Below are 144179 nucleotides of genomic sequence, written 5' to 3' on the forward strand. Positions count from 1 at the left end.
TCTCTTCCTGATCCCTATGTCTGAATCACTTGCAGATGATACAAAGCTCAAAAATTGCAAACATTTGGATGATCAAATGATCAGAGTTCCCTTGACTCTAATCCATGCATCACTATCTCCTTTAGTTCTCTTTCTGCTTCTTACCCATGTTATAGTCCAGGAGAGGGAAAAAGGAAATTATCACCTGGAAGAGTAGAATTGAGCTCCTAAGGGGAGGAAAGAACAATGCAATAGAATGGATTATTGGAAATGTATTCACAAACACTCACATGTATGGAGCTTAGAATTGTCCAAAACTGTTGGCTTCTCTCAATGTTATGGTATATTTGACAATGGAAATTGGCCTAAAATTATTTAGCTAATGTTGAAAGAAAACTGAAATGCAAGCAAATTGCCAAACATACCCCTGAGGCATGAACAGATTAGTTTATCAAGTCAAGAAAAAAATCCAGTCATAAAATTGAAAAGTGTTCATACCCCAAGAAAATGTTTCCTTTCACAGTGAATATTTTTTGTTGTTGAGTTGTTCTACTCTCTTTGTCTCACTCTCTCCCATTTGGGGTTTTCTTGGCAAAGATACTGTAGTGGTTTGCTATTTCCTTCTCTAGCTCATTTTACAGATGAGGAAACTGAAGCAAACAGGGTTAAGTGACTTACCCAGGGTCCCGCAGCTACTAAGTGTCTGAGGCCAGATTTGAACTCACAAACAGGAGTGTTCCTACCTTCAGGTCCAGCTTTCTAACCATTTCACCACCTAGCTACCTGAACCTTAACTAGTCCCTCACAATAGCGTGGTACCTCCATCCATTGTTAAACATTAGAATATATAAAGAAATTATACTTTAAAATGACAGTGCAATTAGGGATATTAAACAAAGATGCATCAAAGGCTATGGGGTGGATGATAATTTTCATATGGTTATTTGCAAATCATTTTTCTTATGGGTAAACATTTCCAATCTGCAAAGGAACTATGATTTGATACATATGGCTATTTCCTCTACTGACAGAGACCCAAGCTCCATTCTAGCTTTAAGTTAAAACCAAGAAATTAGTCACCTGATAGCTAATGTTCTTTTGATGAATCTCTTTTAACTTGGGGCCTGGCCATTAGGTGACAGAAACATGGTGATCTGGCAAAGCTACATAGCCTAAAGTTTCCCAGTTTAGTATGACTTGCCAGAGTTTACATACCTCTGTTCAGTCATTTCAGTTATGTCTGACTCTTTCTGACCCCAATTGAGTTTTTCTTGGCAAAGATACTGGAGTGGTTTGCCTTTTCCTTCTCCAGTTCATTTTACAGATGAGAAAACTGAGGCAATCAGATTTAAGTGACTTTCTCAGGGTCATACAGCTGTAAGTGTCTGAGGCCAGATTTGAACTCAGGAGGATACATCTTCCTGACTCCAGGCCTGGCACTCTATCTACTTTGCCACTTCTGGCATAGCTACTGAGAGCTCGAGATCAACTCTACATCACAATGACTCATGGGAGTAAGCACAGGACAGGGCTGGGAAATCAGATGGAATGCACTGTGACATCATAAATCAGACCCACTCATAAGAATGAGAATTAGTGACTTTATTTTTTTTTCCCTCAAAGGCAAGCAAAAATTTCCCGGCAAAGGAAAATGATGAATTGAAGCAATTATCTGAATAATTTGAGGTGGCCTTGACCATTACATTATCTGAAAGCCTAAGGCAGAAAAAGTCACAGGAACTAGACTTAAATGCACCCCAGATGCCTTTCATTCATAGGTCAAAACTATGAGATATTGGAGGGTATTGGTAAGTGCTTGGTAAGCAAAATGGTGTTGCTTACTCATCCAATGACAGTCATTTACTCAAAACAAACAATTATCTAGATTCTAGAAGCACAGGTAACAAGCAATTATGTCCAACAAAGAGCCAAAAAATTAATAACTCAGAATTAGTTAAGTATGAGTTAGAATCACGGAAGACTAGGGGCCATTGCAATAGAGGTTCTAGAACACTGGTGGTCTCCCCCAGAGGTTGACAGTATGGAAGCTGACGCTCTCTGGGGTGGACTGGAATTTCAGGAGTCACAATGAAAGACCTTACATGCCCTAAAAAGCTACAAAATGTGGAGGAAAATCAGGATCTCTCCAGACAAGCCCATACCTCTAAGCGTTTTTGTTGGCCTAATTACTGGCTGCCTCTCCTGTCCCACTATTTCAAGAAGACCCCAGTCATACATCACTTCACTCCCTATGCCCCAGACATTTTCTCTATAGCATCGGAGAAATTCCTTGCCCCTGCAATCTCATCCCTATCTCTTCGTTTTAGTTCTGGAACCATAGTTAAATCAGATCTGTCATTGTTCCTGGAAGGGGTGTGTCAATTGATTTTTAGAGCTCCATTTACCTTTCCAGTAACTTTAACTATCCTTTCACTTTTACTTATAACAACTTTCTCTTTTAGTACCTAAGGGCCCTTCCCTGGCCACTTCACCCTTACGTGTGTATTAGAATGTAAGTTCCTTTTGCTTAGGGGACTATCTTTGCCTTTGTATTTGCATCTCCAGCATTCAACACAGTTCTTGGCCCATAATAAAAAACTTAAATGCTTCTTCATTAATTATAACACTAAGTAATAATAATAACAGTAATTACTATGGCTGCTTGTAGCACATATATATATTTATACATATATATGTATTTGTTTTCAAAGTACTTTACGTAACATCTCATTTATTTGATCCTCACCACAACCCTATGAGGTAGGCACTATTATTATCTCCCTTTTACAAAGGAGGAAACTGAGTGGGGGTTGAAAGCAGTTTAGTGACTTCTCCAGGGTCATACAGCTAGTAGGTGTGTCTGAGAAGTGATTCAAACTCAGGTCTTCCTAACTCCAAGCCTAATGCTTTCTCCAGCAAGTAGCTGGGACAGGAATTGCACAACTGGCTTTTATTTCATTACCATCTATAGTTTCGTCAGAAAATCTTAGTGTATAATCAATCTTCTGAAATCTAAGATTTCAATATTTTTTCCTAAAATTCATACTTTTTCCAAAATGGAGATTGTGAGGGTGGAGAGAGCCTCCCTTTTGTCTCCAGCTCAATACCACAGATCTTCACAGAGGAAGTCCTTCCTCGTGAAATCCCCTAATATTATTGTATGGTTGAGGGTAGGGTGAGGCATGAGGGAAGAAAGAGGGGGAGAAACGGCGAAGGACTTCTCAAGAGGACTATCTTAACAGTACTTCTGGAGCTTCAATCAGTTCAAAATTAAACCCTTCTGACAGGGTGGGGCAGGGAAAGAAGAAGAGGAATAGTTACCATCCTAGTATCATGGCATCGTAGAGTTCAAAGGGACCTTAGAGATGGTCTAGAATAGTGAATCTCAAACTTTTTGGTCTTAGGACCCCTTTACACTCTTAAATATTATCCAGGACTCCTCCCCAAAGAGCTTTTGTTTATGTGGCTTATACCTATTGATATTTCACAAATTAGAAATGAAACAAACAATACTATTATGAAAATAGTTTTGACCTCACGGATACCTTGAAAGGGTCCCACAGACCCTTAGGGATTCCTGCACAATACTTTGAAAACTTCTCTGGTGTAACTATTTCATTTTGTTGTTGTTGTTGTTTTGTTTTTTGCTAGGCAATGGAGTTAAGTGACTTGCCCAGGGTCACACAGCTAGTACATGTCAAGTATCTGAGTCCGAATTTGAACTCAGGTCCTCCTGACTCCAGGACCAGAACTCAATCCATTGTGCCACCTAGCTGCCCCCTAACTTCTTCATTTTGTAGATGAAGAAAATGAAACCCAGAAAAAGGAAATAAATTCTACCCTTTAAGGAAAAATATCAATTCTCCACCATTTACCTTATGGTAGCACTTAGGCCAGGGTCTGCCCTATTGATGCTGTCACCATAGAGCCTAGACTGCCATTATTCCTTAGCTGGCCTTCCCCATGATCCTCTCTGCAAGGGGCCCCAATTGGCCAAACTTATTTTCCTGTTTTAAAAGCCTAGTCACATTCCAAGAAATTTCTGTTTCTGGAGGCTGAGGAAAATGCCAGTGGTTTTCCACTCATTGAGATGAAATGATGGATAGGTCCTGAACTCAAATGGCCTGTTCCACCTAAATTCCAGCTTCTGAGATGTTTCTTCAGACTCCCCGAAATGCCTTCAACTTAACTCAATTAAAAAATCATTTAAACATTCGTTATGTGAAGAACACTGTGCTAGACACTGGAGGAAAGTTCAAAGGTTAAATAAGACATATGATTATAGAGTTAGAGCAGGAATGGACCTTATCAGGAAAGATGAAGAAACTGAGACCCAGAAAAGTGAAGTCATTTGCCCAAGGCCTCACAAATAGTAAATCAGGATTCAAACCCAGGTCCTCTGGTCCCTGTTCAGATGATATTTGCAATCTAGATGGGGTATTTTCACCATACTCAGACAATAGAAATAATATCTATCACTAAGTAGGGACCAATCCCCGTTATCTCATTAATGCTATATATATATATATATACATACATACATATATATGTGTATGTGTGCATATAAGACCATATATCTAAAACTATGTATTATATGTAAAGCATAGGTATAACTATATATAATTATATACAAAACTATAGCTATATATCTATTTATATCTCTATATCTCTATCTCTACCTCTATATATATATGTGTGTGTATATATATATATATGTATGTGTGTATATATATGTATGTGTATAAATGTATATATATGAAGAGACACTAGAGATCATCTGATCCAATCCCCAATCCATTTGTTCTGCCCCAGGCCTAGTTCAGATCAGGCCAGGCCAGTCTAGTGATTTAGGCTCAGTATTGCAATGGTTCATTATATCAATGAAACATCTTTGTGGATGATAAAATGCAATAAAAATGAATTCACTCATAATTCACTAATTAAAACAGATAACATTTTCAGCTACCTAAATATTCACCACAGCACCAGTGCCAGGTCCAAATAGTGTCCTTCAGGTCTGTAGGAATTCCATTAAACTTCTAGTTTACAAACTCTCAGAAGACTTTTCAGGTCTTAGATGAGAAGGAAACAATGGCAAAGGTTTAAGAGGCTCTCCTTCCCTCTAGCTGGCCTATATAAAGATAAATACTGCTCCTACTACACAACCGTTATTTTAAGATGGGGAAACTGAGGCACTGAGAGGTCAAGTCATTTGCCCAAGGTCACATAGCTGATAGCTTACTGACCCAGAACTTGCACCCATGTCTCTGGGCCACAAATCCGGAGTAAATTCCAATATAATGCCCTTCTCTTGGCTCTGTTGTACCAGACGCTATATTTTTCTCACGTAATATAATATCTTAAACTAGTTAAAACGTGTTTCTCAAGAAGACCCTTAAGGAATGGCTCTAATTGTAAGTATCTGGCAAGCCCCTGGGAAGAAAGGAATTTTGTTTAGATGGCTTTTCAGTATCTCTCAAGTTCTGTTCTATAGTGCATAGAGCTCACCCTTGCATCAATGGGAGATATTTGGGGGTTGGGGAAGGAGAAATTTCAGGAGAAACAGGAAGTTGAAATCTAAGACTATCCTGCCTAATGGAGGACATATGGCCACCTTACATTAATGTATTGAGTAAGTTAGAAAAGCAGAAATAGCAGTATATTGGTGGCCGAGGTATCTGTGCCATATGAAGCTTAACTCTGGAATTTCCTGACTTTACTTCAATTGTAATTCATTTTCCTTGTTTATCCTTCCTGTCCTTCAAGAACTGAAGAACAAAAAAAAAAAAAAGAATTCAAATTATTTTTTGAGGTTTACATTTGGATGTTAGCTTTCTCCAACAACAGAAAAAGTTTTAGCCTGAGGTAAGAGTATTTTTGAGGATGCATTTAGGGAAAATCAGTGTTTCAAGGAGGTGTGAGCTTAATGTGTTTTGATGGTGGGATACATCATAAAACATTTAACTGCACTGACTTTCGTAACCAAGACCATTTATTGGCCTTGAATCAAATCTTGTTTGAGTAGAGTAGTTTCAGCTACCTTTAAGGTATGTGACCAGGAATCAATAAGAAATGGTACTTTATAGCAGGAACGAGAATTTCATTCAATATTGTTTTTATGTGTCAGAAACTGAAGCTCTGTCAACCCCCGAAGTTTCGCCCTCCTGCCTTGAAACTTGTAAGCTGAAATGGCTAAGAGCTCTTGGGCCCTCTTTTAAGAGTTGAACATTTGTGGTTTCTCCTTCTTGGTATTGCCTAAACAACCCAAGAACACTCTCTAATTTTATACAGACAGGGGGATCCCTTACATATATAATTTTGGAGGAAAATTACATAATTCTGAAGAGTTTCACTTTTGAAACAGTAGTAAAAGCCCTATGAAGGATGAAATTGCAACACTTCTTAATCTTAAAGTAGTTTTGAACAGAAGGTGATTCTTTACAGATAACTTTCTGGAGTAGCCAGGCATGTCTATGAAACATCTTGGCTCAATGGTGTAGTACTGAGAAGTAGGAGCTGTTCCTGGCTATTTTCCACTCAGTGCCCTGGCATAAACCACTTGATGTTTATCTCTCTTTCGTTCCTGTAATTGCGATTTTTAAAACTACCCACCTTCACAGGAACCAGTATGTCATAGTCAAAAGAGCTCTGCACTCAGAGTTAGGAGAACTAAGTCCTAGGTCGGATTCACTCATTAATTTGCTTTGCTATCAGCAAGTCACTAAGTTTCTTCATCTACAAAATAGAATGGATATCTCCTACAATCCTTGGCATCTCTAACAGTCTATGAGTCTAGGAAGATTGTAGGTTTCCAGAGCTCTGCAGCAAAGAATTTGAACATGCAGTGTTCTTTGTAGGTTGCAAATACTCTGATCTCATACTCACCTAAGTCCTTAGTTCAAATCTGGTCTCAGACACTTACTAGCTATGTGACCCTGGGCAAGTCACTTAACCCTGTTTGCTTCAGTTTCCTCAACTATAGAATGAGCTGGAGAAGGAAATGGCAAACCATTTTAATGTCTTTGCCAAGAAAACCCCAAATAGGGTCACAAAGAGTTGGATACCATTGCAAAACAACTGAACAACAACATACTCACATGATCATGATACTTCCATATTCTTACATGGCCATGATTTTATTCTAACCCATAAGGGTGGAACTCATTCATAATTATTTATTTTCTCCTACTATAAAAGACATTTCATTTTAAGGTATATGGGGTTGATAGTGGGCTAAAATATTATTGATGGAACTTTAACTGAATATATCATTGAAAGCTAAGGAAAATTGAATGGTGCTTATGTATCCAACTTCTGCTATTTTCTTCTTATACGTGCCTGGACAAATTGGTTGATTTTTGGGAGTCTCAGTTTTTTCATGCACAAAATTAGGAGGCTGTATGAACTGTGAGATTTCTTCTACTATAAATTTATGATCTTGTCTTCTGATTTTGTATGATACTGTCGTTGCAATCATTATACAAAAAAAATTTCCCATTGACCTTTCAGACCATGAGTAGAAATAAAAAAGAAATTGACTAGAATTCTGGGAGGAACAAGGGGTCCAGACAGAGAAGATATGATATAGTCTTGTGGCACTGGGCACAGATGAGAAGATGCTATCTGTTAGGGTTAGAGTGCTGGGCTTCGAGTCAGAAAGACCTAAGTATAAGTCTTGCCTAACACACTTATTAGCTATGTTTTCCTGAGCGAACCATTTAGCTCCTGTTAGCCTCAGTTTTCTCATTTGTACAATGAGACAACTGGACGAGGTAGCTTCTAAGGTCTCTCCCAACTTTAAATCTATGAGCCCACCGATCCCATGTCCATTTTATTATGATAGATCAAGCCACTAGAAAGTGACCCTTCTTCAGTAAATGTCTTGTGCCCTGCAGTTCTCTAATGTGGAATCGAGGCTGTTATTAAGGAGTTAATTAGTTTCTAGATATGATATCACATTATTTTTATCTGATTGTTCCTGAATCAAAAGACCTCTAAAAGTCCTCAAATATGATATTGCTGCTATTGTTGCTCATTCATCACATCCAAATGTATAATCCATGATCATAACAGTTTCATATCAAGAAAATAAAAGATTCTTGGATGGATAAAAACTGAATGGTTTAATTCATAAGCTACGTGTTCCCAAACCGTTACTCACTTTACAATATCTATATTATTTTTCCAAGGACCAAAACAATGATTGCTTGACTTTGCAGAGAAAGAAAAACAAAAATATAATAATTTTTACAAACTAACTTGTGATCATGGCCAAGTCATTCAAGCATTCTCAAGCTTCCTCTTCTGTATCACAAAGGGGCTGGGTATGAGCATCAATAGGAAAAAGAGGTATAAGTGTGTATTTCTCAGCAAAGTGATTTTCATCAACACAGACTAGTGTCTCTTCATGAAGATTGTTTCTTATCCCAATAAAAGAAAAATTCTGAAGCTTGAAGTCAACTTAGAGATAAGATGGCCCAGTCCCTTCAAAGTCATTAGGGTAACACAGTTATTGGAGATGATATCTCAGCTGTGAGTATTTAAGTTGGTGGTGACAATAGTATTCTATTATATTCACACACCATAATTTACCCCCTTTTCTCCACTCCCATGGGCTCTATCCTATTGTAGGCAACTCATCTCCTCTTTTCTGTATGATTTCAGTAGGCCTTCTAATTGGTTTCCATGTGTTAGTCTTTGCATTTCCTTGCAAATGTCCCAGTTAAACTGTCACCTATAGAGACAGGTTGCAAATAGATTCATGCCAATGAATAGGGTTGGAGTGTCTTAACTAGATTAGCTAATTGTAACTTATCAAAGTAAGATCCTGAGATTTTATGAGGATAAGTATCTGAAATGAGAAAGACAGAGAAAGAGAGAGAGAGAGAGAGAGGGAGAGAGAGAGAGAGAGAGAGAGAGAGAGAGAGAGAGAGAGAGAGAGTCTCCTGAAAGACAAAACATGATGATACTGGAACTTAGCAAGGGGGCATTGAGGGGGTAAGTGAAGGTGGTTCCTGAAAGGGTAGGACATGTTTAACTCTCCTTCAGTTTTTCCCAGTGATAATCCTGATAATTATTTATAAACACTTCTTTCTGGTTACAAAGCCCTTTATATCTCATTTGAATCTTTCAACAACTCTGAGAAGTAGGTAGTAAAAGTATTATCATCCTGTAATAAAAATATTATTATGCTGTGGGCAGCTAGGTGGCCAGTAGACAGAAAGATTTGAGTTCAAATCTGGTCTCACATATTTACTAGCTGAGTGACCTTAAGTCACATAACCCTTGTTTGCCTCAATTTCCTCAACTGTAAAACGGGGATAAAAGCCTCTACCACCATGAGTTGTCACGCGGATCTAAGGCAGGGGTGGGGAACCTGCAGCCTCCAGGCCACATGTGGCCCTCTAGTTCCTCAAGCGTGACCCTTTGAGTGATTCAGTCAAAGGGCCACAATTGAGGCCCTAGAGGGCTACATATGGCCTGGAGGCCATAAGTTCGCCACCCCTGAATGAGATAATATTTGTAAAATGTTAAGCACTGTGCTTAGCATATAGTAGAGGCTATATAAATGTTAGTTATTATTGTTGTTGTTATTATTATTATTATTCACATTTTAGAGATGAGGAAACTGAGGCTCAGAGAAGCCTTGTAGCTAATAAGTAGTGCTCTTTCCATTACCCAGAGGTGTCAAACTCATAGGCCACAGATTTGTCTACAAAATTCACCTCGTTCTTTAATTGTCTGACTCTTTGTGATCGCATTTGGGGTTTTCTTGGCAAAGCTGCTAGAGTGGTTTGCTGTTTCCTTCTTAAGCTCATTTTACAGATGAGGAACTGGGGCAAACAGGATTAAGTTACTTGCCCAGGGTCATATAGCTGAGGCCAGATTTGACCTCACAAGGGTGGGTCTTCCTAATTCCAAGCATGGCACTCTATCCACTGAGCCATCTAGCTGCCCCTAGTGTACCCCTAACCAGACTAAAGACTAAAGTGTTATTGGGAAATTTTTAGCAAAACAAATAAAAATATAATACAGCATAGAAAATGTTAATTTGTCATTTTCTAAGCCAATATGCAGCCTTCAGAGATCCCTTTCTATTTGAGTTTAACAGCTCTGCTACTACAGTATAAAAATAGAAAATTATATTCCTAGCATCTAGCATACTACCTGACAGATAGGAAGTATTTAAGAAATGGCTTATTGATTGATAGATAGAATGATTATCTTAAGGAGTTTACATTTCAATGTAAAAAAAAGTAAATCAAGTTTTGCTTTTCTTTGAGTTAAGAAAAAAATGGATGAAATAGTAAAGGAAGAAACAGGAAAACCACAGAGAGGACTATATTAATTTCTAGCACATTGTCCAGGAGCTACTTCCCCTTAATTTCCTTCACTTTCATTTGCACTTGTAAGTTGCAGGTTGGTCTTCATGAGGGACTTATCTTGGGTTCAAAAATTCTCTGAGTCCTCATTTCTCAAACTACAATTCTCAAGCCTCTTACCAGTAGATTTAACTTTAATACTCAACTAGGAGGCACAATTAGCTCAAAGCAAAGAGATTAAGATTATACAGTAAGAACAACAACTATAAAATAACTCCTCTTCCCTCCCACCCACATAAACCTGGGCACACGTCAACAAATTCCCACAGCCCAAGTGGGAAGAGAAGGTGCAGAGTACACTCCTAGTGAGGTAAACACACAAGAAAAACATGTAGCCAAGGCAATTCAGGTCCCTAATGTTGTTTCTCTTCTAATGGTGCTCCAGTGGGTGGCATTTCTGCAATTTACTCCTATTGGCTAAGGCTCATTCTCTCTTGAATCTGTAATTGATTTTTTTCTCTGTTGCCGGGTGTCACTCACTCCAAAGCTACCTCTGCTATCCAGTTCCTCATTTCCCTAGGCCTGCTCCCTGCTGTATTCAGTTTCTCTTGCCGGGCAATATCTCCACTACAAGATACCATGGACAATAGAGTAAGGCATGAGAGAGAAATTATCTCCTCCATCACTAACTTATAGCAGGGCTGCAAGGGAAAAGGCAAAGATTAAGAGCTGGATTCCTCTTCCGTAACCATGGGCTCTTCTCCAGACTGCTAAGGGTCACATTCTGCAAAGCCCTGCCTCAACTCTATCCAGAGCTGGCAAGATTTTTAAAGGTCATTAGGGACATGGCCAATCTTCATCTAGACAATGGCAAGGTGCCTTCCAGTTAATTCAGAGCAAATCTTTCCATACTCCATAAAGTAATAACAGGGCATAGATTCATCTTTGTACCTTGTTTATAGCATTAACACCTTGTTATCTTTCTTACCTGCTGTGATTTCATCATCTGGGCTGGAGGGAAAGAGAGAGAGACAGAGACAGAGGGACAAGAGAGAGAAAGAACAAGAGAGTATCTGTGTGAATAAATTAATCAGGGTGTACCAACCAACCTTCCCATACCCTTGTAAAAGAGGGTGGAAAAACTTAAAAGATGAAAAAAAAAGTAATAGTCAAGTAAAGAAGCTGTTGTTCATCCATCAATTTCAAAGAGGGCCAATGACATCACCAGTGATGACTTGACAATCAACAAGCATTTTATTATTATTATTATTATTATTATTAAGTGTTTATTATGTGGCAGAGACTGCAAGTGCTGAGAAAACAAATACAGGAAGAATGATCACTCCTGGACTCAAAGAGTTTTTGTTCAAGACGATACATGAAAGGAAACACAAAAGGGAGGAGACAGTACCTGCAAAAGGGACAATTTGGAGAAAGTCTGAAGCTGAGAAGCAGAACCCACCCACCCACCCCAGAAAGGAATGATGATACAATTGGCCTGGGCACTTTTCTTAAAATGAGGGTTCCTTGAGGAACCGATCAACCAAAGGAAGGGGCCCAGCAAGCAGAATGAACTTCTAGGATGAAGAAAAGGAACAGAAGAGTAGGAATAATTAAATAATCAATCAATCAATGAATTAATAAAGGAGAAAAGGAACAAAAGAGAAGGAAACAGCAAGTGGTAAAAACTATTTTTGACAAATTGAGCAAAGATACTTTTCAGACATAAAATGGCTGGTCCCCAGTCTTACTACTGCTTTTTGACACTACTTCTGGCTTTATAAAGACTAGAAAGTGAAAGTCAATGTGGAAATAATGAGGAAAAGAGAAAAAAATGAGAATGAAATAAATGTTTTAAAGATGTGTTTTCTGCCTTTATTCTAATACCAATCTCCTTCTTAAAGAAGTGCAAGTATGTTTCTCCCTGCCTCTGAGTGTATGGCTACAGCAACTTTTCTCCTAAGTTTTTTTTTCACTCTAATTTAAGAACCTGGAATTATTCCAGCTTTTCCTATTGACTCAATATTCTTTTTCACAAAAGCTGTCTTCCTTAACCTTAAGTGACAGTCCTACATAAAAATACAAAACAGTGTCTACATTTCAACCTGTAAGTGAAGCTTGCCAAATACAGATACAGCATTCTTTGGGACTAATTTTTTGGAGCAACCAAGAAGAGATCCCATGAACTGTGACAAATAAATAGATATATGAATGAATGAATAATGCTTTGCATTAATGCCTCTCATCTAAGAATCTGCACATGCTTTCCAAACATCAGCCTAATTCCTTTACTTGCTGCTTACCCCTGCTGAGCTGTTCTGAGAACTGGTCTTATTCAAAAATCAATGGGAGCACCATGTCTGGATTATCTCCAGGGGTTTCATACAAAGATAAGACAGTGGCCTATTAATTAGCAAAGGTCATGCTGGTGAGGGAAAAATGGTCTCCCTATTGCTTAGGCTCTTCTCTCATCACATCATAAAAGCCTCTTAAAAATGAAAGTACATTCATTCATTAATGAACTTTTAAATAGGGTTGGGGGTAGGAGGGTGTTTTGTGGATGTTGTCTGGAGACTTTTTTTCTCCCAGTGTGAAATATACATTTAGAATTAGAAGAATATAAGGCTGAAATTTCTCAAGCAGTCTTCAAATATTTAACGAAGAATGATAATGCCCAAGTATAAATTCCAGATATGATATCCACTAGACATAAGAAAAATATGACACAGGCTGAACTTTTAATACACTGATTGTATCTGATAACATCTTCTTAGAAAGATGTGTTTCCTCAACTGCTGAGCTATAATTTAAACCTATTTTGCCCATATAATTGATTAAATCAGAATAACATCAGTCCTAATTGTTGTACTTTATTTATGTCTTGCCTTTGAGGGAACACCCACTTATTCAGTGTGGTAAGCAATGAGCATTAAACACCAATAAAAAAGGAATATGAAGGGCCACAAGACATCCAACATTGGAAGCAAACACATTTATTCCAGATTAACAGGCAGGTTTATCACCCAGAAAAGGAAAGTGGAGAAGGGAAAACCTTGACAGGTCTTAAATGCTTCTACTGAAACATCTTAATCTGTTTTACAAGCTGCCACCCTCACCAGTCATCATAAATAAGATTCTGATACTCTACAAGCTTTCTGAATCACCGATTTATTTGTCTCTTCAGTTCAAGCCCCTGGCACTCTCTAAAGAAGTCAAATTCATACCATGTGAATTCTATCCTGCTTGATTCAAAGGACATAAACTCCTCTCTTCTAAGAGAACTTTAAAGATTTGATCTCAAATGAATTTTTTATCTGTCACTTTTAAACCTATACAGCACTCACCAATCAGCATCCGAAATAAATAATAGATCGTTTTCAAGGATTGGTTTGATTAGTTTCATTTTCTTAATACTTATGCATTACTAGGCACATTGGGTATTATACCAGACAAATGCTCAAGCTAGACAGGGATTTTAATTTTTTAAAAATACTAATCTTCTTGACAAAAGGGATAATTACAAAATAATCTTCTTGATACTGTTTTTTTGAAAATCACACTAAGCAGGCTGGAACTGTAAGTATCCACATGTAAACACACACAGCATCTTCATTTACTAAGCAGACAGATCATCTCCCTCCTATGCATTTACCAAATCTTTTGCACATGCATAAATAAAATTATCCTCAGTAAAAAGGGGATCATCTCTTCTGCAAGGTCAAAATCAAGTAAAGTACATATTTTTTTGAAATGAAAATGGAGAATCCACAAAAATATCAAGGTCAAATAATTGCAATATTTGGGAGTCTGTGGCTTGTGAGAGAAGAGGACTGGACAGTCAGAAAATCTAGGTTCTAATTCCATCTCTGCCAAAGTTACCTGAGGTAAGAAAATTCACTTATATGGACCAAAATTTCCTCATTTGTAAAATGAGGAGATTGGGTTTAAACAAAAATTTGGTTTTCTCTGGACAACTTGGCATTCCTAACCTTCCTCTCTAGTACTGGTTCTTGCACAAATGCCCCCTGACACACTGGATCAGGAGGCATAACTAGCTCTCCACAAACATCAGTCTCTCAAATAGGAGCCCCTGAAAAGATCATGCTAGCCATCCTTAAGGGGCTGCAAGACAGAAGTAATTCATGTGGCATATGGTCTCTTTCCACTCTCAGCTGTAATGAATTTATATAGATGAGGTGGGGGAAAGGGAGGCAAAAAAGGCAATTGGAGACCTGAGGGTTGTAGAAAACATAAGGACAGCCTCAGCTCCCTGCCTCCAAAGCTGTTCCCACTTAATAAATAATGACATTTATACAGCACTTAAGGGTTACAAAGCACTTGTCTTATTTGAGTCATACAATCCTGTGAGGTGTGTGCTAGAGAGATTATTATCTTCATTTGCAAAAATGAGGGAATTGAGCCTCAGAAAGGGAAAGTGATTTATCCCTGGTGTCACAGCAAGTATCAGAGGCAGGATCTGAACTCAGAATTTCCTGAATCCAAGTGCTAGGCCACTCAACTTCTCTGACTCCTACCTGACATGCTACATACCACCCCAGAATCTTGGATTAAATAGTACCCTCAGAAAGGGAATAAAGAGGGCCAGCTAGGTGGTGCAGTGGATGGAGTATCAGCCCTGGAATCAGTAGGACCTGAGTTCAGATCTGGTCTCAGACATATAATACTCACTAGCTGTGTGACTCTGGGCAAGTCACTTAACCTCAATTGCCTCACCAAAAAAAAGGGGGGGGGGAATAAAGACCCATGAAAACATTGGCCAAGTGAGTAGGCATCAAGGTAGTTGGCTTTACTTTTGTTTTAGTATGAAATTATACTAATAGCTAGCATACATAAGCAGCAGGCTTTTACTCTGTGACTTGTCCCCAAGCCTCCCAAATTGTGCTCCAGTCACCAGATCTCCCAGCTTGTTCATTCTCCTCCCCCACACCCAAGCTCTTTACGTTGAAGTCTTCGTCTTCTTGTGATGTACCCTGTATCCCACTTCCCTGATTTGTTCTCACCAGTCGTTCTAGAGACTAGAGCCCTAACCCCATTGCCAAATGTATGACGGAGTCTTTGCTTCTTGGCATCTGACCCTCCCACTGGTGGATGCCTGTACTTCTGTGTTGTTTTGCCACAAGAGTATCCAAATGTCATATACTGCTCATTGCTGTTGTCTCTCTGACAATAAATGCCTGGATCTCTGCCTGTTAGCTCATTGCTGTGCTCTTTTTCACCTGTCTAGCTAGACTTCTTCCTGTCACTTATTTTTTGGAATTTTCCTGGACCACCTGTCATAACCAAAGAGGTCTGTCTGGTTTAGGGATTCTGGGTCTGTCCACTGACCACCGAGCCCTGGTACTGACAGAAGGGATGCATTGTTTACCACAATCCAATCCTAATTCCCCAATCCCACTTTACAGCCATAGAACTATTTTTATTATTATTTAGGGGAATACAAATGCGATTTGCCTATATTTTTCTTATGAAAAAATGCCCATTTTTTATATATATAATAATTGAGGCTAAAAATGGAATGTGGGCTAAGGTCAAGAATAGAGGTGTATTATCATCAGTATAAACTAGTCTTCTGTTTACACTTAAATCCCTAAGGCTAATTTGTGGGTTTACCTAAGTGATTGTGTCATGATTTATAATTCATTTCTGGCCCTTAATAAATGAAATTGTGTTTAGAGTTCACATGTGTGTTTAAATTACACATATCCTGTATTTCATATCAGAAGCTAAACTCAGTCAATATTTTCATATGCTTAAACTAAAAAAAATTTAGCTATAACATATAAAGCCTCAAAACACTGAACAGCTGCTTTATAATAGCATTGGGGGACAAAGCTAACACCTATATTATAGACTATCTTATATTTGGCTTTTGTAGAAGGGAGTTATTTTTTTTTTAGGCAATTGGGGTTAAGTGACTTGCCCAGGGTCACACAGCTAGTAAGTGTCAAGTGCTTGGTCTGAGGTGGGATTTGAACTCAGGTCCTCTTGACTTCAGAGCCGGTGCTCTATCCACTGTTCCACCTAGCTGTCCCCAGTTGTTATTTCAAAGACATTATTTCCCAGACTTTCTATTGCCCATGGGACAACAAGCTACTTTATAAGAGGGTCCTACTGTATCTGCCTATTCAATAAAACTGGAAAACAGCTCAACCTCCCCTTACAAAGCAAAAGAAGTTAAATCAGCTCTCTGTTCTTCGGTCATAGAACATTACTTAATCTAGAAAAGAAGGATAGAGGAATTTTCTGCCAGACTAATCCAAAAAAATGAATTTCGATGTATGTGTATTGGAATGTCTGATATGATCTCCCTCACCTCCAATGGGATTTTAAGACTTTTCCATCTAGATAGTTCTAATTAAAAGTGAAAACAGAAATTGTCTTCATAATAGCAAAATGAACAATTAAAGGAATCAATCTACTGGTGCCTCTGACCACAGATGGCCCTTTGCTTGACAACATGGAAGCCTGTTCAATACAAAAAAAATATTTCATTAATGTATATCAAGTCACCATGTTCTACTGTTCATTGTAATGGTTTGTTTTTTCTCCTAGGTATTTTCAGCAAAGGGTGGGTGAGGGGCCTAGGTACCTTGCCTAACCTGGCAGAAATATCAACAGTTCACATCTGGCAGCTGGAGTCCACGTGCTAGAAGTAGTGCCAAGTCCCCAGCAGTGGCAACACTTAGTGCTTGGTCTGGCACAAGTAGGCAGTGGCACTCTCCTACCAGACAAAAAAACATTGAAGGTTGATGCTCAGGTTCCAGCACAGGGAGGCAGTGGCAGTACCAAGGTCTCAGAAGAAGAAGACAACCCTTAAGGTCTGCCATATGAGGCAATGAGCAAGACTGTAGCACTCAGACCCTGGGGGTAGAGCTCAGGCCCTGGCATGGGGGCAGTGGGGTGGGGGTAGGTGATGTAGCCACTGGGAATAGCCATGCAGCAACATTGACCTGGATCCCAACAGAAATAGAATGGGTAGCAGTATAGGCCCTCACTACAGTGGAATAATCAATGCAGTAGGCTCCAATGGCAAAACAATGAGCAGTGAGGAGGGCCCAAATAACAGTGGAATGGACAAGGAAAGTTCCAATGGTAAGGGATAGCTAAGGAGCCAGCAGCAGTGGGCAGCAGAATGGACAGGAATGTGGACCCCAGCGGAGTGAACACTGGCAGGGGCAATGATAAAGGCAGGACCAGCATAATCCTTCATTTTTATCAATTGGGACTGATGGGAATGTTTTCCATCACTACCAGTCATTGGAAAACTTCATTTTGGAGTCCCAAAAGATGCATTGTTGGAAGGTGGCTTGCTTTCTGGAGACAGAGTGAGATGAAACTGGATACCTAGCTTCCATGTAAAGAGAGGGGTAGTCCCTCAGCATAAGACTCCAAAGGACAAAGATCTTATATTGTCTTCCCATAGAGCCCTCAGGGAAGAGGAAATCTGGGTTGGTGAGATGAGCAGTACTGAGCAGTTAGTCACACAGGACATTTATCAGCATTGGCCTTGACTCTGCTACAGGCTACACACAAGAGGACAATGACCTTTCAGCTCCCTTAAAACAGAAAACCCGCAAAATATACTGAGGATCAGTAATGCTGAAAATGTCATCATCTTCACTGTGGCCCTGATAATCCTGGTGTTGTCCACGTTCTTTGTCACTGCTTTACAAAGAAGACTTAGAGTATATTAAGAGCTGTTGTTAGGTTCCAGTGAGGTAATGAATATAAAGCACTGGGTAAAATTTAGAATGCTCTATGAATGCCCATTGTTCTCATATCTATTCTCACATCTTATGTCTTCTAGCTCAAGCTCCATGATGCTCAGGAAATATGACTTTTTACCTGCTTTCATATTGAAAATAAGAAAGTGTTTAAGACCATTCCAAATACATTTTTAAGGTGGTGAGAGTGGCTTATTATCATTATTATTGGTAATGGCTTGTCTCTCCTTGAGAAAAATAGGAGGAACTTTAGTTTTTTTTTTTTCTTCTTGATAAAAAAGAAGTAATGTGACCGTTATTATCCTTATTTTGTCTTAAAACATTACTGAATTTTATTCTTTTGGTATTTTTTTTTGGCTCAAGCCCCAGGCTTTAAAAAATCTAATTCTAAAGTCATCAAATCAAATTAGTTTCTGCATGCAATATGATTAATGATTGAAAAGCAATATTTCACATTTCACCTTGAAAGGTGTATGCATTTTTCACTTTAGGCAATGCACATTTAGGAAATGCTTAAGTAATTTTCCATCTCTATAGTTAAAATGTGCCTTTACAGCTTTTACCATGAGGGCAGCTTAGCTGATGCGATAGGTAGAATACTGGACCTGGAGTCAGGAAGATACGTGTTCAAATCCAACCTTGGGCCCTTACTAGCCATGTGACATTGGGCAAGGATTTCTGCCTTGGTTTCATCATCTACAAAATAGAAATGATAATAGTCGAACTTGTCTCACAGGGTTGTTTTCAGAATCAAATGAACTAATATAATTTAAAGTTCTTTGCAAGCTTAATAGTGCTATATAAGTGTCAACTATTTTCATTAAGTCATAATGATGCTTTTATACTGAACCATTGAAAGTCTGACACTTATGCTAAACAAAGAAGGAGGGCCCAGAAATTATTCATTCAATCCACCTGAATGGTTGGATTGAATCTAGATAGACTGTGTATCTGAATCAGGGATTCTTAACCTGGGTTGCATGTATCCAAAGGGTCTGTGGATAGATTTCAAGCAATCTATAAACCTGGATAAGAAAAACAATTGTCTTTGTGTCACCATAATTGGGTTTTTTTTTGTAACCTAGTGTATTTTATTTTATGTGTTTGAAAACATTACTCTAAGAAGAGGGGTCCATAGGACTGACTAGTCTGCCAAAGGAAGCCAAGACATAAAAAAATTATAAAACCCTATCTGGATATATACGACCAAGGGCCCAACCTTTCCACTCTCTCCCTTTCCCTTCATGGCAAAGGATTTTTTGTTTGGTTGTTTTTTGATTTGTTTCTACCTCACTCTCTCTTTTAGATTCATCCATCTAGGCATTCACTTTCCCACAGGAAAAGGGAAGCTAGAGACTGCAACATTTAAATAGACACAAACCCCAGGTTTAGCTCTTTCCTCCCCTCTTCTGAGAGAAAAACATGTCTAGGAGTGAGCCGGGTGCATTTGGTCCTTTCTCTGAGCCTTTATCCCTCTCTAATGATGCCCCTACAATGGGAGGAATGCTGACCAAGGCAGTGTGAAATCTCAACTCACTTAATGAAGTGTTCTCTCTTTTCAAATGGAAACTTAGAGAAAAAGCAAGTGGCAAGTACAATCTAAAGATAATGAATGAGGGCCTCCACTGACGCTTCAGTGACAAAGGACGAAGAATATCAGAACACAGGATGTCACTTGATTGATAGCCTATACTTAAAAATACAACAAGATGACCAAGGTGCCTTTTGTGAAAACAGCCCCATTTCCAGATCTATTTTCTTCCAGTGATCATGTCACTTGCTGCATTATGAGGAAAGAACATGAATGTAATGTCCCTGGAGTTGGACAAGTGTGTCGGCTCTTATCCAGGGATGTAAGGCATGCTTTGCTGAGATGGTGCAAAAGCTCCTTATCGATCCCTGTGACTGGGGATTGCATCAAAATGGACTCCTGTGGAGAAATGCCCTCTCCTCAACCCCCTTTGCTGGATGTCAGCAGTGGCCCTATAGTTAGAGGAACTATATTCAAATTCTACCCTTTGCACTTACTACCCAGGTGACCTTGGACAAATCACTTAATTTCCCTGGGCCTCAATTTCTTCATCTGTAAAAATGAGGGGAGAGGTTGAATTAGATGACGTCTGAAGTAACTTCCAGCTCTAGATCTATTATAACATTAATACTATATGAACATATCTAATAAACATAATCTAAAACAGTACATCATTGTATGTATATATATACATATACATATACATATATATACTATAAACATATACAAAGGGAGAGAGAGAAAGAGAGAGAGAATTATATTCTAAAGGAAAGTTGATATTAGAAGAGTCATAAGGAAGCCATCCTCAAAAGTGCTGGTTCTCTTCAGATCCACCTTTACTCCATGGAGGCAGAAGAATTCCTTCACCAGAGTTCATCCTCCACGACTCTCAGTGGCCAATCGTCTTTGACGTGACCACCAGTCACAGAGACCACTGAAGTGTTGCTGTATGATCTTAGCAAAAAGTGTGTCCAACTCCAGTCATTACCTGTTGTAAAACTATTTCTAGAAGCTACATCAGGAATTTCAGTATTGGTCATCTGGTATAATTGCCTTTCTGATATGGAGGATTGGATGATCTACAAAATCCCTATCAACTCTAAAAGCCTATGTATTTACATTTAGTTATTTTGTATCTCCACATTAAGATACTTGTTCCAGACCATCTCAACATTCCCTTGAAATGGTTGCCACTTGGTATTTTTCCTCCATTGTACTTGTTATTAGATTAATTAGAGGAAATGGAAGATAGAATGTTTGGCTTCAAGTCAGAAAGAACCAGGTTCAAATACTACCTGACACCTAGTAGCTCAGGATCCTTAAGCAAGTCCTTTATCATTTAAGTGTCTCTGAAACACCTTCAGACTTTGATCTACTAAGTCTCAGGTTGTGATCTGCCTTGCTTAGGCACTAACACACTCTTCAAGGACTAAATTAAACAATTTAGGCTTCTGAGGAAAAAAATAGGTGAGTTTATTCACCAGATATCTTTGATAGTGTTTTTTTTTTCCTTTGATAGTGTTTGTATCTATAGTCCTATAGACTATAGATACAAAGGACTATAGGACTATAGATACAAAGTTGTGTGATACCTTAGTAATCATATACCTCAACCCCCTTGTTTTACAAAGGAGGAAACTGAGGCTGGCCAACATAGATGAATTAACCAGTACAAGTTCTTTTTTAAAAATTATTTTTGTTTCTTGCATTTCCTAATTATATGTAAAAAATTTTTAACAATCTTTTTTTTTTAATTTGGAGTTCCAAATTCTCTCTCTCTCTCCCTCCTGCCCCACCCCCTTCCTTGAGAAAGCAAGCAATTTGATATCGATTATATGTGTGAAATCATGCAAAACATATTTCCATATTAGCTATGTTGCAAAAGAAAACAAACAAAATAAAACAATAATAATAAAGAGAGTAAAAAAAGTATACTTCAATCTTCATTCAGAGTTCATCAATTCTACCTCAGGAAGTAGATAGCATTTTTCATCATGAGTCCTTTGGAATCATCTTGGAACATTGTCTTAATCAGAGTAGCTCCTTCTTTCACATCTGATCATCTTTATGATATTGCTATAGATGTACACATTGTTCTCCTGGTTCTTCTCATTTCACTTTGCATGAGTTTATACAAGACTTCTCAAGTTTTTTTGAAACCATTCTGCTCGTTATTTCTTACAGCAGAATAGTATCCATCACAGTCATATACCACAACCTGTTCAACCATTTCACAATTGATGGGCATCCCCTTGATTTCCAATTTATTACCACCACAAAAAGGAGCTGCTATAAATATTTTCATACAATTAGGTCCTTTTCCCTTTGCTTTGATCACTTTGGGATGCAAACTTAGTAGCGCTATTTCTGAGTCAAAGGTTATGCACAATTTTATAACCCTTTGGGCATGGCTGGTACAAGTTCTCACAGATAGTAAATAACAGAACCAAAAAGCAACCCCAAGGCCTCTGATACCATACCAAGTGCTTTATCTACACCATACTACCATGTGTTAAAGAAGTGACCTATGTGGAAAGCATAAATTACTATGGTTTCTTCTGGCTTATTCCTTTCCTCTCCTTTATTTTCTATCTCAAAATCCTTACTTCTCCCTCTTTGAAATATCTCTCAGGTCTAGTCTCATCATTCACCCAGCCAGGACCTTCACCACCTTGTTCAACAGTCCCTTATCTAACTTCTATGATTCTAATCTTCCCCTTCTCATATTTTGCTGTCTATCACAACCAGACTAATCTTTCCAAAACACCCTTTTCATCATCCAGTTCCCCTTTCCAGGAAGTTACTGATGGCTCTCTTTCTAAACTGATCAGATTGGATTCAAACCACCCTCTCACCCATAACTCAGATAATCCACCCAACTCTAGAATAATAGATTCTTGGAGATAGAAGGAATGTTAAAAGTCACCAAGTACATCTCTTCTCTGAATCACAGTTCCTCTCTACCTTATTGTCATCACCACTCACATTGATATAAAACTTTAACATGTTTTCTTCCCAAATCAGCCAGTACAGTAGGTAGTACCATTATTATAATCCAATTTTATGGATTAGTATTTGAGGCTTAAAGAAATAAAGCTATCTGCTTGTGTTCTTGCTATATTACACTGGTAACAGCTACAATAAGAGTTCACCCTACCCCATACCTTTTCTCTTAAAGCTTTACTCATGGAATAGATTAGGAGAACAGAGGCTTGTTAACTCTTTGGTGACATTTCTTCTTAAACATTTTTAAATTTATTCCATTAAAATACTCTTTCCTTTACCAAGTCAGTTTCCAACAAACCCGAGAACAAAGACTACTTCCTGACACCCCTAAGCAGGTACGTGAAAATATCCAGGAAATCATTGGAAATTAGGTAGGTAGCCTTATAGCCTTGGGAACATAGCCAATCCCCAATTCCCAGAATTCTGCCCATAGAAAGGCAAGATTAAAATCAGGTATGGTCATTCAATCCATTCAAATTCACTTGACTCGGATCTAGCAATATTGATTTTTCCATGTTTTTCATGAGGATATTATGTGATGTTTTGCCAAATGTCTTGCTCAATGTCTAGACATACTCTGCTTATAGCATTCCTCTGCTCTAGTAACTCTATGTTACTTCTCCTTTACTTGTTGCTGGTGACTGCATTCTGGCTCATTGTGACCACCATACCTTCTAAATGCTTACAAACCATCCACTGAATAATGAATTTTAGAATTTTGCCAGGAATTGATGTTTGAAGACTTCACCATCTCCCTCATTTTGAAAAATAGAAACAATATTCTTGTGTCCCTAGTCTTATGGTTCTCCCATTCTCCTGGACAGACAGGAACTAATTCATATAAATTCTTTGAAGCCATAGAGAGAATCACTTAAAAACTCTTCTTACTCTCTTTGTGGCATTAGCTAGTTAGTTAATCCTTCTGATCTGCAGTACTTCCTTGTCTGTAGCAGATTGATTAAAGCAATCTCATCATGACATGCAAAGGAAATGCCTTGGAGAGATGAGCATGTGTGGATATGTACTGGTTAATTTTGACTAATTATGTGGTTGAGAATTTTCTGATTGCCCCAACTCTTGCCATCTTCAAAAAGGTGTGAGGAAGCTTTAGCCTCCTCTTTGCTCCATTCACATCTGGGACAGTTCAGTGATTCTTTCTCTTAGAGAATACATGGAGAGACCATATAGTCAATAAGAAAGGTGTTCCTTGTTTTCCCCTCTGAGCTCATATTATCCTTGAAAAAAATGGTCTTTGGACTTTTTGTTTGTTCTTTTCCATTTTAGATTCAGAGAATGAAGTGGAATCTGAAAGTCATAATACATATGGGGTTTTGAAGCCAGCCCAGCCTCAAGGAGCCAGAAATAATCCTTGAGAATCACCTTTGGGATCATAGTCAAGCAAAAGGACTCATCCAGAAATTGTGTCACATCTGGATATGAACTGGGTAGTACCAATGCTATCTAGTAACTGAGTTGTGTTTTGAGCCTACTCTCCCAAAGACCATAGGAGGGATGTTAGGTGGTTAAAAAGAACTAGGGTGTTAGTCTCTGACCATCTAATAATAGGGGGAACACAGTTAATGGAGGCTCAAGCCAATGTTATTAGGGAAAAAAATTCACAAACTATTCAGGGTACTTGGACCCCTTAAGGATATGTAGCCTGTCTGGCTCTGGTAGCGGAAGCAGAGCAGTACTATACAAAATCAGTGCTGAGACTTAAGGAACCCACGGGGAAGAATGGTGAACTTCACATAAATGGAATTTGACTCTGAAGAGCATCTCTTTATAGAGAGTCACCATGGAATAGGTCCCTTGCAGAGAAAGTCTCCTCAGCACATAGCTCTCAACTGAATGACCCAGTCTGAGTCTAGTGTTGAAAACGATAAGAATCTGACTTACTCAAACCCACGAGTGACCTGAAAGTAAAAACTTATCTGAGCCATGGCTTTGACTCAGACTATTTATGTTCAAAGAGTTAAAATCTCAAAGCGCAGTATGTCTGTGTTTTTATTCTGAAAAATAAATTAACATTTTCTGGTTTTGATCATTCTCTTATTTTAATATTTGAAGCCTTTTGTCATTTAAATGAAGCATATGCAGTTCTTTGGAGAGGCAACATAAGCCAGTGATGTAGAGCTGACCACAGAGTAAGGAAGACCTGGGTTCTAATCATACCTTATGTACAGACTAGTAGAAGTAGTGTGACCTTGGGCAAGTCATTTAACTTCTCAATGCCCCTAGATAAGTCTGTAAGTTGCCTTATGGTACACTAGGACTGTAAGTTGCAAAATGGTTATTGATCTGCATTGGTACGGGGAGTTTCCTCGTTGAGATGGTGCTACACCAAAGAAATCACAATTCTGTACACATCTCAAAAAAGTCATCTTTTATTCTCTGATATTAAGCAAATCCAAATAATTTGAGGAGTTTGTTTCAAATATTATGAAATTCAAGAAGCACTAAGTTTTCTGGCTCATGTCTTTAGCATTATACTAGAATGACAAGAGATAGTGTGGTGTACTAGATAGAAAATTGGCCAAGGAAGAAGAAACACTTGGTTCAAGATCCATTTCTGACATATTTGTTGTGTGATCACACAGCCACACACAAGTGGCAGATCACTACTTCTCAGTGCCCTAGCCTGTTCTCTAACATTGCAAAATGCATAATAAGAGCCTATCTGCCTTGGGAGAAGAGAGTTTCTTCACCAAGGAGTTCCGTCTAATCCCTATTCTAGACCTAGAGATGTAAGGCTGAGGTTTTCAAGTGGTTCTTTGTAGAATTATACCACTCTTTGTAGGCCACATTGCTCAAAGTTTCAGGAAAACATCTATCATTAAAACTCATAGCTGTTTTAATTCCACATCAATGACATCACTGGGAATAAGCGAAACGTTTTTCACATATGGGAAGCAGTTGCTTATGTAAGTGAATTTATCAATATTACTGCCTCAAAGAAAAACTATAGCTAAAAAAAGCAAATGGTTAGCTTTTAGCTTTCATAAACACTTCATTTTTCTAAAACAATTTGAATAAGGTTTTCAGATGCCAAAGTCCTCTTCCTTCACTAGAAGAATTCTGCTATTTTCTTTAGATATTTAGAAGACATAAACATTCTAAACAGACTAGTAAACCTCAGGGAGATTTATTCAGCTATTGGCTAATTTTTCCACTTATAAAATCCAATAGGTTTTGCTTGAATTAATATTTTATGCTCTGGCAGTGAGGCAGGCAATAGTCAAGATCTAATTCAATGCCTCTGGGAATTCTGCAAGAAATCTGAAATTGGAGCTGGGAAAGGGTACAACAGCCACAGTCAAAGGCTGACTCACTAGTGGAAGCAATTATACTCAGGTATTCTGAGGGGAAGAGCAGAGGAAAGATGGGCATAGTGAGAAAAGTACAGAAGGGTCTAGTGTGTTCTGATAGGAATGACCTGAATACTTGAATATCATATACTATATAATTCCTTTTGTCCAAATAAACTTTGTGACTTCTTCAGTAGTATCTAATAAGTTAAGTACCTTCTGCTAGTCAACGTATATAGTCCAACTCCTTTCCTTCCTTTCCTTTATATAGCATCACATAAAATGAGACAGATGGAAGAGATTATCACTAAGGTTCCTTCCAGCCTTGGATCTTATACCTTTATCCCAAGAAGTCTCTAACACAGCCCATTCAGAGGTGCAGCGAGAGCTATGTCAAGGTTCCAGCATGAAGGGAAAAATGGATACAATCAGAAAATCATAGGTACTTCTTGACCGAAGAATTTGCTGCATCTTCTCATTTAAAGGGTTCCCTCCAGTGTGCCTTTATCCTAAAAATAAAAATACACTGGAGCAGTATTGTCAAAAGAATCATCCTGTGTTTAGTGTTTGTGCCGTCTTTTTAGTTTATGTAGACTGCTTAGCTTTATAAATTACCTTATATGGCAGCAACTGTCTTGTCCTTCTATAGAAATCATACTTCCATTTTCCAACCCATTTGTGTGACACAGAAAGAACGTTAGACTTGAAATCAGAAGACAAGGATTTAAGTCCCAGTTATGCTACTTCCCACCCTAAGAAAATCACTTAAATATAAATGATATTTATATTTTCATTGTTCAGTTGTTTCAGTCATGTCAACTCTTCATGACCCTATTTTGTTTTTGTTTTTGGTAGAGATACTAGAGTGGTTTATCATTTCCTTCACCAGCTCATTTTATAGATTAAGAACTGAGGCAAACAGGGTTAAATGACTTGTCCAGGGTCACACAGCTAACAAGTGTCTGAGGCCAGATTTGAACTCATTAATATGAGTCTTCCTGATTCTAAGCTCCGTGCTCTAGCCACTGTGCCACCTAACTGCCCGATATTACATAGGGGGTAAATCACAGAATTTGAGAGTAGAAAGCTACTTCAGTGGTCATCTAGCCCAACCCATACATGAAAAGAACTCCCATTATAACAGACTCATGGAGTCTCACAGCTAGAAATTGTCAAAGCCATGATTCATACTCAAGTGTTGCTTATTTCTTGTTCAATACTCTATCTACTATACTATGTTGCTTCTTCTCTAAACCTAAATTTCCCCATCTCTAACTATCTCGATGAGCTGTCTGTGTTTGTGCCATCCTTTCCAGCTTTGGTATTCTGTGAGTAAGGTTCAAGGATACAAACTTTTATCAATTTGGATACTTCTTCCATTATGTGGAAGCAAAGCTATAACTAGAATTGGGCAAATATAGCTTTACTTCAGGACACTGATCTCTGGAAGTACTTACATTATATCAGTAGAATAGAAACAACTGAACTTAGCACTTAATAATAACAATTAATTAAAATTAGAAATTATCAGTAATTATGAATCCCATATTCTGACCTCCCTTTCATATACAAATTCATCTTAAGGTTTATTTTAGGGTTCACTTTATCTTCCTTAACATAGTATTACAATTGCTAGTTAAGGTTTTGCCAGTATTTATTTTCTTAAGTTGATTTCAAATGGATTTGTGATCTTATTGAGCTAGAAATTCTGTCCAGCAATGCAGATCACAACTGATTCATCCTTGTTTATCCTGTGTAGCTCCCAAGAGCTTTCCATGGAGAGTTACCCTCTCAACGGGGGTCCATCCTTGTTTTCTTCCAAAATCAAAAGAGTGATAATGAAGCACTCTGGCTATCCACCTATGATCTTCCATTTTTGCTACATAACCAGACCATCATCTCTTCCTGTCATCTAATTCCTTGACGACCTGGTTTGCTACTATTCTTCTTTGGAGCAAATAGTTTCCTTTTTTTTCTGTTTGTAGTTCTCCTTCCATATTCACCCTTGAATGCCCTTTGAATAACTATTTACTTCAATATTTTGCCAGATTGTCTTTAAACTGGCTCTCTCTGCTTTATGAGATGATAAAGCAAATAATCATCCATCATCCTTCTTTGTAAGAGTTTAAAGATGAGCTTATATTCTAATCCAGCATTGCCTTTCATGAATTTATATTCTATATCATGAATTGCTCTGACCAAAAAAAAAATCATCAAATGATAATCAAACCTCTGGTGATAAGCTTCTACAAACTTAGTCTAGCTAGATTTCCAACAGACCTGCAGTCCATCACCTCACCTGTACTACAAAGCTGTACAGCTTGCAAAGACCTAGTATATGTGAGTGTCCATATATATACACAACATATACATATATACATACACATATGTATATGCATACATATATGTATATGTGTATATACATATATGTGTATATATGCATGCATATATGTATGTATAAAGGTATGTATATGTGTATATATATTTTTTATCAAGAATCCTGTGCCATCCTATATCATGATGTAGAGTAATATATTATATAAAATAAATTCAGAAAATTGGTTAGAGAGTTCCTGAAGCCAGCTAAAAGCGGAAATTTTATTTTCTGTGTTAATTCGTGCAAACATGTTGCTCCAATTTATAGGAATGTTTGTGTTGGAAAATAATAACTAATATATGTGGCATCTTTTTTGGCTTTTTACATTCATCCTGATTCTTTGATCTAAAGGTCAGGTTGCCCTAGATAGGCAGAACTTCAGAAGTTTTACACACACACACACACACACACACACACACACACACAGAGTTGTAGCACACATACAGGAAGGCTGGTAATCCCTCTTTCTTCCACAGACCCACCATGTGACTGAGAGAAAACTTTCCTCTTTTCCATGATTCTAATATGAAGAAAAAATAAGCCTGGGTTGTTCCACTTTATGGGATTATAGTAGGTACCAAGAAATAGAGTTGAAATCTATTTTGAAGATTTACAGAATTTAATTTGCTCTCACTCTTTGAACTTTCAGAGTTCTAAAGGCTGATTGTTCCCATTAACTTGCTTCATAACTTATACTTTTATGTAGATGATGCTATGAAGATGTCAGTGATACTTACCAAATATGGATTGCCTAAGGATATTTAAGTTTACTTGGAATGGAGCTAAGCAGTCTGCATTTGAAAGATTTCTATAAAATTTGAGCATTTTTTATGCCTTAGGCAAAACTTTAGAAAAGTGTTTGTGTGTCTGCAATCAACGTACTTAAATTATGCATAATTTTGTTTCCATATTCTGGGTCTTGGATCACAAGAAGCCAAGTATAATTAGTTTCAAAATAGAGAATTTGACATCCACCTTCGGATGTGTACCATGTATTTGTTAACACTAAGGGAGACATCAAAAGATATCATGAGGTTGTTGAAGTATGTATTATTGCTTCTTGCAAATCTTCTGGTATTAAATACCTAAACTAAAATCCACTTGGAGAGAGAGAGAAAGAGAGATGACTGGCCCATTGATGGTGAATTATCATTAATATATGATGGTAATTATTAATGATTCCTTAAACTTACTGAAGAGCATTTTTATTGAGTAAACCAGAAGCATATCTTGAAGATACATGTTGGTTTTTAAACTATTTGTGCTACATTAAATAATTAAGTAACATTCTCGAGAAAACTGACCTGATATGCTTTATGTATTTAATAATGTGTTTAATATTTGTAACTATAAAAATGAGTAAGGACTTTGATATGAATCACTTATACACATAGCATTTTACAATGAAAAGTGGAAACACTTGGTATTGATGTTGGTATTGAGTGAAAATTCAAGCCACAGGATTTCTAATAAAGACAACATTATGTATGGTTCTAATCAAGCCCATTTCCCTTAGAGAACACCTCATTGAAAGTAAAAAGGAGTTCCAGAAGAAGTAAAGATTTAATAAAACAAAATAGGAAGTCTAGTAAGGTCATCCATCTAGTCCAGGACAGCAGAAAAAGACAGCCAGAAACTTTCAGGTATTCTCCTCAAGTAAAGAGGCCTGAATTTGGCATGAACTTCAGTAAACAGAGACTTAAGCTAGCAAGATTGTGATCACAGCCTGTTAGAGCTGCAGCTGGTTAAAAGTCAAATCTCAGTAAATGGCTACTTAAGGAGAAGGATGTAAGGCAGAGACACCTTTGCAGCATGCACCTCAAAGGCCCTTTGGCCTGAAGAGGCCTAACATCATAGTGATTTTTTTTTGGCTAGGCAATGAGGTTAAGTGACTTGCCCAGGATCACACAGCTAGTAAGTGTTATGTGTATAAGGCCAGATTTGAACTCAGGTCCTCCTGAATCCAGGGCTGCTGCTCTATCCACTGTACCACCTAGCTGCCCCATCATAGTGATTTCTATCAGATGTATATCAGTAAACAAAACCAGATGCCATAAGGCAGCACACAAGAAGAAAGAGAAGAAGGTGGGCATGGGGTGATTAGTGTGCCTCAGCATAGTCCCAAGAAATATGAATACAGAAGAAAACTCCAAATACAGTAATGAAATACTATGGGTTAAGAGAAGCCCATAACTTCACAATAAGGTGTAGGTAAAGACTAAGAAAAAAACTGGTTTACCCAGAAGTCCTTCAAGAGTGGTTGGAAGAAATAAAACAAGAGATAAAACACAAAATTGAGAGTTCTTAAGAAAAAATACTAGAATGAGATTACCTCAGAACAGAAAGTAGAAAAATTTACTCAGGTAGTGGACACCTTGAAAAAAAATAGCATGAAACAAACAAAGCACAATGATTATGCGAGATAATAAAAATGTATTATAACTAAGTCAAAAGACTGAAAAAAAATTAGAACATGTGAAGCATCTGCAATCAAAATCAATTAACCTGGTGAGTTCTGATTAAGACAATAACAAAAAGGTCAAGATAGAGAAGAATTCCTCTACATAAACCCAACAAACACATGAAAAGAATACCAGAAAGAATAATGATAAAGAAAATCAGAGAGAAGCAAGTGCATGCCTCTCCTTAAAATCTTCAACAGCAGACTGAGTTGCTCCTCAGTTGACAGCTACTAGTAGAGAGGTTAGAGCAGAAAAGCCCCTTTAGGACCTGGCAAATGAAGCAGAAATCAGTGGAGGTGGGGAGAAAGGTTGTGCTATGGTAAACAACATAAAACCCAAGAAATGAGGCAGAAGTCAGTGGAGGTGAAAGATAAAAGGTGCACCTGGGAAACCAGTTTTAGCTCCCATAAACAGTAATTGTAGACTTTAAGTCAGATCCCAGACACTGGTATGTTAGGGGGAAAAAAGTGACCCTATATATAAGTCATTGAATAGGTAGACAGAACCTCTCTGTGAACTCATAAGAGCACTGGGAATCTACAGCAGAATACATGACCAACTCAGCACTGATGGAGGCCTAAGGCAATTGTGACCTCCAATCCCCCACTGATACCTTGTAAGTCTACAGCAGGTAATGGAAGCAACTTCTTTTTTTTATTTTTTATTAATTTATTTTGATTTATCAACAATCATTTCCGTAAGTTTTTGAGTTCAAAAATTTTCTCCCCCTTCCTCCCCACCTTCCTCCCCAAGAAGGTGCACAATCTGATATAGGCTATACATATACATTCTTATTAAACATATTTTCACATTTGTGATGTTGTAAGTAAAAATTAGAACCAGTAGGAGGAACCATCAGAAAGAGGAAACAAAACTCAACAGAAGAGAAAAAAATAGCAATTCAACGTTCTTTCTTTGGATGTGGATAAAATTTTCCATCACTAGGCCTTTGGAGATGTCTTAGACTCTTGTATTGCTAGGAAAGGTTAAGTTTATCAACATTAGTCATCACATAATGTGGCTGTTATTATGTACATCATTCTCTTGGTTCTGCTCACTTCACTCAGCATCAGACCATGCAAATCTTTCCAAGTTTTTCTGAAATCAGCCTGCTCATCATTTCTTATAGCACAACAGTATTCCATTACATTCATATACCACAACTTGCTCAGCCATTCCCCAATTGATAGGCATCCTCTCAATTTTCAATTCTTTGCAACCACAAAAAGAACTGATATGAAAATTTTTGTACATGTGTATCCTTTTCCTATTTGCATGATCTCTTTGGGATATAGCCCTAGAAGAGCTATTGCTAGGTCAAGGGGTATGCACATTTTTATAGCCCTTTGGACATAGTTCCAAATTGCTCTCCAAAATGGTTGGATCATTTAACATCTCCACCAACAATGCATTAGTGTTCCAATTTTCCCACATCTTCTCCAACATTTATCATTTTCCTGTTTTGTTGTGTTGGCCAATCTGATAGGTGTGATGTGGTACCTCAGAGTTGTTTAGATTTGCATTTCTCTAATCAATAGTGATTTAGAGCATTTTTTCATATGACTATAGATGGCTTTAATTTCTTCATCTGAGAACTGCCTGTTCATATTCTTTGACCATTTATCAATTGGGGTTGGAAGCAACTTCTAATTGGGGAATACACAAGGAGGAGACAGAGAGACCAGCCAAGGCTGTAACTTTCAGTGTACTATCAGCAGCCTGTGGCAAAAGACAGGTATTGAGGCAGAGGGTGGGCTGATATCAGCCACTCCATTCAAATTGGGCATAGCAGCAGCCAACCCCTGAGGGGAAAGGCTCAAATGAGGCCTACCCAACCCATTCAAGAGTACTAGAGGGGACTGGCTTAAATCACAAATCTGAATTCAAGAACTGAAGATGAATAAATTAGTAAACAGAGGAAAATGTCCAATACTATGAATAAGAAGCACAGAAAAGAGGACTACACAAGGGACTGGAAGAAATTAGTCAAGAGAGAGACAATCTAATAATGGATGAAATGAGAATTTAGGAAGAAAAAAATGTTTTAAAAGAGTAAATAACTTAGATTTGGGAGTTAGAGAACCTAACCCAAGTAGTATATTCCATTAAAAAAAAAAGAATGGAGCAAACAGAACTCAATGACAAAAAAGAAAAGTTACAGCAAAATCAAATGATTGTTTCTCCATCTACATTTCCAAGGTTAAAATAAAGAGTTGGGGAAAAGAGGAAAATAATCATATGGGAAGGATGCTTCCTGGCTTTTGGCAGAGAGGTGGTGGAATGCATGTGCAGAAATGACAAACATTTTCAGACATAATGTGTGAATGTTTTTCTTAACTAAATTATTTTGTTACAAAGGATGGCTTTTTTTAGGAGGGGGAGCTGTAAAAGGAGAGTAGGGAGAGGGATAGTGATGAAAACAAAAGAATGTAAAAATATAAAAAGAAAGAAAGGAAAAGACCATCAATGAAACATTTTCATTTTTTTTTAAATAAGCAAAAGAGAATAGAAGGAAGTTCAGGAAGGAGATACATGAACTGGGAATGAAATTTTTAAAAAGCTAGGAAAGTGAGAAATGAAAAGCCCAAACATACACAAGAATAGAAATTCTGAAACTTAAAAAGAGATGAACAAAAGTGAAAACAACAACAAAAATCATTAAAATGTAAATAAACCTAGGAGATGAGTATTTTAATTAATATGGCAGATACAATGTTTGCTATTTTTTTGAAGAGAGGATGATGAATTACCAAAATCAATAATTAAACAGAATTCAAAATAAATAAAGATGCAAGAAAATTGTTAGAAACTATCTTGCCCAATTGTATGCCAATAGACAACTTAAACAAAATGAATGTAGACTTATGAAAACAATAGTCTAGATTAACCCAAGAAGAAATAGACAATTTAAATAAACCAATGTCAGAAAAAATGAACAATTCATAAATTAATTCCCAAAGGGGAGAAAAAATCCACAAGTCTAGATTGATTTAGAAATTAATTTTAGCAAATGATTAAAGAACAATGACTTCCAATATCACATAAATTGTTTGCAAATAAAATCAGTATCCTACCAAATTCCTTATGTAACACAAATATGATCATGATAAAAAACATAGGAGAGGTAAACAAGAGAAAGAAATTTCTTGGACAATGCTATACTAATAATAATAATAACGATGACAATGACATTTATATAGAGCTTACTGTGTGCCAGACACTGTGCTAAATTCTTTATAATTATTATCTTATTTGATCTTCAAAACATCCCTGGAAGGCAGATGCTATTATTATTCCCATTTTACAACTGAGCAAACTGAAGCAGGCAGAGGTTAAATGAATTGTTCAGGATCACATAGCTAGTAAGTGTCTGAAGAAGAATCTGAATTCAGATCTTCCTGATTTTATGCCGAGCACTCAATACATTTTATCACCTAGTGACTTCTATTAATATCTCTATTATGAAGAGTATGAATGATGACTATCTACTGTCTATTTCTTCTATTAGCCAGAGGAGTTTGGGTGAAAGATGCCTTTAATTAAAAGAGGAGAAGAAAGGGATGCCTGTCAATTGGGAAATGGCTAGACAAATTGTGGTATATGTTTGTGATGGAATATTACTCTGCTATAAGAAATGATGAGCTCGGTGATTTTAGAAAAACATGAAAAGACTTGCACAAAATAACAAAGTGCAAAATGAGCAGAACCAAGAGAACATTGTATACAGTAATAGCAATATTATTTTAAGAACAACTTTGAGTGACCGAGCCATTCTTACTATTAGAAATACCCAAATTAACTGCAAAGGTCCAATGAAGGAAGATGCTGTTTGCATCCAAAGAAAGAAATGACATATGTATATATATATATAATATGTACACACATACAGGTATAAACATACATACACACATACATGCATATTACATATACATCTCTATATATATGTGTGTGTGTGTGTGTGTGTGTGTGTGTGTGTCTAATGGTAGTCATCTCTAGGGTGAGGGTGGGGGGAAGGAGGGAAATGAAAAGAAAGTTACACAATAACTTTGGTGCATATTTAAAAGGAATAATAAGTTATACATAATAGATCTGCAGCTTCAGGTACTACCTTCTTTTTTTCTTTTCCACTTTGCTATGGAAATGGTTCTTTTGTTTATTAAGTTCAGAATAAAAATAAAAACAAAGAAATACATGAGATGACAAAATAATGAAAGAGGAGGATTTTACTTTTACTTTTGCTAATAAGTAAGTTTACTAGTGAAAAAATTAACTAAAATACTAGATAGAAAAATAGCTGGAGAAAGACATGAAAATTGATGCTTCCTCACTTTAGATATTATTCTGTATGGGGATGAGCAAAGTGATCTCTCAAAACTCCTTCCCCACTTCCTGACACCCCTTCCCCCAAGAATGCTAGAAAATCTGAGTGGGAGACATTTTGGAAACTTGGTAAGAAATCAAGGATTCTGGGGGGCAGAGCCAAGATGGTGGAGTAAAAACAGTGACTTGCTTGAGCTTTCCTCCAAACCTCTCCAAATACCAGGAAAAATGACTGTAAACAAATTCTAAAGCAGCAGAACCCACAAAAAGACAGGGTGAAACAAATTTCCAGCCCAAGACAAGATGGATGGTTGATTGGAAAGGTCTATCAGGCTGGGCTGGGAGAGGAATGCAGTTCAGTGTGTGTGTGCAGGCAAAACAGGCCTCAGCAAACCTGGAGCAGACCTCAGAGGACTGAATCACAGGCAGCTGTGGTGGTTTCCAGAATTCTCAACCCATGAACACCTAAGACAACTTAGAAGATCAGTAGGAAAAGTCTGTGTCTGTGATGAGAGAGAAGTGTGGTCCCACCCCAGTCCCCGAGCATGGCCCTGGGTAGCAGCTACTTCCAACTCACAGACTGATGGGGAATCGATGGGCTGATCAGAGGGGGATTGCAAGGATCTCTTTGCTGGTGCAGTATTCTCTTGCTTTGCCTGTGCTTAGATCTGGGTCACAGTTTTGGGTGGTGGTCCTGGGGCAAGGAGGAGCACTGGTGTGGTGGAGCTCATAGTGGTGGTGGAGAGGAAATCCTCCTCACAGTTCTAAGACAGAAGAGACTGCTTGTGGTCACTCACAGACCAGAGCACAGGCCAGGAAAGGAGTAAACACCTCACTCTTGATCATAGCACCTTGGAAGAACTGAAAATTTATGGGTCCCTAAAAGTATCTCTGAAAACAGCTGCACAAAACCCCCCAAAGCTTGGGACAGTACATTCTCCACACTGGAAGCAGACCCCTACCTTAACAAAGAATTTATAACTCAAGTAATTGGCTAGGATCATGAGCAAGCAGCACAAAAAAGAGTCAGACCATAGAATCTTTCTTTGGTGACAAAAGATCAAAATATACAACCAGAAGAAGACAACAAAGTCAAAGCTCCTACATCCAAAGCCTCCAAGAAAATATGAATTGGTACTAGGTCATGAAAGGGCTCAAAAAGGATTTTAAGAAGCAAGTAAGAGAAGTAGAGGAAAAACTGGGAAGAGACATGAGACCGATGCAAGAAAATCATAAAAAACAAGTCAACAGCTTGCTAAAGGAGACCCAAAAAATACTGAAGAAAATAACACCTTAAAAAAATAGCCTAACCCAAATGGCAAAAGAGGTCCAAAAAGCCAATGAGGAGAAGAATGCCCTAAAAAGCAGAACTGCCCAAATGGAAAAGGAAATCCAAAAGCTTACTGAAGAAAATACTTTCTTAAAAATTAGAATGGAGCAATTGAAAGCTAGTGACTTTATGAGAAATCAAGACACTGTAAAACAAATTCAAAAGAATGAAAAAATAGAAAACAATGTGAAATATCTCATTAGAAAAACAACTTACCCAGAAAATAGATCCAGGAGAGATAATTTAAAAATTATTGAATTATCTGAAAGCCATGATCAAAAAAAGAGCCTAGACATCATCTTTCAAAAAATTATCAAGGAAAACTGCCCTGATAGTTTAGAACCAGAGGGCAAAATAGAAATGGAAAGAATCCACTGATCACTTCCTGAAAGAGATCCCCAAAGAAAAACTCCTAGGAATATTGTAGCCAAATTCCAGAGTTCCCAGGTCAAGGAGAAAATATTGCAAACAGCCAGAAAGAAACAATTCAAGTATTGTGGAAACACAATCAGGATAACACAAGATTTGGCAGCTTCTATATTAAGGGACCAGAGGGCTTGGAATATGATATTCCAGAGGGCAAAGGAGTTAGGACTACAACTAAGAATCACCTACCCAGCAAAATTTAGTATAATCCTTCAGGGGGAAAAATGGACATTCAGTGAAAGAGAGGACTTTCAAGTATTCTTGCTGAAAAGACCAGAGCTGAATAGAAAATTTGACTTTCAGATACAAGACTCAAGTGAAACATGAAGAGGTAAACAAGAAAGAGAAAATCATAAGAGACTTATTAAGGTTGAACTGTTTACATTCTGAATAGAAAGATGATTTGTGTAACTCATGAGTCCTTTGTCAGTATTAGAGAAGTTGGAGGGAAAAAATATATGTATGTAAATAGATAGATAGAGGGCACAAGGTGAATTGAAGATGAAGGGGTGATATCTGGAGAATAAAATTAAGGGGTGAGAGAGGATTATATTGGGACAATGAGAAAGGGATAGGTAAAATGGGATAAATCATCTCACATAAAACAGACAGGAAAAGGCTATTACAGTGGAGGGGAAAGAGGGGAAGGTGAGAGGGAATGAGTGAATCTTATTCTCAGGGGATTTGGCTTAAGGAGAGAATAACATACACACTCAATTGGGTATGGAAATCTATCTTACCGTACAGAAAAATAGGGGAGAAGGGGAGAAGGGGAGAAGGGAACAAGAGAGCAGAAGGATGACAGAGGGGAGGGCAGATTGGGGGAGGGGATAATCAGAAGCAAACACTTCTAAGGAGGGACAGGGTCAAAAGAGAGAATAGAATAAATGGGGGAGCAGGATAGGATTAAGGGAAATATACTTAGTTTTTCACAACATGACCACTATGGAAATGTTTTGCATGACTACACATGTATAACTTGTATTGAGTTGCTTGCCTTCTCAATGAGGGTGGGTGGGGAGGGGGAAGGGAGAAAATTTGGAACCCCGAGTTTTAAAAACAAAAGTTAAAAAAATTGTTTTCAAATGCAACTGGGAAACAAGATATACAGGAAATGGGGTATAGAAATCTATCCTGCCCTACAGGAAAATTAAAGGGGAAAGGGATAAGAGAAGGCAGGGAGAGATAGAATGGAGGGCAGATTAGGAGAAGGGGTATTCAGAAGGCATGGGGGGAGAGATGAGGTGGGGAGAAAATTTGTAACTCAAAATCTTCTGGAAGCGAATGTTGAAAACTAAAAATAAATTAATTAATTAAAAAAAGAAATCAAGGATTCTAATTTTAAGAATGACTGTAATGCTTTCACTATGATAGAATGGAAGTCTCACATTGAAAATGTTTTCATACCTCCAAAAATCTTTTTTCACTTTCTATTTGTTTTTTTAATGATAATTCTGAAAGCTTAGCCTGGTGGCAGTCAGAAGATTTAGGAGTATGAGCAGAGTTGCTTACACAGTAAATTTGACCACAAGTATTTTACTGAGTCAGCTACCTTACTAATTTGGTATTAAAATTCTACTACGTGTGTGTGTGTGTGTGTGTGTGTGTGTGTGTGTGTGTGTGTACAGCATTAAACAGAACCCACACAATGGCAATAAATAACTTTTTTGGGGGGGGAAGGATGGAAATACAAATTCATTCTTAGACAAGAATTCTGCTCAAGTGTTCATTCAAGAAATCCATAGAAAAAACATTCCACTGGAAAGTCCTTGGCAGGCACATGACTTAGGTAAATATTCCTGGTGATTCTTTTTGACCTCATGACACAAATCCTAACAGACTTAGCCATACTAAAGGTAATGTAGTAAAAATTCCTTTAAAGAAATTTGAGGCAAGGATTATCACTGGAAATATATGTCATGGTGACTTAACACTTGGATTTGAAAACTATGCTTACCTGTTTACAATTTTGCCAAGTTTTGTCTAATATAGTAGTTCTACATTATAACAAAAAAGTTTGTTATACAATTTTGAGTAATCCTTGGTTAGATGTACAGAAGAGTATTATAATATTGTAGGTATGTAGCATAGGAATCATAGCTAATACCTAACACAGTGCCTGGCATGTGGGAGGTGCTTAATAAATGGTTGGCTATTGATTCCTTTCATTCCCCTGAACAATGGGAAGAAAATAGTTCTTGAAAAAACAGATGCTTATTGTATGGAATTTGAATTTCTGCATTTTTCACAGTGATATTATTATAGAACTTTACAATACGGCAGAAAGTCCATTGGATACCTACTAAAGTCTGCTATGAATCCATTGATGCTAACTGAAGAAGGGAGGAGATTTAGGGTATTGGAAGAAAGTTTCCAATGGCCATCAAGAGTTAGAGAAAGTTCAGGAAATCTGTAGCAAGGAAGGGTTGAAAAAGAAAGGACCAGATTGGCTCCTATTAAATAAATGAATATATGGCATATTGTTTTATCACATTTCTGAAAACTTCTAGTCCATCCTGAAGACATTTCAAGCATCCTATTTTTGCCCAAGGTGCCATCTTCCTCAGGTGTATGCCTTTAAGTGACTTAAGCCTTGGGAGATGACATTTATAAAGTGTTTTAAACTCTGCAAAATCACCATATCTATGTATCTATGTATATGTGTGTATATGTATGTGCATATATGTATACATATAGATATGTGTACCTATATGCATGCAGAGAAGGAGAGAGAGAGAGAAAGTGAGGGAGAGGGAGAGAGAAGGGAAGGGGAGGGAATGGAAAAGAAAGGAAGGGAAGGGGAGAGGAAGGGAGGGGAGAGAGAGAGAGAGAAAGAGAGAGAGACAGAGACAGAGACAGACAGAGAGAGAGAATCTAATCTGTGTCACGATAACTGTGAGTCAGAGAATACAGCACTTATTATGCCCATTTTAAACATGAAGAAATTGTCTCAGAGATGTGTGATTTGTTCATGGTCACACAACTAGTTAAGAGCAAGCACCAGGATTTAAACCCTTATCTCCTTGCTTCAAATCTAGCAGTCTATTCACGATACCAAGCTTAACATATGCTTAATTTGTGTTTAAGTGAACATTCAGATAACTGTTTTTGTTTTACATTTGAATAATATCACAGTTGCACAGCTTCAAGAAAATAGAAGGGTGGTCGTCTTAATCTATCTTTGCTTTCTTTATGTTGCTTAAATTGTCTAATTTTCTGAAGACCAGTGTTTTTCGTGGCAAATTTTTGTACAGCAGTTTTCTCTTTCCTTACCTCCTTTTCTGACTCTGCCTTCTCCCCATACAAGCATGCACACACATGCGCGTGTGCATGTGCACACACACACACACACACACACACACACTTTACATTGCAGTTCAGGATGCTGTTTTAAAATATTTTAATGAACCAGTCATGCTATGGTTAAGGTTACATGGTCCAGCAGCTTTGCAATTGGCAACATAATCTGAGGTTTTTGTGCTTTTCTTCCTCTTGCCTTATCACAGTTTCCCTTTCCAAAGTTCACACTTTACACAAACTATGAATTTGTAGCAATGTTCTAATGACAAAGGCAAGTACTGAATGTTTTGCTTTATTCATTTCCTTAGATGTTGAAACTGACAGCTTAACACTTCTATTACATATTATCTGTGAGTCATTTCCCTTGCCAACACTTAAGATAAGAAAGAATCACTCGTGCCAGAAGAAAGAAAGGCAGACCAGACTGGGAAGGGCAACAGGGGCTGTTATAGAAAAAAATGGACCACAACATTCTGTTTTGAAAATGAATGTGATATGTCATTCATGAAGCCAAAGATGTAAATGAGAAATGTCTCAGTGATCTGGGTTACTTCTCTTGCAAAGTAATACTAAACTTATCGTTAACCATTGGACTGCTCAAAGGGATGCTGTGTGGATTGTAGGAATTTTCAAAGCATCACTTCAATCCCATTGAATAAACATTTAGTAAGTGCCTACTGTCACTATGTCTTCCTTCACCCCTATCTCACAGGAAGAAGTAGCCCTTGTCTTTACCAAGGCAAACCCTTCTACATGCCCAAGTAATCCCATTCCATCTTGTTTTCTCCAATAGATCATCTCCTGAATTACCCTCACTCTCTATCTCTTATCTTCAGTCTTTCCTTTTCTGTTCTGTTTCCCTATTGTCTACAAGCACTCTCATATTTCCCATATTCTCAAAAATCCTCATTTGATCTGTCCATCCCTCCTAGTTATCCTCCTATATCTCTCCCCCCTTTCGTGCCTAAATTCCCTGTGAAAGCTATCTAAAATTGGTTCCTCCATTTCCTTTCCTCTCACTCTCTTCTTAATCCTGTGCAATCTGACCTCTGACCTCATTGTTCAACTGAAACTATTCTCTCCAAGGTTACTAGTGATCTCTTAACTGCCGACTAATGGCCTTTTCTCAATCCCCCTCTTATTTATCCTTCTGAAGCCTTTGACATAACTGATCATCTTGATACCCTCTTCTCTTTAGGTTTTTACGTGACTACTTTCTATTGGTTTCCCTTCTACCTGTTTGAATGTTTCTTCTCAGTCTCCTTTGCTAGATCTTCATTCAGATTATGCTCACTAAAGATGCCTTCAAGGCTCTATCCTGGGTCCTCTTTTCTCTCTATATTCTCTTTCTTGTTCATCTCATCACCTTCCATGTATTATCATATCATATCATATCATGTCATCTCCATGTGGGTGATTCTCAGACTTATTTATCTATCCCTAATCTGCCTCCTGAACTGGCATCTGCAATTGCCTTCTGATATCTGGAGCTAAAGTGTCATAGATATCTTAAACTCAATAGATCCAAAATGGAAATTGTTGTTTTTCCACCCAAACCATTCCCTCTTCCTGGGTAACAGAGACAATAATCTCTATTATTGTCAAGGGTCCCAAAATCCTCCATGTCACCCTTGTTTGAAACCTAGGTGTGATCCTCAACTCTTTATTCACACTCACCACACATATACACTCTGTGGCAAATATTATTTTGATTTTCTCATCTCTCATATATGTATCTTTTCCTCCACTCACATAGCCACCAGCCTTTTGCAGTTCTTACCATTTCACACCTGAACCATTACAATTATTTTCTGGTTGTTCTCCCTGCCTCAAATTTCTCCCCTCTTCAGTCCATTTTCTATTCAGTTGCCAAAATTATCATCTTAAGGCACAGGTCTGACTATACCATCCCCCTATTCAATAAATTCGTGTGGTTCCCTATTGCTTCCAAGATCAAATATAAAATTCTCTGACATTCAAAACCTGTCATAACATGTCCCCTCTTTCTTTACCAGTTTTCTTATACTACACTCCTCTCCATGTAATCTAAAAGACAGTGACATTGACCTCTGTACTGTTGATCAAAGAACACAATTATGTCTCCTGACTGTGTCTTTTCACTGGCTGTCCCCCATGACTGGAATGCTTTCCTCCTCATTCCAAATTCTAGCTTCCTTGTTTCCTTTCAAATCTCACCTAAAACCTCACCTTCTTCAAAAAGCCTTTCTCAGTCTCCTTTAATGCTTCCCTTGACTTAGTGTTTCTAATTTATTATCTATCTTGTTTATGTATAGTTGTACTTCTATTATCTTCATTATTAGACTGTATGCTCTTTGAGAGCAGGGACTGATTTTTGTCTTTCTTTGCATCCTCAGCACTTATTCCAGTATCTGGCACATAGTAGGAGCTTAATAAATGCTTGTTGAGTTGACTTGACATCATTTCCTGAATGCTAGGTATTGGGCCAGAAGCTAACCATATAAATACAAAGACAAAATTGCCCCTGCCCTTCAGAGAGCTTACATTTGACTGAGCATATTGCTTAATTTCAAAACATATATTCAAATATATTCAGGGAAAAAAGTGTCTATACGTATGTATATGGGATGTGTATGGGGATTCCTCCTTTACCTTTTGCAAATTTGTGAATAGAAAGAGACAAAAACACAAACAACAAAAGTGATACATATACACACGTGCATACATACACACATATGTATGTATGTATGTGTATGTGTGTGAAAATACTAAAAAAAAATCAGCTTTTAGAGACAAGGCACTTATTCAGTGTAAAGATAACTCCAGTGCTGTGTTTGCCAATGTCTAATATACATCTGACTAAAAGGAGGCCTTCAGGTAAAAAAAAAAAATGAACTCTGGAACCCTTTTGCAATTATCAGACAATATACATGAGCTTAGTTATGGTTTAGCCAACGGAAATGAGGATTTTGTTAATCACCTTAAGCTAGAAATGAGATTTCTCACTGAAAAGACCCTTATTTAGACCAGAAGATGGCTCTAAGAAAATAATTCAGAGGTGATTAGAGACATAAAAGTTTTTACTACCTTCTCTTCTTTACAAGGCCAACTATTGCTCTGAAGGTTAGAAATCTTTCAATGTCTAGATAAAGAACCAAACTTTTAAAACTTTGCAAATTCCAAATTATGCATCTCTATCCTTTCTGAAAGAATGCAGCACTCCTTAGGCATTGAAGAGAAATTAACTAGCTAAATCAATTGGTGGAGACCAGAAGAGAAGTGGCTTACCCCAGTCCAACAAAAGAACCATCCATCCAACACTGGCACACCCAATTAGAAACTTTTATGCTATTATTCCTGAAGAAATATTAGGGCCCAGAGTTTCAAAGCTGTGAATAGTCCTGGGTACATGGATTCTCTATATATGTGCCTCACTAAGACAGTGGTCTTTTAGGAGAGTGCACCAGAAGTTTATGTATGTAATGTTATGTTATAATTATTTTTGCTTTGACTTCTATTTAGTAAATGTTTAGATCTAGAATTAATAGAATTGGTTGGGTGATCTGTTAAATGGGAAGCACACTAGTAGGGGCTCAGGAGATATAGTGTATCTCCTACTCCTGTAGGAGTGTAGCCACCCAACAACATTACTCTTATTATCTTGAAAGAGTTAGTTGTGGCAGGTTATTTTGGGGAAACTCCTGAACTGCCAGTATGAGTATAGGTTGGTGAACCAGAAACTCTAGAGAGTGAAGCAGGGTACTTTATACACACATGATCTTTATCTCTGGATAAAGGACCTAGGTTCAAATCCTACTTCTCATTTTATTACCTGTGCAAACCTGGGCAAGTAATGTGGACTCTCTGGGTCTCGGGATGGGTTGGATTCAATGACCTCTGAGGTCCCTTCCAGATCTAGAATCATGGCATTATGGAATACTAAGAATGACAAGTTGTATCACAATTTGTGTTTATTATTTTTAAAGAAACTAGCTTGGAAGGCTTGTAGAGTCCAACGCAACCTTGGGTAAGTCACGGTTCTGCTACCAGTTATGCATGTGACCTTAATTTAAGTAAGTCACTTAATCTTGATAGGTTGAGGGTTCCTCATCTGTAAAATGAAAAAGCTGGACTAAGTGATTGCTAATGTCCTGCTGAACCTCTCTCTGACTCCTAGGATCTCAAGTTTTTATCTGATTTGCTAACCTATTGTGTGTGACTAGGCTAAATTTCCTTACTCATCTTTTATTTTTCTTCTTCTGATAACTATGATTGCGGATTACACCTCCCAAAATTTTCATCCCCATTACTACTCTTTATTTTTGTATGTAGTATTCCCTTGGACTATTCCCCATACTCGAAAGTTGGGTCCCCAGTTTAGGCTGGAAACCCTGGATACAAAAGTAACATGTGGGCCTACATATTCCTATAGTCCTAAAATAATAGTCTTCAAATTATTATCTCTTAAGACCCCACAACTACACTTGCTTTTAACAGTAAGCTAGTAGAACACAATTAGCTCAAAGCAAAGGCATTTGCTAAGATGGTATAACAAGAATAGTGGCTCAAAACATTTCCAAACAAACCTGGGTCACACCTTCCTACATATACACACAGAACAAGTGGGAAGGGTGGGGATATAAAGGGATAACACTGTTAGTGAAGCACACATAGGGAGCACATGTGGCCAGGGCAACTCACTCTTCCGGTAATGGTTGGAAAAGGAAACAGATTGTCCTATGACAATCACAGGGAGGGGGAGAAGGGTGTGTGTCTCTCTCTCTTAGTCTCTGCTGGCAAGATTTTTGCCAGAATCCTTAATAGGCTGATCCTTCACCTGGTAGACAGTCATTTACCCAAGAGCCAATGTGCCTTCAGAAAGGGCCTAGGAATGGTCAATATGGTGTTTGCTGCCCAACAACTCCAGCAAGAATGCCAGGAGCAGAACAGTGGTCTGTACACAAAGTTCACCCTTCTGACTAAGGCCTTTGATACTGTCAGTTGTGAATGCTTGTGGAAGATCACGGCAAAATTTGGTTGCCTAGAGAAGTTTATCAGTATTGTATATATCAGTTTCAAGACAGCATACTTACATGGGTTCTGGATAATGAATGATGCTCTCATGCTTTCCCAGTCATCAATGAAGTGAAGCAAAGCATGATCTTTTCAGCAGTGTTGTCAGACGACTTCAATGAGGACAAAAACAGAATCAAAGTCAGCTACCACAGTAATGGCAAATTATTAAACTTGAAAAGGCTAATAGCCAAGATTAAAGTGGAGGGGGAGTTGGTGTGTGACTTTTTTGTTGACAAATGACTGTGCACTCAATGCTGCTTCTGAAGATGAGATGTAACAGAGTATGGCTGGATTCTCAGCTGCTTGTGCTAATTTTGGCTTGAAAATTAATACCCAGAAAACAGAGGTTCTTCACCAACCAGTACTGCACCATCCATACATGTAACTATCTATTACGGCAAATGGAGAGATTTGATAAGTTCACTTACCTTGGCAGTATCCTTTCCAGGGATATCCACATAGATGATGAGGTAGATGCATACATTGCCAGAGCTAGCTCAGTGTTTGGGAGGCTCCAAAGGAAAGTGTGGGAGAGAAGAGGTATTAGGCCGCCTACCAGACTTAAGGTCTACAGAGTCATTATGCTGACCTCATTGCTGTATGCCTATGAAACCTGGACAGTGCATCAGCATCATGCCAGGAAACTGAATCGCTTCCATTTCAATTGCCTTAGGAAGACTAAAGTTCACCTGGCAAGATAAGGTATCGGATGCTGAGGTCCTTTCTTGAGCTGAACTGCCAAGCATTCAAACTCTACTGCAGAGAATGTAACTTCAATTAGCTGGCCATGTTGTCCAAATACCAAACATATATTGGAGAACTCACACAAGGCAAGTGATCACACGGAGGTCAGAAGAAGAGATACAAGGATACTCTCAAGGTCTCTCTGAAGAACTCTGGAATCGATTGTGAAATGTGGGAGACATTGGAACAGGACTGTTCAGCAAGGTGTGCCCACATCAAAGAAGGTGCTGTGCTATATGAGCAAGGCAGAATTATAGTAGTTCAAAACAAAACTGAAATGCGCAAATTTAGAGGCATCCCCACCGCAAATGTTCATATGGATTATTTGTGCCTGCCCTTTGGTAGAGCCTTCAGAGCTCTTGTTGGTCTGATCAGCCACAGTCAAATACACTGTACATTGACCCATCATCATGGTGTCATTTTGGTCCCCTTGAGCATGAAGGACAACAACCAATTAACCAGCAATGGCTGATTGGGAGGAGGTAAGAGCGAAATCTCCTCCCCACCCAAAAGCTATCCTCTGAAAGAGGCACAAGGGGTACAACAAAGAACAATCCCCCCATCAAGAACTAGGTTCTTCTTCTTTTGGTGGCATTCCTCTAGACTGTCAATTGTCATACTCCAAAGCTACTCTTTAGCTATGTCTTAGAGCTGGTAGGCTTGCTTTTTACAGGTCTCAAAGGGTGCAGCTCATCTTTGACCAGTCAACGGCAAGCTGTTGCTCTAATTCTGCCAAAGAGAATTTCTTTAAACCTCCTAAAGAAGTTGCAAAGCAAAGCCCTTTATCTCTATAACTTAACCCTTAACAGGGTTTGGAGGAAATAAATGGATTATAGGTATCCTGACCAACTTCCAGCTATGCATACCTGAAACTCACCTAAATGGAAATATCTCAGGACTAGAAATAGCCACAGGTTCACTTAGCTTCTATGGATTTAATTATCATTTCTACACAGATGAGTCCTAGATCTATACATCTAGCCCAAGTCTTTCTGCTATACTACAGTACTATATCTCCAAATGCTTCTTGGTCATATCAATCTGGATGTCTCATAGACACCTTAAATTCAACATGCTAAATATAATCTCAATGAGTTAGCAGTGAGATGTGGAGGCCAAAAAATCTAATGGGATCTTGGACTGTATTAAGAGGAGCATAACTTCCAGAAACATCCCCACTGTACTCTGTTTTCATCAGACTAAATATTTTGTTCAGTTTTGAGCACCAAGGCTTAAGGAAGATGTTGTACTGTCCAAAGGAGAAAAAAAGAGGATGTCCTCATGAAGGACCTTGAATCTGTGACATTTGAGGATCACTGAAAGGAACAATGAATGTTTCTCCTAGAGAAAACTCAAGAGGGACATGAGAGCTATCTTTAAGGCTTTGAATGTCTTTTTTAAGGCAAAGGCATTAGAATTATTCTGTTTGGCCCTAGAGTAGAGAATGTAGAAATTGCAAAGATGCAAGTTTAGTCCTGATGCCAGAAAAAAAAAACAACAAAAAAAAATTTCTAACAATTAGAGCTGTCCAAAAAGGAAACGGACTCCCTCAAGAAGTGATTGGTTTTCCCTCCTTGGAGGTCTTCAAGATGAGGCTGAATGACCATTTGATGGGAATACTATACTGGGGATTGATTCCATTTTTGTATGGGTCAGAAAAGATGAGCAGCTGAGGTTACCTTCCAACTCTCAAATTCTCTGATTCTGTGGTTCTGTGGTTAGATAACATCAATAAAGCAGGTAAAGCTAATTCCCATAGTGTCCAAGCATTACAGAAATAAATTTCCAAAGGCAGCATATAGTTACTGGTGCCTGACCCCTTTTCTCCATACAAATGTAGCAGCTCAAAATATAGGTTAACCCCCAGGGCACTGAACAAATGCCCAGTTTCCTCTTGGGGTACATTGGGCTACTGAAAGTGTGCCATCTTAACCCATAACAATAGAAGGGTTCACATTTGGTAACAACTATCATTGGCATGTGTTCAGGGGACTTTGGTGACTAGGTGGCCATAGTAAATGACATTGTTTAAATACAAGGCTTCCATTAAGCCCTTATCAGAGGACTCAAACTCTTCTCTACCATTCCAAGAATGAGCCATCATGCACTCCAGGGGGCCCTGTATCTCCAACTGTTACAATGTCAGCATCAACTACAGCTCTCTGAATGCTCACTCCCAACTTTGGACACTATCCTCCATCCCACTATAGGCCTCTTTGATTCTTTCTTCAACCAGAAATGCTTGTATATCTATTTTAATTTTTTCTTTAATCATTTTTATTTATTTTGTTAAATATTTTCCAATTATATCTAAATTTTTTTCACAATCTTCTTTTAAAATTTGGAGTTCCAAATTATCTCCCTCCCTCCCACCCTTTCCCCTTCCTTGAGAAGGCAAGCAATTTGATACTGATTACATATGTGAAATCATATAAACATACTTCCATATTAGCCATATTGCAAAAAAAAGAAAAGACACAAACAAAAGAAAATAAAAATAAGGAAAGTAAAAAGAAGTATATTTCAATCTGTATTCAGAGTTCATCAGTTCTCTCTCTGGAGGTGGATAGCACTTTTCATCATAGGTCCTTTGGAATTATCCTGGATCATTGTCTGGATCAGAGTACTTAAGTCTTTCACAGTTGATCATCCTTATATCACTCTGGCTGTATACAATGCTCTCTTGGTTCTGCTTACTTCACTTTGCATCAGTTTATTTAAGTCTTCCTAAGTTTTTCTGAAAGCATTCTACTCATTATTTCTTATAGCACCGTAGTATTCCATCACAATCATATACCAAAACTTGCTCAGCTATTCCCCAATTGATGAGCATCCCCTTGATTTTCAATTCTTTGACACCATGAAAAGAACTGCTATAACTAGTTTTCTACAAATAGGTCCTCTCCCCTTTTCTTTTATCTCTTTGGGATACAGATCCAGTAGTGAAAGTGCTGGGTCAAAGGGTATGCACAGTTTTATAGCCCTTTGGGCATAGTTCCAAATTGTTCTCCAGAATTCTTAGATTAGTTTACAACTCTACCAACACTGAATTACTGATTTTTCCACATTCCCTCCAGCATTTGTCATTTTTTTTTTCTAACGTGATAGCCAATCTGATAGGTGTGGGATGGTATCTCAGAGTTGTTTTAATTTGCAGAAGTGCTTATATATTGTTTAAAAAAAAATTGAGAGGTTTTGTCTAAAACATTGAGTATAGACTTTCCCCCCCACAACAAGGTCCCTCCAAGCTCTAAAATTCTGATTCTGAGTTGTCTAAAAGGAGAAGCTTTAGGGGCTACAGAGAAAGAGCAAATGAAATCTTTATATATCATTTACTCTTCCCCTTTTCATTCTTCCATTAGACCCTTGTCCCATCAATAGAAAATTCCACAATTTCATTCTATGAATTATGAGACAAAACACCAATAGGTTAGGAAAATAGTTTTTGTTTTGTTTTTAATAAGCTCTGATATTGCATATCTGAGAATTAGGATGACCACTATTCAAAGTCCCTGGCCTTCTCTTCTGAATCAGGTCTAACTCAGTCTAGTCCAGTGGTTCATGCTCAAAACTGGAATTGAGTGAAACACATGGAGAATGATATAATAGACAATGAAAAGTTTACTTTATAAGGTAAAGCAAATTCAATAAAGATACAGCAGTAATTCAGGTTGGTTCAGCACCCACTGTTCCTATATTTATTATGGTGCAAGTGCCCATGTAGAAAGGTGTGTTGATTCATGAAGCACTAGGGATTCTATTAAGCCTGGGGAGTACTGAAGTCATATGTTGGACTTTTTATAACTCAGGCGACCAGGAAACCATGTCAGAAGTCCAAGGGCCAGTCTCTCTGAAGCAGCAAAGGTATAGAAGATTGCTTCCTTACTCCTTTCAGGAGAAGCTAGACAAACCTATATTAAACAAAAGTTGTTCCTACCACATTCAACCCCTTGGGGGCAAGGTCCTAAAAAGCTTAAAGGCAAGCTCCCACCCCTCAATGGCCTTAAGGTCATTACAAAGTAACTCTGACTTCAAGGATGTGTTTGTCTGACACAAACAAAGCTGAAGGAGGAGCTTAGTGCAAATAAAAGGGAAAAAAAGAGAATGATGATAATCTAAAAACCTCATAAATAAAAAGCAATATATTTCAAGGGGAAGATATCAGGGGCAATTCACAGCAGATATCATGACAAAAGGCGGTAACAATGGGAACAGCAGTAGGATCGTCAGGGCCACTGTGCAAATACTATGACCTTAGGTACAGTAACCAATTCCCATTTTGTTTTTCAGTCATCTGGAGTAAGGCAGTTTAGAGGTCATAAGCCTCTTACACATGACCTACCCCAGGGTTTGAGTTGAAACCAACAGCTTGCCCCATGCTATTGTCTGTGGGAGTGTTCCTCACCCACCAAACAAAGTATCCTTCTCCCTACAATCACCATTTGAACTTGACACAAAGTCTTTTTTTTTCCTTTAGAGGACTTTGCTCCCCTTTTCTCCTGAGACCCCTTCTTCCATTGAGCCAAAGAGCAAGGTAATCAACTTGTCAGTCAAAAAGGCAGATAGAAAACCATGTAGGTTCATACCATGTTGATCTTCCAAAGGTAGACACTCCAATTGGCACAAGGAACACTTTTTTAACAAAAAAAGTATTTCCTTGATTCTGAGTTAAAGTGATCATGCTATCCCTTGTTCAATGAAACATGGGATCACAACAGAGGGATCATTCAATAGAGGATGTATGATGTTGCTGATGTCTGCTGATATGTTCCACAAACAACTGTATGCAGTGAGAGCCTCCCTTGGTCCTGATCACAAAGGGGAATGCCTTCAACTGCTTAGTCAGACCACTAAAGCAGACCTAGAGCCGCTACCCAGGAATCAGAAGAGATGAAGATCTTACCTTTCCCATCCCTCCAAGCTCTCTCATACATCCACCATGTTACTTACAGATCAGTCCATAGGAATGACTTACTGGGACCCCCATCAATTTCCTGTTACTAGAGTAAGGGTTTTCTTTAGGTCCAATTGCATATGTTTCTCACCTAGTAGAAAAAAATGACATTCTCTAAGAATCATGTTACTATAGGCAGGGGTCTATTAGCTAGTAGAGAAGGCAAAGCAACAAGACTGGGACTCAAGGTCTCAGACCTCAGTAAAACTGCAACCTCTTCATGAAGGGTACTTGGCCCCACTATTCTCTTGAAAGGGGACCATCTTCCCTACCATTACTCCTCAAGCTTCTTGGGCCCTCAAGTCTTATTTTAACCATGAATTGAACATAATCCCAAATCCTCTTCATTATGTTTTCTCCTCCAATTAGTAAATGGAGACCATCAGGACAAGTACATGAGGAATATGAATTCTCCATAATGAATCCAAAAGCTTTCCAGCCTATGCTTTTGACTTTAGTAGAACAATGTCAGTGGATTATTATGGATAACATTTACATCATCTGGATTCTCCCCATCTACTATATTCCCCCAAACTTGTCTGAGTGGGCTGAGCCCTAGGTTTTCATTCCCCTTATCCCTTATATAAACCATTATCTAATCTAGGGCCTTTGTCACCATAGCCTCATCTGGTTGGTCCACCCTTTCTCATCAGTGCAGTAGTAGTGGTTGTCAACGTCCTTAGGAAGTGGAGGGGGGGGCTCTTTCAGGTTGCTTCCCACCAATCTATGGCAGAATGAGGGCAAGTTCAGAATGGTTAGGACATCCTTAGAAACTGTTCTTCGCTAGTCTCAGCCACAGGAAAAGAGAAAGGTATTAATAAGATTGATAACTCCCTGCCACTCACTAAGGACTCAGCTACCTGGTCCACAGCATTGATGAGGTCAGGAAGAGATACAGCAATTAACCTAATAAATATATTTAGCTCCCTGTAATACACTGTGAACTGCCAGGTGCCATTAGCCTTCTTTACTCACTTATGGTAAGGGGGTTAGTAGAGCAAACTATTCTAGTCATTTTCATCTCCATCATTAAGGAGGAAATGTCTTCCACACTCCCATTACCCTGGGCACAATAGTTTGATGGCATAGCCTAGGCAATTCTAAGGGTTTCTAATTGGTCCTAACCACAATAACCAGCACAGAAGTTGCTATTAAGTGCCCATATAGTTAGTTACTCATTCTCAAGAGCTTATACTGCTCATGCCCAATATACACTTACCCTGATTAGCACTGATTACTGAAATTGTAATCCAGAGAGGGGGGTCTTTCATACACCTCCACCTGAATAAAGATATTCCTTCCTTTGGTAGTTTGTTCCTCCAAATCCCCAGTGGAAACTGGGGTGTCCCTATGGATCCATTGAGAGTTGACTGGAACAATAGTATCCAGAAGGAGATATGTGTGTGTATATGTGTGTGTGTGTCTAGATATATATATATATATATATATATATGTTTTATAATGTGTGTATATATTTATATATATATGTATATGTATACACACACACACATGATTCCCTTATATGGCCTGAAGTCCCTTCATTCTGAACTATCCATAGGCTACACTAGACTGCCAAGTAAATTAATATAATAATAAATAATTATATATAATAAGTGTTTGTTGTGAGGGGTCCATAGCAAAAAATAGTTAAGAACCCCTGCCCTAGGGACACTCATCTCCTAGGTCCCTCAATTCTAGATACAAAGTCTTCAGAGGCTCAGGACTACCAGCAGGGTCAGGGCTTTCTGGGATATTCTAGGTCAAATTTAGGAAGAGCAGAAGGGCCCTTAATACTCTCTTCTTTTCTATTCTCCCCTACAGAGCCAAAACCTAAGCTTAAAGTATTTTGCCCAGGAGTTCAGGGTGGGGCATGTAAAGTCAAAAAGCCAGAGTGTGGGAAAGGAACCCGACCCTCTCATTAGAGGCCAGGTTCCCCTAGGACTGAATCTAGTCCAAGACGGAACATGAGGTCCAGAGAAGATGGAACGTTTAGGGAGGAGGGAAACGAGCAGTGGACCATTACCTCTGAGCCCAGCAACAGTTTATTGTTGAACATTACTTTACCGTTACATAGAATACATTTACTGTGTGGAAACTACCTTCGAATTTTCTCTAAGCTGGAAATGGGGGGGTTTCTGATAAAAAGGCAGAATTGATCTCGGAAGATACCTCTGTGTCAAACTTCCCGGTCAAAGTTTTGTACATTTGTTTTTTAACTAACTCACTTTAGTCGGTTCTACTGAGTGCCCCGCCTCCTTGCTCTTTTGGACAATGCGACATTCCACAGACTGAGGAATAGAAAAAATTCCCCAGTCAAATTGGGGACTTCTAGTGCAAGAGGCTAGCAAGCATCGCTTGGAATTTCCTACAATCTCAGCTCCACTTTATCCCTTGTCCCCTCCCTTTTAGCCTTGTTTTTGTCACGTGGGGGCTCTCTCTGGCCAATACGAGGAGGAGCCTTGGTTTCTTTGGCTCCCCATCTTAGCTGCTCAGGTTTCTCACGTTGCTGTGGGTTAGGGAGGGGGAAAAAGTTTTCTGGGGGAGGGAGCGAGCTTCGGAGCGCGTAGAAGCTCGGAGTGCAACTTTGTAGCCCTCGGAGGTTCCGTCTTCTCTTTGCTGCCTGCAGTCCAGAGACATGAACGGCGTTCGTTCTTTGGAATAAAAGAAGAAAGTTTGAGTGAGTGGGGTGCGTGTGTGTGTGGACTCTCGCGGGCGCAAGAGTTGTTGCTGAGTCCGTGGCGTGTGTGTGTGTGTGTGTGTGTGTGTGTGTGTGTGTGTGTTTGTGTGTACTAGTGTGATTGTGGGGAGGGGGCTGCTGAAGCTCCGGGCCAAGCGGCACAGGGAGCCCCCGCGATGAGCCACTCGAGGCTCCGCGCTGCCGCCGCGCTGGGGATGGGGCTGCTGCTCCCCACTCTGTTGGGCTTTGTGGGCTCGGCCGCGGGACAGAGCAGCAGCAAGAGGGGCGGCGGGCACCCACCCACCAGTGCCTCCACCTCCCCGCGGTGTCCCTCTCCCTGCCGATGCCTACGGGACCTGCTAGACTGCAGCCGCAAGAGACTGACCAGGCTCCCGGAGCCTCTCCCGCCCTGGGTAGTGCAGCTGTAAGTACTCATTCTTCCGGAACTCGTCCCTGATCGCGTTCCCTGGAATTCGGCTCCAGCCCAGGTCCGTACTGGGAATAGTGCCCGGGAAGGCGCCTAGGTCTGGGCTCAGTTTCCATTTGCCGCCACTGCGCGTCTGCTGGATGCTTTTATTGGTTCCCTCTGGCTGGGGGTTCTGCGGATGGGGAAGAAACCCCTTCTATTGGGCTCCCAATACTGATCCTCGAACTAGATACTCAGCCAAGAGGAACTAGGTCCAGAGGCAACCTGCCGCCTTCCCAGAGTTGCTGTTCGATCCCAGGTTGGGGTCCTGTGGTTAAAGTCGAATTTCTGATTAATGTCGCGCCGTTCCTGGCCTCCCCATTTGCCCAGACACCAAGTGGGCTCCACGTTGCAGTTGGCAATTTGCGCGGGCACTACGTGAGCCTTTCTTAATAGCCATCGTGCAACGAAGGGATCTGTTTGTTCTTTGCCCCTGTTTATCATGCTGTTCCTTCGGAATTTTACATAAGGAGGCCTTTCGGCTTCTCTCCTCTCCTGTGGTTATTAGTTCCTGGTTCGTTCTCAGACGTGGTGGTGGAAAATCAGATGAAATTACGCAGGGCTTGTTGCTTAACTAGGTGAATTGCTCTCCTTAGCAAGAAGTGTTTGAACGCGACCAAACACTTTACAAAAAAAAAAAAAAAAGTGGTGCAAGAGCAATGTGAAGTGGTCTACAACTTAGGGATTTGACATGTGAAGGTAGCATGCCTAATACTGTACTGCAAGAGTTTCAGAGAAAGAAAGAAAATGTTAGTTATTTGTAGATCTCTCCCAATTCTTCCCTCCTGGTTTTTGGGAATTTAGGGGCCTAATTTTTTTTTTTCAATGGGACATTTTAGTTTAATTCTCCAAGCCAAAAGGAAAAAAAAAAAAAGTGCACTTTGTAGGATCGAAATTAGGCCTACCAGAGCCTTATGTGATTATCCAGAAAGAAATTAGTTTTAGGTTAAATAACTAAAAAATAGTCAACAATAGATTAAAATAAAGTACTACACTTTTGTCTGTCATGTTTGTTCCATAGTCTTCCAGAAACTGAAAATTTAGTCTGGTTGTTTAAAAAACAACAACTTATTTTTAAAATAATACATTATATTTATCAAAATCTCAGTCCATAGAGATTTGGTGTCCATTGGTTTAATTGTAAAATATATTAGTATAATATAGGAAACTAGGGGAAATCTGGGCTTTTGAAAAGGTAGCACTGGAGGCCTGGATTTATTTTTCATCTTTGTCATTAATATGGCTAGACTAGCAGTTTCACTGATTTCAATTCAGTCTACCATGTGCAAGGTGCTTTCCTAGGCAGTGGCTATCAAAGACAAAAATGAAGACAGCACCTGCCCTCAAGGAGCCTTCATTTTATTGTCCAAGAACAAGAGATAAGGCCTTTAAAAACAGGAAGACTTCCAATTAGCTGTGGCTAATTCTGTTCATTTGCCTCATCTGGAGGTCATGCTGCCTCATTCATGAAAAGTGAATGGCTCTATTGACGACATATGGAACTCAACATTGAAATGGCTGGAGGTGGGCACCAATGAATAATCCAGGCCTGAGAAAAAGAAAATGAACTTTTCTTTTTCACAGGTAGGCTGGAAGTGCTTTTCTCACCTGCTGAATCTAATTAACATTGAAGAATTTCTTAAAGCCCAACTTAATTTAAGCTTGTAGATATAATCCACCTTTTTTTCTGAGGGTCTGGGGTGGGGAGGGGGAGGGTAAGTGTAGAAAATCTTAAAAAGCAGCTGTGTCCCTTGGTTGTAAGTTGTTAAACCAAAGGGGGTTCAATAACAATTTAAGCATTGTCTTAAAAGAGCACTGACCTAATTAGGATTTTGTTTTGCAGATAATTTGGTGGTGCACTAAAAACAAATTGCAATTTATTTGGTTAGTGCAGTCTTTAATTACATTTCCGGCCTGTAGTAAATTGTCTTTCTTCAAGTTCACATTCCTGAAACTTATGTGAAAATAAGTCCCACTTGTATAAATAAGCACAGGGTCTGTTGTCAGAAACCCTGCTGTGATCACTCATTGGACAGCTGTGTCATTCTTGTACTTCTGTGACTTTTAACCATCTTTGTAGGTGTCACCAACCGTGTGGTCCAAATTCTTTCATGTAAATGCTTCTTTTGTTTGTGGAGAAAGCTTTAGGGGGGCCCTCTCTGCACTTTATAAAGGAAGGGAGTGGGACAACATGTGGAATTGGGTTTTGCAAAACCTTTGCTATTTTCTCATTTGAAAATCTTTGGCAGGGTGTGGAGAAGACACCTACTGCTTATATTTTGCCTAATTAGAAAAGCTTGGAGGGGGTATATGGAGATAAATGTTTTGTTTCTAAGTCTGAGAATAAGCAAAGAATTTCTTACTGTTCTCTGCATCTTATACTTGGTGTGAACAAATTAACACCTTTTTCCCTTAAGGGGAAGAACTAGTGAAAGTTTGTCTTTTCAGGTTTTTTTTTTTTTTTAGGAGACTTACAAAATAACTTTGATAGTTGTCTTTTGTTTGGAAAGCTGCTATCTAGTGAGTTTGCAGTTGTTTGTAACTGATGACATTAAATAAAAAATCTGCTCAATTGTAGTTTTGACCTGTGATTACTATTGCTCAGAAGCCTCCTATGGGGAGAGAGGGACTAGTTGAACTGAGCCAGTAAACAAGAGTGTTCTACTTAGCCTAACTCACAGAAAGTAAAATTAATATTTGAATGAAAGTGGTTCTTTGAGAATTAAAAACTAATAAATATTTGGTAAAACTTTGTTTACAACTGCCTTTAAAGCTGGACTTGAGTTTACTTCTGGAGTATGCGCTTACAAAGTGCTCTGAATCTTGTTAGAATGAAAGTTTCATAGCCAGGAGGGGGAGAAGTTGTTCCCTTGCCAATCTCAACTATTATTAAATTCTCACTGGACTTGTAGAATTATTTACCTTATCACCTAGGAATTTTTGAGATCTCCTTGAGGTCCACAAGGTAGTCTCTGCTAATGTTACATCTTCAGTCTTGGCCTCTTTCTACATCCTCTCAGTCTTTACCAGGATTGTCAGGGGGAAAATGACCTTTATGGTTTTCACAGCTGTTTTTCTGTATTTTCCAGACTAAAACTTGAACATAGCAGGCTGATTTATGAGTCACTTTAGATCACTGTCTTAAAACAGCTACAGCCTGGCTTTTTGTTTTTTAGCCTTACAGATTTCTGCTGAATTAGCAGCTCTACAGGCCCCAGTGGGATTGATTAAGAAGCTGTTGCTGGATTTGCATTTTAAAATTTGACTTGGGAATCAGGTTTCTGAATGCTGAAAGGAAGAAAAGTCTAGCTCTACAAAAATGCTGCAAATTAAATATTTTCATCTTGTTCACTTTCTTATAAAGTGTAGGGAAAGGGACACTCTTGAAAAGGCTCTTCTCTGAGAGGCCTTAATTTCAAATATTTTGCTCTTCAAGATCTTGGTAAATATTTAAACTCTCTTTCCACCTGTTCCCCCCCCCCTTTCCCTCTACACACACACACACACACACACACACACACACACACACCCTTCACCTTTATCACATCTCTTGTGTATTAAAAAAAAAAGTAGACATAAAGATGAAGTCTGTTTTGCTTTTTTGAGAAGGAATTGAAAGTGCAGATTAAAAAAATACTGAAATTCTATATCTTAAAACTGTTTTTGAGTATATCCTACATATAGTATGAGCTTACATTTAGGAGAATGTGGCCTATTGGTTATGAAATAAGAGTTTCTTAAATCTAAGCTGTAAGAAAGCTAAATTTAGCTACTTAAAAGTTTCACTTTAGTAGTAGAAACAACTTTAAGAGAGAATCTCTCCTTTCTCTCTTCCTGCTCCCCTCCCCCCATAATATGGTTTTCATAGTAGAGAAACCTCAGGAATGAAAGTGTGAGACAAGTGTTTCCATCTTCAGCACCTGGATTAGAGAAGACGTTATCACTTGCACGTGCCCAAGTCCAAAAGAGAGGCTTTCCACTTGAAAGGCCTATTGTTGGGGATCTCAGTAATTATTGATTATCGCTTTAAAGCCTACCCTTATTCCTCATCATGTTTGGTTGTGCAACATTAGTTAATGTGAGATGAAGATTAAATGATAAATTTAATTTTTTTTCTTCTTTGGCCAGCCTCCTCACTCCCGTCCCCTTCAAAAAGGAAAAAAATATATATCTATTTATATGTATGTGTATATATTTGTGTGTACGTATATATATTAAAGGAACTTAATGTACTCAGACCCATGCTTATATATTATGGTCCCTCTATTTCTGTTCCTCTCTCCCCTCATTTAAAACTTTGAGAAGTAATAGGAAAATACAGATGTATAGTCTGATCATAACTATAGTTATTCATTTTGACAATCATTTTTCAACTCCTACTATGTGCACGATAACATTTAAGGATTTGTGATTATACCAAAGCCCTTAAATAGTCTTAGGAGGCTTTATATTGACTTTAATTGGCCTTTCAGGTAAAGCACTGTTTTCTTTGATGTATTTTTTAAAAATGTATGGGAAATCAGTGAACATCAATGGTGCTAAAAACGAGCACAGTTTTTGCTCCAAACATAATGTGAATTGTTCTGCTCACGGTTCCCTTGATCGACTCCAGATGGATGTGTGCTTGAGCTGTAAGTGAAAGTGTCTGGCTCCACTATGGTGATCATGCACAGCAGTGGTTGTAATTGCAGGATTTTTATAGTTTAAATACTCTGCCAGATTTTTTTTCATGTTCTAACCCTAGCAGAACAAATCTACTCATGTCTGTTACTGTCTGGTAGGTCCTTAGGCAAAAATGTTTTGAATAAAACCTTAGTGGAATTTTTGAGGTAAAGTGTAGAAATCCAGGTTTACACTAATATTGCTAATTCTGGATGGGTAGGATTGCTGATAGGGAACTTGACATCCTTCTTAGGATTTTGCATATTTCTCACATGTCCACCTTAAATGAGTTGTATCTTCTACAACAAACTTTGGTTATCCATGTGGTTAATTAGCATTTGAAACATTGAAAGAATTAATCTTTGGAAAACTCGTTAACCTGAAGTGGAAGGGAACTCCTAGCCAGACTAATTTCTAGCCTGAATTTTGTGGCTTTCATAATCTGTTCAGTGGTTCCATTTTCTTTACACCATGTTGAAGATACCTATTCAGCATGTATTCATTAGATCTCCTTGGTCATTAAATATTAAGGAGACATCCTCCAAAACTACTGAGATTTATATCAAAAGTGACTATCCCTCCTTTTAATGATGTTATGAAATAGATGCTATCAGGAATCTTGAAGTTTTTAGTGGGGGGATTTTTTTTTCTACTTGAAAAACCCACATTTTCTTTAACAGAATTTTTACAAATCATTTGTCTTGTTCATTGGGTAACACAGTGGTTGTTTTCCTCATGCTCAATCTGTGCTTAAACTGTGCAGTTTTAAAAAAAAGAAGATTGGATTGAATGATCCTAAGGAAGTAAGGACTAAAGGTTTTTATTTTTATTTGTTTTTTACACAAATGCTGAGACTGTCAATAATGAAATAAATGAACCCAAGCAAACAAACATGTTTGAAAAAGCAATGTCTATTTTGTTTGGCTCAACTAAGTGCTTTAATGCTTAATTTTATGGTAATAAGATTTCTTCAGAGGCTGCAATTTCAGCAACCTGCCTAATTGGCCACTTTTCGCATGGCATGACTTCATCATATCAAGGGAGAGGAACAACCAGTTCACAAAGGGCCTGTTCACCAGGTGCCAAGAGCCATCTTTTTAAAAGTTTGCGGCTTAAAAGCATTTGAAATTGCCAACCTCCTAGACTCATTTTGTTCTCAAAGTTGGCATTTTTGTTGTGAAGTACTTCATGGAAAATATGTGAGCAAGTTTTATATACCCTATCTACTGTTGATGGAGACACCCATAATCTCAATGCAGATAGTTAAACCCTATTAAATAAAACTGGGTTTATTTACACTAACTTTATTTTTGTTACCTTACAGGGACTTAAGTCACAACAAATTGTCTTTAATCAAAGCAAGTTCTCTGAGTCACCTCCAGAGACTTCAAGAAGTGTAAGTAATGTTAAGTTCTAGGTTATTTTAAACTTGGTGTTTAGATGAAGTTATATGGCACCCATATGTGTGTATGTGTGTATACACATATCTCTATATGTGTGTATATATGTGTGCATATATATGAATATATGCATGTACATATATATAATATGCACTTAAATAATGTTACCTGAATTTGAGGGGTCAGGGTATCATTTTTAAAAGTTTAAATCTTCACCATTATTCATTACCATTGGACTGATTTACTCTTTTTGGAATTCCTAGGAAACTGAACAACAATGAATTGGAGACCATACCGAATCTGGGACCAGCCACAGCAAATATCACCCTTCTGTCCCTGTAAGTCAAAATCGCTGCTCTTTGATGTAGTAGGGCAATGACCCTCTACCAGAATACCAGTGCTTAAAGTTGTGGGAAACAATCGTGTGGGGCAGCTTTGCATATTTAATATACTGCATAATGAGGACAGGTGCAAGTAGTTGATACCTACCTCCTTTAAATCAGATCATTGTGTTTCAGAGCCTGTGATTGTTTAGCAGCTTGAAGTTACCTAACGTTGTCACCATGCAGACATATTCTTGTTCTGGTCTCCAAGATTCATACAAATCACCTTCAACCTTTATGGACACATTTGATGATGTACATACAAACCACGGGCTTAATTCCAGTGGTGTTTAGTGCTTGGCATCTTGCCTGGGGACTATGGATTACGTATTTCCTCACGCAGAAAGATCAGCAACATTTTTTGAAGAGTAATAGGAGTTAGTAATAAGCCATCATATGTCTCCCAAAGTGGCGCCAGTAATGAAAGTCAGGATTTTGTGTATAGATTTGGAAACATTGACCCAAAATATCAAGTTATCAAGTTAAAATTGAATGTGTGGTTAAGAACATAAATACTTTTGGCTACTATATTTTCTGTACAAGTTTTTCATTAAAATTAAGACTATTTTCCAGTTTCCAAACATCTAGGCCAGATTAAGTGTTTATAGTTGTACTTTTAAGATTGGTTTTGGTATAACATTCACTTTTAAAGGTAATTTAAAATAGAATTTTTTGAATGCATGTATTCTGGTTTTTATATAAATTCTGAAACTGAAAGTCAGTAAACAAACATAAGAAACTTGAATCACTTTAGATTGTCTTTTAAACCAGTGAAATTAGAAAAAAGTAGAATTCCTTTTTTTAGATATCGTAGGAGAAAAAAAGACATTCATACTTGTTATTCCTGGGAAAGGTGCTAGAGAGGTTGAAGTAATGTAATAAATTTCAAGGAAGCTGTTCAATTAATTAAAATGATCACTCTTCAATTGCTTACATCTGGTGATTTATAGAGGTTTGTTTTTACTGTGCGCCTAGGTCAGCTAAGTCCCTGGTGCAGCCACTGTGTCTGCACTCTTCTGTTTGAATAAGAACTAAATGATATCTGATACTGAGGTGGTTTTTCCGCAGATCTGAGTCAGAAAAGAGTGAAAGAAAAAGCAGATGGTATTTGACCAATACCTACTAAATTTTTAAAGGAACTTATATGGTGTGTGTGTGTGTGTGTGTGCATGTGTGCATGTACACATGTGTATGTGCGTGCATGCCGCATGCTAATTTTATTAACCAATTTTCTGTCTCACAATAAGCTAAGACTTCTTAGAACTTTGTGAAGTTTAAGTTTTTGTCTTTTACATATCTTCAGGCAAATCTAACTCCTGGGAAGCTGCTATTTGACTCTGAAATCCTTGCCAAGACATTGAGTGATTCCTTTAGATACTCCTTGAGGTCACTAGATACCTTATGACTGTTGCTAGAGGAACAAATCCAAAAGAATTGTCTGTGGAGAAGGTCAGAAATGGAATATTGTAGTCTACATGGCAGTGAAGGAAAATCTTTTTTTTCCCAGAAATTAACTAGGGAAACTAGTGATGTATCGGGAAATAGCCCAATGGTTTGGAGTTTTGAAGATACAATTAGTAATCAAAAAATATAAGGGTGGAATCTGAAAAGTTAGATGCTTAGATTATTTTGAACTTTTGAAGTCTTTCCTCCTTATACACAAAATAAATTGATTCATTCTCTCTCCCATTAGTTTTACTATCTCATGGTCTCATTAATGATTTCAATGAATATTTGACAAAGTTTAGATAAAGAATTATGAAATAGCTCCACAGAAGCCAAGAATAATTTTCCCTCCCATGTTAACTTAATGTAATAAAATTGTCCAAATAACTTTGCCCTCTCCCCCCAGATTTGAAGATTCTGAAAAATTTCCTTGTCTGACCTATTTTATTTCTTTCTTCTCTAGCTATTCTTTGTCCATAGGCTTCATTAAGTAAAGTGAAACACATGTATATTTTTTTAAAAAAATTGTAAAGCATCCCAAAAGATAGATGAGGCACTTCTTTAGAGGGAAACGCCTTTTCTTTAAGAGAGAAAATTGTTGCTGGAAAATCCAAAGGCATATTTATTTCAATTGATGAGTTATTTTGACAAAATAAAATGTGATCAATGAATAAGAGGAATGAGGTGCTTTTAAAGAATTCATAGGGTTGCTTTCAGTCTCTCCTTTCTCTACTCTATCCTCTCCATACTTGCCCAAACAATCTTTTTAAAATACATATCTGTCATTTCCCTGCTCAAAAATCTTTAGTGGCTACCCATTGCTGTAGAATGAAATACTAACTCTTTAGCCTGGCCTTTAGGGTTCTTCCGCTACTGGGATTCCCAAACTATCTCTCTAGCTTTATTTCATACTACTCCCCCCTTTACAAACTTGATCCTCCATACAAATATGACTCCTAGCAGAGATAATTGTGGATTATATCCTATGTATGGGGAATGGCTTTCACAGAGACTGGAGGGTTGAGTTTGAGAAATAGCTAAGAAAGAACCCAGAATGAGGAGTTAGTATTTAATACTGGAGGCGTTAGGAAGCCAGAGACAGTTTTTGAGCTGAAAACTGATATGAGTAGGAGTTGTGCCTTTAGAAGATGACTTTGGCAGATTTTTGGAAAAGATGGATTGAAGAGGGCAGACTGGAATTAAGGAAATCAAATAGGCTATTGTAGGAGGTTTTTGGAGGGGCAGCTAGATGGTGCAATGGATAGAGCACTGCGCCCAGAGTCAGGAAGACCTGAGTTCAAATCTGGCCTAGACACTTACTAACTTTGTGATCCTGGGCAAGTGACTTATCCCTCTTGGTCTCAGTTTCCTTGTTTGTAAGATGAGCTGGAGAAGGGAATGGTAAACCACTCGATTATCTTTGCCAAGAATACTCTAAATGGGCTCAAGACCGAACGTGACCGAACATGACTGAAAAACAACTTAACAACAATTGGAGGAGTTTAGGTATGAGTTGATAAATGTATAGAAGTAGAGAAGAGATATGAAAGAGGTGTGGAGAGCAGGATGGTTCAGGGGTCTCCTTGTTGGATTTGAAATTAGAGGATCTGACTGCCAACCCTCTGCACATCACTTAAATTCTCTTGGCCCTAGTTTCTTCTGTAAAATGAAGGGGCTGATCTATGATCCCATGATAATTGTAAGGTAGAATCAATAAGACATGAGAATTAATTGGATATGGGAGTGGGTTGGTGAAGTTGAGGTCAGAGTATGACTCTGTTGTTACAAACCTCCCTAACAAGGAAGAGAATGGTGCCAGTGATAGAAATGGTGATGTTTGAAGGAGGAATAGGTTGAGATACCTACAGGACTTCTAAAGAGAAATGTCCAGCAGACAGTTGACCAACTGGAACTAGAGTTCAGGGGGCAGAATAGACTGAAGATTTCAGACAATTTTTGACAAAATATTTTCTTTTAATTTTGTGATGACTGTGCCAAATGCATTGGTTTTCATTGGCATGAAAATTGCCACAGTTGGAAATTACCACTAAGTCATTAGTAAAGATGATGTCATATACAGTAAATTGCTTTTGTCTGTTTCCCTCAAAATTCAGGGACACACAGCATAATAGTTGGTGAGATGCAATTTAAGTGATATTCAGATACATTTATACATCCACTCCCTTGTTAACCATTGCTTGTATTCAGCTACTCACTTTCTTCCAATGAGCATCTTCTGATCCACTTATATGCTTAATGTCTAAGGCTAGCAATCAAGTAATTTTTGAACACCTGCTTTGGGCCCAGCAATAAGTGTCAAAATTGTAATAGTAGAAGGAGGCATAGATATTTCTCTTGAGGAACTTATTCTGTATTTGGGATAACAAAGCATATGGATAATAATTTGAGACAAATCAGTAAAGCATAGAAGGCATGATCCTTCCAGGTTTGCTTGCTCTTTCCCTACTTTTAAGGTAAATTTTTCATTGATATCTTTTATATTTAGATCATTGCATTTCTAAATGTCTCTCCCTCCCTTCCAGAGAGCCATATTTTATAATAATTGATTTTGAAAGGTGGTCTGGGGGAGTTCAGCAGTTCTAACCAACATAGCAAAAAAATTTGACCTCATTTAGTGTTTCACACTCACACTTCTTCACAGATGCATAGAGTTGGGGAAAGAGACAATGCTTTCTCCTCTGTCTTCTTTGGGGACTAGCTTGGTATTTATAATTAATTTTATAGCATTCAACTTTGATTGTTTTGAGCTCTTTGAGGTCAGAGACTTTGTTTTGCCTTTCTTTGCATCCCTAGCACTTATCACAGTACCTGGGAACATAGTAAGTGCATAATAAATGCTTATTGACTGTTGTTCTTTCCACTTTCATATTGCAGCAATATGTGTCATTATGTATATTTTCTTGGTTCTGCTTCATTTTGAATCAGTTCCCATAAGCATTCCCATACATCCCTGTATTCAGCATTTCTTATACTATAGTAATTGTTTATTACAGTATTATAACCTGTTTAGTTATTCCTGCATTGATGGACATTAATTTTGTTTCCTGTTATGTGTTCTTACTAAACAACAACAACAAAAATCCATTATAAATATTTGATATATATGAGGTCTTTCTCTTTGCTTATCTTTTTGTTAACAGTTCTAGGCTCTTAGCCCTCACCCCCATCCCCACCCCCAAAATGCCACTATAAATATTTTGATGTATATGGGGTCTTTCTTTTTGCCTGTCTTTTTGTTTACAGTTCTATGCTCTTACCCCACCTCTGCCAAAAAAAAAAAAAAAGCCACTGTAGATATTTTGGTATATATGGGGCCTTCCTTTATGTCCTCCTTGGGACATAGGCCTAGCAGTGGAATATCTAGGTATAGGCATTTTAATAATTTCCTTTGCATCATTACAAATTGTTTACCAGAATTGTTAGACCAATTCATAGCTCCACCAACATTTTATTAGTATTCTCTTCTTTCCACAGCTCCTCCATCAATGAATATTCTCATTTTCTATCACATTTGTCAATTTGGCTGAGTGTGAGGTAAAATTTGTATTTCTTTTGTTAGTGGTGATTTGGAATATTCTTTCATATGGTTTTTAATGGTTTGTAATTCTTTTGAGAATTGTTTATTCATATCTTCTGATCACTTGTCACTTGAGGGTTTTCTTTTTCTTGAAATTACTTTGATGACTTTATTTATACTTGATTTTACTTCTCAGAGTACATGTTGTGTCACGCCCCACCCAAACTCCCACCTCCACACACATATCCCTTGTAGGATGTAATACCCTTGACTGTTTCAGGTTTTGTTTTTGTATCCTTGTGGATTGCCTTATATATAAAACATCATAGGTGCTTACTGAGGAATTTAAACAAATAATGAAGTATTAAATTGTATACTGCATGGAATAGGTAATAGATGAGTTCAAGAAAAGGTGTAATCGTAGCTAAGAGTAGATGAATAAAGCCCCATGTAGGGGAAGGTAGGACTAGAGATAGGTGGGGATTGAAGTATAGATTCATAGAATGTGGATAGGTAGAAAGAAAAGGAGAGAGCTTTCCAGTAGGAAGAAAGGCATGAGCTAGTTCCCTGACTCTTCAGCAAAACTGATCATGGCATGGACTGAGGATACTGAGAAATCTGATTTGACTAAAGCACAAGATTTGTGTTTGTGAGTAGTAGTCGAATGTGAGTCCAGAAGTCTATCTTACAGGGTTATTAATCTTCTTTTTGTGCATGTCATGGACCTGCTTTGTGGTCTGATGAAACCTAGGATCCCTTCTCAGAATGTTTTTTAAATTCATAAAAATCAAGAAACATGGTATATACCAAGGGATACCAATTATGCCGAAATACAATTGAAATACAAGATCTGTAAAACATTATAAAAATAAGAACTTCCATTGTTGGCTTATAAAATAAAGAGACATCATAGTACGAAATAAAGAACACAGAACTAGGGTTTGGGAGACCTGAGTATTCTGTTTATCCCTGTTGTCTAATAGTCACATGACTATTCTGAGGCCAAGTCTTGGGAGAAAGAATAGTGGATTTAAGCTTAGGAGACCTCACTCACTTCTGTATAACCTTGAACAAGTGACTTATCACCCTCTCTGGCCTTCAGAGTCATCACCTTTATAATGAGAGGTTGGACTAGAATGATGTCTTGCTCTAGACCCCTTTCAGCTCTTAATTATGTGATCCCATAAAAAACCTCTCCAAGATTATTGAGAGGAGCACATGGAATGACCTGTGTAAATAGTTAGTAAATTATTTTTTATTTATAAATGTTATTTATTTTGTTTTTTAATGTTATTAGTATTTATAAATGTTAGAGTATTCTCTTCATTTATTTGTTTATTCATTCATTTATTTATTCATCTATCTGTCTGTCTGTCTATCTACAGAGTTTCTTGGGTATAGGTCAAAGTAGGGAAACTTGGAGGCTGGGAATATGAATAACGTGGAACTATTATGGTTTCCTGAGTATGACACAATGACAGCATGTTTTAGGAAAATTATTCAGGAGTCAGCATGGGCATAGATTGAGGAGAGAAAACACTGCAATTCCAAAGACTGGTTAAACTGTTCAGTAATACAGATGGGAAGTGATGAGGCACACTAGACTTTGAGGATATGGATGGAAAAGAGAAAAAACTGACAATTTAGTGATAAGCTATAGAAGACAAAAGAAAATTGATGCTAAAATGATTGAGGTAGCTCCTTTTCTGTGACAGAAGGAGTGGTGTGCCAAGGGCAGAAAGGAGAAAGATCAAAAAAAGAGTTGGTCTGCAAGGGAAGTTGTCTGAGAGATCCCACAGCATAATGGAAAGAGAGATAGCTTTGAAGTCAAGAATTCCTGGGTTCTAGACCTAAGACATACTGGTAGTGTGATTCTGGGCTAGGACCTTAATCTCCCGCTATTCCATAGGCAACTTTAAGGTTAAAAGTTGAAAAGAAAGTACAGGCCTGCATTGGAAGAGGCATTTTCCTCATCCAGGAATTACCTATATCAATGAAATCACAGATCTAGGCCCCATACCTGTTCCTATAAGGAAAGGTGTGAATGAACCTGGAATTCTAAGGTAAGTAGAATGCTGCCTGCATTTCAGTGATGAAAAAATCAGACTCATTAAAAGTACTGACTACAGGTATCTCATTATAAGAAAATTAGTATATGAAATGTCACCCTAGTGTAATTTTTAAAGATCCAAACCTGTGACTTCATCAGTGTAGGAAACTCCCTCCGCTAATGCTGATGAGTAATTTATTTATAACTTAGTCTTTGAATTGCCTAGGGGCACTGAGAGGTCATGTGACATGGGCAACATGGTCATCCAGCTAAGATGGGTGTCCTAGGCAAGGTTTTCTTATGCCAAGACTGATCCTCTATCCACTTGGCTAGGCAAGATACATACAGGATAATTTATAACATAGGAAACTGATTATCTGAAACTTTGAAGTAACAAAATGTTCAGCTACTTTCTGCCTCTGATTTGCCTGTTGGCCACATTTTTGGCTTGGTTGATTCAAGGCAAGAACTAAGCCAAAGATAGGTGCTAATACAGGGTTACTTTTAGCCTAGGCACTCTCTTCTAACACTAGAATGCATTTTAAAACAGAAATAAAAAGGAAAAAGGGGGAAGTGGTGGGTAGGATGTGGATACTAGCCCTGTAGTCAGAGGACCTTATTTCAAATTTGCCTTCTGACATTTAGTACCTGTGTGAACTTGGGCACATCTGTAAGATGAGAGGTTTGGACTAGGTGACTTTTGAGGTTTCTTCCTCCAATACATGATCTTTGATCCTATGATCCCTTTGCCCTCTGTCCCCTGCCTTTGAACCAGGCTCTGCTTCACAGAGGTGGCCCATACTACATGATCAACTTCTCTGAGTGTGTACTGGTGATTTTATTCCACAAGAATAGATCCTTTCTCATATACTGTAAGTCAATGAATGAGGTTATAGAAGTTAACTTATAGAATATTACTTTCCAGTTGTTTTCCAGATAATATCCATATTTTTCCACTACCTGTATTCCCTTTAGCACTTCAAAGGTCAGTGTGGGTAAGGAGAAGTGTTTTGAGACAAGAAACATCAGACAAATAAAATCTGTTTCTCTTTTTGCTGATAACTAAACTTTTATGATTAAAAATAGTATAATTACAAAGGAAAAGGACCTGTATGTACAAAAATATTCATAACAGCTCTTTTTGTGGTGGCAAAGAAGTGGAAATTGATGAAATCCCCATCAATTGGGGAATGGCTGAACAAGTTGTGGCATATAATTGTGATGGAATACTATTGTGCTATAAGAAATGACGAGCAGAATGCTTTCAGAAAAACCTGGGAAGACTTATATGAACTGATGAAAAGAGAGAACAGAACCAGGAGAACATTGTACACAGAAATAGCAATATTGTATGGTCATCAACTATGAATAATTTAGTTATTCTGAACAATACAATTATCCAAGACAGTTCTGAAGGACTTAAGAAAAATTCTCTCCATCTCCAGAGAAAGAACTGATGGATTCTGAATACAGATTGAAGCATAATTTTCTCACTTTATTTTTCTTGCTTTTTTTTGCAAGTGGCTAAGATGGAAATATGTTTTACATGATTTCACATGTATAATTGATATCACATTTCTTCCCTTCTTAATGGGTGGGGGAGGGGTGGAAGGGAGAGAATCCAAAACTCAAAATTTTTTTTAAAAAGTATGTTAAAAATAATAAAAAAAGAATAGTGAATTTTGATCAAATTTCATTAAATTGTAATAGTAATTGTATAGTTGATAATGATAGTGTTCCTTTAGCTGAAAAAAATGCTAAATAAGACTTAATTTTAAAAGCTTGAAAAGGAAGGATTTTTTGGTGGTTGCCAGTCATTCCCTTACACTGGGAGTTAGGTGCTCTGCTGCGGTTATAATATGAGTCAAAGCTTCAGCTCTTTTCCCCATTAGTGGGGAAACTTGACACAGGGACAGAAACTTTAGTAAGAATTGACTGGTTGTGGATGATGACTGGAACTGGATCAGGGAGCTGAAGTCAGAAGTATACAAAGTTCTGCCATCTGTGCATTGAACTATACAGGGCTTCTCATATGAATTTTATTAATTAACATGTATTTCTTATTGTTCCAACATAACTGATTGTTTAAAAAGCCAGTTTGAGATCTCAGAGTGATTGAAATGAGTGCAGTATATGTAGTTTGACAGAAGGATGGATTTTAGTTTAAGAACTTGGTAAGAAGACTCAGTTTATATTCTCTACACTTTAATAAAATTAAAGTAGTTTTTGTTGGTGGATACTTTACATTGATGAATCATTTCTTCAGTATGGGATGTTTCTTCTGCCATGCAGATTGCAGTCTCTCCATTGCCTTAATATATATTCTTCACAATTAAAGATAGGTATATCACAAGTAGAAGGTAAACATGCATTTTATTTATTTTTAATTTGATTTAATTTTTATTTCATTTTCAATTCCAAATTCTTTTCTTTCTCCTCCTCCCTCCCTTGCCCCTGCCTATTGAGAAGGCAAGAAAAATGAAGCCTATTAAAATATCTATAGTCACGCAAAATAAACTCCTGCATTAACCATGTTGCCCTCTGCCCCCCCCCAAAAAAAAACAAATAAGAAAGAAGGAAAAGGAAATAAAACATGCAGTTTTAAAATGAAGGTATGTTTTGAGATAATATTGTAGCCATCTCATAAAATTGCATGCTATTTTATTTAGTTAAAAAGTAAGCAGATATGTGTGATGGCAGTGGTAGTGGGGAGGAACCGTGGTCATTTGAATTAACAGTGACTGTTTTTCATAAGGGCACTTTCCAAAGACATGAATCCTGGCCACAGGCAGGATCACTAACCTTGGTCAACAGTTTCTCCACTCCTAGTGAAGGTTAGAGTGAAGATGAACTAGTGTGAAAACATGACCACTGATAGAAATCCAATTTGGGAAATTGAGATTCTACTAATAATAAATCATTAGTGTATACACAACAAGCAGTATTAAGTTTAGGAAAACAGCAGCTCTTCAGTTAAAAACAACAGATACTGTTTTATTTAACTAAAACAATAAACATATATTCTGAATATTTTTCAGTAACAGACATAAAATTACTTCAAACAAATAAGCAAGTATTTTAACATTTTTATTATTCAGATATGTTATTTTAAAAAAACACAAAAGTGGTCAATTTCAGCTTTGTCAGCATAACTCAATCTTTTCTTTCTCTCTTTAGTCACAGACTGGAAAATAAAAGATAAACTTTCTAGATTTTTCATTTCTCTAACAGTCTTTCAACTTAAAATGAATCAGTACACAGAAAAAAAATATTTATATACCTACAGCAGAAGCTACTTTGTCCAGATCTCTGTGTCTAAGTTGACATGAATGATTAGTTTCCTGAAGATGTGTGTATGTATTTGTATGTGAACGTGTATATGATTTCAGATCTTCTAGGGAAAAACACATCATGGTGTAGTTTAAAGAATGCTGAATTTGATCTTGGAAGACCTGGATTTGAGTGCTTGCATTGCTGCCTTTACTACTTGTTTAACCTTTGATCGGGTCATTTAATGTCTCTAGGATGCAGTTGGTAAAATGTAAAACTGAGGAGATGATCCATGATTGTTCCTTCTTGTTGTTCAGTTATTTTTCAGTCGTGTCCAACTCTTCATGACCACATTTGAAGTTTTCTTGGCAGAGATACTGGAGTGGTTTGCTGTTTCCTCCTCCAGCTCATTTTAAAAGATGAGGAACTGAGGCAAACAGGGTTAAATGACTTGCCTAGGGTCACAAACTAATAAGTGTCTGAGGCCAGATTTGAACTCAGGAAGAGGGGTCAGTTCCTAACTCCAGGCTTGGCTCTCTATCCACTGCACCACCTTGCTTCCCCTGCTTCCTTACAACTCTAAAACTTATGATCATATGACTAAGCTGTTTGACTTTGAACAAATCACTTTTATTTCTTGAATCTCAGTTTCCTTATTTATAAAATGGAGACAGTAGTAACAGCATTATCCACTCGACAGTATTATTAAGGTCAAATGAGATGGAATGTGAAAGTATTTGTAAACCATAACACCCCCTAGACCTGTCAGTTATATCATCTATACCATGCTTATACAAAGTATACCATGCTATACTTTCTAAAGATCCAGTTGAAGAGCCTTTTGGAATCCTATATGATTAGCTACATGATATAATCCATCAGCTGATGGAACTTTTCAGAGAGTTTTTGTTGTATTGTATCTCAGCTGCCATATTTAGGAGTGTGTTTTATTTGTTTAAAATACTCCTCTCCCTAAGCCATAATGCAGGGCAAAATTTTTCTAGCTTGATCCTCTTCAATTCTTGCCAATTCTTCCTTTCCCCTCCTGCTTTGAAATAGCAACTTTTGCTGGCAAAGAATCTTCTTTAAATAGGCTATGCTTTGTTATGACTGAGACTTTTTTTTATTACCTCCCCCTTTTAATGCTGACCCCCTCTAAAAATCACATATAATCTTTACAGTGAAGAATTGCTTAAGGAAATGGAGACATTGTTAGAAACTCTAGATTCCAGTTAGCTTTGACAGTAATTACTTTGAAACTCTGAACAGGTCACAATCTTGGGAATCTTGAAAATTAATGGAAGTAGTCATGTGGATAATGGAAAAGTCTAGACTAGAATCCTTGCTTGCATAATTTTCTTCTATTTTGTAAAATATTAAGTGAGAAGCAAATAGTAAGAAAATAGGTTGTTATTTTTGTCTTTCTTTTTTTCTGTATGTATGTGTATAAATACAGATCTATATTTACACAGGAGTCTGTGGGGTGGCCACCCATGCTTCAGTGCCTCAAACTTTTCATACAAGGGATATGGACACCTTACTTACTCTTTAGGCAGCTTATTTTTTCCAACCTGCCCTCACACTGACAGAACTAGGTTTCCAGAGAAGTCCCTCTACCATGTAGTTACATTTAAAACTCTCAGAATCCTAGTCTTAAGCCTGTTGTGAGGAAAATACACTCATCCTGCTTACCACTTTAATTCTTTAGCCCCCACCAGTGTATTTCCATTTACACAAATCTAGCTACTGACAATGGTGGCACATTTAGATCTTAAACATAAGCATTTATTTAATAATAAGGTTAAAAAATAATAACAATATCACAAGTACTGATATATTAAAGCAACTTCAGGAATAATAAGCACATCATAGTTTAGACATAGACTTGAGTCACATTGTTCCACTAGTGCAGTCAGTGTTTAAGGGGGCAAGTAAGCACACACTCAAACCCTCTAAGCAAACATGTGAGTAAGGAAAACATTTGCTTGGGTAACTAACAACCAATTTTAAATTTCATTGTCCTCTTTCTGTCTCAGTAACTGTCCAGAAATGTTCCTTGATGAATATAGATTGAACAGATGCTTCCACTACTAAGTTGATCAACCTTGTTTTCAAATAATATGATATCTCAGCCACACTAGTTGATTTGCTGAGTGACATCTCTGATTGTTCTCTTTCCAAGCTATTTTTGTGCATGGCTTATGGCTAGTAGCCAATTTTACTTTTTATAATCAGGTAAATTCCATTTATCCCATCATCTTAGAATTATCCTAGTGTCCATATTTCCTCAATTATATTTATAAAGTTTTTTTAATTCTTAATCTGCAAATCACTGAAACATACTATATTCTCCATTTGCTCCAGTAAATTTTCCAGCTGGTTACATTCAAGGTGACCAACTGCTGTCTCAGAACTCTGAGATTTTGCTTTGGTAACTGTTTTTCCTAGAACACTGAGCATCTATCTATCTGTGCCTCAGACAAGTGAACTCTCAATTCAGACTTAACTCAGCAACTGTTTTTCCCAGAAACAGATTAGTGCCACAGGCTAGTGAATTGTCACTAGCTTACCCACACACAAATGTACACATGCACAGGTACTGCATATTTGTTATTTATCCATATTCGTGCTATATAGGATACAATATTACATATAACTAGAAGGTAGAGTTTCTATTTTGTAATGATCCTTTTGAGTTATATAACCCAGAGCATCAAAGAATTTTAGAAACTTAAAGAACCTCAGAAGTCAGTTGGTATAGGTTCTTTCCTTTGATGTAACATTTTTCAATAGGCATTTATCAAGTACCAGCGATGTGTACTGCAGTATGTTAAGTGCTGGGGAGACAAAGATGAAATAAGATACGTAACTGTTCCCAGGGAACTTATAACCTAGTAGACAGTAAGATAAAGACACAAATAATTATATTAAAAGTTACAAAATGGAATCTAAACAGAATTGAATGAGCAATTCAGAAGGGAGGGATTGCTTATAACTGATGTGGGTGGTGGGATATGGAATCATGGATGTTTGTACCTGACCTGTGACTTTAAGAGGGGAAGAGCTTCAAGAGCCAAGAGAAGAAGATAAATGTAGGCACAGGATTGAAGCCTGAGACAAGTTACCATCTCATATTTAAACCACATTTATAGAGGCTTTCTTATACATTTTAATGGAATTTAGAATAAAAGTCAAATGACTGATTTAAAATTCACTCTTTTATGAGTCAGTGGGTTGTACTGAAAAAAGTCCTAGAGTTACAGTCTGAAGATCTGAGTTTGATTCTTAGCCCAACTGTTTAATTGGCAGATTTTTCTATTTGAAATATGTGTGTGTGTGTGTACACATACACACATACATACACACATATACACATGGGGAGAGAGAGAGAGAGAGAGAGAGAGAGAGAGAGAGAGAGAGAGAGAGAGAGAGAGAAAGAGAGAGAATGTGCTTAGATATAGTTCTTAATTTTTTTTTTGTCTGTCCTGGACATTTTCAGTAGTGCCTGGCAAAACCTATAGATCCTTTCTCAGAAGAATGTCTTTAAATTCATAAAACACATAGGATTATGAAGGAAACCAATTATGTCAAAATATAGTTATCAAAGTTAAAAACAAAAAAAAAGCAACAAAGTTCACAGACCCCAGGTTAACAACTCCTGGTCTATAGAAGGAAAGCTTAGGCATTTGTCTGAATCAGCTTCCTCATCAGTTTTTGCACCTATAAAATGGAGCCAGTATTTTTACTGCTCACTTCATTACTAGGATGTTGTGAGAGAAGTGCTTTGTAAAATGTAAAGCTTTGTATGAATGTAAACTGCTCTTATTTCAGGTTCTGAGATTAATGTCATACTAACTCCTAGTAACATTGAAGTATTTCTAAAAAAGGTTAGTGTTAGCTATTTTATAGAGCTGGATAAAATATCTGGCAAATAATTATTCAAAAATTATATGTCCGTCAGCAGTCTTATTCACTTGTATCTTTATTTTATGCAAAGGACTAACCATTTGATTTTACACTTCTGAATAAAAGAAGAGTCAAGTTTTTAGATGTACTTAGAATAGCTCTTTGACCCTTATCTTTAAAGTGTGATTTGATTGACATGTGAAAACTCTTTTGATTGTCCCTAGAAGCTCAGTATCAAAACTGTAGATATCTTTATTGTGCATATGGGTGCTACATGGTAATTATCTTTTGTGTTAACCTGGCTTCTAGTTGAAAGAAAGTAGAACTGACTTCTATTTTTACATGTCTCTTTTTAAAAAATACCTCTTGGAATAATTTAAATCCTAATCATGAATCTGGCTCCTTTGCAGAGGTTTCCTCAGTTGGCAGCATTCTTTGATGCCACCGGGCCAGCCTAAACAAGTTTTCTTTTAATGAGCCTTCTTAATTGTCTTTAAAGCGTAATGAAGGAGAGATCTTATTTTTATCTACACAAGAGAGGTCCTTTTCTTGACAAATCTCTGTATTAGAGAAAGTTCTTGCTGCTTTGGAGACAAATAGCTCTTATTCTATATGAATTTATTTTTAAGACAGAAATTTGCATGTGATATATAACATGTTCTATAAAAACACATGTGTACACACATGTGTATATGAGCATACATGTAAGTATACTGCATTGTATACATACACACATACACAAAACCTAGAGTATGTACATGCCAAGTTTATGACTTCTTTAACAAGATGGCTCTGGAGGAGAAAGTAAGGCTGGTGACTTTGCACAGCTCTCCCTCACTTAAATCTAATTCACTTGCATGTCATGGCATCACCTCCCTGATGTCATGGTCCTCTTGGAGAACAAAGAACGAACAGCAGCAGCAATTCTTTTATACGTTGTGCTGCCTGCATGCTATCTTTATAGAGAAAACATTTCGAACTAAGCAGGTGAACTTCACCAATTAATATATCCATTGTATTTGCGTGGTATCAGTTTATAAAAAATGATCATTGACTTCACTAATTTATAATTTGCATTAATCACTGGATGTAAGGAATGTAGGAAGATAATGGACTCTAAGAAGTGGGGCATTGAATGATGCGAAAATGCCTTAAAATGAACTTGCTGTGAACACAAACACACATGCACACACACACACACACACACACACACACACACACACACCTTTTAGAGGGGGTGCTACTCGTGCACATTTCCTTCCAAAAAGGTAGAACTGCACATTTGGCATGTTACAGCTGAAAGGCCCAAGGCTGTGTCTTGTCTTGGGCAATAGGTACAACACAGTTGCCAGGTGTTGACAGTTATTTCTTATTCATATAGATGCTGTAATTTGGTTGGTTGAGGAATGTTTTTGTGAAAGAACCTGACATTCTAGTTCTTTGGTGACTAGTAGAACCCTGGATTCTCTATGTTCTTCCTGGGGTCCATATAAAGAGTTGATAATTCATTTTCATCTGAATACTCCACCTAAAATGGCTTAAAAGGCCTTAAACAAAAAAAAAGGCCATCTGATGCTTTCTGGTATCTTGTGATGAGTTGATGGAATGATTGCTTCTTCAGGTTTAATAACTAGTTGGGAAAACAGCTTCATGATGATTCTTTATTTTTTTTTCAGCCCAAAGACAAGGTTTATTAAAATATCCATCATATTGGGCAGACTCTTAAGGAGTTTGAATGTTAGTGAGCTGTTAACTAGATTCTAAGAATCTGAGCAGTGGCTAGATTGTAAGAATCTGAGCACATGATGATTAAAAAAAATTAGCTAGTCATTTACCCCATACTTACAGTCACTATAGGTGCTATTGAGATACCTGAACTATGAGTCTTATTCAGAAGAATGAGAAAACATTTTACATATGAGAGCAACACACCAATCTACCTTAGGCAGTAATTCACGCAAGCATAGAAATTAACCTTTGATAATTGACAGTGCATCTCTTGCCTCTTTTGGTTCTGTGACCTTGGATGAGTTCTTGGATTTCTCTGGGCTATAGTTTCTCCATTTGTAAAATGTAGGCATTGGACTCTAAAGTTCCTTCCAGATCTAAAATTCTATAGTGCTCTGGAATTGATTTGTATAGCCAAAGGGTTTTTGCAGAAACTGCTAAGTCACTGCCTTTGTCTAGCCCCAGTTATTCCATAGTCAGGTCTTTCTCTGGTTCTTTGAGTGTGACCTTGAAACACTTGGGCTGCTCTTCATTTTGTAAAACCAGCATTGTGATTTATCCAGTGATACTTGTGTGACAGTGGTATTTATTTACCCAAATTGGTCTTGAAAGTATGTGAGGTTTTTTCTTTTAAATAAACATTTGGATTTTTAGGAGGAGAATATTTGAGAAGTTTTGCAGAATGCATTTATAAAATTCAAACATGCAGATTCTTAACTGTTTTTAAAAGAGGCTGTTAAACTATCACTATCAAATTTTCATAATCTTTGGTTTGTCATTTTTATGACTCTTTTATATAATGTGCATAAGTATGTGCTTGCTCTTTAGAATTTTGTTATTCCAAGTTGTCATCTTACCTTACTGGGGGATGTAAATGAATTGGTGTTGTTTGCTAGAGAAAAAAAGTGCACTCATTTATAAGTAGTGATATTACCAATTTAATGCCTGTCTCCTCCAGGAATGATATTTGTATGGTGGAAGTTTATTCTCCCATCCCTTATAGTATCTGACTTAAAAATCATATATAGAGTCCCAAAGGGAAATGCGATAAACACTTTCATAAGGATTTTGATCTTTGCTCTGAAAGAACAACCCAAGGACATCTTCTTGGCATTTACTGCACAATTCAGGGGTAGAATTACCTCGAAGACTTGTGCCCATATTAACCGGCTCCTATTCTGTATCTCTACGGTGATTTAATTGTTTTTTGCTTTCTTTTGCTTTCATTCCTGACACCAGCGGAGAAGAACTCCCTTTTGTTTGTTATTGTTGTCATTTTTCCAATGATAACTTCATAGATGAGCATCCGTATAGCCCAACACCTAGAATCATAGATGAGATTCTCCACATCCCCCTTTGTTAGCCAAATGGGAGAAAATCAGAAATCATACCAGTCCCATACTCTCATCTCCCTAAATCTATTACTGTACTCAAGATCTGAAATAGAGGTGGTAGATGACACTTTGTTCCTCATCAGTCACTATCCAGGAATCTTGGAAAAAAAAGTGAGCATCTTTAACATATTTCAGAGGTAGGGTTTTATATCTATCTATCTATCTATCTATCTATCTATCTATCTATACATGTGTATATATATGTATGTATATATCTATATACAGAAGGGAATAGGATATGTGTATGTATGTATGTATGTATATACACAGAAGGGAAAGTTGGGAAGCCATTTTTGAGAGAGCTGCCAAGCCATCACCCTAATCTGGCGGCTGATGTGGAGGACTGCCCTGTAGCACCCTCCTGGCATCTCCCAAAAGAGGCAAACAATATCATTAATAAATCTCCTTCAGACACGTGAGTTTCATGTGTTGATATTCTCCTTTTCCCCTCTGTAGTGAAGACATGGGGTTTTTCCTATAGGTGCTCATTTGAAGATGAACCAAAATGTAACAGTCAGATGTAGGAAGTAAAATAGATAGGGAAAATTGCTCTAAGCTCCTAATCATTCAAAAACCTCTAGGGCTCACATTTGCTTACAGTTGTTCCTAATGCTTCAGTGAAGAGCCCTGATTTAAAGAAGTTGAAATCCTGGGAAAACTTATATTTTCATGGAGTACTTTAGTTGAGTTCATTTTTCTCTCAATATTTGAGAATAAATATACTTTGGAGGAAAGAAGGAAGTAGAAGCTATTTTCAAAATTACATTGGGAAGCAAATTATCCAAACTTCATATTTTTCCCTGCTCTTTATTATTAAAACTGCTTTCAACTCCAGGTGACAGAACTTATCAGAATATCTTGAAGAATTGACTGGAAATGTAGATTCACCTATTTTTTTTTCTAATAGATAATATTTTATTTTCCCCCAATTACATATTAAAAGGTTTTTTTTTTTAAGTTTTGAGTTCCAAATTCTATCCCTCCCCCCACCCCAGATGGTAAGCAATCAGATATACATTATACATGTGCAATCATGTAAAACATTTCCTTATTAGTCATAGAAAGAGAAATTCCATTTAAAACAACTATAGACACTATAAAATACTTGGGAGTCTACCTGCCAAGATAAACTCAGGAACTATATGAACACAATTACAAAACACTTTTTACACAAATAAATTCAGATATAAACAACTGAAAAAAATATTCATTGCTCATGGGTAGGCCAAGCCAATATAATAAAACTGACAATTCTACCTAAATTAACATATTTGTACAGTGCCATACCAACTAATTTTTTAAAATAAGATATTCTGTTTTCTTCTGGTCTGTTAATTGTATTAGTCCTAGTGTTGCTCAGTTGGCTGGGGAACATCTACATCAAGTAATTTTTCCTTTGCTTAGAGGTATCCAAGAGGTAGATTCCTCTCACCATTTCTAATGTTAGGTCCCATGGTCTTGCTTCCCAAGGGAGGTAAGCAAAATGGTAAATCATGCTATAGAATACACATTAGAGGTATCCCTTGGCAAAGTTGGCCATAAAATGAATTTTTTTTTTAAATAAAAGCCCCATTTGTACATTGACTCCATTGTGAAATGAGAAATAAAAGTCTATAGGTGTGTCAGGGCACCCACTCCTTAGTATATCCTGCCTGGCCCTGAGTTGCTGTCCCCTCAACCACTTGAATTCACCTGATTCAGGGCTTTGGCAAAAGTGTCCCCCAATCTGCTGGCTCTTTGTAATGAGCCAATATCCTCTTAGCACAACTTGTAAAATTTTTGTTTGTTTGTTTTCTGGAGTGCTGGAGCTGATACCTCATTAAGTGTGAAAACTTGTTTTTGACTGGTGTCCACAAAATTTACCTCAGTCTAGAAGACTAAGATTCTGTGTATCATTCAGAAGATATCTTTTTATTAAAATAAGATTCCATTTGGCTTATATTTTTTCCACTCCATCTGTCATTTCTCCATGTTTATACTTTAATTTGCTCTCTCTGCTTTTCTGTGAATCAGGAAGGGTGCAATTATCTTAACACGGCTTTTTTAAAATTTTGTTTTCCTATTGTGACTGTAATTTTGAGCTTTTTGTGAAAGGGGTCTTGTCTTGTTATGTATCCCTCACAGTGTCGACCACAGTCAGGGTCTTGTATGTACTAGATGCTCAAGCAAAGGTTTTCTGAATGAATGGATGAATTCTGTAGATAGATCTTTTTTTTTTAATCTACCTTTTAAGGACAGGGTACATCAGTTGACACAAATTTGCTTGGTCATTCAAGATATTCTTAAATTTTTGTCCCTGTGTCTTAATCTAGGTGTTTTTAATCTGGCATCCGCAAATAACTCCCCTCCCCAAGGGTTTCATGGAGAAATTTTAGAGGGTCTATAAAACTTTTTAAAAACTATTTTAATAACTACTTCAATAGAAATTAATTTCCTTTGAAACATTATATATTTCATGCATTTTAAAACACAATCCCAAGAAGATGTGCCTAGATTTCATCAGACTGCCAACATGGTCCATGACACAAAAGAAGTTAAGAATGCCTGTTTTATTATATTTTTAATATCCTTTTGGAAACTTGTTCTGTTTCAGAGAGTTGTTTTCAAGGTATGGGTCTTTAATTCCATATTTCCAGCCATTGTTTGGAAATTTAGGGGGCTAAGTCAATGAAGAGACATCTAGTCATCTCTCAGTTATTCTGGAAGCAATTATGCATTACCATCCATTGACTTATGTTTGGTCATTACCCTGATTTCTTCTTCCACAGAAGTATGTGTCATTGTATTAAGCAGTAGAAGTGTAGAAATTCAGAACTGACAATATTTGTTGCTTATTACCTACCAGCACTGGTCTGTGGAACAAGTTCAAATCGTGGCTAAAAGACATTCTTTGATGAGCTCTGGATTTTATGAACTATTTTATAAAGACCTGTGACTTAGCATATATAACTGAATTATTTGTAGAAAATAAGGGATATTCAATGGACAGTTGAATGTAGTACCCCAGCACTTTTTCTTGTGTATGGATACCTTTCTCTTGAGGTACTATGATCAAATTGAGTGGTGGGCTGCAGAGGGAGGGAGGACTTAGAAGGGAGATCCTAAAAGGTCTAGGAATTTTTATTATTTCTTGTCCCATTAGGAAATAAGAACTTCCTGTCCTCCCTGGATATTGCTACCTATTCCCCACACCCATTCCAATACTAGTATTTGGCCATCAGAGGATAATTATACTGTGTCTTGGGAATTAACTTGAACTTCATGTGCTTCATAAAATCAACATCGCCAAAATATTCTTGCTGTTTATGGTAGAAGAATTGAAACACTTACCCAATCATGTCTTGAATAAATATAACAGAATTGCTTACATGACATTTGGTATTAATATAGCTAAGTATTGAATATTAAGTATTAAAAAGCAGTACTAAGCTTTTTTAAAATGATGTTTCCAGCAATTTAAGATAAGGATTTAAGTGCTATTCTGGAAGAGGAGTGTGGTGCATAGAGCCAGGTTCAGGTCTCTTATTTGCAACATGTACCAGCTGTGTGAGTCTGCTAGGTGGCACATTGGATTGAGCTCTAGACCCAGGAGTCAGGAACATTTGGGTCTAAATCTAGTCTTCAATTCTTACTGAGCTGTGTGACCCTGAGCAAGTCACTTAATCTCTGCCTCTGTTTCCTCAAATGTAAAATGGGGATCAAAATAGCATCTACCTGACAGAGTAGTTACAAGGTCTATCAAGCCAACTACTATACAAATGTCTATTTTTAAATAGCTGGGGAGTCACACCATGAAATCATAGGCACCCTTATTGCTTTGCATTTTGGGGATCTGAGAAACTTTGATCTTGTTATCTTCTTTATTTTCCTCTTGGACCCCTTGGTGTGAAGCAAGGCTCCCCCACATACACCATTCAGCTGGTCCATGTCAAGTGGCATCTTGCCAGTTAGTTGGAGAACTAATTTGAAGCTGGTGTTTGGATTTTATTCCATTCCATCAAGACAAACTAAAAATTTTGTGATACAAGGACCATTCTCCTGCCAGTTTTAAGGAATTTTTGTTTTATGGGGCAGAGCTGACACAAAGACAGCCCTGTGTAAGGCGCGTCTATAACTAAACACTTTCACACTGCAAATTAGGAGGCGTGCAGTTCAGGAAATTGTTGGCTTTGGCTGGAGCACACTTTTACTGCAAGGAAAATTTTATTCGTTACTCAAGTAATTGGCAGTTTTAATACCTTGTTAATAATTACCTTATAAACAAACTGATGTATAAACTAAGGCTAGTATGACCTGTTATCTACCTTGTAGCCTTTATTTGGCCGTTGTGATAGACACTAGTGAGTTCTTTTTCTCTTTCCTTCCAAAATACTAATTTATTCCATTTGTTGATGGGGGAAAAATACTTTTTAGCAAGACGTTGTTGTGTTTTTATTGTTGTTATGTAGTGGTAACTATACCAGTCCAAGCTTGGGGGCCAAAATCTGCCCAGAACTTGAGAAGAGAGTGGTTGAGGAGTAGGTCTTGGCCTGGATGTGATTAGGATTAGTGTTTTGCATGTTGAAGGACATTCTGGTAATCTAAGCATTTGCATTACATATTTAAGAGGAAAAAAATGGTCTCTCCCCCCAAGTCTGGTTAATTTTAACCAACACCTCCTGACCCCAAATCCTGTGGCTTTTCTCTTGAATTGAGTTCTTTTCTCTGGCATCTAAATTCACTAATTGTATCAATCCTATTTCTCCATACCTCACAACTAGATCAAGGAGGCTTGTTTCCTGGCAGAGCCAACTCTGAGAAATAGGCAGTACTCAAGCAGGTCACAGCTGGCTTTCATTTATCACTTGAATCTAAAGAAATATTTGTTTAGGGTTTGTCGAAATCTGGAGGTCTTGATAATATATGGCTTTTACTTAGCACTGTGATTTAGTGAGAAATGGAAGGGTCATGGAATTCATTAAAAGGTTTGTTTACGCCTTTTATTTTTATGTCACGTTCATTTCTGAATAGCTACCTTCCTCTACGTCTTACTCAGAAAGCCCTCCTTTGTAACAAAGTTTTTTAAAAAAGGAGGAAAGAAGAAAGTTCAGCAAAAGCAGTTGTGACATGATCTGTCTGCCTCTTGGGCTATTCCACACCCCTTGTTCTCAGCCTCTTGGTTTTGGTCTCTTGGTTCTGGTCTCAGAGCTTTGTTGGTCATTAAACTTCCACATTTGGTTCAGTTTTGTTTTATTATTCTTTCTGTTTACATGGTTATAGTTGCATGCATTGTTCTCCTGGTTCTACTTATATACTTTTTGAAATGCATAGAATTCCAAGACTGCAAAGAATCATGAAAGACCATTTAGATAGACTTTTCAGCTGGTTCACCTATGGATGTGACTTAGTAGCAAAATTGTAGCTAGATGAACATTGATCCCAGTTTTAAAGATCATCAGAGAAAACTCCACCATCTTTGGTAACATCTTTCAGTGTAAGTCCTCAGAAAATTATTTCTGCATGTAGTGTATAGTAATCACTTATGTTTGATTTTAAATTCCTTTCTTATTCTTACCTTCCAGTTCTAATTGTTTGTTGCAGGGGTTTTCAAATTTTTTTCATCATATATCCCCTCTAAAAAATTTTTGAGTGTGTACCCTTAAATGAATATATATAGATATATACATATATATGTGTATGTATATGCATACATATGTGCAAAATAGAAACTAAAAGGATGCAATAAGTATGAATATTTGTTATTTAAATATTAAATATTATTTAAAATAAAAGTATTTAAAATATTTGTTATTTTATTTTAATGGTACAAAAATGCTTGGCTCTCACTAAAAGTTTTTTTTTTTAAATAAGAGCATTGTGATTGTATATGGTTCATTATTGTTGAAAATCCTTACATGATACTTTAAGATACTTTAAAGGTCTGGTTTTAAGTTCAGTTTGTTTTGACGCATGTTTGTCATAATTGGAAAATGATACCTCCCAGAGAATCTGAGATCCAGATAGAAGATGTGTTATCCTAGGCTGCACTGACCAAATCATGATACTTATTTTTCAAATGCATCCACTAACCATGCAAAGTTTCTGTTGAAATTCAGCTAGCAAATGTCCATCTTCCCTGATGTCATGGCTATTGGGGAATAACAATAATTAGCTTTTATAGCACTTCCTGTGTTTCAGGAACACTGACTAAACACTGACTAAACATTTTACAATTTACAATTATCTCATTTAATCCTCACAACAACCCTGTGAGGCAGATGCTATTATCCCCATTTTACAGATGAGGAAACTGAGGCAAACAAGTGACTTGTCCAGGGTCACATAGATACTAAGTATTTAAGAGCAGATTTGAACTCAGATCTTCCTGACTCCGGGCCTAGCATTCCATCCACCTGTCCCACTTCCCTGGAGGTTAGATTCTGAATTCTAGAGATTGTCACAGCAGAGGACAAAATGGTAGGGTAGTCCATGGTTTCCAGGGGGGAGATATTTATTTGATTTTAAGCCTTCTTTTTGTTTGTTTATTTGTTTGAAGTGGAGAGGGGTCTTAGGACTAGGGCTCCCAATCTGAGAGCTGTTAGACTTCTTGAGCCCCCAAGCCCATTGGCTGCAGAAACTGCCTCCCCATTTTACCTTTTGCTATTTGCTGCTGTTTTGTTTGCATTCCAGCTGCTGCTATTGTTGTTCTCAAATCCTCCAGGGCCAATAGGACTCTTTGGTGTTCTTCTAGGTCCTAGAAACTTGGCACTTGCCTGTCTTATACCAGAATCCAGGGTCTCCTTCTACTGGATATAGGCAAGGGGAAGGGACTGAGGACTGGTGGAAAACAACTATCTGCCCTTGTGACAGTGTGGGGAGGAAAAGGTACAGTTGGCCACCCAGTACAGCTCTCACTGGAGTAGGGGGATGGGCAGAGTCAGAGGCTAGCCCAGGGACTATAACTAAGTTTCTTCTACCTGTCTACCCGTGAGCCTACCTGGGGACCAGCAGGCATTGCTGAAAGGTCAGCACAGCTAACACAGGCGTTTTAGTTTTTTGTTCTGCTATTTTCTTCCCAAAGACCTATGGATTGTCTGGAATACTCACCACTGTAGGGGATTTGAAGCCAGAAATTGAAATCTGCAAGGTGAGAGGGACATAGGCAAACTTGGAAGGAGTCAGCATTTCTTATGGTGCTGCTGAGGGGTGAGCGCTCTAAGAGGCCCCTGAGACCTGTGGATGAGCTGTGGTTAATGTTCTATGTTGTGGCCATCATAACCTCATTGTTTAAAAAGCATTTTTACATATTCAACCCAATCTCCTGTACCATCTGCATGTATAGTTCTGCACTGTACTTTGGGAAGAGATGCCGAAAATGATAACCATCAAGCATTGTAAGATTGTGAGTTATTGAAGAATGATAATTCAGGGACATTCACTAGCATTAGGTGGTAGTATGGATTATTATAGATACTTAAGAAGAACTTTCAACCAAATGATTTCAAATAGTACCTTCTAAATTTCCTCCTATTTGAGGTTATAGTATAATCCAAATTCCTTTAGCCTTCCATATGTGAATACATGAGACATATTTTCAGAATCTGTCATCTCTGTCAGCGTAAGCAACTCCTTCCTTCCATGTACGTTAAAATCGTGGCTCACGAATTAATTCCTGGGATGTGACCTAAAATGCATAGAGGTTAAGTGACTTGCTTAGCATCACCCTGCCAACAAACAACACGGGTAGGGTTTGAACCCAGATTTTTTGACTCCAAACCTAGCACCTTGCCTAGTACGGTGTATGACCTCTTAATCTTTATATAATAGACTTTTCCCCCCTCTAATGCCTAAATAGACTCCTTTTTTCCTGAGTTTTTCTGTTCCTGGTGATTTACCTTTGTAAATATGTAGGATCTACTCTTATAAAATGACATTTTAGTTAATAGAACAAGCCCTTCCCCTATTTGAATTCAACCAAGCATGATAAGGATGAAACATAAATCAATCTGATCCCCATGTTGTACCGAGTTTGTTTTTTAAGCAACTACACTGAGGGACCTGGGTTAAAGGTGATTTTTTGAACATTTTTACTTCAGTCTACTGCATTTGCATATATGGTCTATTGTTAAATCTTAATGACTGTTAATGCCACAAGTGATTTTTTTTTGCCTGCTTATGGTTGGCAACTTAGAAGATTATGCCCTTCTGAAATGCCTTTTGAGCAGTTTCTAGAGTACACCTGTGGTTTTGTAGATGATGTAAAATGGCCAAGCAGGGATGTACTCAAAGGAGAACAGAATTTGATCAGAAAACCTGGATTGGAGGGGGCCTTGGTGGCCATAGGACCTTGAGCATATCACCTTAAACCTTTTGAACTTTACTTTTCCCAAATGTAAAATGAGGGTAATAATATTTGTACTACTTGCTTCATAGGTTTTATTCTTTTGGGGGGGGATGCTTTTTAAGCTTGAAAGCACTTTAGAAACATCAGGTATTAATCCACTCACTATGTCAGTGCTTCATGATCTCATTCAGTACAGATTTCTACCAATATTTGCCTTTTTGTATAATTTTTAAAGGACTCATCCTTCCATAATTATTTTCTGTAAATTATTCATCCAACATGGGAGACTGTCTTCCATTTTAGATCATTTAACATTCCCCCTTGGTACTAGTTTGTAGATTTTGTGCTGTCTGTCTTTTATCCCTTGCTCTCTCTAATGAGTGGCCTACCATCTTTTCCAATTGTATATTTCCTGTATAGTATAATTCAAGGTTCTTCCCCTGTAAAATCACCATTGCTAATGTTCTTCAGCCTTCTTTGGTCCACTGTGCCTCTCTTTATTGACATTTGACTCATCAGCAATTTTGGTTCTTCAGAGATTATACTGTCCCATGATTAGCAGTCATTGAACATTGCTTGTTCAGTGAGCAGCTTGATATAATCAAAGACATTGTACTATTTCCCCCATGTACAATCCAATTTGCTTTCTTCTTCCTATTTTATTCTGGACTTAACTCATTGTCAATTTTCAGTATCTATCTAAGATATGTGTTCTAGACTATGTCAGTGAGGTTTCCATCTAGCCAGATGTTATAGTCTGTGCAGTAGAAATTTTTCATCCACTTGGTTCTTCCCATGTAGATTGTTAGGCCAATCTCTTTTGAGTGTTTATGAGTCCCTGTAATACTCCAACATTGTGGAAGCAGAAAATTCTTAATATCAGTAGACACCATGATACCAGTTGGTTGACCATAATCACTTAAAAATGATAATATGATAATAGTAAAAAAAAGGTAATAATGTATGTAAAAAGTTTTGTTATCCATACAGCATCATAAGAATGTGAGCAAGTTAATCATTTATCATTGTCAACTGTGATATCTTTAAATTCCAGGGCCAATAATAAAATCACTGAAATTTTACCTGAACAACTAAAACCATTTCAATCACTGGAAACTTTAGATCTGAGCAGCAACAATATTTCAGAACTCAAAACTACATTTCCTTCTCTACAGCTCAAATATCTGTAAGTATTCCTTCAAAAAAGGTTTAATATAGTAGTATCTAAAATATAACATTTGTGCTTATTTTGGTATATCATTCTCTACTATTATAAGTGGTTTAATTTTGATTTATGTTACTGTAAAGGCAATCAATTGATTTTTGAAATAGATAAATTTCTTATAGACATCTATATCCTTTCTGGCTAATAGAAAGCAACAGGATTCAAGTGGATCCTATTTTGGGAGTGAGTAAAATCTTTACAAAAATTTCTTATAAATTAAATGAACTCACTCTGCTACACTTGGTTATATCAACCTCTGCATAATGTACTGATCAGTTTTTATTATTTCATGCTTTCCAAGGTGTCAAACTGCTCTTATTACAAAAGGTTGTTAATGTAAGACTTCTTCCTCACCTAGTTGCCTGCCACCTACCCAGAATTAGGCTAGAACAGTGATTCTCAAATTAGTGGTTCTCAGACTTTTTGGTCTCAGGACCCCTTCCTTAAAAATTATTGAGGATCACAAAGAGCTTTTATATGAGTCGGTTTATATTTATTGTAATAGAAGTTAAAAGATCTTAGTATCATAATGAAAATAGTTTAGACCAGTAGAAATAAACAAATATCCATTGTGTCCAGTGGCAATAGGCTTCAGCTTGACAGGAATTCTCCTGAAGTGGAGAAGACTTTTTTTTCCCTTCACAGACAAAACCAAAAAAAGGGAAATTCATCTACCTTACTTACTTTCAACAGGTATATAAATAGCAACCCAATCAGATCCATGGAAGCTGGTTCCTTTGACAATTTGGCTAACACTCTTCAGGTGCTGAAACTGAATAGGAACAAAATCTCAACTATTCCCCCAAAGATGTTTAAACTGCCTCATCTGCAACATCTGTAAGTATAATGTGTCTTTTAATTTGTTTTTGTCCTCAACAGTTTTCAGAGCTTCTCGAGTAAATAGCAACATGTTAAAATGTCTTAGATGCCAAGAGATGCACTGTTTCCTTCAAATTGTCTTATGCTACAGATGTTACTTTCTAACTCAAAGAATAACTGTTGTCAGTACTGAACAAAGACAAAAAACAAGTTTCAAGTCTTCCTGTTGAAAGAAACAAAGATGCTCGCCAGTCCTATAATATAAACAATGATGTTTGATTGTTTAAGTAACTGAAAACATCTTTCTTGTATGCTTATTGTTTTTAAATAGCTTTTTTCAAAACTAGAGAGTGATTAATGATCTAAGACTTGACAGGATGAACTCGCTTGGTCCACTGGGCTACATGGAATGATGACAGTGTTTTCATTTCAGATGCAATCCTGAATTGTTACAAATGATTTTGAGTTTATTCTCAATGGACCAAAATTTAAAAATCAAGAAATAATTTTATTTTAATGGAATTGTGTCATAATTTAATACATTTTATTTGACTTGTGATTTCAAAAGAAAATGACCTCTTTTACAAACTCTTTCCAATAAAAAATGTTTGGGTATTTATATTGAAATCAAAGGGCATAAATATTTTATATTTAGTACCTGAAAATATCCATGATTTCATCATCATTGACACCCTTTTCAACCAATTCAACTTCAAACATTTAGTCAGTGGTTCCTGATTTGCTTGACAGAAATGTTTATCACCTAGTGATAAGTCTTTCTCTAAACTTGAGGGACAGTCTAGGCTGATCCTTGTTTGGGGCCTATATCAAGATTTGTAAGACCTGTCAGAGCTTGTGGTTTATCAAGGCATCCTTTGAGAACCTAGGGTCATGTTTGGACCATGATAAGGTACTGAAATTGACCTTTTGTGAAGGGCAGCTCTTTTTTTATTGGTGTCTATATAGTGAGAAAGTACCTGCTGATTCTGATTGTGTAAACTAAATGTGCAACTCTCATTTTCCTTACAGGGAACTGAATCGCAATAAGATTAGAAAAGTGGATGGACTCACCTTCCAAGGACTGGGTGCTCTGAAATCACTAAAAATGCAAAGAAATGGAATAAACAAACTTATGGATGGAGCTTTCTGGGGACTTAGCAATATGGAGATCTTGTAAGTGTGAACCATCACAGTTTCCTTTTAGAATTTCCAATCTTAGAATCATGGAAGACAATTATTAGAACTGGAAGGAAACTGAAGAGCTATGTTCCAGATCTTTTCCAGAGGTCATTATATTTAATGTCTCTTGATTATTTTGTTTTCAATAATGTTTCAAGTACCAGTAATAAGAATTTGTAAACATGTACTTTCCTTTCCTTTGATCTCTTAACCAAACTTTTTTTGCATCCTCCAGTCCCAAGTACTTAACAACAAAGACATATGATCTGTTGTAATCTAATGTGTCTCTCATATATATATGACAAGGCAGATAATACAATGAGTATTTGAGTCCTGTCTTTGCTTCCTGTTGTGGATGTAGGCAGCTGGACCATAACAACCTGACAGAGATCACCAAAGGCTGGCTTTATGGCTTGCTGATGTTGCAGGAGCTCCATCTCAGCCAAAATGCTATTCACAGGATCAGCTCTGATGCCTGGGAATTCTGCCAGAAACTCAGTGAGCTGTGAGTTGACTTTTATTCTCTTCACTACAGAGTTCGTGCCAAAACAGATCTGTGAGCTTTTCCTAACTAAGTTTCCAAGGTGACAACACCCACCTTCTCTCCCCTCCCTTTTTCCCTCCCATCATCCATCCCTTACTACCACTCTCCTTTCTTTCCTCCCTCCTTCCCCCAGTTGTATTGTGATAAATTGAAGCCAAGAGCATCTATTTAATTGTAGTGATACATGTGCTGAAATATTGCCACGGTCATTTTCAAATGAAAAGAATCTCATTTGTTTAATTTGCTCAGATCAGAAATCATGCACAAACTCAGTATTATTAAGGATAATTTTATGGGGATTATTGTTATAATAGCTTTTCTGCAAAAATAAAGCATTGTATTGAATTCAATGAGGAACATGTTATTAACATTGACTCAATTATTTTGCCTTTGCAGTGACCTGACTTTCAATCACTTAGCAAGGTTAGATGATTCAAGTTTCGTTGGCTTAAGCTTACTAAATACTCTCCACATTGGAAACAACAAAGTCAGCTACATTGCTGATTGTGCCTTCCGGGGGCTTTCCAGTTTACAGACATTGTAAGTTACACATTTTGCGTTCAGTACATGAGCTTAATTGGTTCCTAAATGTGCCCACTTACTCCCAAGCAGCTTGTCTTTGTTGTGAAGGAAATGTGTACAACCTCAGAAATAGTGTCTTAATCTTTCCCAGATCAGTTTCATTAAAACGGATCCACTGTATCCAGATGTGTTTCTTAAAAAGATTAAATAGGACCATGATGAGATTGTTCTTGTTGATTACAGTGTTGTCATAATCTCAAGGAAGTTGATGTAAATGTCTCAAGAGGAAAAAAAATTAAATCCACTAATTTTTCCTCATAAGAATTACAGATTAAAAAATAACCAAAGGCATAAATGTTATGGGACCACTAAAAGAAGGTAAATCGTATGATATTAGCAGTATATTAAAATTCACCTCTATCTTTACAGAGAAACGAAGCTAACTTTATTGACTATTTTAAATATCTGAAGAGTTAATTTACCTTGCATAATTTACTTTTGTTCCTTATGCATTAGAAACATTTTGTTCTGTTCACTATTTGAAACATTACCTAATTGAAAGATACTTTGTATGCTTTGGCAAACTCTGGCTTGTGTGGTTGGAACAGTGGTTTTAATGTTTAACCAACTTTTTGGAACATCTAGGTTTTTAGTATTCACCTAGTCATCTGGATTTTGGTTTAAGGCATGCCCTTTCTTACTTAAAGACCATGCCTTAAACCCAAATCCAGAGTGGGTGCTCTGCCCAAAGGAGTATACATTTTGATCTCCGAAACCTCACAAGATATCTTGGGGTTTACCAGCTAAACTGCTTTCTTAAGGTCCATGCCTTAAACCGAAATCACTGTCTCTCATTGATTGGCCAACAACAGGTCCCAGCCCAAGCCTCACTGGGTCATTGTTTGGGCCCTGAAGGCTGAGTGACTGTAAATAGCAATTATTTCCTTTTTGCCAGAAACCCTGAGGGTCTTCCCCTCCCAGATTGATTTTTTAACTAGGTAAAATAGGCCATTCTTTGCTTCATTTCTTACCTAGCCTTAATCACTGAATGGGTGTTGCCACAGTCAAACTGAGACCTGGGAAAGACCTTAGCTTAAAAGGCCAAGGTCTCCCACTGCATCAGGGACCATTTCCAGTCTTCCTGATCTGTATCTTGCCACTGGACCCAGATGGCTCCAGAGGAGAAAGTGAGGCTGGTAATTTTGCACAGTCCTCCCTCCCTTAAATCCAATTCACTTGAAAGTCATGGCATCATATTCCTGATGTCATGATCCTCTTAGGGAATGAAGGACAAACAACAGTCATCTGTATATATCCACATTAATAGGGGGCTAGGAAGCTCCTGACTGACTTTGCTCTGGCCAAAGGGTTTGGGAAATTTTGTAACGTGTATGTCTCTGACAATAGTAGGTAGAGTGCTGAACTTGCTTAACATCACTGTGATTCTGGGCATGTCATCTGATAGCTCTACCTCATTTCTTTATCTATAATATGAGGATAATAATAACTATCTCCTAGGGTTCTTGCAAGGCTCAAATGAGACACTATAAAGCACAATAATAATAATATCATTTACATAACACTTTAAGATTTACAAATTGCTTTTATATGTGTTATCTCATTTGATCATCACAACAACCCTATGAGGAATGTATTATTATACTCATTTTACATATGAGGAAATGGAGGCAGAGAGAAATTAATTGATTTATGCAGGGCAGTGTCTGAGACAAGAATCAAACCCAAGTCTTCCTGACTCCAAGTGCCACAAGAAATCTACCATGCCAAAAAATGTTAGTTATTATTATTATTATTGTTATTATTAAAGTTTTATTGCTTTTACATACTAAATTCAACACATATTACTATTATTATTATTATTATTACTATTGAAGTTTTATTGCTTTTATGTACTAAATTCAACATGATACTATTATTATTATTATTTATTAAAGTTTTATTGCTTTTGCGTACTAAATTCAACGTGATACTAACCAGCAGTACGTAAAGTCCTTGAGGGCAAGGATTTTTTGTTTTTTGTTTTTTGTATCCCCTTACACTTAGTAGATACATAAAAGATGTTTATTGAATGAAATAGCTTTAATTGATTATTAAATCTCCGAGGATCATAGCTGTTTCTTCCTGAAGTACACACGTGGGTTAGTTCCTCTATCCCTCATCATAAAATGCTTTGTTTACAACAGAGATCTAAAAAACAATGAAATCTCATGGACCATTGAAGATATGAATGGTGCTTTCTCAGGACTTGACAAACTTCGTAGGCTGTGAGTCTGATTTCTTTTCTGGCTCATCTCAATCTTTCACCTAAAGAAATTTATTATTAAATGAGATCAGTACCATAATTAAACATCTGAAACTGAATTTGTAACTGGTTGCTTATTGTTTTACTTCCTTCTCCCCAGAACAGTTCTATATATTATTAAAGGTGCGTTATATATTCCTACTTGTTAGGTTCAAAGCAAGACAATATCAATAGTATTTATTTATGAAGCACTTCTCCTTAGCCATATATTCATAACTGTAGAAAATAGTTTGATTGGGAATATTATCCTTCACATGGCCACTAAAATAATCTCCCTACTATCATTCCCTCCCTTAGAAGCATTCAGTGACTTTCCTTTGTTTTATAAAATGTTCATTTTCTAGGACCTGTCCTCTCTTTGTAGGCTTCTTCCCCATTTCTCCCATCACACACTGGTGCAAACTAAACTGTATTGTAAGTTGTTCCCCCAGCTTCTGGATATTTGTACAGGTCCTTCCTTGTGGCTGGAATGCATACCTAACACATCTCCACAAATCAAAATGCTACTTTTTCAAGGCCCAACTCTGGTGCCACTGTTCCCCATGAATCCTTTTCTGAGTCATCCTTTTCTGTACCATCACCCCACACCTACCCCTAGCAGCTGAATGATTGCGCCAGTCTGACATTACTTATAGTATATACCTGTAGACCCTACTTTCTTCTTTAAAAAAATATTGTGAACTTAACATGTTAGCATCAACCAACATGAATATTTCATATGCAAAGAATAAGATAGAAGATTGTAAAGGAAACTGAATTTCTATTACCTATTTTTTTAAGTACATGTGCATAAGTGTTTAAATACATACACACACAGAGCTAAATAGATCACCTCACCCCCATCTGTGGGACCCTGGGCCACTTCTAGTGAACCACATAGGATCTGGCAATCTCTCTTGCTGCCCATCCCAAAGAAAGTTCCATGCCACACATTCTGAAGAGAGGAAAGAAAAATAAAATGTGAGAAAAGAAATTCTCTCTCTTTATAAAGGCTGCTTCATGGGTGGCTCATTCTGGCTCAGTGGTCAATAGCAAGATTGCTTCATTATCTCAAAGCACAAAGTACTACAGGCAATGAGTCATAGTGTACTTAGCCCAAGGTTCCACAGATCATTAGGTTCCATTATTATACATATACATGCACACACATATGTACACTCTCACAATTTAGCGAAGTAGAAACAATTTCACATGTGACTATATCTTTTGTTTTTAAAGTTCATATACAAATTGCTTACTATCTTAGGGAAGAGAGAGGGAAGGGGGTGGGAATTTGAAACTTAAAATCTTATAAAAAATGAATGTTAAAAATTGTCTTTATGTGTAATTGGAAAAAATAAAATAAAATGCCATTAAAAAATGAAGTTCATATACTTTATCTCCCTCTCCTCCTCCCCCCCCCCCCATGTAGATTATAAATTCCCCTAGGGCTGAGTAGTGGTGCCTTTTAACCCTGTATCCTCAATACTGAGTGGTACTTTGTACAAAGCAGGTACCTAATATTATCTGTTGAATTTAATTCATATAGAAGGTTATGATTTCAACATTTTGCAACCTTTATACATAGTGTGATTGCTCAAAGTATCAGGGAGTTAATTGTCAGAGTGCAGAATTAAGTTACCCCCAGCAAGGTTTATAAAAAGCAATCCAATAAAGAATCACAAGATGATTATACGATGCCTTTGCATGGGGGGAAATTATATTCGTGAAAGTTCTATCTTCCTAAATTGTTAAGCATTAATCATAATGTTTGAAAGCCCACACAAAATTTATTAAAATATATATTCATTTAATTTATTTTTTACTTTAATTTTATTATTTTATTTATTTTTACTTATTTCACATTTATTAAAATGGATACAATGGACGAAATGGTAACATTTATTTCAATGTTGAGAATGGAATCAGGGAAAATTGTTTGAGGCTTAGCTACACTTTAGAAACCATTTTGGTTAGGATTCTCAAAATATTTTTATTTACTTACTCTATTTTGCAATATATTTGTTTTCAGGTTACTCCAAGGAAATCGGATTAGATCTATTACCAAAAAAGCATTTTCTGGCTTAGATGCTCTGGAACACCTGTAAGTAAGAGGAATCTTGTTCATTTCTCACTGTGGGGCATTTTCAAAGTCAATATTTCTGACTCATTATTACAAAAAAAAAACCTAGAAAGATATAATTTTTCACAATATGATAAAATCATGACTATAGGCAAATCTCCTGACCTCTCTAGGCCACAGGGTTTTCTGTGAAATGAGGGTTTGGACACAATAGTCGCTAAGTTTCTTTCAAGATCTAAATCTCACAACCATTTGCTTGTCCATTTGCTTTAGTTACGCCCCCAGGTTGTTATAAGGATATATGCTTTCCAGGAATGGTAATGTAGATTCTTTTTCAAAGTGCACCTTTTTTTGAATGTTGTGCAAAAGGTAACACATATGAAAATAAGTGAAATATAGATTGTTACATTTATTTACTCCCCCTTATAGGACAGTTCTTCAGATTCACTTTACTATGCAAACAATATAATGTAGGAGACAATTTGGGAAAAAAGGGGGAGGGAGATGTTTGCAAAAAGTAATTTACTGTTCTGTTTGTTTTTCTGTGTTGTATACCTGTGTTCATATAGCCAGCTTCTTTTACTCCACAGCTCATCAATTTAGTTGCAAATAAAATTGAACCTGCTTAAAAACAGAAGAAGGCTTTAAATAATAGGCCCATTTCTCACAAACAAAGCCTAAAGAACTGCAAAGAACTCTTTTTGGTTCAGCTTTAAGAAAAAAAAAACTTTCTTTGCAATCCCCCCAAACTGAGACCTACACCATTGTCTGAATTATATAGCAGTTCCCAAGAAAGTTCATTCTGCTTTTGTACAGCTCAAATTGTTAGGAAGTCTTTTATCTTAAGCTGAAGTCTGCTTCCTTGTCATTTTCATCCATTGGTCCTTGTTTTGGCTTTGGAAGACAAGCAGCACCTAATCTTTCTAGGCCTTTTTCTGTTTAGATCTCCAGGTATTTTAAAGGTCTTTATTACACCCATTATATCTTCTTTTGTCCCAGTTAAACATGCCCAGTTCCTTCATCGGCCTGTTTGTAGAGGGGTTCTAAGTTCCTTGATTCTGGTTATGTTTCTCTGGAAACACAGTGATTTGTCATTGTCTTTAAAATTTGGCACCCACATTTTAGCATGTAGTGTTCTAGATGTGGTTTGAACAAGACAGTGGGACTAGTGCCCTATCCTTTGTTTGAATGCTAAATGAATGAAATGTAAGATCACATTACCTTTTGACTGCCATATCACACTATTGACTTATGCTTTGATTGTAGTCTTGTTAAAATCTCTGAGTTGTATTCTAAACCAATAGCTGTCTAAACATGCTTCCCTCATCTTATCAGTAAGATTTTTGAAACCTAGTACAGGTAATTCAAATTTAGTCCTATTCCTTTTCACTATTTTGTCCCACTATCCTAGCATGTTGACATCTTTTCTTTTAGATAACAATTCCGTTATCCACTAAATCATAGACAATGCCTAACTTTTTGTAGGAGCGTCTAGGTAGCACAGTGGAGGGCATTCCTGCCCTGAAGTCAGAAAGACTCATCTGCCCGAGTTCAAATCTGGCCTCAGATACTTACTGGATGTGTGACCCTGGGCAGGTCACTTCACCCTGCTTGCCTCAGTTTCCTCATCTATAACGTGAGCTGGAGAGGAAATGGCAAACCACTCCAACATCTTTGCCCAAAAAAAGTCCCAGACATGAGTGTAAAAGATTCAACAACAACAAACTCTGTGTTATCTGCAAATCTGAGAAGCTGGCCTGCTCAGTCTAAATAATTGTTAAAGATGTTGAACTGAATCCAGAATAAATCTCTATGTTATTCCACTTGGGAATTACCATACATGAGGCAACATGGTGGTACAGTGGAAAGAGTACCAGACCTAAGCCAAAGAACATAGTTTCCATTCCTGGTTCTGTTTGCTGTGCATCCTTGTGCAAGTTAATCAAACTTTCTGTGCCTCAGTGTCCTCCTTGACTGGATGTCCTCAGATATCTTACCTGAGTTCCACTCTGTGATTCCTTAATTGTGTGTGTCAAAGACTCTGCTGAAGCCCAGATACATAACGTATGTGGCATTACTGTGATATGTCAGTCTAGGAACCTCATGCATAAAGGAAATTAGGTCTGGTATGACTTGTTCTGAATGATCTTTTGCTTCCCTAACTTCCTAAGTGCTCAGAAACAATTATGATCTCTTCTTATACTTTTTACCAGGAATTTTACCAGGAATCAACATTGATTCACTATATTTATTTTTCGTATACCTCTTTTCAGAGACCTGAGCAATAATGCTATCATGTCCTTACAAGGAAACACATTTTCACAAATGAAGAAACTTCAAGAATTGTAAGCTTGTATTTTCTTTTCAAATTGTTCTGAGCAGTACATAGAGTATAAGAGATGCCACTGGGTTTAAATGAGAGCAAATGAAATAATATATCTAAAGTACATTGTAAAGCCTTAAAGAACTACACAAATGTCAGCTTTTTTTTGTTTATTTGTTGGGTTTTTTTTTTCCCATAATATGACTATCCTAGATAGAAGCAGCATGGCATAATGGAGAGAAAGCTGACCCTAGAACCAGGAAGACCTGGGTTCAGGTTCTACTTCTGACACATAACTGACTCAGGAACCCTGGACAGATCACTTAACTTCTCAGTGATCAAGGCAACTCACCATGACCATAAGTTGCAGAGACGGTGCTGACTTGTCGATGTTGGTCAGAGGGAATTTTCTCACCCAGTAGTTTCCTATATGTAATATTATTATTTCTACAGTAGTAGAAATACTTTGGCTGATCTGTTCTTTATCACTGTGGCTACTCACTCCAGTGATGAGGGTCACTACTCACCCATTCCTGTCTATCCTTTGAAACTTGATTGGATCATATAAGAAATAGAGGTGGGGACCAATGAAATGATCAGTGTGACTTGGCTAGACTCCTGAGTTTAACTTTGTAGATTCTACTATATCAGGCAACACAGTTGTAGGCAGAAAAGTTTTCTGTAGTGAGTTTTTATAATAGCAGCATTTACAACAAGTCAGGGGGCCAAAAAAAAAAAATGAATTACACATCTTGTTGCATCATAAGACAGATGATCTATAGGACATTTCTAACTTAGGATATGCATTTTCAGCTTGAAAATGCATCTGATTGTCATTATTTATATGCATTTGGTTGACTTGGAGAGATAAGTATTTCATAGAGAAAAACTCAAATATAATTACCCTCCTCAGGCATTTAAATACATCAAGTCTTCTGTGTGATTGCCAGCTCAAGTGGCTTCCCCAATGGGTGGCAGAAAACAACTTTCAGACTTCAGTTAATGCCAGTTGTGCCCATCCCCAGCAGCTAAAAGGAAGAAGTATTTTTGCTGTGAGTCCAGATGGCTTTGTCTGTGGTGAGTATGACTCTTGTCCACCTGTCCTAGTCAACTGCTCCCTGCCCACTCTAAGAATGTTGTTGGGAAAGTGATCCCTTTCTTGTTATCAGCTCATTTATTTGTCTTTTGCCACTTTGAGATGGGTTACTAGACTCTGTCATTTTATTGTTATACAGATGGGGAGGAAGATTTTAAAATGTTTTTAGTGTTACTTATTCTGTTTTCACATGGTGTGATAAAGATTATTAGCTTATGGCTTGTACAAAGCCATAAAAAAAACCCCAAAACATATGAAACTTGTACAGAGACTTGTGGGAAGTTGGAAATGTGTGTGAAATATTAAATTTATATATACACATATATGCCTGTGTATACATTTCTATATATTTAAATGTATATACATTTGTATATATACCTATGTGTACAGTTATATAGTTGAATATATTTACCTGTGTATATACCTATAGGTGTACATTTTCATAATTTAAATGCCTGTATGTGTTTGTATATACATATAGGTGTACATTTATGTAATTAAATGTATGTACATGTTTGTATATACATATAGGTGTAGATTTACGTATTAAATGTATGTACATGTTTGTTTATACATATAGGTGTACATTTATGTAATCAAATGTATGTACATGTTTGTATATACATATAGGTGTACATTTGCATGTATATCTCAATATGCATGCATACATAAAATATGCATATGCACATATATACTTACATATATACATAAAAAGTGTATATGCACACAGATTTTATCAGTGTATAGAAATTTTATCAATGTTTAGTAAATATATTTAACATATGCCTATATGTATACATATATGTATATATAAATTTAATATTTCATGCAATGAGATAATACATTAAAGTGGTCAGTTTTTGTTACTAAGAAATGAGTGGATATGAAATTGTAAATAGAAGTTTAATGTAGAAATTTCTGTTACCTAGAATAAGACCTTATACTTTATAAAAGACTCCTTGTCCTGAAATTGATTTGAGTTTGGTCAGAATGCCAAATTAATTCAGTATTTATTAAGAATATACCCATCACCCCTCATGCTTGCCATATTCATCTTCTCTCCTTATCATACAATTCCTATCATGTACAAAGCAATGTGATACCCTGTGACTCTTTCATACATAAATAAAATTACATCATCTGCCTTGATTTAGTAGTCATTTGAGGGTTTAAGCTGGTGTGATCAATCTGATATAGCTGAATTGTCATCCTCTTGGCCTTGTGATGAGGCATGTGGTAAAGGGATAGGTATTTGTTGACAGAACACCTATGTGAGAGAAATTGTGACAAGACTTGCATCTGTTTTACAGATAGAGAAATAAGGCATAACTAGGGCAGAAATTATAATTTCCTTACTGCCTGAGGTTGTTCCTTCTTTGTTATTGTTGATTAATGAGATACTCAAGCATATCAGAGGAAGCTGAATAAAAATTTTGATATGCATTACTGAGTATTCAAATATATCTGTGATATATTCAATTTGGAAACTTCCTGCAGTGATACAGATTGTGAACCATCAATGCCTGTCTACTCTGTGTCACTTTTGTCTACACCCTCCCATAAGTTCACCACAAGCTAAGGGTAGAGGCCTCACCGCCATGCGGGGGACCTTCATTGCTTTCTCTTGGTTTTTAGATGATACCAGTGGACTGGTGTACACCTGTCACCCCGCACACTTACCATATGACCACTTCCTGTCATACAGTTCCTTAATGGCATCTATTTCTCCGGGTTTTTATTTTTTAATTTTTTGGAAGTTCCTCATTGGTTATTGAAGCCTCTTCAAAAACACTATGTACCTTTTTTTGTCCTCTGTAAAATTGGTATTGACTGTTAATTCTTCAAAGACTGTGGTATTCCGGGTTGTTGTTGTTGTTTTTTGTTTTTTGTTTTGTTTTTTTTGTTGTTGTTTTTTGCCATATAGCAACACTGAATTTTTGTGTTAAAAAGATGGTAGGCCTTTGCTTTCATAGAAGGTTTCAGGTCATTCCATTGAAAGTAGAATTTTCAAAAGCAATTTAATCTGTTCTTCTTTTTGTTTTATTCTGATTCTACAACTTTTTGTCTATCTCTACTGCCTTTCCTCAAAACAGATAGATAGATAGACAGACAGACAAGCACTATATGTTATATATCCAAATACATGTTATAATCTGGTCAGTAGCCATCCTTTATCCACTTTGTCTTTCCTATGTGCATGGTTAGGCCAAACTCCTTTGAATGATTCCATATCTCTCGCAGGAGGTCCTGCACTGTGCTGGGACTCAAATGCACCAGGCACAATGTCGTCCACAAACATGATCTTTGGAAGTACCTTGCCATTCACAGGGTATCCCTTGGACTTTGCACTGGATTTCTTCCATCACTGTGGAGACCACTATGCATTACTTCACATTTAGGATTGAGGGTCATTGAACAAGGTAGTTTCTGTTATGTCTTTCAAGGCATCTTGAATGATTCTAATATATACATGGCTTTCACCTTGCCAAACAGGAACCTGTAACGTGGCATGGCATTTTGCTTTACTACAATTAAATACATTTTTCCATATCCAACAAACAGTAAACATGATGGAATCTTAAATTTTCCACATCTTGCAGTCATTTATGAAACAAGAGCAATGTGGTCTATTGTTGATTATGGCTTTGACAAGCCTGCTTGTTCCATGATGCCTTCATTGACAAGATACTCTTCATAATTTAATAGGAGTAAAGACAGATTAGGGCAATGAGGTGACATAGTGAATAGAGCACTGGGCTTAGAATCAGGATAACTCATGTTCATGAATTCAAATCAGACGCTAGCTGTGTGACCCTGGGCAATTTACTTAACCCCGTTTGCCTCAGTTTCCTCATCTGTAAAATAAACAGGAGAAGGAACTGGCAAACCACTCCAGTATCTTTGCCAAGAAACCCCTAAAGGGGTCATGAAGAGTTGGATGTGACTGAAATGACTCAGCAATAAAAAAAAGCATAGGTTGACAGTTGTTAATATTTATTTTCTGTTGCCTTTTATTTGTATTAGGAAGCTCTGCGTTTGTTTGTTTGTTTTTTCTATGCCCTTGGTATCTTTTCCTCTAGTTATCTTGTTTTTCAGTCCCACAGTGCTCTCACAGTTGTGTTGCCTCCGGAAAGGATCTCTTGTGTCCATTTCATTGTATCCAGTTGCTTTCCCTATTTCTGTTTTTTTTTTTAGTGCCATTTCTACTTTCTCTACAAGCACATATAGGGCTATAATATTAGGGCCCCAGCATGGTGGTTTCACCTTCATTAATAGAAAAAAAGAATTTGTTATAATTTTTTAAATAAATCTTTTCCATTTCATCTATTTATTGTATTCCTTTAATTTTTATCCTTAAATCCCCTTGGAATAATTTGCTTAATTGAATGTCTTGCCAAGCTATCTTTAAACTGGTTTTGCCCTCTACTGTTTCTTTTTTTTATAAGATAGTATTGCTCATAATGATCCATCATCTTCCTTTGCAAGATTTTGCAAACAAGTTTATGTTCTGAGTGTTGCCTTTGGCAGCCACTTACTTCCATTTGACATGTAAGTCACATGGTTACTTGCTAAGGCACTCTCTGTGCTTTTCTGATATGCCTGTTGATTGACTTACATAAATTAAACTAGATTACAAAATTATTAGAATCAGAGTCAATGTCCTTTCTGTTTCTAATTTCCCATGGGGCAAAGAAGAAAAAACAAGAGAAGCTGAAGACCATTAGAGTAAACAGAAATGTTGTGCTTCTACCAGATCATCAACACTTTCTTTAAAAAACAAAAACAAAACAACAGCAACAAAAAAACGCTTGGTTGTTACTGGACATGTCAAACACCCAATAATATTATCCAAAAAATGAAACACTATATTTTAACAGAAATTAGATAAGACTTCTTGTTGATATGGGAGTTAGTTCTCAGTCAGCGGTCTGTGTCAAACCATCAACTAATCAGAGATAGCATCAGATCTTAGAAAAATCAAGAAGAAAAAATAATAATGAAAAAATATATACCTACAATAGACACAATTTAATCCTGAACTACTTAAAGAGCAAATTTGAAGTGAAAATCATGGCTAAATGAACTTTATATTAACATACAGTTACCAGGGGCCTTTTTTGATACTTCCTCATTGTATATTTGAACATTGATTCAGGTATGAATAAGATTAATCAAATCCCTACAAGTCAGGAAAAAATTAATCTCGATTATGGCAAACCATTTGTGAGACTTTAAATGCAGCTGAATTATTAGAGCCCCAAACTAGTGAAGCATAGGGTGGGGATTTGGATTAATCAAAAGTATTCTCTTTGGGGTTTCGACGTTTCTGGGAAATTTAAGTTCAGAAAGTTAATTTGCGGGGAGGAAAGAAAAGAAGAAAACTGAAAATAGCTGCTTATAAAGATGAGCTGCATGATTGTAATTATGGTGTTTCCCTGATAGTACCTTGGAGTAGTAAGATTGATTCAGTTTTAAAACCTCCCTGCTGAGATGACTTATCTGACCATTGTTGGGATGTTTGTTTTTTACGGCAGTCTGCTTATTGCTTAAGTGGTGGTATGCCTAAATGATTGGATATGGTGTCAGTTCTGTCTTTGTAAAATGTAGAACTAGTTGCTAACACACCAGACAAATTATCTGTTTTTGTTTTCCTGACTCCATGTTGAGATCATAATAGTGATTACGGCTCTGGAAGACTGGAGACATTAGGAATGGTGACCGTGACTTCAGTACAGTTTTTTATCTAGTTTCTTTCTAAAAATTACATGAAGTAAAATTCTTTACATCAAGGGGCTGACTGTGTTTTTTCTGATAGCCATAAAGTTGCATCCTCTTACTGTGTAGTATCAGAGAAGGGTAGTATAGTGGCCTAGAATCTTAGGCTCTAAGTAGTTAGACAGGGAATTGGATCCTGCCTCAGGCATTGACTAGCTGTGTGACTGTGCCTCAGAACATATAGCACCATGCCTGGAACATAGGATGTGTTTCTGAAATGCTTGTTGATTAATAATACCTGCCTCCTGAGGCTATTGTAATGGTCAAATGAGATTATGAATATAAAAAGCTTTGTATAAGTATAAACTGAGGCAAATGGGGTTAAGTGACTTGCCCAGGGCTGCACAGTTAGTAAGTGTCTGAGGCCAGATTTGAACTCAGGAAGATGAGCCTTCCTGACTCCAGACACAGCATTCTATCCACTGCACCAACTAGTTGCCTTCTGAAAACAATAACAAAAAGGCTATTGAAAGGATCAAATGAAATTATGTATATCAAAAAAAAATTATAAATATAAGTTAGTATTACTGGTTGATTAAAAACAAGACCTAATCTCTTCTGCCTCCAAGTGAACTCAGTTAGCAAACATTGTAGTCCATTATCTACTTCTTGCACCTAGTTCCTAGCTAAGCTGTTATATGTTGCCTAGAACACTTTCCCTCCCCAATTCCACCTACTGACTTCCCTGGCTTTCTTTAAGTCCCAACTAAAATCTTTTACAGGAAGCCTTTCCTGACCCCTCTTAATTCTAGTGCCTTCCCTCTGTTAATTATTTTCATATTGTCCTGTATCTAGCTTACTTTGTGTGTGTGTGTGTGTGTGTATACCCACATACATATATATATATACACACATATGCATACATATTATATGTATGTATTTATTTGCATGTTGTCTCCCCCCCATTAGATTGTAAGCTCCTTGAGGATAGGGACTATCTTTTGTTTCTTATCCCTAGTGCTTATCATGTGCCTGGCACATAGTAGGCACTTAATAAATGTTGATTCATTGATTGAATTTAAAGACATGCAAGCAAAAACCTACTCCTACACTTTCATTGGTATTGGTATTGGTATTGGTCTTTGGGCACTGAAGTTCTTAATTTTTACATTTCTTCTTTGTTGATTTTGATAGATGATTTTCCTAAACCTCAGATCACAGTCCAGCCAGAGACCCAGTCGGCAATAAAAGGCTCCAACTTGAGTTTTATCTGCTCTGCTGCTAGCAGCAGTGACTCCCCAATGACATTTGCCTGGAAAAAAGATAATGAACTACTCCATGATGCTGAAATGGAAAATTATGCACACCTGCGGGCCCAGGGAGGTGAAGTAATGGAGTACACTACAATTCTTCGGCTGCGCAATGTCCAATTTACCACTGAAGGGAAATACCAATGTGTCATTTCTAATCACTTTGGTTCATCATACTCTGTCAAAGCCAAGCTAACTGTAAATAGTATGTGATTCTTTTCTTCTTTTTGCATTTAAAGAGAGTTAATTGTTTTAGAAAAGTCTGCCTCTTTTCCTTTTTCTAACCCTTGTCATTCTTCCTTCCAACTTGGAATGCCTTGATGTGATTTGAATGGCTCATGTCACTGTTTTAGTGGCCTGTTCTCAGAGGTCATTATGTTCCCATTTATGTTAGTGTTGTTACATAGATCTTTGCAGCTAACTATATAGAAAGGAGGAGTGTGAATTTAAGAAAAGGAAAATAAATCCAGCTTAGAATCATGATATTTTGGGTCTGAAAGGAACCTTAACAATCAGACCACAGTACCACAGATTTGGAAGGGCCTTCAGAGATCATCTAATTCAACTTGTACTCAACTGAGAATCCTATCTCCAGCATCCCCAGCAAGGGCTCCTCCAAACTTCTCTTGAAGATCTCTTGCAATGGGAAACATCTTAATGCTACCCTTTCTGCTTTTTGGTAGCTCAAATTGTTAGGAAGTGTTTCCTTATATTGAATCTAAATCTTTTCTCTTTCTAACCTCTACCCATGACTCTTAGACTTATCCTCTGGCCCAAACAAACAATTCAGGTGCCCTTAAAATACAATAAAAATATCTGAAAGAATTCTAAATGGGGGAGTCAGAAGACTTTTAGATTTACTTCCTAGCTCTTACTAGCCATATAACTTTGGGTCAATCACTTACCTGTGCTAAGCATATTTTTAATCTATAAAATGGAGATAAGTTTTATCTGCCCTGACTATATCACAGGATTATTTTGAGAACCAAAGGAAATAAACTACATAAAATTGCTTTAAAACTAGGCAAACCAGATCAGAATGTAAGATGGAAAGATTACAAGGATGACTGAGGTACTAACATATGCCTTTCTGATTTTAGTGCTTCCTTCATTTACAAAGATACCCATGGACCTTACAGTCCGATCTGGAGCAATGGCCCGTCTAGAATGTGCTGCTATTGGCCACCCAGCACCACAGATTGCCTGGCAGAAAGATGGCGGCACAGACTTTCCAGCAGCTCGGGAGAGACGTATGCATGTTATGCCAGAGGATGATGTGTTCTTTATTGTGGATGTGAAAATAGAGGACGTTGGTGTTTATAGCTGTACTGCCCAAAATAGTGCTGGGAGTATATCAGCAAATGCAACACTGACTGTCTTGGGTGAGTTGAACCTTTAGATTCTGAACCCAGGTGACTATGGGACTGAGCAGGGGCTGAACTACAATGAATTGGCTATTTCCCAAAGAATCCTTGAGAATGACTCAGATGGAAAGATTTTAGAGTAGTGTACTACTTGTTTTAAAGGGCTTTGTCCAGGAAGGAGGCCTGTCTTTGTTGTTGTTGTTGTTGTTGTTATTTTTGTTTTGTTGCATTGTTCTAAGTGCCGTGTGGTCTCTTAAAAATCATCTTCACTGTTACATGTGATTTTGCATGATGAGAGAAGGTTAACCCTAGGTTGAAGCAGTTGGCTAATAACTAACTGCAAGGGCAGCTAGGTGGCATAGTAGATAGAGCACCAGGCCTAAAGTCAGGAAGAATCATGTTTGTGAGTTTAAACCTAGTCTCAGACACTTAATTATCTGAGTGACCCTGGGCAAATTACTTAACTCAGTTTGCCTCAGTTTCCTCATCTGTAAAATGAGCTGGAAAAGGAAATGGCAAACCACTCCAGTATCTTTTCTAAGAAAACCCCAAATGGCATCATGAAGAGCTGGACACAACTGAAATAATTGAACAAATAAAAGCAATTTATTAAGAGCTCTGGCTACTCATTTCTTGTCTGCCCATACTTTTGTAAAAACTAGTATGGAATTAATGGTCCTTTTATCTCTTTTTAAAGCAAAGTGCTTTATAAACCTTAAAGAACTATGCAAAAGTCAGCTGCTTTTATTAATAATATTATTCTAGCTCTTGAGAGGCAGCATGGCTAGAGAGCTAGTCTAGGAATGAGAAAAACTTGGATCCAAGGCCACTTCCAACACATGCTGACTGTGAGAAATAGTACTGTACAGTATGAATAAAAAATGATTGTCTAGACACTCTCGTATAGCTGTAGAAGTAACTAAAGTAACCCCACATTAGATAATTGGCTTTCAGAATTTGTTTTCAGTACCATGAAAAATGATTATCAGTATTTCCTTATAATACCTGCTCAGCAGAAAGTTTTCATTTAAAAACTGACCATTTAGATTAAATCAGCAGGCAAATCTAATATTAACTTATTTTCCTACACATTTTAATTCAGATACTAATAAGATTTTGCTTCATCTTTGCCATTTCCCTTGCTCTGGAGCAAAAACAAAATAAAGTACAACAACGAGTCAGAGCATATATTAATAAATATTCCACCTTAATACACATTAGCCTGGTTGCGTGCACAAGTGAATGATAAAAGGATAATGTAATAGCAAATACCACTTACTTTCAGGAAGAAATAAGCATTTAAAAGAAAATGCTTCAGTTGTTGAATGTTACAAATTTTAAATTTTAGTTTAAAATAAATTATTTTACTGGATCTAGTGGTATAGAAAACTTACGTGTGTGAGAAACTGGGAAAAAAATACAACAATGTCATTTCAGAAACTCCATCATTTTTGCGGCCATTATTAGATCGAACTGTGACCAAAGGGGAGACTGCTGTCTTACAGTGCATTGCCGGTGGTAGCCCTCCACCCAAGTTGAACTGGACTAAAGATGACAGTCCTCTAATTGTAACAGAACGGCATTTTTTTGCTGCGGGAAATCAACTGCTGATCATCGTGGACACAGATGTGGAGGATGCTGGGAAGTACACTTGTAAAATGTCTAACACACTTGGAACTGAAAGAGGGAATGTTCGTCTTAGTGTGATTCCCACTCCCACCTGTGATTCTCCCCAGAATGCTGCCCCATCATTAGACGATGATGGATGGGCCACCGTGGGAGTTGTGATCATAGCAGTGGTTTGCTGTGTGGTGGGCACTTCCTTAGTGTGGGTGGTCATCATATACCACACAAGGAGGAGAAATGAAGATTGCAGCATTACAAACACAGGTGTGTAAATAGAAGCTTGGCACCAGGTACAGCAGTCATGTGTGTTTGTGGTTCAGGAGTAATTTTCTTCTCCCAACATATTTGTGTATCTCTATGTCTCATTCAGTCAGAAGGGTGATTCATTTGTTTCAGTCTGTAGAAATATGATCAGTGAAAAATAGCATCACTCCCATTATCCTCTGCCCTGCCCCAGCCCAAAATGCATTTGTGTTTGCCTTTTGTGTACATTTCAAAGCACACACTAAAATACAGCATAATTTTTACCATTGCTGTCAGAAGATAGGAGAGTCTCTACCTGTGCTATGAATACTTAAAGTATTTTATCAGACTCTTACTATATGGTCTTTCCTTGGGGTGGGGGTTAATTTGGCTTTTTGTACATCTACATCCTGTAATGGTGTGGAAAGGAAACTCTTCATTTGATTTAGCATTTTTTTTCAGGAAGAGGGACTATAAGATTAGGTGAGATAACCTAAGGTTAACTTTTAAATCAGATTCTATTCTTTAAATAATCATAGCCCCTTAGCTTGCTTAAGAGAGAATTACTTGATCTAAACCAGTTTTGTTAGAAAAACTCAATCTTCATTTCATTAAACCTATATTTAAAAGTTTAGAAATCATTATAATATTGGCTGTTGTTCAGAGGGAGATTAACAGACATTATAACCGTATTTGGTATTTTAAATATTATGTTATTTATAATATTATAATTATATATTAATTATGAATATTGTCTATAACAATATCATGTTATGGTATAATTATAATGTAATCTAATATATGTATTTTTAATCCCTGCTGTATTTTTTTTAATCACAGATGAAACAAATCTACCAGCTGATATCCCAAGTTATTTGTCATCCCAGGGAACATTAGCTGAAAGACAGGATGGGTACGGCTCATCAGAAAATGGAAGCCATCACCAATTTATCACATCTTCAGGGGGTGGCTTTCTTTTACAACGTGACAGCAATGGTAGGTATTTGAAATAAAAATGGATGTTAGACTAAATGCTTTACCAAGCACTAAAGCACAGAAATTTTAGTACTCGGCCCAAGGTCACTGGTGTGAAGGTGAATTACGTAATCTTGCTCCTTCCTCTATCAGGAAATCTTTCATTGTGTCTAACATCAAGACAAGTAGACTAAATGAACTTGATTTCCTTCATGCAACACTGAGAGTCCCTACTTTTGTAATCTTAAATCTTTTTTAGGCAATGACCACATACTATTGCTTGTTTAAATGAGAGTGTCAGTTACTAAACATCTATTAAGCGCCTATTCTGTAGTAAGCACTGGGAATAAAAAATGATGCAGTCCCATCCTTCAAGGAGTTACTATCTTTTAGAAGAAGACAGTATGTACACATATAAATAAATATAGAATATATACCACACAAATGCAAGTTAATTTCTGAGAAGGGGAGGCATTAGTAGCTGTGTTTATCCCAAAAGGTGTCATGTTGGAGGTAACACTTCAGCTGAACTCTCAAGAAAATGAGGGGCGATAAAAGACAGAGGCAATGAGGCAATGAATTTGAAATTTAAGGGACAGGCTTCACACAGACGCAGAGACAGGAGATGTAATATTGTGTGTTAGCGATGGAAAATAGTTCAGTTTGGCTAGACCACAGAATGTGTGAAGGGGGATAATGAGTAATAGGTCTGGAGAGGTAGGCAGGGATCAGACTGGGAAAGGTTATATGTGCCAAACCCAGGACTTCATATTTTATCTTAGAGGAAGTGCTGATATGTATCAAACCCTCTACTAACTCACTGGATTACTATTCTTTTAGTAAGAAAAAACTAATTCTGATTCAGCTTTCATCAGAGGAAACAGGGAACTGTACAGTGGCCCTGGAGTAAGGTGATCTAGGTTCAAATCCCACCACTGAACCACAAGTAACCTTGGACAATCACTTAACTGAAGATTGTACGAGAAGGCTTATGAGTTCTCTTCCAGCCCTAAATCTGTGATCCATGCTAACTTTCTTAACAATCCCATCTTAACATTTTTCTTTGACTTCAAGAAGTAGTTGTAGATTTGCCCCAATGATACAAGAGAGCTGTTTTTTATGATGACCTAATTAAAATGTTCTCTTCTTATCTGGGGAAAATGCAAATAGGAAAATATTTATTTGCAGGTAGGTGACTGATTTAGGAGGTACACTGGATAGAATACCAGGGCTGGAGTTGGGAAAATCTGATGAGTTCAGATATGGCCCCAGGCACTTACTAGGTGTGTAACCCTGGGCAAGTCACTTAAAAAAATAGCAACTTCTGTTTGCCTCAGTTTCCTCATCTGCAAAATGGGGATGATAATAATAGCACCTACGTCACAAGGTTTTTGTGAGGATTAAATGAGATAATAATTGTAAAGGTTGTAAAGCACATAGCACAGTGCCTAGCACATAGTAGACACTATATAAATGTTAACTATTATGGTGATGATGTGATGATGATGATTCATATCTTTCCAATTTCAAGGTGCTTGTCATATGGATAATAGCAGTGAGACAGATGTGGAAGGTGTCACAGACCCATTCTTATGCCACTACCTTGGAACAACAGGCACTGGGTATCTGAAGGGGACTGTATATGGCTCTGATTCTTTTGATACTTACCACCCAGGTATGTAGATTTATAGCTCAAGTCGAGATTGAACTTTCATGTATCTCCATGGAATCACTAGCATTGCTAACTCTCAGAACTGAAATTTCTCTTGTGTTCTTTTTTTTAAACATATAAAAGGTTGCAGCTCGGACCCAAGAACTGCTTGCTTAGATCATTATGAGTCTACTTACATAAAGAAAAAAGAGTGCTACCCATGTTCACAAACATCAGAGGAATCCTGTGACCAAAATATGAGTAGTGTTGGAATGCTATCTCCCATGAGTAAATTGGTCAACTCTCTCTACATTCCAAATGAAGGATCTGGGATCAAGAGCTTGTCTCAGAACAACAATACTGTGGATTTTAATGCAATCCAAGAACCATCATCTACTGCACCCAGTAATGGTTTTATGGGTGAGTTTCTCAGCTGAATTAAGCCACTGGAGGAGTAATGCCCTTAGCTTATGTGCTAGGAATACAGTGGAGAACTTAAATGCCAGACTTATGAAAAAGGATGATATATTTAGAGTTGGAATATACTTGAGAGAACATCTAATTCAAACTGCTCCTTTGACAGATAAGGAAACTGAAGTTCCAGAAGTGTAAGTGACCGTCCAAGTTAATAAAGTTAGTATGAGGAAGAGCCAGGATTTTAATAGTAAAGCTAGCATGCCTTTTGCTACGTTATGACTTTCCTTATGGAGAAATAAGTTCATTTATGATAGTGTAAATATTCTTTTAGGCAGACTCAAAGGAGAGGAATTTTTTAATTTTTTTTTTACTTTGTTATACACTTAATCTAGATTTGGGAGACCACTTTTAGAAACTTTCTGGGAAGCACTGTGTGTGGTATCCCCAAAGAGATGAGAGTTCAGGGTGTGGCTTAGGAGCTCAGCCTTTCAGCCATGTGGAAAAAGTGGTTTTGGGCTACAAAGTGCTTTGGGGTGGAGCTGAGTGTGCAGCCCGACTGTGGTTTGAGATGTCTAGTAGCTAATAACCGAATCCGCAGAAGAAGGGTGGAAAACAACAGGTCTACCTAGCAAGAATTGCAAGCCAGACAAGTTTGGGTCCATTCTGGCAGAAAAGACCATCAGAGCAGAATGCCAGCAACTGGGAGGCAGTAAGATGTAGGTTTTAGTGTTTTGAGTTTAGTCAAATATTAATGGAAGATGAGAGAAGATAAAACATATATTCATTTACTAAGTGGGTGGGATTAAAGAGGGATGGAAAACACACCTGATTTCTTAAATTCCAGTATATAGGTACCCCACCCATATTGCCTGTCTACTGGGGGATAATCACACCAGAGGTAGGATCCATGAAAATTTCTGTTTAAGACATTTGGCACATTAAAAAATTTGAATCTTTAAATGTTTAAACCTTAAAGGGCTATATAAATGTGAGCTATGTAGATGGATCTAGGACTTCATTAGTTAAGTACTTCTTCCACCAGTCCAGATCCCAAACACTCCAGGCTTCCTCACCCTGTCCTTCCATTTCTTTCCCAGGAAGGTTCCTAATATGCTGGAGGCCTTCTGCTCACCCTTTTTCATTTATTAAGGATATTAGTCTAGCACTTGGGCTTTCTATCTGTTGAGTTTCATTCTTGATACTTAAATATCCCACCTCCTTGTCCTTGAAGTTACCTTTCATGACACTTTTTGAATGTAAGTCAATATTAGTAATCTCTTGTACACACACACACACACACACACACACACACACACACACACACACATCTTTTCATTTCCTTTTAAGTCATCCACAGTTTTGATTCTTCTGAGGTCATGGAGTCCCATGATCCACAGCCATATTGCATCAGTAGGAGAATTTATTATCGTAATCATTTTTGTTTATATGTGTTCTTCGTTACAGGAACATTTGGGAAGCCTCTTGGGAAGCCTCAACTGGATGCTTTTTCAAGCTGTGGACAGCCAAAAACTTTACATATGAACTCTCATGACTCCCAAGACTTTTCCTCTGAATTAGAAGGAGATGGGAGAGAGAGGACAGTTTTTCAAGGAGAAAATCACACACATACTTATAAACAGGTCTCGGAAGGCTATAGGACTCCTACTTTTCAGTCTTACGACCTGGACACATAGCTGCACTAGTACTATTGAGTGGAACCAAAGAAATCTTCTAACATACTACCTCAAGGAGACTTTTATTTAAAAGAAAGAAAATCCTATGACTTTAAAGGAAACTGAATTTTTAAAGGATACCCCAAAATGCCTATTTATACAAATTTTTAAAACTGCCAAAAATGTTATAAAATTTTATACAGGGAATAACTTGCATATAAGAATATCATTTAAAACTATTTTATAGCTTTGTTTTATGCAAAATTGTATCTTTTGTAAATTAATGGTATAAATATCATGACTATTTTATGTATTTTTATAATGCCAGATTTCTTTTTTTATTGAAAATGAGTACTAAAGCCTTTTTAAAAATAGCACAGTCTTATCCCTTGTTGGAATGGAGGTGGCTCAATAGGTTTTCCATGCAGGACATGTAATTGTGTGGGTCCACGTGGGCCCAAAGTCCATGCAGATAAAAAGAAATAGAAATTAGTGTACAAAATTTGGTTTTTAGCTTAAATCTTTGGAACTCATGCTTACCAGTTTTTATTCCAAATATTTTCCACCTCACAAATGAATGAATATTATATCTGCTACATTAATGAGTCTCTAAATGTACATGATAGAGGTTTGTTGATGAAGGGTGTGTAGTAAGACAGCAGAAATGGCCAAAAGCACTTTGCTATCTCATCGATGCATTTATGCCACAGTTTAAGCTGTACCCCAACACCTTGCATTATACAGTTTTTTACTTTTACAAAAGCACTTTTACATTCATCATCCTATTACATCTAGAGGACAGTGGTCATGTGTTGCATTTCTTTCTCTTTCTTCCCCATTTTACAGATGAGAAAACTGAGGCAGACAGAATTTAAGTGATTTGCCCAGGGTCACACTAGGAAGTGTATGAAATCAGATTAGAATTCAACTCTGCCTAACTCCAGGCCCAATAATTTATCAGTGCTGTGTCCCCTAGTTCCCTCTTCTAAAGGAATAAGGTATCTCTCAAATGAGATGTCTTATCTGAATGATTCTACACTTACACATCCACCATAGTGTTCTTCCAACTATCAGAAGATTTAGTCAAGAAATCAATAAAAATGGTCCATTTAAAATATTTGGTTTCTATCATTGGGGCTGGAGTCAGGAGACCCATCTTCCTGACTTCAAATCTGACTTCAGACACTAGCTGTATGACCCCAGACATACCCATTAACCCCATTTGCCCCAGTTTCCTCATCTTTAAAATGAACTAGAGAAGGAAATGGCAAACCACTCCAGTATCTCTGCCAAGAAAATCTCAAATGGTGTCACAAAGAGTCAGACATGACTGAACAACAAGTATTTGGGTGTGGAAATGGGAAAAGGAGATGACATGTGAAAAATGAATGTAATTCTGTGTTTTACAAAATAAGTTTCAATAGATGGAAGTGGTTAAAAGAAGCAACTCATTAAATCTGATAATTTCAAAAACCATGATTTTTGTTTTTGTTTAGTAAATTCTTGGTGGTTTTTTTAAAGTTTAAAAAAAAGCCTCTTGCCAAAGATCTATTAATATTAATACCAAAAAAAAGTTACTAGTACAGCACATGCACATTTTTAAGCCTTAGTACTTTGAAGGTGCAAATTTATGTACTTGTCAGGCTTCTTTGAAACCAAATGGAAAGCAGCTGCTGGCCTACTACACATCATACAAATGCTTCTCAGAGGAAAGGTTGGAAGCAAAAGGTTTCCCTCCTTAATGGAGCTGAGTTTTAGAACTTTGTTGTTTATAAGCCAGAAACCCAGCACCCAGATCACGATATAACCTCCCCCCTTTTATTTAGACACTAGAATGGTAAGACAGGAAATTGATCCTTCCTTAGACCACCAGGGACTAAGTGCAGTGAATGGATTTTACATGCTTCAGCTTATCATATTTCCAGATTTTCTAAATATTGCCGTTAATTTGTCTTCATTATTGCCAGATGTGATGACAGATATTGATAGGGGTATTATTTCATAATTATGAATTTCACTGTGAAGGATTGTTCCCAGACTTGAACAAAAATTTAATTTCACTATGCATGAAATTTAAAAATCAGATTCGTCTGCTAAATTAATACAATTCTACTTACTTGCTTACACATTTTTAAACTTGAATCAATGACAACACCAAGGATCTAGAATAAGATTAGGAAAATAAATTTTACTTTGCTCTTTACAGAAGAGTTTTAATTTTCAAATGGAATTATTAACCAAGATTTGCCATGTGGTCCATAGCTGAAAGTAGCCTCCTAAATTACCATGGGTTTTAACTGCATATATATATACCAAGTCAATTGAACACTCCATTCGAACCTTATTGAGTTAGTATTCTCATTTTTTAAAATATGTATGGGTCTTTTGACATAAGACCAATTCAGTCATCTTAGTGGATGTCCTATACTTTGTTCTTTTTTTCAGCCAAAGAAAGGTTTATTAAGGATCCACCATATTGGCCAGACTCTTAAGGAATCTGAACATTTGTGAGCTATTGGCTAGGTTCTTAAGGAATCTGAGCAGTGGCTAGATTTTAAGAATCTGAGCCTATACCTTGCTCTTTATGACATCATAGGTCACACTGATGAAGAGAAGAAGAAAATTTCTCTACGTTGGGTGTCAATCCCATCCTCAAATTGGTGTATTTATTAATATAGGTAATCTTTCTGATCATTTGATTCACTATCATGATGCTTGCCTTTCCTGTGTGACCCTTGCCTACGTCTTCTTATGAGTTCACCAGAGGGAATCTACCCAACATTCTGTGGCCTTCCTTGTTTTCTCATGATAGCAAAAGAATACCAACAGGCAGTTTATCCATCTATCACCCCTTGCTCCTGCCACATGACCAGCCCATCTTTTTTTTTTGGCCTGTGCATTTCTTTTACAAAATCCTTTCTACCATTTCTCAAACTTAATTCCTCACTCATAATGCGTTGCATGCAGCCTGCTGACACCCACCTTGAGCCTCTCCATTGCCTTTTGAGGGCTTCTCAATAAAATTATTTGGAGACTTTAGAAAAAGACCTATTTGGGGACATATTACATGAATTATAGTTAATGTAAAACCAGAAGAATATTGATATTTGAAAGATGGGCCTTTGTTTCAGGGAGATTTTTGAGGTCATTAAAAGAACTTTTCTGTTTTCCAAAGACAATAATATATAGCCCATTCTCCTGCTCAGGTCTGAGCCCTACTTAGTAACTCTATGTGGTTTTCTGTCCATGATATTCTCTGTACTGTACAGGAAAGCATCACAAAGTACTAATTCTGTCAGTGATAAATCAAGGTAGTTTTCTAATATGTTGAAGAAAAATAGGTTTTTAATTCTAAGCTCTTTGATTTAAAAAAAAAGAAAATATCTGTTTCAACTTATGGATTTCTTCTTCCCAGCTGTATTGCCAAGGATGTACACTCAAACTTGCATCTCGATAACAATGTTTTATGTCCCCTTTTTTTTGACAGTCGAAGTCAAAAAGAAAACATGGCTGTTTCATTCTCACAGCCCTGAGGATTGTAGTCCTTATAATATGGTGCTGTATGAAGTAATTATCTGCTCATTCATTTAGTGGTTGTGGTGCCTCTTGGGTTTATCACCACCATTTACTAGTTCTGTGACCTTGGGCAAGTCTCATCTCATCTCTGGGCTCAGTTAAAGGAGGGGATTCAAAAAGATGTTCTCTAACTTTCCTTTCAACCTTAATCTATGAGTCTGAATTCAGCTATAAAGTTTTTGTTCTCTCCATCCACATTCCTATGATCAGCAGCGTGTGGAGTCCTACAATGGGATCATTTAGACCTTTAAGAATCATTTTAGGCAGCGTTCTGTTAGTACATCGAACTACAGTGTTCTGCCAAAAAAAAAAAAAATACCAGCTTCAAAGGGCCGTACAGTTGCTTAATTCATTAAATGGTTGCAATATTCTTTTAAAATATCTCTCTATCAGTATTTACCTCTCCAAAAGCCAAATGAACTGAACAATGTGCCTGAAGCAGAATACAGATGGGGTTTTTGTTTTAGCATATTTATGTATGGCCAGTTACTTGCATAGGTTTCACTCGGGTTATGTGTTTGTTCATTTGTTTGTTTGTTTTCATACAGGGTCAGGAGGAAAGGAATTTTTTCATTGTTGTAAGAAATTTCCAAAGAAGAAACTACCTCTAACCAACTAGATTGGCACTTTTCATATAACTTACAATCTTGGTGCCTGGGGGCACTGAGAAGATAAAGTAATATAGCTATACTGTGTTGCAGAAACCCAGTTCTTTATGACTACAAGAACATCTCTCTATTCCAGTGATGGGGAACCTGCAGCCTTGAGGCCGCATGTGGCACTCTAGGTCCTCAAGTGAAGCCCTTTGACTAAATTCAAACTTCACAGAATAAATCACCTTAATAAAAGGATTTCTTCTGTAAAACTTGGACTCAGCCTAAAGGCTGCACCCAAGGACCTAGAAAGCCACATGTGACCTCCAGGCCACAGGTTCCTCACCCCTGCTCTATCCATTTCACTATACTGACTCTCACTTGTTTTTACCAAGTTTTAAAACTTCTCAGGATTACATATTGTGAGCTTTAATGTTACATGAATAGCTCAGTATTTAGGTTTTTTTTTCCTTTTATTTTCTGGAGGATAAGTCTACCCACATTTTATTAAATTGTCCCAATAGCAATCTTCTCTACTACTTAGAGCTCTATGTCAGTTTTGACATTTGAATAGCCATGCTAGTTTGGATTAAAAGGCTTGCTTTTGATTACATGAGTGTCTGTCTGTTCTTTCCAAGCTAACATTTGACTCATGAAGGAATGGATTAAAGTGACATATTGTAGACAGAAATGTATCCAATTTCTGGCAACTATATGCACTGTCAAGCTGTAAATTATAAATACTATTTTTTTCTTTCTCTCTCTTTTTTAAAAGTTTTAAGGACCTGAATATTGGGGTCTATGATGCCAAGAATGCACTATTTAATTCTGGGCTAATTTATTTCATTCAAGAAGCATTTAGTTGATGCCTATTATGCACCAAGTACCTTGCTTGACTCTAGGCATGCAAAAGCAAAAATGGAAAGTCTCTGCATTCAAGGAGCATATAGTCTTTAATCTTTGTATCAAAATTATTTAGTACTTTGATTAATCAAGTTTTAATCTTTGTATCTTAATGCATCCAATGCCTCACTTTAGCATAACCATGGACCTGTCCTCTCTCACAGTCTTTGCCAGTAGAGTACAAACATTTTTTTCAGATCCTCCAAAACTGGAAGAGCCTTGAGTACATACAGACCTTGACATTCATAGGTTTACAAATTTGGAGCTTGAAAGTGGCTGTAGGAATCAAGTTTAACTCTTTCATTTTAGAGATAAAGAGAAACTGAGGCTGAAAGGTGAAGTCATTTCCCTACAGTTTTGCAAACAATAAATAACAGAGCCAGAATTTAAAACTGTTGTTGATTCCATGTCCAAAGCTCTCTTTTACTTTCTCCTTTACTCAAGGTCCATTTTAAATTTTGTCACCTAATATCATGCAACATTTCTGATGTTTTCTGTCTAATATGAAACATTACTGGACCCATAACTTTTGATCATTTAAGCAAAGCTCAGCCCACTTTTTGGGCAGCCACATCACATTGCTGATTCATGGTTGAGTTTACTATTAAGTAAATATTTGAGGTTTGCCTCTGCTCCTCCTAGCTGCTAATAATGATAGCTCCTTTATTCTGTATCTGTGTATTCAATTTTTTAAAAAAAATTACTTATGAACAAAAATATATTTATTATTGAATTTCATCATGGTAGATACTGGCCATTATTATAAGGGATATTTAATGCTTTGTAGTTCAGAAAGCACATCATAATCACAGTTGATCATTGTACACTATTACCACTACTTTCTATAATGTTCTCCCGAAATAGATCCAGAAAGAATAATTTAAAAAATTATTGGACTATCTGAAAGCCATGATCAAAAAAAGAGCCTAGACATCATCTTTCAAGAAATTATCAAGTAAAACTGCCCTGATTGTTTAGAACCAGAAGGCAAAATAGAAATTGAAAGAAGCCACTGATCATCTCCTGAAAGAGATCCCCAAAGGAAAACTCCTAGGAATATGGTAGCCAAATTCTGGAGTTCTCAGGTCAAGGAGAAAATAATGCAAGCAGCTAGAAAGAAACAATTCAAGTATTGTGGAAACACAATCAGGATAACACAGGATTTAGTAGCTTCTACATTAAGGGACCGGAGGGCATGGGATATAATATTCCAAAGGGCAAAGAAGATAAGATTACAACAAAGAATCACCTACCCAGCAAAACTAAGTATAATCCTTCAGGGGAAGAAATGGTCATTCAGTGAAATAGGGGACTTTCAAGCATTTTTTATGAAAAGACCAGAGCTGAATAGAAAATTTGACTTTCAAATATAATGTTCTTCTGGTTCTGCTCATTTCACTTTGCATCAGTTCATATAAGTCTTTCCAGGTTTTTTTTTTTTTCTGAAAGCATCCTGCTCATTATTTCTTATAGCACAATAGTATTCGATCACAATCATATACCTCAACTTGCTTAGCCATTCCCCAATTGATGGGCATCCCCTCAGTTTCCAATTCTTTGCCACTACTAAAAGAGCTGCTATAAATATTTGTGTAAATATAGGTGCTTTTCCTTTTTTAAATCTTTTTGGGATACAGACCTAGTAATGGTATTGATAGGTCAAAGAGTGTGCATGGTTTTATATCCTTTTGGGCATAGTTCCAAATTTTCTTTAGAGTAGTTAATATGGATATAGAACATTTTTATATGACTATAGATAGCTTTAATTACTTCATCTGAAAACTAACTGTTCATATCCTTTGACCATCTATCAATTGGGGAATGACCTGTATTCTTATAAATTTGACTCAGTTCTCTATATATTTGAGAAATGAGGCTTTTATCAGAGAAACTTGCTGTAAATTTTTTCCCACAATTATGGTTACTGTGTATTCTCCTTCATCCCATTTTCTTCCTGTTTATTCTGCTTTCTCTCTCCTTTCACCCTGTTCATCCTCAAGTGTTTTGTTTCTGACGACTGCCTCCTATAATCTGCCTCTCTTCTATCAATCCCCCCCAACCTTCTCTTTTTTTTTTTCAGGTCATTCATGTGTAGTCATTCAAAACATTTCCATCATAGTCATGTTGTGAAAAACTAAATATATTTCCCTTTATCCTATCCCACCCCTCATTTGACCCTATCCCTCCTTAGAAGTGTTTGCTTCTGATTACCTCCTCCCCCAATCTGCCCTCCCCTCTGTCATCCTTCTGCTCTCTTGTTCCCTTCTCCCCTATTTTTCTGTATGGTAAGATAGATTTCCATACCCAATTGAGTGTTTATGTTATTCCCTCCTTAAGCCAAATCCAATGAGAATAAGATTCACTCATTCCCTCTCACCTTCCCCCATTTCCCCTCCACTGTAAAGCCTTTTCTTGTCTGTTTCATGTGAGGTGATTTACCCCATTCTACCTCTCCCTTTCTCCTTCTCCCAATATAATCCTCTCACCCTCAATCTTATTCTCCAGATATCACCCTTTCATCTTCAACTCACCTTCTGCCTTCTATCTATCTATCTATCTATCTATCTATCTATCTATCTATCTATCTATCTATCTGTCTGTCTGTCTGTCTGTCTATCTATCTATCAATCTATCTACATACATATAATATTTTCCCTCCAACTACCCTAATATTGACAAAGGTCTCATGAGTTACAAATATCATCTTTCCATGCAGGAATATAACAGTTCAACTTTAATAAGTCCCTTATGATTTCTGTTTCCTGTTTACCTCTTCATGTGTCTCTGAATTGAAAGTCAAATTTTCCAATTCAGCTCTGGTCTTTTCATCAAGAATGCTTGAAAGTCCTCTATTTCACTTAATATCCAATTTTTCCCTTGAAGGATTATACTCAGTTTTGCTGGGTAGGTGATTCTTGGTTGCAATCTTAAATCCTTTGACCTCCAGAATATTATATTCCAAGCCCTTCAGTCCCTTAGTGTATAAGGTGCTAAATCTTGTGTTATCCTGATTGTATTTCCACAATACTTGAATTGTTTCTTCCTGGCTGCTTGCAATATTTTCTCCTTGACCTGGGAACTCTGGAATTTGGTTACAATATTCCTAGGAGTTTTCCTTTGGGGATCTCTTTCAGGAGGTGATCAGTGGCTTCTTTCAATTTCTACTTTGCCCTCTGGTTATAGAATACAAGGGCAGTTTTCCTTGATAATTTATTGAAAGATGATGTCTAGGCTCTTTTTTTGATCATGGCTTTCAGATAGTCCAATAATTTTTTAAATTATCTCTCCTGGATCTATTTTCCAGGTCAGTTGTTTTTCCAATGAGATATTTCACATTGTTTTCTATTTTTTTTTAATTCATTTGCTTTTGTGTTACAATGTCTTGATTTCTCATAAAGTCACTAGCTTCCATTTGCTCCATTCTAATTTTTAAGGAAATATTTTCTTCAATGAGCTTCTGGACTTTCTTTTCCATTTGACCAATTCTGCTTTTTAAGGCATTCTTCTCCTCATTGGCTTTTTGGACCTCTTTTGCCATTTGGGTCAGGCTATTTTTTAAGGTGTTATTTTCTTTAGTATTTTCTTGGGTCTCCTTTAGCAAGCTATTGACTTGTTTTTTATGATTTTTTTCCATCACTCTCATTTCTCTTCCCAGTTTTTCCTCTACTTCTCTTACTTGCTTCTCAAAATCCCTTTTAAGCTCTTCCATGACCAATTCATATTTTTCCTGGAGCCTCTGGATGTAGGAGCTTTGACTTTGTTGTCTTCTTCTGGTTGTATGTTTTGATCTTCGTCACCAAAGAAAGATTCTATGGTCTGACTTTTTTTGCGCAGTTTGCTCATGATCCCAGCCAATTACTTGAGTTATAAACTCTTTGTTAAGGTAGGGGTCTGCTTCCAGTGTGGAGAATGTACTTTCCCAAGCTTTGGGGGGTTTTGTGCAGCTGTTTTCAGAGATACTTTTAGGGACCTGTAAATTTTCAGTTCTTCCAAGATAACGCAATCAAGGATGAGGTGGTTACTTCTTTCCTGGCCTGTGCTCTCGTCTATGAGTGACCAAAAGCACTCTTTTCTGCCTTGGAACTGTGAGGAGGATTCTCTCTCCACTGTCACTATGAACTCCACTCACTAGCATTCCTCCTCGCCCCAGAACCACCACCCAGAATTGTGACCCAGATCCAACCACAGGCAAAGCAAGAGAATCTTGCCTCAACACTGGCAAAGAGATCCCTGCAATCCTCCTCTGATCAGCCCATCAATTTCCCCTCTGTCTGTGGGCTGAGTTCTGGAAGTAGTCGCCACCCTGGGCCCATGCCAGGACTGGGGCTGGGACCGAGCTTCTCTATCACCGTGGTCACAGATTTTTCCTAGTGACCTTCTAAGTTGTCTTTGGCATTTGTGGGTTGAGAAGTCTGGAAACCACCACAGCTGTCCATGATTCAGTCCTCTGAGGACTGCTCCAGGTTTGTGGAGGCCTATTTTGCCTGCGCACCCCCCCTGCACTGCATTCCTCTCCCAGCCCAGCCGATAGACCTTTCCAATCAACCATCCAGGTTGTCTTGGGCTGGAAATTTGTTTCTCTCTGTCTTTTTTGTGAGTTCTGCTGGTTTAGAATTTGTTTAGAGCCATTTTTATAGGTATTTGGAGGGGTTTGGGGGAGAGGTCAAGCAGGTCACTGCTTTTACTGTGCCGTCTTGGCTCATGCTCCCCCCTTCTCTTATCCCTTTCCCCTACTACTTTCCTATATAGTAAGATAGATTTCTATACCCAAATGAGTGTGTATGTTATTCCCTCTTTGAGCTAATTCTAATGAAAGTAAGGTTCAAGTGTTTCTGCACTTCCCATCATCCTCTCCACTGCAAAATCTCTTTCTTGTCTCTTTTATGTGAGATAATTTGCCCCATTCTACCTCTCCCATTTTCTTTCTCCCAATGCATTCCTCTTTTTTATCCTTTAATTTTTTTTACCCCTTAATTATTTTTTTAGATAGCATCCCATTATATCTAACTCACATGTGTCCACTCTCTATGTATACTTCTAACTGCCCAAATAATGAGTTAATTTTTTTTAGGAGTTGTTAAGTATTACCTTTCCATAAAGGAATATAAACAGATTAACATTAAATCCCTTATGATTTCTTTTTTTATCTTTTTATACTTCTCTTGATTCTTGCATTTGAAAGTCAAGTTTTGCATTCAGTTTAAGACTTTTTATCAGGATTGCTTGAAAGTTCTCTATTTCATTGAATTTCTATTTTTTTCCCCTGAAGGACTATACTGTTTTTCTAGATAGGTGATTTTTGGTTGTAATCCTATCTCCTTTGCTCCCTGGAATATCATATTCCAAGCTTTCTGATTCTTTAATGTAGAAGTTGCTAGATCTTGTGTTACCCTGACAGTTACTCCACAGTATTTGAATTCTTTTTTTTCCCCCTTTGCTACTAGCAATATTTTCTCCTTGACCTCAGAATTCTGGAATTTGGTTACAATGTTCCTGGGAGTTTTCATTTTGGGATTTTTTTCAGGAGGTGAACAATGGATTATTTCAATTTCTATTTTACCCTCTGGTTTGATAATTTCTTGAAAAAATGATTTCTAGGCTTTTTTTTTATTATGGCTTTCAGGCAGTCCAATAATTCTTCAATCATTTCTTTTCAATCTATTTCCCAGAAAATATCAGTTGCTCATGGGTAGGCTGAACTAACATAATAAAAATGACAGTTCTAATTAAATTAATTTACTTATTCAGTGCCGTACCAATCAAACTACAAAAAAAAAATTTTATAGAGCAAGAAAAAAATAACAAAATTCACCTGGAAGAACAAAAAGTCCAGAATATCAAGGGAACTAATGAAAAGAAATTCAAGAGAAGGTGGCCCAGTTGTACCAGATCTAAAACTGTATTATAAAGCAACAATCAACCAAATTACTTGGTACTGGTTAAGAAATAGTGTGGTGGATTAGTGGAATAGGCTAGGTACACAAAACACTGGAGTCAATGGCTATAATAATCTACTGTTTGATGAACCCAAAGACTCTTGCTTCTGGGATAAGAACTCACTATTTGGCAAAAGCCACTGGGAAAACTGGAAATGAGTATAGCAGAAACTAGGCATAGACCAACATCTCATAACATATACCAAGATAAGGTCAAAATTGATACATAATTTAGACATAAAAGGTGATACCATAAGCACATTAGGAAAGCAAGGAATAGTATACCTGTCAGATCTATAAAGAAGGGAAGAATTTATGAGCAACCAAGAGAAAGGGAACCTTATGAAATGCAAAATGGATAATTTTGATCACATTAAATTTAAAAGTTTTTGCACAAACAAAGCCAATACAACCAAGATTAGAAGGGAACCTGAAAGCTGGGAAACAATTCTTATAGCCAGTGTCTCTGAGAAAGGCCTCATTGTAAAATATATAGAGAACTGAGTCAAATTTATAAGGATACAAGTCATTCCCCAATTGAAAAATGGTCAAAGGATATGAATAGGCAGTTTTCAGATCAAGAAATTTAAACTATCTACAGTCACATAAAAAATGCTCTAAATCACTACTCACTAGAGAAATGCAAATTAAAACAACTCTGAGCTACTACATCACACCTATCAAATTGGCTAACATGACAAAACAGGAAAATGATAAATGTTGGAGAAGATGTGGGAAATTGAAACACTAATGCATTGTTGGAAGAACATTGGTGAACTGATCCAACCATTCTAGAGAGCAATTTGGAACTATACCCAAAGGGCTATAAAACTGTACATACTGTGCACATAATCCAGTTATATCACTACTAGATCTGTATCTCAAAAAGATCATAAAAAAGGGAAAAGACCCCACATGTACAAAAATATTTATAGCAGCTATTTTTGTGGTGGCAAAAAATTGGAAATTGAGGAGATGCTCATCAATTGGGGAATGGCTGAACAAGTTATGGTGTATGAATGTAATAGAATACTATTGCTCCCTAAGAAATGATAAGCAGGCAGATTTCAGAAAAACCTGGAAAGACTGAGATGAACTGATGCTGGGTGAAGTGAGCAGAACCAGGAGAACATTGTACACAGTAACAGCCACATTATGCAAAGACTAACTTTCATAGACTTAGCTCTTCTTAGCAATAAAATGATCTAAGACAATTTCAAAAGACTCATGATGGAACATGCTATCCACATCCAAAGAAAGAACTATAGAGTCTGAATGCAGGTCAAAGCAAGCTATTTTCTCTTTTTTAAATTTTTGTTTTTACTTTCTTATGGTTTTTTCCTTTTGTTCTGATTCTTCTTTCACAACATGGCTAATGTGGAAATATGTTTAATGTGATTGTAATACGTATCATATTACATACGTAACATGTACATATGTATCATATTACTATGTAATGTGTTAGCCTTTATCAGATTGCATACCATCTTGGGGAGGGTGGAAGGATGGGGAAAATTTTAGAATTCAAAATCTTATAAAAATAAATTTTGAAAACTAAAAATTAATTAATTATTTTTAAAATCTATTTTCCAGGTCAGTTGTTTTTTCAATGAGACACTTCATATTTTCTTCTATTCTTTTTTTTAAATTCTTTTGCTTTTGTTTTATTGTTTCTTCATATTTCATAAAGTCTCATGGAGACATTAGCTTCCACTTGCCCAATTCTAATTTTAAGGAATTATTTTCTTCAGTGAGCTCTTGTCCTTCTTTTTCTATTTGGCCAATTCTGTTTTTTAAGGAGTTCTTTTCATTGGATTTTTGTGCCTTTTTTACCATTTGTTATTAAGGTATTCTTTTCTTCAATATTTTTTGTGCTTCTTTTACCAAGCTGTTGACTCTTCTTCATGATTTTTATTGTGCCACTGATTTATTTTCCCAATTTTTCTTTTACCTCTCTTATTTGAGTTTTAATATCCTTTTTCAGGTCTTCTAGGAGTTCTTTTTATACCTGAGACCAATTTTCCTTTAATGTTTTGATTGTAGCAGTTTTGATATTGTTGTCTTCTTTGTAATTTGCATTTTGTTCTTCTCTGTCACCATACTAACTTGCTATGGTCAGGTTCTTGTTATGATCAGGTTCTTTTTTTTTTTTTTTTTTTTTTTTTGCTGTTTGCTATTTTCTAGCTTATTACTGGACTTTTAATTTTAGGTTAAAATGGGTCTTCGCTCCTAGGGTGAAGAGGCACTGTCCCAATCTTCAGGCCTTTCTTGCTGCTTCTCTCAGCTAGTCCTGGGAGTCTATAAGTTTTCAGTTCTTCCAAGGTGGTATGATCTAAGGAAAGGTGTGTTTACTACTCTCCTGGCCTATTCTCTGGTCTGTAAATGACCACAAGCACTCTTTTCCTCTCTGGAACTTTGACCTGGGTCCCCAATCCCCTGCAGTTCCAATCTTTGTGCTCCTCCTTGTTCTGGGACTGCAATGGAGGATTGTGACCTGAATCCATGTATGGGTAATGCAATGCAATCCAGGACCAGTGCCAGCAAAGAGACCCCTGTAATCTCCCTCAGGCACTTACTGTCTGTGGGCTAAAAGGTCTGGAAACTGATGTTGCTGCTATTTCAGTTTCTCCCAAGGCGTGCTGTTAGTTTGCTGGTACTGGGCCTGCCAGCTTGCACTGTAGTGAATTCTACTCTCACCCAATATGACAGATCTTTCCTGCTGACCTAAGTTGTCTTAGTGTGGAAAATTGTTTCACCCCATCCTTTTGTGGGTTCTGCCACTCCAGAATTTGTTTTGAGGTGTTATTTATAGTTGTTTCAAAAAGAATGTGGGAGAGCTCAGGCAAGTCCTTACCTTTTTTCTACCATCTTGATTCTGTCCCTTCCCTCACCCTTGCTAATAATTTTAAAAGAAGAAAGCATGTGGTGGGGGGAAAGAATGCGTAAGGGAAGAAATGAGGAATAAAGGTATCAAACTAACTATTTCTCATAGCTAGGATGAACCAGAAGAGTATACAAACACATTAGTTGGAGGAGGGAGTAGGTGTAGTAGACATATCATGAACCTCACTTTTTTCTGAACCAGTCAAAGGACAACTGACTATATGTACACAAACACATTCACACACACAGAATTTAGAGTAGAAATATATTGAATTCAACTGGGAAACAGATGGGGAAAGCTAAATGTGAAATTGAGGGAAGAGGTAGAGATGAGAAGAAATACCTACAAACAAAATCATCCTCAACTATGGAGGACAGATTTTTTTAAAAGAGAGACTTTCTGGAAAGAAAATGTAAGAATCAGTAATTGGTATCTAGGATGAGTGAAGAAAGGAGGTGAGTCAGACCACTTCAATGATTGATTCTTAAAGTTTATTCCATTCTTTTTTTTGTTGCCTTCTCTCTCTTTGTGAAGATGGAGAAGAGGAGAAACAGGGGAAAAGTTATGGGGATGTAATGGGAAAAAAAGCAAAATTAATACTCATAACTGAGAGTATGAATAGGATGAACTCAAACATAAACAAAACAGGCATCAGAATGGGTTAAAAATAGAATCCAATAGGATATTTGTTTAATAAAGATGTTTGAAATACAAAGATACACACAGCATTAAAATGAGGGACTTGAGAAGGAATTTACTGTGAATCAGATGAACTCTTAAGAAAACATGGGTAGTGGGGCAGCTAGGTGGTGCAATAGATAGAACACTGGTCCAGGAGTCAGGAGGATCTGAGTTCAAATCTGGCTTCAGACACTTACTGGCTATATGACCCTGGGCAAGTCATTTAACCCTGATTACTTCAAAACAAACAATCAAAATACAATACATGGGCAGTAATCATGATCTCAGACAAGTCAACAGAAAAAAAAATAACAAAAAAACTGGACATGGTTGAAAGAAAGAAACTATATCAATCTTTAAGTCACCACAAAAATTAAATAATATAAATGCTTAATATATGTACAGCAAATGGTATGGCATCTATGTATGTAAAGGAAATGTTAATTCAATTATTGATCTGTGGGAAGATCAGTTATTGAAAATATTCAGTCTCTAGTTTCAAGGGACTAGATTACTAGACCATATTCCATGAATTCAGATAGACCTCATGATTTTATGATTCTTTTTTAATATCCCCCAAAGGGGCCTAGTCCAGTGCATTACACATAGTAGTTGCCTTCCATATATAGTCTCCTCTGTTGAGTACAGACATAAACTTGCATTATGGTAGGATTGGTGTTAGTTATAAAAAGGGGTATTATTAAGTTAACAAGTTTTCCTAAGGGGGAGGGTGTGTCTGTGGAATCACCTATCATGGTGGAATGAGCTCTAAATTTCTACACAGAAAACAAGACTCCATTCCCAGATCTACTACTTACTTCCTGTGTGGCTTTGGACAAGTCAGTTGAACCTCTCTATTCTTAACTTTCCTCTGTCAAACAAGGGACGTGAGGCTAGATAATTTCTAAGGATCATTTCAGGTCAAAACCCATATGACCAACCTCTCTGGAGTGCAGAGTAATCAGTAGGTAAGGGAATAAATTACATGATACTCAGGTGTGTGCTGGTAAATGTTTCACAAGTGGATCTCTGAAAAAGATGTAATTCAAGGTACACTTTTAAGTTTAATCTACATTGTTAAGACTGCCTTCATTACTTTATTAAAATTGAATGATCAACAAAATAATAACTCAAGCCCTGACCTGTAGCATTTGCCAATTTCTGAAGTTTGAATGCTCATGATGAAAATTTAACAATTGACTTTCATGAGGAAGTCTCAGCTGGTGCCGGCAAAACCCTGATTATGTTTCAAGATCCTTCCCAGTGTTGCATTTTTAAGATTGCTACAACTATTTCAGGAAAAATGAAAGATTGAAAAAAAAATTCAAAATTGACCTGGCTTTATTTCTACAAACCCTTAAAGTCTAGTTTAAATTCTTTGTTCTTATTATTGTGCTATAAAAAAAGACAAGCAGGATGATTTTAGAAAAACTTGGAAAGACGTGTATGAACTGATGAATAGTGAAGTAAACTGAACCAGGAGAATGTTGTGCACTATTTTTTGATGAAGAACCATGAATGACTTAGCTATTCTCAGACCAATGATGAAGGATACTACTGTTTCCAGAGAAAGAACTGATATTGATTGAATACAAACAAAACATGCTGTTTTTCACTTTTTTTCATTTTTTCTTTTATTCAAGTCTTCTTGTATAGAATGACTAGTATGGAAATGTTTTACATAATTTCACATGTATAGCTTATATCTGATTGCTTACCATCTCAGGTAGGGTTAAGGGAGTTGGGGAGGTAGGGATAGAATTTGGAACTCAAAACTTTAAATGAAAATATTTTAAAATTATAAAAAATAAATTATTTTTCTTCCATGAAGCTTTCCATAATCTCTTTTTACATATAAAGATCTTCCCTGAAGATCCCATATAACACCTCTAGAATATACTTAGCATGAAATATTTGTGTGTTACAGTAATCTGTTTCTGTCTTATCCCTCTCCTAGATTTTCCATAAAGACAGGGCTACAATTTTACCTAAACTTCATATCTCTGCCACCTTAGCACATTACTATGCACAGAATAGGAGCTTAATATGTGTTTTTAATTAATAAATAATGTTAAGAAACCAATAGAAAATTAATAAAGTGGATACAGGACAGATATCTTTTTTTTTCTTTCCATACTTACCATGCTTTATTTCCTTTCCAGTGCCTTCTCCCAATTTGGACTTCTCGTTGGACCAGATGTTTCTAAATGGGCTGTACTGATTTATGTTTATATTCAGAGGGAGAGGGGTTGGAGAGGGGATGGTATATTTAGAAAGGAGACATTATGCCAACTTTGTGTTTACTTTAAGTGAAGTCTGTCACAAAGGAGACGTTTTTCCTCAGGAAAAAAAAAATCTGCCTCCTTGAGCCAGGTGTTCTCTTGTAGCTAAGTTAAAACATGTCTGTGAAAGTCTTAACATACTCTACCCCACAACAAGTAATAAAAATTTCTGTTGGCATTCGTCAATTTACCTGTGATTTTAAACCTGTTGGTTATTTCTAGTTCTGTTTGTAAATCTCCTTCACTTGTTGCTAAGTAATACAATTGCCCATTTCACTCCCATGGCTTTCTGCTTCTTCACAGATTCTAGAGCAAATCAATTAGGGGCCTGACAGGGTCTGCACCTTTCCACAAAGTGCCTTCTTTGCTGGGGCCAGTTCTCTTGAATCTGTAGACAATTTTCTTCTCTGTTGCCAGAGGTTCTATTTCTTTAGGTTGCTTCCAGGCTCAAGTGACTATGTCTCTGTATCCATGTCTTTCTTGACTGATTTCTGTGCTTCTGCTCCCTTCAACTGATCTTCACACTCTCAAACTTATTCCTCCACTGCTGGATGGGGTAATCTTCTGGACAAGTACCTTTGTTGTTAGATGCTGTGGCTAATAGGAGAAGATGGAGAAAGAGGAGAAAAATGTCTACTCCTCCTTCTCAAGTGTGAAGAACTAGGACTGGTTCTTGGTTCTTGCCTTCATTGCCCCTGAGTTGTGAATCTTAATGATTAACCTGGACAAAGCTCAATCATGGTTTGTCCAAGGACTTCCTTTTTTCTGACTCACTTAAGGGACTTGTTTGCACCTTTTAAAGGAATTACCTGGAATAGCTACATTTTTTATAGTTAGTTTAATTTCTCCTTATTAACTCCTTTGGGGTAAATAGGTCTTGGACTTTTGAGGAACAGCTCCTTTATAACAAAAATATCTGTGAATTAATCTACCAAGGCATGCTCAAGGTTTGTATAAATACATATTTTAAAAAGCTTCTAATAAAATAAAGAATGATGAATAAATGAAGGGATAAATGTTTTGGGACACATAGATTCTTGGAAATTGCAGGGATGCCTGTCAATGTTAGCCATATCTACAGCAGGGGCAGTAGGGAGGGTGGGAGGCACAGAGTGAGAGGGGAGGGAAGAAAAAAAGGGAAAAAAAGAAAGTTACATGATAATTTTATTATATATTTAAAAGTAATAGCAAGTTATACATAATAGATTTGCAGTTTCATGTGCAATCTTCTTTTTTTCCTTTTCTACTACATTATGGAAATATTTGTTTCATTTCTTAAGTTCAGAATAAATTAAAAAATTTTTAAATTACATAAGTGAAGGGATTGTGTTTATGACTTAACTATGCCAATGCAAAAGGATAGTAATGCTACCAAAATTAATGTACAGATTTAGTGCTATGCCAATCAAACTAACAAAGAACACTTTGTGGAGCTAGACAAAATGATAACAAAATGTATTTAGAAGAAAAAAGATCTAGAAAATTAAGAAAAACATTTGAAAAGCATAGGAATGAAGGGTAACTAGTACTTCAAGACCCTAAATTATCTAATAACACAGCAATTATTTAAACTATCTGTTGAGAGAGAGACAGAGAGACAGGCAGAGAGAAAGTTAGCTCAGATAGACAAAGAATGATAAAAAAAACCTGATCTCAATAATCTGAAAATATAAAGTCATTTATGAAGAACTCCCTCTTTAATAAGAATTGTTAGAAAAAAAAATTTGAAAGCAGTTTAGCAGCAATTAGGTTTGGACTGCCATCTATTCCATATATCACATAAATTGGAAAAGGATCCATGATCTGAATAGCAAATGTCATATCATTTAAAAAAAAGTATCAGATAAATTATCTTGCACAATTATGTTTTGGCAGATAACAAAAGACAGAGGTGACCCCAAAAGATGAAATAGATAATATTTATTACATGTGTAATGCTACCTTTAATTTAACTCCCCAAGAATACTTTGGATTTTAAGGGTTATACTTATAGTGTTATATTCATGAGCCCCCACCAGTGTGATTTCAATTAATAGTCAGACAATAGATACAATTGGCTCAAAACCAAAGTATGATGTGTAGTAAAAGCAGTAGCTATAAAAATTTCCCCTATAAACCTAACACATACACTCTCACAAGTACACATGGTGTCCATGGTAAAAGTGAGAAGAAACTTAGAGTATAATGCTAATAAGACACACATGCAAGGAACATGTTAAGGTTACTACTCCAAAATATCATAAATTCAATGTGCCTTTTTCCCTGTGGATTCTTCCCAAAGTTATTTCCTGGACATAAAATCTCTATTGGGAAGACTGCTTACTGGTATTTCCAGGGTTGGCTCCTCAAAGGACATAGTGCCTCTCATGAGTACATCGCTAGCTCTCTTCTCTGCCAGGGGTCACACACCTTGAAGCTGCTTCTAGCTCAGAATAACCACTTCTCTGTATCTGCTTCTAAATGGAATGTGTCTCTCTGACCCATCAACTATGTCTCTACCTCTCTCAAACTTATTCTCCAACTGCTTCATGGTGTATTACCTTTCAGGCAAGTAACTATAGTGCTAGATAGAATAGAATACAGAGAGAAAAATTCCCTCCTTTCCACTCTCCAAAGAGTTTCTTCTCTATCTGCTGGCTCACACCTGAAATGACTCAAACTCACTGAACTATATCTTTTAAGATGCATCCATGGATGTAGTCAATCATTCTTCCTCCCTTTGATGTCAATGAGAGAGAGAGAGGGAGAGAGAGAGAGCAGTTTTTATACTTTGTAAAGGGACAAAAACGTAATCTGTGTTTGTATCTTGTGATTAATCACTTGAACTGAAGGTGGGGACCAATTCTTTCTTCTCTCATAATCTACCAATTAAACTTTTGCTGTCCCCAGCAAGTCACTGGGGATTTTTTTTAGTAAAATCTATAGCTCTTGTGTATTAACAAATACCTATAAAAATTGCTAGATTTCATTATTTTGAGGATCAATCATCCATATTACTCATATCAGCTTCCATACAGATAATGGGCACAGTAGTGCAACATATATTTGTTCTTAAGTGCCCAAACATACAAACAATATCTCAAAAATAACTGACATGGTTATTAAGGGAAAATTACTATAAAACTGACTGTCCATTTACAGTCTGGATATAAAGGAATACAAATAGGAAAGGGGCAGCTAGGTGATGGAGTGAATAGAGTGCTGGGCCTAGAGTCAGGAAGATCTGAGTTCAAATCTGGCCTCACTCACTTACTAGCTGTGTGACCCTAGTCAAGTTCCTTAACCCTGTTTGCCTCAGTTTCCTCATCTGTAAAATGAGCTGGAGAAGGAAATGGCAAACCACTTGTGTCTTTACCAAGAAAACCCCATACAGGGTCAACAAAGAGTCAGACACAAGTGAAATGATTGAACAACAACAGATAGGAAAATGGACTTAACCTATGATTTTATTAGTATACAGATTAGTTCACAGAAATCCAAGGTAAGTTGGCACTGTCTTTGCAACTTATAGTATTAAAGAACTGCCTAGAGCACCAATAGGTTAAGTGACTGCTCAGAGCTGCACATCCAGTATGTGTCTGAGGTAAGACTTGAACCCATGTTTCCTTCCAATTTAAGTCTAACTATATATTATGACATCTCTAAAATTATCTAAAAAACAAACAATAATACTAACTTTTTTCTAGACTAGATCCTTATATTATTAAGACATCTATGGAGCGTCCAAGTTAGTGAATATCTCAATTGGGTTCCTGAAATGCAACTTAAATAATATTTGAGGTATCAGCTCACAAAACAAATTGGAAAAGCTAACAAAATATGAGAGTAGTCAATAGTTGGAAGGATTGTGGAAAGAAAGGCACATTAACAGACTCTTATTGGAGTTGTGAATTGGTCCAACCATTTTTGAAATCAATTTGGAATTTTCAGAAAGTGAACAAAATGTCCATACTCTTTGACTCAGAAGTTCCATGACTAGGTGTACATTCAGAGGAAGCCTCATACACTCTAAAATATTTATAGCAGCATTTTTTTGGTATCAAAGAACTGGAAACCAAATAGATGCTCCTTGATTGGGAAATGAAAGGATGGAGGAAAGCGAGGGAGGAAGGAAGGAAGGAAGGAAGGAAGGAAGGAAGGAAGGAAGGAAGGAAGGAAGGAAGGAAGGAAGGAAGGAAGGAAGGAAGGAGGGAAGGAAAGAAACAAGAATTTATTAGGTGTTCACCATATGCTAGGCACTGTGCCATGCACTTGTAATACTAATGCAATAAAAAAGACAGTCATTTCAATACAGGAGAGACAACATACATAAAAGGGATCTGAAAAAGAGTCCCAGGAGGGTAGAAGTGTAAGTTTTGAAGCTAATTGTCATGGGGGGCATGGTTTTGAAGTTCAGAAGTCAGAAACAGAGTCAGAAGGGGAAAAAAGAATGACTGGCCCAGGCCAGTCACAGGATGGAGACTGCAGGAGGAAACTCATCAATGAGAGAAGGGGGCCTGTTTGAGAAAAGGATATTCCAGGGTGAGAAGACCATAGGGATAGTTGGTTGTTTCATGGAGAAAAGACCCTAGAAACTTGAGGGAAATCCAGAGTGAGACAGCAGCTAATGCATGGTTTTGAAGTCCAGAAGTCAGAAGAGCCAGGAGGGGGATGGTTAAATAAGCTTTGGTACTTCATTGTAATAGAATATTGTACTGAGAGAATGGATGACTATGATGAATACAGAGAGAAGCATGGGAAGAGACATGAGGTGATGGAAAATGAAATAAGCAGAACCAGGGAACCAATATGTACAGTGACTACAGCAATGGAAATAACAATCATAAAATAAAGCAGAAGGCTTTGAAATCATAAGAAGCAAACTTTACTCTAGAGGAAGAGGATATGAGGATGCATTTATTCCCACTTCTTTGCAGAGGTGGCAGATTTTGGATGTAGAATATTGTGTGTGATATCAGACTTTTTTTTTTTTTGACATGTTGGTTACTTTTGTTGAACTGCTTTTCCTGCCCTCTTTTTAATTTGTTGTTATAGGGTATGGTTCTCTGAGAGATAGGAGGAATCTTTTGGGAAATACATATGATGTAAACTGACCTCACCATAGATAATAACAGATTTTTATTACAATAGTATTTAAGTTCCTTGATGGTAGGAATGTTTAGTTTTTTTGTTTTTGTTTTTATTTTTGTTTTTGTTTTTTAGCATGGGGCCTCAAAGAAAATAGTTGATTAAAGCTTATTGTATTGAATTGATGATTAAATACTCAGTAAGTCTTAGGTACAGAGATCATGAAATTAATGAGTGTATTTGTTAAACACCCAGGGACAAAATACACCTTGATTTTTGGGGATGATATTACAAAAGATAAATATACCTGTATATCAAAATGAGTTCTATGCATGGGGAAACAGCATTAATACTTAAAATCCACTCATATCTGGTTCATTGAATTGTAGAATCTCCTAGAGGGAAGTCATTTTGCTCCAACCTATATCATAAGAATGAAATTGATTATATACTTCTTTCTTAGCAAGATGATACTGGGAGCTCTGAAACATGAGGGAGCAACAGCCTCACAAAGCACATTTTGGATATGAAGTTAAGATGAAAGAATAGCATGAAGAAGCACACCTCTTCCACCCCCAACAACTCTTCCACAGAGATCTAGAAAATGTACGCAACTGAATACTGATCAGGAAATGCAAGAAAAAAATCACAGTGAGTCATTTTTTTTTTTCCATGTCAGGGCAGCATAGAAAGATAGAAAGGTCTACAGACACTGGGGATGAGGTCTAGCCAGAAATAGCTGTGCAGAAAATTCCATACCAGGGAGAGCTACACACAAAGGGTAGAAGAAATCTCAGACCAGACATAAAAGCAGATAATCTTATGTAAGGTGCAAGTATAGATACTAACTGACAGATCTGTCACTTACTACCCAGTTCCAGGTCACAGATCCAGGGCAGATAGAGGAGGACAACCGTGCCTACATGTAGCCTTCCAAGATAAGGAGAGGCTGTGGGCCTTAGGCCATGTACTGAACTAAAAACAAATCCAGAAGCCAGCAGCAGTTGTGTAGTTGGGACCCCACCAATGTACTGGAGGGTACCTCCCAGTAAAATCTAAAGCCTGCTACAGTCTTAACCAGTGGAACTTTTGAGCTGGTTGATAGTGACTGAGTACAGCAGCATTCTACTGGAATTCTAAATGGGTTAAACCCATAGGCATGTTGCTCAGACCCAAATCCGGTCAGAAACTTACAGGCTAAGACCATAAGGGCATTGAATAAACTTTGCGTGGATCAGACTACATTGGGAGCACTCAAAGCTTTCAGGCTCCCTAGCCTGAGCTATCCCTGAGATCATTCAATACTTTAAGAAAGTATTGAATTTAAGAAAACCATTCAATACTTTAAGAAAACCATTCAATACTTCAAGAAAGCAGCAACAAGGACCAACCCAGACTTTCCCTTCAGAAGTGTTCAGAACCCAATGCTAACAAAAGTCTGAAGTCAGAAAGTAGACCATAAGAATGAGCAGTATAAAAAAAAAAACTGCTATGGTCACAGCTATACTCAAGGCAGGAACCCAGAAGATTAGAATGACTCCAAAACATCTACCAAAAGAAAGCCTCAAATTAAAATGCATTTTGAGCATAAGTTCAACTGAAATTCCTGGAAAAGATGAATTACGAGTTGTGAAAGAATGATTTCATAAATGAAAGCTCAAGAGGAAGAAATTGGAAAAGAAATGAGAGCTCATGGAAGACAAAATTGGAAATAAAGTTAGCAGCTTTACATAAGAATTATAAAACCTTACCACACAATAAAATCCTTAAAAATTAAAGTGGATCAAACAGAAATTAAGAACCCCTTGAAAAATGTTCCAACAAAGTCAAAAGACTGAAGAAACAGAAGAAAACATAAGGTATTTCACAGCAAAAAAAAGAAAAAGAAAGAAAGAAAGAAAGAAAGAAATCACCTAAAAAATAGATCAAGGAGAGATAATTTAAGAATCATTGGACTACTTAAATACCATGAGGAAAAGAAAAAAAAAGAGCCTAGATAATATTTCAAGATATCATAAAAGTCAACTTCCCAAGTCTTTTTAGAAAGTAGGGGATAAAATGGAAATCACAAGAATCCACCACTCACCTCCTGAAACAAACCCCAAAATGAAAACTACCAGGAACATCAGAGCAAAATGCAGAGCTTCCAGGTCAAAGAAAAAATATCACAAGCAGACCAAAAGAAAGAATTCAAATGTACAATTTAGCAACCACCACTATAAAAGAGTAGGAAGTTTGCAATATGTTATTCCAAAAGGCAAAATATATAGACTTACAACCAAGAATAACTTACCCAGAAAAACAGAATATAATCCTACTGAGGAAAAAATAATGAATCATTAATGAAACAATTTTTAAACATTCTTGATGAAAATACCAGAATTATGTGGAATTTTGAAATATAAATGTAGGAGCCAAGAGAAACATAACAAAGATAGACTATTTACATTTTAGTAAGGGGAGGTGATGTATATGTGTCCTCAGAACCCTTTCATCATCAGGGATCAAAGAAGGAATTTAATCAGACAGAAGGCCTAGGGGTGCTTCTGATATGTTTTGATGATCATAAAAATAGAATGGAAAGGGAAGGGAAGAGAAGTGTATCGTGAAGGGAGAGGGAGAAGAGAAATGGAGATTATCTAACATAATTAGGATGTACAGGTAGGATTCTCTACAAACAAGGAGGAAAGGGGGGGGTGGAACAGACACCACTTACACTTCACTTTCATATGAACTGGCCAGGAAGAAGAGGAGGAGGAGGAGGAGGAGGAAGAGGAGAGAGAATTGGGTATAGAAATCCATGTCACTCAACAACGAAATAAGAGAAAAGGGAGTAGGGAAATTGAGCAATGAGAGGGAAGGTGAGTTAAAGGAAGTATTAGTCATAAGCAAAATAAACTCTGGGAGGGGGGTGAGCTCAAAAAAGAGCTTAAAAGAAAAGAAAAGACTCATGATGAAACATGCTACCTTCCTCCAAATAGAGAAGTTATGGACTCAGCATGCACAGTGAGACTTTTTTTTTTTGGACATGCTTACCACCAGATAAGTTCATTACCAGAAATCTCATCATCAGAGAAATTACCTCAGCTTTGGTACTCAACACCTCCTCAGTACCCTCAGTTGCCTCTTTCCCTCTGTGGGGGGCTAGAGAGCAGAATAAATTCCTCCCCAAACTGTCCTTTATACAGGTCTCAGAATGTGCAACTCTTCATTTCCCACCAGAAGCTTGTTTCTACTCCACAAACATCATATCCTCTGGTGGCCCTGCCTTTTGTCTCCCCCCATGGGGCAGTAAACTTCTTTTTCTTATTTATATTAACAATTCTCAGCCCTGTTCCTGGCACATATTGGTGCTTAATAAATGTTTATTGGCTATTAACTATTGGACATGGCCAGTGAGGGAAATTATTTTGTTTGACCATGAAGATTTATTAAAAAGATTTTGTTTATCTTTTTGTAATGGAGTGGGAGAGAAGAAAATAGATTTACATTAATCAAAAATTAAATTTAAAAAACTCAATGCATATTTTGCTCTTGGCCCCAGAAGACTCAAAGATAGTACATGCCTTATTGCAACTAAAAGCCACCAATGCCCTAAAGAGTAAGAGAGAGCCCTGTATCAGCTCCCCAGCTCTTATTCTTATTCCAAATGTCATGTTGCCCATTAAAGGTAATGCTCTGCAGGCCACACATCCTAGGCTATCACACTCCCTCTCTTTTCCCCATAATGTTCTTTTTAAAATTGTGAACTTAATAATAACAACAACACCAAGAGTTAGCATTTATATAGTGCTTTAAAGTTCATAAAGCACTTTACAAATGTTATCTTTTTTGAGCCTCACAACAACCCTGTGAGGTAGGTGCTATTGTTATCCCCATTTTTCAGATAGGGAAACTGAGGCAGGCAGCTGTTAAATGACTTGCCCAAGGTCACAGAGCTAGTAAGTGTCTGGAGTCAAATTTGAACTCAGCTCTATCTGACTCCAGGTCCTGTACTCTACCCACTCTGCCACCTAGATGTCACACATAGTAATACTTTGTAAAGCACTTGACAAACATCTCATTTTATCCTCACAACAATTCTAGAAAGTAGGTGCTATTATTTTCTCCAATTTACCAATCATAAGCAAATAAAAACATTTCAATATACAAAGTACAAGAAAGAGGACTGCATAAGAAATGAAAAACTGTTACACACAGTTTTTAAAAGAAATACATATAGAATAATTTTACATGTATACTTTTTGTGTCTAATTGTAGCCATCTCTAGGGTAGGGAGCAGGGAGGAAGAAAGAAAAAAAGGGGGAAAAAACATGTTTACATGAAAACTATTACATATTTAAAAAGAATAGCAAGTTGTACATAGTAGATTTGCAGTTTTATGTGCATCTTTTTTATTATGCCATGTTATGGAAATGCTTATTTTTATTCCATAAATTAAAAATAAAATACATAAAAATGTGCAAAAGAATATATAATATATTATATTATGTATCTCTATATATACATATATAGCATATGCCTGTGTGCATATATACGTATATATTTAACAAAGTAGTAATAAGATAAATCTCTTTGGTTATATCCCTTTCTGTACTTCGTTTTGTTTTATTCTGCATTAAAAATATTTTGTCTATTTTCTTTTCTAGCTTATGTGTTATGACAACGTACCCCTTCCAATAAAAATGCTCCATTGTAACAAATATGAATAGTCAAAGCAAAAAAAATTCAGCCTATTAGCCATGTCTGAGAATTAATTTTATTCTTTACATCTACTTTTTCAGTTTCTTTTAATCCCAAGTGATCTTGGCCCTTAAAGAATCACAGTATCAGAAATCTAGAGTTAGAAAGGACCTTACAAGTAGTTGAGTTCAACCCCCTCATTTTACTGGTGACCTGGGAAAGTCAAGTTACTAGTCCAAGATCGTATAGTAAGAGCTAGAATCCAAACCCCACTCCTTTGGTTACATAACCAACACTCTTCCACAGCACCACTTCAATCAATCCTCATGTGACATATCATTCAGTCCTATCTCCATTCTGGCCACTATCCACTAGATACTTGTTAGATTTTTAATATCCTTCCAAAAACATGTCACTCAGAAGTAGATACAATAGTCCAGATGAGATTGAGTTCTGACCAGGAAAGAGTACACAGCAGACTATCGCCTCCCTTGTTGTAGACACACCTCTCAGGGCAGCCTAAAAACGCATCATGCCACTTTCTATTCTTAGCCCATTTAGAATTTGTAGTCCACTAACCTCCCCCCATCTTAAAAAAATGTTTTCCAACCATTCTGGAGAGCAATTTGGAACCATGCACAAAAGGCTATAAAACTGTGCATACCCTTTGACCCAGAAATACCACTTCTAGGTCTATATCCCAAAGAAATCATACAAATGGGAAAAGGACCCACAAGTACAAAAATATTTATAGTAGCTCTTTTTGTAGTGACAAAGAATTGGAAATTGAAGGGATGTCCATCGGTTGGGGAATGGCTGAAGAAGTTGTGGTATATGAATGTAATGGAATGCTATCATGCAATAAGAAATGATGAGCAGGAGGACTTCAGAAAAACCTGGAAAGACTTAAATGAACTGATGCTGAGTGAAGTGAGCAGAACCAGGAGAATATTATAGACACTAAAAGCCACATTGTGTGATGACTAACTTTGATAGACATATCTCTTCTTAGCAATGCAAGGATCTAACATAACTCCAAAAGACTCATGATGGAAAATGCAGTCCCTATCCAGAAAAATAACTATGTAATCTAAATGCAGATCGAAGCATATTATTTACTCTTTCTCTCTTTTTTTCGTTTCTTCTTTCATGTGGTTTCTCCCATTGGTTCTAATTCTTCTTTACAACACGACTAATGTGAAAATGGGTTTAATATGAATGTATATGTTGAGGCTATATCAATAACACACCATCTTGGGTGGGGGAGGGGAGAGATGGGGAGAAAATTTAGAACTCAAAATTTTATTGAAGTGAATGTTGAAAACTAAAAATAAATAAATAAATTTATTATTTAAAAAAATGTTTAGCTGTACCTCTCTAATGCCCTCACACCTTAGGAAATAGACTTCTTAACCCAAGTGTGTGACTTTTCATTTAACTCCATGAAATTGAATATATTAAATTAGGTTCATTCTTCTAACTCTTCCTTAGACTTTTTATTATTTGTTCAAGCTTTCCACATGGGCAATTCTTGAAATAGCCTGAATCATAGTCTTAACTAAGATGAGGCAACAAGATCTTTGGCCCAGGGTATAATATTTTTAGGATATTGTCAGTATTTGCAGTCTTTCAGGAACATAGAAACAACAGATATTAGTACCTGATTAGCAAGAATTATTGGTTAAAATGTCTTAAAGAATGACAGAATTTGGACAGGATTTCAGTGGGATATGGATTTCACATGAAGGAAACATCACAGTAATTCCCTATTGCCTCCAGGATAAAATTCAAAATCTTCATACTGGCATTTAAAGCCTTCCACAGTATGGCTCCACCCTTTTTTCCAGCTATCCATTTTCTTCCCCTTCATATGCTTCCCATTTCAGTGAAACTGGCCTAATAGCTGTTCCCCTTATATAACATCTCATCTCCAGCCTTTATCCCTTTGCCCATATAGGATATGTTTGCAATGGCCCATCATTGCCTCCCCTTCCTCAGCCTCATAGAATCCTTCAAAAGATTGCCCAGGTGCTAACTCCTACCAGAGCTCTTTCCTAATTCCCTCAATTTCCTTTTGAAATTATTTTATATTATTTTGTATACAACTTCTATTTACTTTTTGTACAAGCTTTCCCCCACCTCTACTCCCCAATAAAGGTAAATTCGTGGAAGGAAGGCCGGAATTTTCCATTTTTATCTTTCCCCAGAATCTGGCACAAATCCTTATACATGGTTGGTTGTTATTCTTCATGCATGAAGAGGACCAAAATGATTTCACTATGTCGGGGTTAAGGTACAGTGTGTCTGACTGTGGTTGATCAGACCAATATGAGCTGGGATAGCTCTACCACAGGTAAAGCAGAAATATTCCATATGAACATTTGGAGTGAAGATGTCTCTAAATTCGCACATCTCATGTTTCTTTTGAGCTCCTGCAATTCTGCTTTGCTCATAGAGTATGGCACCTTCTTTGATTAGGGGATACCATGCTGGGTGATCCTGTGCTAGTGTCTCTCATAGCTCACAATTGCTTTCAAAGTTCTTCAGAGAGACCTTGAGAATGTCTTTGTATTGCTTCTTCTGACCTCTGTGTGAGCTCTTGCCTTGTATGAGTTCTCCATAAACTAGTCCTTTTGGCAAGCACACGTTTTGCAATCAATCAATGTGGCCAGCCCATCAGAGTTGTGCTCTCTGAAGCAGAGTTTGAGTGCTTGGCAATTTAGTTCAAGAAAGGACCTCAGTGTCTGGTATATTATCTTGCCAGGTGGTTTCTAGAATCTTCCTAAGACAATACAGATGGAAGTTATTCAGGTTGCTGGCATGGCGCTGGCATACTGTTCAGGTTTTACAGGAATTAAACAATGAGGGCAGAATAATGGCTCTGTAAACCTTCAGTTTTGTAGGCAGCCTAACACTTCATCCCCCTCATTTTCCTTTGGAGCCTTCCAAACACTGAGCTGGCTCTGACAATGTGTGTGCCAATCTCATCATTTATGGCAGTTAGGTGGTGCAGTGGATAGAGAACTGGGCTTAAATTCCTGAGTTCAAGTCTGGTCTCAGACACTTACCAGCTGTGTGACTCTGGGCAAGTCACTTAACACAGTGTGCCTCAGTTCCTCATTTGTAAAATGAGCTGGAGAAGAAAATGGCAAACCACTTTTTTATGCATTTTAAGTACTTAACCAATGTTAGTTATTGTTGCCTTGAATAGGGGATGTTTGGTGGGCTATAAGCAGATCATCAGGATAGATCATAGACGAAGGGGTTAGAATGATGAGACTATAAAGGTAGCTTGGGGTTAAATTTTGGAAGGTCATATGTCTTGCTGTCTTTAGCTTACTTGAGTAAAGAAAGGCATGGGGATAAGTATTCTGATAACAGAACTACCCTCCATAAGTCAGCTTTCTCCACTGAGATCTACTATACTCTTTATCTACTCACTTCTCCATTTCAGCTGGAACATTTCTCTTCTGGTCTAGAAAGGCAAGACATAGAGATAGCACTGACTTACTTTTCTCTTGCTATACTGTTCAGTATATTTTCACTTGGCAAGTGGCAGGCACTGTCATGTTAAGATATCACAGGTGACACCAGAGAAATCATTTGTTCAAATTAGCTTTATCAAGAAGGAGCTGCAGTTGATGCTGACTTCACTGATTCGCATTCAGTTTCATAAATATATCTCCCAAACCAGTTGAAACAATTTTGCTAGAATGGAAGGGAGACAGATTCTTCCCAGACAGTAAGTAGAGAGACAATATTTCCCTGGTGCACATATGTTCTTTCTCCCTCATCTCAATAACAAACATTTGCCTTGAAATCATAAATGGGTTGTATCCTGATGAGGAGACCAAACATGGAATTGTTTTCAAACAAACCAATAGGTCCCTGGGCTAGCGACCAGAAACACAGGTATGTCCCGTCCCAGAGACTTTGTGCAGCTTGTAGAGGGAGCCAAAGACCAAAGGTCATCCACAAAGCAAGAATCTCAGAGAGGAGGATGACTCAGCAGGTGACAAGTCCACTCGAATCATTTTTCCCTCTGTGTCTTTGTGCGGGCTTCCCCCAACACCTGGGATACTCTTTCCCTTTATTTCCCAATCTTGGAATTCTTAATTCCTTTCAAGGCTTGGCTCAATTGCTGTCTCTTACACGGGATCTTTTGGGATGCACTTAGCCATTAGTGCTTCTTTTTCCATGCCCAAATTATTTTTTATTTAGTTTATATATATCTTGTATCTATATTCATATTTCTTGTGTTCTTTAGAATATAAATTCCCTGTTGGCAGGGACTGTTTCAGATTTTATTTAGTATCTCCTGGTTCATAGTAGGTAATTAATGTTTGTTGAATTGCACTAAATCCAATCCTATCTTGCATTTGTTTTTCAGTCACGTCCGACACTTTGTGACCCCATGAATCATAGCACACCAACACTGTCTGTGGGGTTTTCTTCAGCAAAGATACTAGAGTGGTTTGCCATTTCTTCCTCCAATGGATTAAGGCAAACAGGTTAAGTGGCTTGCCCAGTGTCACATACTTAATAAGTATCTGAGGCTAGATTTGAACTCAGGTCTTCCTGACTGTAGGCCCAGCACACTATCCACCAAGCCGCCTAGCTGCCTCCCTAGCTTGCATAGGATCCTATAATTTCTTAGGATCACAGACTTAGAGCTGGAAGAAACCTTAAAGGCCACCTAGTCCAGGGTCTTTGTTTTACAGTTGAGGAAACTGAGGCCTAGAAAGGGTAGGTGATTTACCCACAGTCACACCGGTAGTAAATGGTAGGATCAGGATTTGAACTCTGGCTCCAATTTCAACCTATTTTCCTGCATACTTGATTTAGAACTAAAGATGCCCCAGAGACCACCCTATCCAACCCCTTCACTTCATAAATGAAGGATGCTAAGACCCATGATGTACTGAACACCAGCAGTAAGGGGAAGAGCTGAAGAGGGAATATCTTTACATTTGCTAACAGAAATTTCTAGCATGATAATTGTTGTTTTTGTTCAATCATTTTTTGGTTGTGTCCCACTCTTTGTGACCCCATTTGGGGTTTTCTCAGCAAAGGTATTAGAGTGGTTTGACGTTTCCTTTTCCAGCTCATTTTACAGATGAGGAAACTGAGGCAAACAGGGTTAAATGACTTTCCTAGGGTCGCACAGCTAGTAAGTATCTGAGGCCAGATTTGAGCTCATGAAGAAGAATCTTCCTAACTCCAGGCCTAACACTCTTTCCACTGTGCCACTTAGCTGCCCCAGCATTACAATAGTAAGTTAAATTTCCGGAAATTGGAAAAGTACTTTCCTCATAATATCCCTGTGAAGTTCATAAATAAAAAAAAAAGGTATATGAGGATCACAGAGACAGACAGAGCAGGTCTCATCTCCCCTATTTTACAG

General features: G+C 37.2%; 1 protein-coding gene across 1 annotated transcript; it reads left to right on the forward strand.

Annotated features, from left to right (window-relative positions):
- Positions 1 to 53078: 53078 nt before the first annotated feature.
- LRIG3 (leucine rich repeats and immunoglobulin like domains 3) lies at positions 53079 to 113329 on the forward strand. Its single transcript, XM_027855105.1, has 19 exons — positions 53079 to 53960; positions 59989 to 60060; positions 60328 to 60402; positions 87157 to 87288; positions 88021 to 88164; positions 89176 to 89319; positions 89687 to 89830; positions 90266 to 90409; positions 92596 to 92676; positions 94726 to 94797; positions 97050 to 97121; positions 98013 to 98176; positions 104106 to 104426; positions 105322 to 105603; positions 107023 to 107475; positions 108295 to 108450; positions 109961 to 110104; positions 110225 to 110500; positions 111962 to 113329. The coding sequence occupies exons 1-19, from the start codon at positions 53713 to 53715 to the stop codon at positions 112189 to 112191; spliced, it is 3354 nt and encodes a 1117-aa protein (XP_027710906.1). The 5' UTR covers positions 53079 to 53712; the 3' UTR covers positions 112192 to 113329.
- Positions 113330 to 144179: the final 30850 nt, after the last annotated feature.

Source organism: Vombatus ursinus, unplaced genomic scaffold (assembly GCF_900497805.2).
Source record: "Vombatus ursinus unplaced genomic scaffold, bare-nosed wombat genome assembly UNPS02010769.1, whole genome shotgun sequence".
NCBI classification, from domain to species: Eukaryota; Metazoa; Chordata; class Mammalia; order Diprotodontia; family Vombatidae; genus Vombatus; species Vombatus ursinus.

Excerpts from the sequence above, each read along its gene's own strand:
- LRIG3 (XM_027855105.1), top strand. The coding sequence starts at position 53,713 with ATGAGCCACTCGAGGCTCCGCGCTGCCGCCGCGCTGGGGATGGGGCTG. Across the intron at positions 53,961-59,988 it reads CCGCCCTGGGTAGTGCAGCT|GGACTTAAGTCACAACAAAT; the intron begins GTAAGTACTCAT and ends GTTACCTTACAG. Across the intron at positions 98,177-104,105 it reads TCCAGATGGCTTTGTCTGTG|ATGATTTTCCTAAACCTCAG; the intron begins GTGAGTATGACT and ends TGATTTTGATAG.